General features: G+C 46.6%; 1 protein-coding gene across 4 annotated transcripts; it reads left to right on the top strand.

Moving 5' to 3' along the window:
- Positions 1-53,316: 53,316 nt before the first annotated feature.
- On the top strand, positions 53,317-134,337 carry LOC140425189 (transmembrane protein 196). 4 transcript variants are annotated; one of them, XM_072509189.1, is made up of 5 exons: positions 53,317-54,009; positions 57,030-57,086; positions 59,223-59,477; positions 61,905-61,995; positions 133,681-134,337. In XM_072509189.1, exons 1-5 carry the CDS (start codon positions 53,848-53,850, stop codon positions 133,698-133,700), a joined length of 585 nt encoding a protein of 194 aa, XP_072365290.1. In that variant the 5' UTR covers positions 53,317-53,847; the 3' UTR covers positions 133,701-134,337. The 4 variants fall into 4 exon arrangements, with proteins under 4 accessions (XP_072365290.1, XP_072365292.1, XP_072365289.1 ...); XM_072509191.1 differs by lacking the exon at positions 133,681-134,337 and adding an exon at positions 78,443-78,550 and having other exon boundaries at positions 59,283-59,477; XM_072509188.1 differs by lacking the exon at positions 133,681-134,337 and adding an exon at positions 78,443-78,550.
- Positions 134,338-144,179: the final 9,842 nt, after the last annotated feature.

Here is a 144,179-nt window from a genome sequence, read left to right as displayed (position 1 = left end):
AAAACACTCCAGCCAATGCTTAAAAATAGCAGCGGCGTTGTCTGCGTGGGGGCTGAGCTGAAGGCACGCCGGCTTGATGCGGAGATCCATCCTTCAAAAGTACTAGCTGATTAAATTGATGCATAATCAATACTCTCGAGACAAAGAGGAGTCATATCTAATCGGCTTCAATTAGCTAGAACTGTACCCAGCAGCGATGATACAGAAAGTGAAGGCTGCTGGGACGGCATCGGTTCTTATACCCTGCCTCTCATTAGCCAATAGTAGACCCCTAGGTCTAGCCAATGGTCATTCACCTCTCAGGTACTGCAATGCCTGGTATTACCACACCCATGTCACAAGTAGTGGAGAGTTTTTTCCTGTTTCCCAATTTTGCTGGGACTCTGTCATGTCACACTCAGTCAAATACAGCTTTGATGTGGAGATGCCGGTGTTGGACTGGGGTGGGCACAGTAAGAAGTCTTTCAACACCAGGTTAAAACCTGTTGGACTTTAACCTGGTGTTGTAAGTACAGCTTTAATCAAGGGAAATCCCTCTCAAGTGACTTCTGCTCAATTGTCTATGTATGGACCAAGGTTGCATCAGTCTAATACCCAGTGATCCAGGTGTAACATAAAATGGGCAGCATTGTACAGATTACTGGCGAATAAGTGCTGCTTAATCGTTCTCTTAATGACACCTTCCATCACTTTTCTGATGATTAACAGTCGGCTCATGGGCTGTAATTGGCCAAATTGGATTTTCCCTGCTTTGTGTGTACAGAACACGTACCTGGGCAGAGTAAATGTCAGTGTTGTAGCTGTACTGGGACAGTTTTGCTTGGCGCTTAGCATTTTCAGGAGCACCATTCACAGCATTTCAGCTGAGAGATTGTCGGGGATCATTGCTTTTGTGGTCTCCAATGCACTCAGCGTTTATTGATTCCACACTTCACAGAAATGTGGACAGAGAAAACTGTTTAATGGCATTCTTTACCTGAGATATTTGCAGCTTGCATTTGGGTCAATTATCTCAATCAGTCAAGACTAACAGTATCCCAATTAAGAGAAGAACTGATTCCAAAACAAGTAAGCTGATGGAATGTTAACTTCAGACAATCTGTCCAGCAAGAGAAAAATACAATTTAAAATCAAGACAAGTTTTATTTAACTGAGTTTATATTTAAAGGGCTTATCATTTTTCAAATACCATCTGATAAGGTTTTTTCTTTGTTCATAGGATAAGGACATCAAGGCCAACATTTATCATCCATCCTGAATTACCTTTGCGAAGGTGGCAGTGAGCCACCTTCTTGAAACTTTGCAATCCCTGCTGTGCAGTCCACGCACAGTTTTGATTGGAAAGGACGTTAATCCAGTGGCCGTGAAGGAACGACGATATATTTTCAAATCAGAGTATTGTGTGAGTTGGAGGGTGTAGCACCGTCAATATGACGCGAGGCAGGTTGAGGTAATGTCAATTGAAGGCTTTATTAAGCAGAACTTTATCCCCAGCAGCGTGGTTACAGAATGCAGCTGCTGAGGGAAATGGAGGGAAAAACTGGGTTCTTTTACCGGCATTTCTGGGTGGAGTCCAGTAGGTGACAGATCCTATCAGGACCTGGCATCCCTCCACCAATAGCCTGTCGACACGTGGTGTACCGTATTACCCCTAATACATACCACCACAGAGGGGATCTTGAGGAAGGTGGTGTTCCCTTGTATCTGCGGCCCTTGTTCTTCTAGATGGTAAATGTCACAGGTTTGGAAGATGCTACTGAAGGAAATTAATTCAGTATGTCACCATAAAGGACATGAAGTCAGAAAAAAATGACACAATTATGGTTTTAAATATGATGAAAGATGGGTGCAGATCACATCATTAAAAGTCTTCAAGATTAAATAAAATTTATTTTATGAAAGAATATTGGGGTCATTTTTTTACCAGCTTCTTTTCTTGTCGAAGAGCAACCAAGATAGGTGTAAATGCATTTAGTGCCAGATGCCATCTTGGTAAGGAAGTTGAAGGTGCTCAAAATGACACACCTCAGAATAATTAAGGAGTTAATTCCCTTTGAAATTGTTTGCTAATGCTCATTAACAAAGGCCACATGGCATTGTAGTGGTTACACCTGACCTAACATCCCTTCCTTACAGTGACCAGTTGTTTGGGAGCAAATGGATTGTTGCTAAGGATTTTGAACATTAATTAAGAACAAACTCACCTTTTACTGCTCACTCACTGCTGAAAGTTTGAAAAGGACCTTTAAAACAAATGAATAGAATGTCTAGGAAAGTTTAGGCATGTCTTAGTAGTACAACACCCATATAGTACTGCTTTTACCATTTCAGATAAATAACTTCTCCTCTGATTATGCAGCAGAGGAACAACATTTATGTGGTGGGAGAGCATCCATCTTAGATTTGCGTTCAGTGAGGTGCTAAGTACTTGGGAAGAGCTTGAGATCCCTCTCGCTACAACTTCCGTTCATTAATTACTGACTCCATACCTTTCCCTGGCCACTATCTGAGGCTGAATCAAAATGTTTGTAATCTTAGTGTCACTTTTGACCTCAAGATGAGCTTACAACCACAGAGCCTTGCCATTCCTAAGACTGCCTATTTCCACCTCTGCAACATCATCCAACTCCACCCTTCAACTCCACCCTTGCCTCAGTTTATCTGCTCCTGAAACCCACATCCATGTTTTGTTAGCTCTAGAAGTGACTATTCCAATGTGCTCCTAGCCAGCCTATTCTACTTCCATACATAGAGGTCATCCAAATCAATATTGCCTGGATCCATTTTTGCACTGAGTCTTGTTAATCCATCATTGGCCTTTACTGACTTCCAGTTAGGCAATGCCTCGATTTTAAAATTCTCATTCTTGGTTTCAGATTCCTTTCTGGTCTCGCTGCTGCCTCTCCCTGTAATGCCCTTCAGCTACAACAACTACTGGAGACAGCTCCACTAATCTAATTCTGACCTCTTGAACATCCCATTTTATTAGCTGTGCCATTGGTGGTTATGCCTTCAGCTGCTTGGGCCCTAAACTCTTGGAATTCCTCCTGATACATCTCTGCTTGATTACCTTTCTTCCTCCCTTTAAGGCATCCCTTTGACCAAGCTTTTTCCAATGTGTCCTAATACGTCTTTGTGTCACGCAATATTAAATTTTGCTTTATAACAATCCTGTGAATTGTCTTGGGGCATCTTATCATGTTAAAGGCATTATATAAAATCAAGTTGTTGTTGGTATCCTGAGAGAAGATGGAAGAGATGTTCACAGGCTATCTCAACAATTTCACCCAAAGCACCTTCAATAGTCCCAAGTGGACATACACCTTCCTCGAGCTGGCTTAGATCCCCCATTCAATTTTAGGAAAGCCCCAAGGTTGGACCAATTACCTTTCAGTGATGTTCCTTTGAAATCTGCATTCTGCATGCTCTTCTTCTGCTGTTTACACTTGGCCTCCATGTGCTCCACCCTGTAACGCTCGAGGTGATTGACGCCTTGGCGGATGCTTTTTCTCCAATTTGTTTGTTCTAAGGCAAGCGATTTCCATGTGTTGGTGGGAATGTTGCATTTATTTAGGGGGGCTTTCAGAGTGTCCTTGTAGAGTTTCTTCTGCCCTTGCCAGCTTGTTGTTGCGGAACTTGGAGTAGAGCACTTGGTTTGGGACTCTTGTGTCGGGCATGTGGACAATGTGGCCCACCCGTTGCAGCTGGTGAGCGTGACCAGTGCCTCGATACTGTGGATATTAACCTGGGAGAGGACTCTCACGTTGGTACACCTGTCCTGCCAGTGTATTTGCAGGATTCTGCGGAGGCAGCGTTGGTGTTATCTCTCCAAGGATTTGAGATGTCTGCTGTACATTATCCATGCTTCTGATCCATACAGGAGGGCGGGGATCATGGCTGCGCTGAAGACCATGAGCTCAGTGCTGGATTTGAGGTCTCGGTCTTCGAATACTCTGTTCATCAGACTTCCGAAGACTGCACTTGCATATTGGAGTCGATGTTGGATTTCGTTGTCAATGTCTGCTTGCACCGAGAGGAGGCTCCTGAGGTATGGGAAATGATCCACATTGTCCAAGGATTCACAGTGAATCTTTATGGTTGGGGAACAGTTTTATGTGTCAGGAGCAGGCTGGTAGAGAACGTTTGTTTACCGGATGTTTAGTCTGAGGTCCATTCTCTCATATGCCTCGATGAATGCATCGGCGATGGTTTGTAGCTCAACATATGAATGTGCGCACACACAGGTGTCGTCTGCGTACTGCAGCTCGATGTCAGAGGTTAGCGTGGTCTTGGTTCTGGGCTGGAGGCGTCGGAGGTTGAACAGTTTCCTGCTTGTCTGGTAGATTAGCTCCACTCCAGCGGAGAGCTTCAGGGTGACGGGATGGAGTGTTGCTGTGAGGAAGATGACGAAGAGCATTGGTGCAATAACACAGTCCTGTTTGACCTCAGTTGCATATATTGGTCTGTGGTGGTTCCGTTGGTGAGGATCACGGCTTGCTTGTCATCATAGAGTAGGCGGAGAATCGCGACTAATTTCTACAGGCAGTCGATATTGAGGAGGATGGTCTACAATCCCTCATGATTGACAGAGTCGAATGCCTTTATGAGTTCAAAGAAGGTCATGTACAGAGGATGATGCTGCTCCCTGCAATTTTTCTGGATTTTTCGAGTGCTGAATATCATGTCCATTGAGCTTCTTGATGGGCTCTTCAGCCACTGGGAGGTCTTCTGCTTGTCCCTCTGGTGGAACAGGGCGTTTTTGATGGCAAGGTCATGTTCTAAGTGCTTGGTGACGAGGGAATGGGTCGTGTGGCCAGGGTGATTCCTCACAGGACTGGGGCGATGCCCAGGCATAGACTAACATTGCCACGGCCTGCAAGACAGCCATCTTGCTGCGCACCCCACTGACCACCCACCGTGGCCCTTGGATCAACAGAGTGACATCGGCCTTATGGGTGCCCACCCCCCACTCCCACCCTCCACCCCACCACACACTGCACCCCAGCCCTCACCCTCCAGTCCATCGTCCTGCACCCCACCCTCGCCATACCACCCCCCCAAATCAACCGCCAGCCACCGGCAAGGCATCAGGCGGCCCAGCCTGGCCAGCGCCCACTGTAGCCCCTATGGGGGCAGCAGACAGAGGCCACGGAGTGTACCACTGGCAAGGACAGTGCCATAGGCCCCCCCAGTGCCTGCGGTGCAGAGATCAGGGGTCGGGCATACAGTGCTAACCTGGGGCACCGTGTAGGCCATTGGGCCTGGTTGAGCAAGAGGTACGCACCATGCTAACATTTCGGCATTTTACCCCCTGCAGACAATGAATATTAGAATTCAACAAGCAGAGGTCGCCTTACTGATAGTCACTGCAGCCCTCGTTGATGCCCTATGGCTGTAGGAGCTGGAGCTTCTCGAGGAGGAGGAGGAAGCTGCAGCAGCGGAGTGTGCAGCAGCGGAGTGTGCAGCAATGGACTGTGCAAAAGCAAAGCATGCAGCAGTGGAGTGTGCAGCAGTGGAGTGTGCAGCAGCGGAGCATGCAGCAGCGGAGCTTGCAGCAGCGGTGCGTGCAACAGCGTAGCGTGCAGCAGCGTAGCGTGCAGCAGCGGAGCGTGCAGCAGCGGAGCATGCAGCAGCGGTGCGTGCAGCAGCGGAGCGTGCAGCAGCATAGCGTGCAGCAGCGGAGCGTGCAGCAGCGGAGCGTGCAGCAGCGGAGCGTGCAGCAGCAGTGCGTGCAGCAGCGGAGCGTGCAGCAGCGGAGCGTGCAGCAGCGGAGCGTGCAGCAGCGTAGCGTGCAGCAGCGTAGCATGCAGCAGCGGAGCGTGCAGCAGCGGAGCGTGCAGCAGCGGTGCGTGCAGCAGTGGAGCGTGCAGCAGCATAGCGTGCAGCAGCGGAGCGTGCAGCAGCGGAGCGTGCAGCAGCGGAGCGTGCAGCAGCGGAGCGTGCAGCAGCGGAGCGTGCAGCAGCGGAGCGTGCAGCAGCGGAGCGTGCAGCAGCGGAGCGTGCAGCAGCGGAGCTGCAGTAGGGAAACAGGAGGCAGACACATGAGTTATAGCTGGGGGAAGGGCAATTATGATGCCATTAGACGTGACTTGGGGGGGATAAGGTGGAGAAGTAGGCTGCAAGTGTTGGGCACACTGGATAAGTGGGGCTTGTTCAAGGATCAGCTACTGCGTGTTCTTGATAAGTATGTACCGGTCAGACAGGGAGGAAGGCGTCGAGCGAGGGAACCGTGGTTTACCAAAGAAGTGGAATCTCTTGTTAAGAGGAAGAAGAAGGCCTATGTGAAGATGAAGTGTGAAGTTTCGGTTGGGGCGATGGATAGTTACAAGGTAGCGAGGAAGGATCTAAAGAGAGAGCTAAGACGAGCAAGGAGGGGACATGAGAAGTATTTGGCAGGAAGGATCAAGGAAAACCCAAAAGCTTTCTATAGGTATGTCAGGAATAAGCGAATGACTAGGGAAAGAGTAGGACCAGTCAAGGACAGGGATGGGAAATTGTGTGTGGAGTCTGAAGAGATAGGCGAGATACTAAATGAATATTTTTCGTCAGTATTCACTCAGGAAAAAGATAATGTTGTGGAGGAGAATGCTGAGCCCCAGGCTAATAGAATAGATGGCATTGAGGTACGTAGGGAAGAGGTGTTGGCAATTCTGGACAGGCTGAAAATAGATAAGTCCCCGGGACCTGATGGGATTTATCCTAGGATTCTATGGGAGGCCAGGGAAGAGATTGCTGGACCTTTGGCTTTGATTTTTATGTCATCATTGGCTACAGGAATAGTGCCAGAGGACTGGAGGACAGCAAATGTGGTCCCTTTGTTCAAAAAGGGGAGCAGAGACAACCCCGGCAACTATAGACCGGTGAGCCTCACGTCTGTAGTGGGTAAAGTCTTGGAGGGGATTATAAGGGACAAGATTTATAATCATCTAGATAGGAATAATATGATCAGGGATAGTCAGCATGGCTTTGTGAAGGGTAGGTCATGCCTCACAAACCTTATTGAGTTCTTTGAGAAGGTGACTGAACAGGTAGACGAGGGTAGAGCAGTTGATGTGGTGTATATGGATTTCAGCAAAGCGTTTGATAAGGTTCCCCACGGTAGGCTATTGCAAAAAATACGGAGGCTGGGGATTGAGGGTGATTTAGAGATGTGGATCAGAAATTGGCTAGCTGAAAGAAGACAGAGGGTGGTGGTTGATGGGAAATGTTCAGAATGGAGTACAGTCACAAGTGGAGTACCACAAGGATCTGTTCTGGGGCCGTTGCTGTTTGTCATTTTTATCAATGACCTAGAGGAAGGCGCAGAAGGGTGGGTGAGTAAATTTGCAGACGATACTAAAGTCGGTGGTGTTGTCGATAGTGTGGAAGGATGTAGCAGGTTACAGAGGGATATAGATAAGCTGCAGAGCTGGGCTGAGAGGTGGCAAATGGAGTTTAATGTAGAGAAGTGTGAGGTGATTCACTTTGGAAGGAATAACAGGAATGCGGAATATTTGGCTAATGGTAAAGTTCTTGAAAGTGTGGATGAGCAGAGGGATCTAGGTGTCCATGTACATAGATCCCTGAAAGTTGCCACCCAGGTTGATAGGGTTGTGAAGAAGGCCTATGGAGTGTTGGCCTTTATTGGTAGAGGGATTGAGTTCCGGAGTCGGGAGGTCATGTTGCAGCTGTACAGAACTCTGGTCCGGCCGCATTTGGAGTATTGCGTACAGTTCTGGTCACCGCATTATAGGAAGGACGTGGAGGCTTTGGAGCGGGTGCAGAGGAGATTTACCAGGATGTTGCCTGGTATGGAGGGAAAATCTTATGAGGAAAGGCTGATGGACTTGAGGTTGTTTTCGTTGGAGAGAAGAAGGTTAAGAGGAGACTTAATAGAGGCATACAAAATGATCAGGGGGTTGGATAGGGTGGACAGTGAGAGCCTTCTCCCGCGGATGGAAATGGCTGGCACGAGGGGACATAGCTTTAAACTGAGGGGTAATAGATATAGGACAGAGGTCAGAGGTAGGTTCTTTACGCAAAGAGTAGTGAGGCCGTGGAATGCCCTACCTGCTACAGTAGTGAACTCGCCAACATTGAGGGCATTTAAAAGTTTATTGGATAAACATATGGATGATAATGGCATAGTGTAGGTTAGATGGCTTTTGTTTCGGTGCAACATCGTGGGCCGAAGGGCCTGTACTGCGCTGTATTGTTCTATGTTCTATGTTCTATGTTCTATCTCGCGTGTGCCGACAGCACCTATCATTCGAGGACTGCCGGACCGGGAATGCCGTCGAACAAGGGGACAGTGCGACATATCTGCCAGATCATGGCCCACCTGACACCACGGAGGAATGGGGGAGGACACCGGCTTCCGGTGGCCGTCAAAGTGAAGGTCGCCTTGAACTTTTATACCATGGGCTCCTTCCAGGCGCTGAGTGGGGACGTGTCCCGATCTCACAGAGCTCGGTGGACAGGTGCATCGGAGGCCCTATATGCCCAGTTGGCACAATACATCCATTTCAATGTGGACCGAGCCCACCAGGATGTCTGGGCAGCAGGGTTCGTCGTGATCCACGAATGCCCTGGGTCCAGGGGGTGATCGACGGGATGCATGTTGCCCTACCGGCCCCTGCAGATGACAGGCCGTTCTACACGAACTGAAAGGGATTCCATTCAATGAACATGCAGCTGATATGTGACCATCAGATGTGCATTATGCACATCTGCGTCCGATACCCGGGCAGTGTGCACGATGCCTTCATCCCGGGCACTCGACAATCCCCGGCTTCTTCAAGACGCACCCACGAGTGGAGGGTTCCCTCCTGGATAAACAGGGATATCCGCAGCGGTCATGGCTGATCATAGAATTTACAGTGCAGAAGGAAGCCATTCGGCCCATCGAGTCCGCACCAGCTCTTGGAAAGAGCACCCTACCCAAGGTCAACACCTCCACCCTATCCCCATAACCCAGTAACCCCACCCAACACTAAGGGCAATTTTGGACACTAAGGGCAATATATCATGGCCAATCCACCTAACCTGCACATCTTTGGACTGTGGGAGGAAACCGGAGCACCTGGAGGAAACCCACGCACACACGGGGAGGATGTGCAGACTCCGCACAGACAGTGACCCAAGCCGGAATCGAACCTGGGACCCTGGAGCTGTGAAGCAATTGTGCTATCCAGAATGCTACCGTGCTGCTCACTGATGATGCCTATCTGGATGCCACAGACCGACGCCGAGACCCACCACAACGATGCCCTTGCAGCAACCAGGGGCATGGTCAAGTGTGCTTCGGCATTCTGAAGATGCTGTTCAGGTGCAGCAGCAAAGCATGCAGCAGCGTAGCGTGCAGCAGCGGAGCGTGCAGCAGCGGAGCATGCAGCAGCGTAGCGTGCAGCAGCGTAGCGTGCAGCAGCGGTGCGTGCAGCAGCGGAGCATGCAGCAGCAAAGCATGCAGCAGCGGAGCGTGCAGCAGCGGAGCGTGCAGCAGCGGAGCTGCAGTAGGGAAACAGGAGGCAGACACATGAGGTCTCGCGTGTGCCAACAGCGCCAATCATTCGAGGACTGCCGGACCTGTAATGCCGTCGAACAAGGGGTCAGTGTGACATATCTGCCAGATCTTGGCACACCTGGCACCACGGGGGAATGGGGGAGGACATCCGCTTCCGGTGGCTGTCAAAGTGATGGTCGCCTTGAACCTTTATACCACGGGCTCCTTCCAGGCGCCGAGTGGGGACGTGTCCCGATCTCACAGAGCTCGGTGGACAGGTGCATCGGAGACCCTATATGCCCACTTGGCACAATACATCCGTTTCAATGTGGACCGAGCCCACCAGGATGCCTGGGCAACAGGGTTCGTCGTGATCCACGGATGCCCTGGATCCAGAGGGTGATAGATGCACATCTGCGCTCGATACCCGGGCAGTGCGCACGATGCCTTCATCCCGGGCACTCGACAATCCATGGCTTCTTCAAGACGCACCCACGAGTGGAGGGTTCCCTCCTGGATAAACAGGGATATCCGCTGCGGTCATGGCTGATGATGCCTATCCGGACGCCACAGGCCGACGCCGAGACCCACCATAACGACGCCCTTTCAGCAACCAGGGGCATGATCAAGTGTGCTTTAGCATTCGGAAGATGCGGTTCAGGTGCCTGGACTGTTCTGGAGGGACCCTCCAGTATAGCACTGGGTGAGTAGCCCTCATCTTGGCAGCCTGCTGCATCCTTCACAGCAGAGGGACGACATGCTGGAGAAGGAGGATGAATGGCAGTTCTCATCCGATGAGGAGGGTGTGGGGAAGTGGGAGGATGGGTGGGACATGGGGCGCAGGCACGCGCGAGAGGCTGCACAATGTATGCGCCAGAGCCAACGCGCACGTTACGCTCAGATCATTTCCAGGTTCACCGATGGGGTGGGGGGTACTGGCCAAGAACAAACCAAGAACAAAGAAATGTACAGCACAGGAACAGGCCCTTCGGCCCTCCAAGCCCGTGCCGACCATGCTGCCCGACTAAACTACAATCTTCTACACTTCCTGGGTCCGTATCCTTCTATTCCCATCCTATTCATATATTTGTCAAGATGCCCCTTAAATGTCCCTATCGTCCCTGCTTCCACTACCTCCTCCGGTAGCGAGTTCCAGGCACCCACTACCCTCTGAGTAAAAAACTTGCCTCGTACATCTACTCTAAACCTTGCCCCTCTCACCTTAAACCTATGCCCCCTAGTAATTGACCCCTCTACCCTGGGGAAAAGCCTCTGACTATCCACTCTGTCTATGTCTACCTCCCACAGTCCAAAGATGTGCAGGTTAGGTGGATTGGCTATGCTAAATTGCCCTTAGTGTCCAAAATTGCCCTTAGTGCTGGGTGGGGTTACTGGGTTATGGGGATGGGGTGGAGGTGTGGACTTGGGTAGGGTGCTCTTTCCAAGAGCCGGTGCATTGAGTGGTTGACAGGACCTTTAAACGTGTCTGATCCATCTCCCGTACCTCTGCCTTCACCTGTTCCCATCCCTCCATGAACCATGATAAAGTTCCTGGGATTAACTGGATTGCTCAATGTTACACTGGTATAGACTCAATGGCTTGAATGGTCTTCTTTTGTTCTGTAAATTACTCTATGGGCCAGATTTTCATGGTCCTAACTGGGACCAAAATGGAGGCACGGTTTGGGTAAAATGACAGCCGTGACCCGGATCTGGATACCCTGCCTCCATTCCTGATGCTGGCTATTTTCACCAGCACGGGAAAGGGGTGGATCATGACCCTCATGCCAGCTGTTGGCACAGTTTTAAACATGGCTTGTTCCGATTCCCAACTTTTTTCAAGGAGGTGGCCATGATTGGGAAGGCCTCCTGATTTATATCTGATGAGTGAAGCCACGAACTGTGACCTTGAGAAACCAAGAATGCTTCTGGGTTTTGTAGTTCATCTGGAAATTCTGCAATTTGAGATGTATTTCTGTCACCCACAGTCACAGCTAAATGCAATAAAACATTCCAGTTGGGTTTGACAGCTTTTTGACATTATGTTAACAAGTGTTTTTAAATGGTATGCTTATTTTGAGAGACTCATGACCCCACCCAGTTTGTCTTGTGGTGCAGTAGTAGTGCCCCTGCCCCTGAGCCACAAACTTCAATTTCAAGTCCCATTCCAAGACTTGATAGTCACAGAAGGGGTGCTCATAACATGGCTAAACAAGTTGATGATCAAATACTGCAAATACTTTCAATGTGCCTCCAGCAGGCAGCAAGAGTCTTCTGGTGAACCACAACATGCAGTAGGCAATGGCATATGTTCCTATGTTCCAAATCATTGCAGTATCCTGCCAAGTTTTTTTTCCTTTATTAATTCACAGGACATCAGCATCATTGGGAGGTCCAGCATTTGTTGCTAATTCCCATTGAACCAAGTGGCTTGCTGGGCCATTTCAGAGGGAAGTTGAGAGTCAATCTCATTGTCAAGTTGAGAGTCAATCTCATTGCTTTGTGAATGGAATCACATGTAGGCCAGACTAGCTAAGGATGACAGATTTCCTTCCTTCCTCAAAGAATATTAGTGAACCAGGTGTTTTTTTTAACAACACACCAATGATAGTTTCATGCTCACGGTTGCTGAGAATGCAGCTGAGCTTATAGAATACTGAGAGGCCGAGATAGAGTGAATGTGGAGAGGATGTTTCCACTCGAAGGAGAAACTAGAACCCGAGGGCACAGCCTCAGACTGAAGGGATGATCCTTTAAAACAGAGGTGAGGACTTTTGACGTGCTATAAAACCCAAAGGTTTGTGGCCAAGATCACGTCAAAAGTCAGAACAGGAACTGAGACAATCTGCCTCAGCCACTGCTGAAGCCACAAAAGTAGAAGAGATAAGAAAAGGAAAAGCAAAACTTTGTGATGGCAGGCGGATAAGCATTTGAGTTGGTTAGAAAATATTATGTTGCGGCACTTCTATGTTTTTCTTTTGCTTAATATAAACATAGAAAATGTAAAACTTCGTACTACTTTTCCATGCTGCCAATTCAAGGTTACCGGGTGGCAACTCGCCTTTTCTGTTGCTTGTTGATGAATGGGAAGGCATGATTGATGGGGACCGATGGTGGGAACAAGGAGGGCAGACGGGGGTGGGGAGATGTGCAATAGATAGTTGGTAAGTTGCAGGACTACTCTATGCTAGTGTCACTGATAATAAGAGTTTGGGGAAAGGTGGGGAATATGTTGAGATTGCCCTTTGGAACGGTTGTAACATAGATCCCGGAGTGACAAATAACGGAACCTCACAGCTATGAGGGAATGTCTGGCATCTGGGCAGCTATAATTTGGTGGTTGGGATTGGCATCTTCCTCAGATTTGTCTGCAGACCATGTGTGCTCAATACCTTGCTGCTCTTCAAGCTCCGTCTTCACTGTTGCACACTGTTATGCATAGCACAGCACACCATTCTGGAGCCCCTGTCTGGTGAGCATGGAATGATGTCCAGGCTCCTGAAACATATCTTGATCTTGTTGATCACTTATTCAATGCCATATCTGATGGTGGGATGGCTTTCAGTGTACTACTCTTGTGTTTCATCAGTTGAGTAGGTAGATGGTTACACTAGTAGATTTGGATGAGGGAAACTTGGAGGAGGAGTGTTTGGAGCATAAAAATGAGCATGGACTGGTTGGGCCAAATGGCTTGTTTGCATGCCATATATCCTATGTAAACCTATGAGTTTCTCACAGGTATCATCAGTCATTTTGAATGAGATATCCTTTACCTCCCAGCAGCCACCTGTTAAATATTTTATTTACAAAGCTGTCAAGTTGTTTGGACTGCAAAAGGATGTAAGCATCAGGACAGTTCCCCAGGAATATTGCACGGAACTCATATACCTTTACTTGTGCTTTCACACTCACTACACATTGATAGACTGGCACCCCTTACAGGAATATTCTTTGTTGATCTGGGGGTACATAATTGTCATGTGTGTGCAGCTGATAACATTCTGCACCCGTCGGAAGTTGGCCAAAGATTCAAATCCGAGCACTCACTCATTCCAGCTGCTGCCACCACAAGCGAAGTTGACATAATTGCCAGATACCTCGCCAGCCTCATGCATTTGTCTGCAATGAGCTAGGATATCCTGGCCAGAGCCCTGGAGAGACCTGTTCACATAACATGTTGGAGATAGCAATCACACCTGGTCACACCTGGAGGCTGCAGATATCTGGCACCACCTGATATGCCAACCTTAGCCCCCACAAGCACTGATCTTTCAAGAGCTTTAGGAAGCTGAGTCCCTGCCTGTACAATGTTAGTGTCTTCCTCGAACTTTCTCCACTATTAAACTGCAGTTTGTTCCACAGTGGCTTGTTGCTGCTCTTGGTGATCTGCTTACTCCTTGTTCAAGGTCCAACCTGAGGCAGCAAAGGCAGCAGTCATCATGATCAGTCTCTACACCTCCAAAGTGCACAAACTAGCCTCTTACCACAAGACCACTCAACAAAGCCTTTCTGAGTGCTCAATAAGAAAGCAGCAGGAAGCATTAGTTATTGCTGTATTTGACTCACTTTTAATGAGCCCCATGAATTGTTGTTCTCTACTCGCCTTGATTTCAGTGGTGAGTTTCAGAAATTCTGGGAAACCTGTGTGTGTGCCATTAAATTTGAATATAGGTTAAAGTATTGTTGAAATTGATTGATTGATGTACTTTGCTAACCCAGCTCTCTGGAACAGGGTTACACCATGCCAAGACACGCATGCCTGAGCTGAATCAGAAAATCAGTGCATTGGGAGTGGCTTCTGCATATGACCACATTTTCCGCCACTTTAATAACTTCCCACTCTCCCATCCGCACCTAGGTCAAGAGCTGATCCGGATTAATCTCCCCCAGTTGTGTAATTACAAGTGTTTTGGTGTGATTTGCTGCCTATTGTCATTGATGTGCAGAAGGATGTGACCAATAAACCTGTAATTTTCTAATACCCTGCCTATTGCATGAGGACCCACTAGTGACACAAAGCTTCAAAATATTTTGACCCCATTATTTAGAAGCATTGAGTGGGGGTGGGGGGTGCAGGTTAACTACATAGAGAGTGGTCCGCCACTCTGATAGTACTGAAGATTGGACTTGAGTTTTGACAAATTGTAATGGTGTTCCAGATGTTTGGCAGCACAGTAAGATCACACGGGGTGGCGGCATGTATGGGGCCTTTGTGTCTTGGATCACAGCAGAGGAGCAATCTGGGGTTTATAGGGTTTTGGAGGCCTAATCTTTGGAATAAAATGGTGGAATGTAGGGTAGATTCTTAGGTCTGAATTTTCCCCACGGAGGCAGGGAACAGGACCCAAGGCTATTTTCCAGTTCCAAAACCAACTCCAGTGGGAAACTGACTAAAGCCAGCATGGAGACAGGTTCCCCATCCAATTATTGGGTAATGGGTGGGCTCTCAAGTTGGAGAAACCATCAGAGACCTTCCAGTTTCAGAGAAGCACCCAGCTGCAGAACAAGGTAAAAACTGGGGGGCACTCAACAAGAAAGAGCCCTATCAGCGACTTTTTAAAAACTTTATTCGAAAAACATGTAAAAAGCCAGGCCACCACTGTGCAAAGTAGGTGGGGGAGGGGGGAATATCTCTGAAGTTCGGCTTTTGGTTGTACCCACCACATAAGCAGCTAGATAAGCATCCAGATGCACTGATATCCCAGCCTGCCAGTGGATGGCAACCCCAGGTCGCTGATCTGCTCCCCACTGCAACGTGAAGTGTCATTACATACCTTTAACAAAGAACTTCACAAGACTTAAGTGCTTCTCCATCTCATGCAGTTTAGCAGCCATACCAAGACCCAAACCTACGTCAACTAAAATAGATGATGTCAGGAAGGGGATCAGGAAGCCAGTGTGCTTCATAATCTTTTGCCCCACCCATCTCCATTTCCATCATCAGAGGACCCTGGGAATTCAATCCCTGCTGTCTGTCAATAATGAGAGGAGGGTTTGTGTCTGCTCACACTGGAGGGCTGAGGGGATCTCAACTCTGGGAAGGTTCCACATTCCTTCAGTTCTGTGTATTACCCAGTGTTTACACTACCACTGTCTACTTGTCCTGGCCGTATCTGGGAAACCGTTGTTTCAGCAGTTGGTGGCATGCAGGTTGGCTGTTTCTAGAGTGTTCTCTCTGGACTGTTCTCTCATCTATTACCATGTGATTCTATACACTGTGCTGTGAGAGGTGTTATTCTCCAGTTCCACGGTAACCCTTGATCAGGTGAGCACCTTTACATTACACTTTGGATTTCAGTGCATTGTCTTGTTGACTCAGCTTGAATCTTGTGCTTCAACTTTTCCAGTTCAGTTCTGATATGAACATTTTCCTGTGGAACAGCTTCATTTACTTTTTTGTAAGGACAATTAGAGATGGGCAGTAAATGCTGGATGAGCCAGCGAGTCCCACATCCATCAATTAACAAAAACAGTGGCATTCTGGCATATAATACTTCTCCAAAGAAGATTGTCCTTTTCGATGGATTATAACTATTTATAATGCAATCTTTACTTGCTGTTCCTGCTCCCTCAGCTCAAGCCTAGAACTTTAAACATTCAGATGGTCTTGAGGCTTAACAGTTCTTCCACATTTTAGTCTGTCATATTTGGAGCAATAGTGGTAGTACTCTGTTTTTCAGGTACTTGGTTATTTCTATTTGACTCTATTTGTGTGCTCCTTTGAGTTGCGTTTTTCTTTATTAACAACAATTTTATTTGAACATTGTGGATTTGTCATCTTCCTTCCGAAGGGAATGTGCATGCCATTCATTTCGAGAGTGGACTTTAAGTTTATTTTTCTGCAGTGACAGCTAAATTCTTGCTGGATGTTGAAATTTCGCAAATGAAACCTTCAATTACACCTGTTTCACAATTTGAGCCAAACATTTGTTTGCTGTTTTATACTCAGATCGTTGTGCGAGCTGATGGATCTTTTCATTCAGCTCCGCTTTTTCTTCTTCGGGTTCCTTGCACTTTAGTGTTGGATTTACATTTTCTAATCCCATTTCTGTCTTTTCTGTCTGGCTGCAACAGAAATTTTCCTCGTCCTTCATGTTGACTTCATTGTTGGCCAGGTTTGTCTCCGGCACTTGTTTCAGTTCTGTAATTGTGCTAGTCATGGCTTCATTATCCACTCACAACTTGGAAAGTTCTACAGCTTTTCCTTTCAATGCCGCCTCGTTTTCATTTAGCTGCTCATTCAGCTCTTCAGTCGGTTTCTTGGAGCTTTCAGCTTCCTCCTGGAATATGGAACATTAGTCCCTTTTGCCAACTAGTTCTTCAGTTTTGTTCAGAGTGATGTTAAAATTATTCTGCGTCTATTTGTAATTTTCTGCAGAAATGCACTTGATCTGAGGCATTCTTGAGGCGTGTCGCGGCCTGTTGAAAGGTTTTCATTTTCTTTGTGAAGTACACCTGCTTCATCCAGAGTTTTCCTGTAATTCAGCAAGGGCTGGTTTAGCACAGGGCTAAAGAGCTGGCTTTTAAAGCAGACCAAGGCAGGCCAGCAGCACGGTTCAATTCCCGTACCAGCCTCCCCGAACAGGCGCCGGAATGTGGCGACTAGGGGCTTTTCACAGTAACTTCATTTGAAGCCTACTTGTGACAATAAGTGTTTTTCATTTCAAGTCTCCTTGAGCTTCTTTTGCTCTCCTTCCATTAGAACCATAGAGCCATAGAATTCCTACAGTACAGAAGGAGATCATTCAGCACACTGATTCAGCACTGACCCTCTGAAAGAGCACCCTAACTGGACACACTCCCCCGCCCTCTCCCCATAACCCCACAAAACCTGCACGTCTTTGGACACTAAGGGGCAATTTAGCATGGCCAATCTACCTGTCTACAAATAACCTGCACATCTTTGGATTGTGAAACCGGAGCACCTGGAAGAAATCCACGCAGACACGGGGAGAACATGCAGACTCCACACAGACAGTCGTCCAAGGCCAGAATTGAACCCAGGTCTCTGGAGCTGTGAGGCAGCAGTGCTAGCCACTGTGCCACCGTGCCGTCCATTCTGCTGTGTAAAGCAGTCCGAATTTCTTCATGTTATTGAATGGTCACGCATTTCTTTTGCATTCGATCTTGAAGGACAAATGACTGCTCTTCAAATTGTTTCTTTTCTTGTTGACCTCTTGCCAACTCACTCTGGGGTTCAGTGCATTATCTTGTTTACTCAGCTTGAAACTTGCACTTCAAATTTTCCAGTTCAGCTCTGATGTGAACATTTTCCTGTAGAACAGCTTCATTTACTTTTTGCATGATATGCTTCTTTTGTGTCACCTCAGATAGCTTTTCTTAATTCACAGCCATCTGCACATTGTGCACTGCCATCTCTTCTTTCCATTACATGTGCTGGCAAGAAAAGGGTTAGGCCAGACCTTGAATCTCAATCTAGCACTTGCTCCAGAGCAGGAGACCCAAAGTAAGCTGGGTCCCTCCTGGCCTCGAGGACCCAGAAGACACTTGCCAAGTCATCAAAGACAACGGGGCATAGTGGTCAGTAGGCTGCCTCCATCCCTGCTGTGATGTCGGGGGAAGCATGTAGAGGTAGTGGCAGACAACACAACATTAAGAAGTTCAGATTTTGTTCTAGTAGAACGGGTGCATTTTCTTTGTTTATTGTTGATTCACAGTATATGTACACTTGCACTTTAATGAGGTCTAATGTGCTTTTATTGCATCTGTTAGTTTTAATGCCTGCTCTCACACCTTATATTCAGGGGACAACCCAAGTTAGTTATGCCTCCCAAAATCATGTGTGAACACAGAAACATCGATCTTTGTCACGGCTCTCGCAAGCCATGTGCGAAAACCTTTCCATGCAGGCTGGCTCTTTATCCTTCAGAGCATATCGATCCAAACGTCAGAACTACATGCTGGGTTTCCTTTCCATTGTCCAGTTGAGCTGACCAGAAGCTCCACCCACCCAAGCTAACTTACATCCAACATTTCCATAACTGGACTTTGAGGCACTGGGTAGATTCACAGTAGCCATGGTGCACATATGCTTTGAAACTTGCTCCAGCACCTGTGTTGATCTTTGTGAGGTTGAGTTCAGGATGGAAAGTGTAGAGATCACAAAGACACCTGAAGTTCTTGTCATGAACTAATCTAAATTATTTACTTACTTGATTTAGAGTTCAACACTTATTCCTATGGTAAACAAATATTTTGTTAAACTATGCTCACTAACACTATCTCTATATTCTAACTACAGTTATATTCTATCTTCTCTAACTCTACAATGCACTGTACTCCAGTCTCCTCCAACGCTAATCTACCCTCTCCAGCTCACTCTCCCAAAAATTTAAGTCAGTGCAATTTATAGTACTGCCCTTAGCTCCGTCTAGTGGCTAGTTTTAACATAACATTAACTCTTCACATGCTGTACATTTGTATAATGTCATAGTGCCCTCTTCCCTCCATCCATTCAACACACCTGACCCAGCTCATCACCATTGACCAACAGCCGCCCGTCCCTAGTGTCACAGTCCACCTCCCACAGTCAACCTTGATTTCCATCGTCACAACCTGTCAGTGAAAACATCCACCTCCCCTCCCTCCAGGGACAGCCCAATTCAGACAATGTGGAAACAGCAGCACTCACACTTAACACCCCAAAGATCCAGTTGTCATTTCTTGCTCCTCAAACAGCCCTAATTGCCCCATCACCCGCTATCACAGGACCATCACCCTCCCAGTCTACAGCATGCCAGTGCATCTTTGAATAATCTTAGTTGCATCCACAAACCAATTTACTTGTTTTGGCCCCCAGGATTCATCACTCAATTCAACAGACCCCTCACTCTGAACTCCACGTTCCTCACATAATTCCCTTCCTCACTTTCACCACCCCTCTCACTGTCACCTTCTGCACTTACACGTCACTCTCGCCACCCCCTTCTCCACCTACACGCCCCCCCTCCTCGCCGTCCCCTTCTCCACCTACACCCCCCACTCACCATCCCCTTCCCCACCTACACCCCCCACTCACCATCCGCTTTGCCACCTACACCCCCCACTCACCATCCCGTTCTCCACCTACACCCCCCACTCACCGACCCCTTCTCCACCTACACCCCCCCACTCACCATCCCCTTCTCCACCTACACCCCCCACTCACCATCCCGTTCTCCACCTACACCCCCCACTCACCGACCCCTTCTCCACCTATACCCCCCCACTCACCATCCCCTTTTCCACCTACACCCCCCCACTCACCGTCCCCTTCTCCACCTACACCCGCCACTCACCGTCCCCTTCCCCAACTATACCCCTCCACTCACCATCCCCTTCTCCACCTACACCCCGCCACTCACCGTCCCCTTCCCCACCTATACCCCCCCACTCACCATCCCCTTCTCCACCTACACCCCCCCACTCACCATCCCCTTCCCCACCTATACCCCCCACTCACCATCCCCTTCTCCACCTACACCCCCCCACTCACCGTCCCCTTCTCCACCTACACCCCCCACTCACCATCCCCTTCTCCACCTACACCCCCTACTCACCGTCCCCTTCCCCACCTACACCCCCCCCACTCACCATCCCCTTCTCCACCTACACCCCCCACTCACCGTCCCCTTCCCCACCTACACACCCCCCACTCACCATACCCTTCTCCACCTACACCCCCCACTCACCGTCCCCTTCTCCACCAACACCCCCCACTCACCATCCCCTTCTCCACCTACACCCCCCATTCACCATCCCCTTCTCCACCTACACCCCCCACTCACCATCCCCTTCTCCACCTACACCCCCCACTCACCATCCCCTTCTCCCCTGATACCCCCCACTCACCATCCCCTTCTCCCCTGATACCCCCCACTCACCGTCCCCTTCTCCACCTACACCCCCCCACTCACCATCCCCTTCTCCACCTACACCCCCCACTCACCATCCCCTTCTCCACCTACACCCCCCACTCACCATCCCCTTCTCCCCTGATACCCCCCACTCACCATCCCCTTCTCCCCCGACACCCCCCACTCAAGATCCCCTTCTCCACCTACACCCCCCCACTCGCCGTCCCCTTCCCCACCTACACCCCCCACTCACCATCCCCTTCTCCACCTACACCCCCCACTCACCGTCCCCTTCTCCACCTACACCCCCCCACTCGCCGTCCCCTTCCCCACCTACACCCCCCCATTCACCGCCCCTTCCCCACCTACACCCCCCACTCACCATCCCCTTCTCCCCCGACACCCCCACTCACCATCCCCTTCTCCACCTACACCCCCCACTCACCATCCCCTTCGCCACCTACACCCCCCACTCACCATCCCCTTCCCCACCTACACCCCCCCACTCACCATCCCTTTCTCCACCTACACCCCCCACTCACCATCCCCTTCTCTACCTACATCCCCCACTCACCATCCCCTTCTCCCCCGACACCCCCCCACTCACCGTCCCCTTCTCCACCTACACCCCCCCACTCACCATCCCCTTCTCCACCTACACCCCCTACTCACCGTCCCCTTCTCCACCTACACCCCCCACTCACCATCCCCTTCGCCACCTACACCCCCCACTCACCATCCCCTTCCCCACCTACACCCCCCCACTCACCATCCCTTTCTCCACCTACACCCCCCCCACTCACCATTACCTTCTCCACCTACACCCCCCACTCACCATCCCCTTCTCCACCTACACCCCCCACTCACCGTCCCCTTCTCCACCTACATCCCCCACTCACCATCCCCTTCTCCACCTACACCCCCCCACTCACCGTCCCCTTCGCCACCTACACCCCCCACTCATCGTCCCCTTCTCCACCTACACCCCCCCACTCACCATCCCCTTCGCCACCTACACCCCCCCACTCACCATCCCCTTCGCCACCTACACCCCCCACTCATCGTCCCCTTCTCCACCTACACCCCCCACTCACCATCCCCTTCTCCACCTACACCCCCTACTCACCATCCCTTTCCCCACCTACACCCCCCCACTCACCATCCCCTTCTCCACCTACACCCCCCCCCACTCACCATTCCCTTCTCCACCTACACCCCCCCCACTCACCATTACCTTCTCCACCTACACCCCCCACTCACCATCCCCTTCTCCACCTACACCCCCCACTCACCGTCCCCTTCTCCACCTACATCCCCCACTCACCATCCCCTTCTCCACCTACACCCCCCCACTCACCGTCCCCTTCGCCACCTACACCCCCCACTCATCGTCCCCTTCTCCACGTACACCCCCCCACTCACCATCCCCTTCGCCACCTACACCCCCCACTCACCATCCCCTTCGCCACCTACACCCCCCACTCACCGACCCCTTCTCCACCTCCACCCCCCACTCACCATCCCCTTCTCCACCTACACCACCCACTCACCGTCCCCTTCTCCACCCCCCCACTCACCATCCCCTTCGCCACCTACACCCCCCACTCACCATCCCCTTCTCCACCTACACCCCCCACTCACCGACCCCTTCTCCACCTACACCCCCCACTCACCCTCCCCTTCTCCACCTACACCCCCTACTCACCGTCCCCTTCTCCACCTACACCCCCCACTCACCATCCCCTTCTCCACCTACACCCCCCCACTCACCATCCCCTTCTCCACCTACACCCCCCACTCACCATCCCCTTCTCCACCTATACCCCCGCACTCACCGTCCCCTTCTCCCCTGATACCCCCCACTCACCGTCCCCTTCTCCCCCGACACCCCCCACTCACCATCCCCTTCTCCACCTACACCCCCCACTCACCATCCCCTTCTCCACCTAGACCCCCCACTCACCATCCCCTTCTCCACCTACACCCCCCACTCACCGTCCCCTTCTCCACCTACACCCCCCCACTCACCGTCCCCTTCTCCACCTACACCCCCCCACTCACCATCCCCTTCTCCACCGACACCCCCCACTCACCGACCCCTTCTCCACCGACTCCCCCAACTCACCGACCCCTTCTCCACCGACACCATCCCCTTCTCCCCCGACACCCCCCACTCACCATCCCCTTCTCCCCCGACTCCCCCCAACTCACCGACCCCTTTTCCACCGACACCGTCTCCTTTTCCTTCTCCCCCGACACCTACACCACCCACTCACCGTCCCTTTCTCCACCCCCCCACTCACCATCCCCTTCGCCACCTACACCCCCCACTCACCATCCCCTTCTCCACCTACACCCCCCACTCACCGACCCCTTCTCCACCTACACCCCCCACTCACCCTCCCCTTCTCCACCTACACCCCCTACTCACCGTCCCCTTCTCCACCTACACCCCCCACTCACCATCCCCTTCTCCACCTACACCCCCCACTCACCATCCCCTTCTCCACCTATACCCCCCACTCACCATCCCCTTCTCCACCTACACCCCCCACTCACCGTCCCCTTCTCCACCTACACCCCCCCACTCACCGTCCCCTTCTCCACCTACACCCCCCCACTCACCATCCCCTTCTCCACCGACACCCCCCACTCACCGACCCCTTCTCCACCGACTCCCCCAACTCACCGACCCCTTCTCCACCGACACCATCCCCTTCTCCCCCGACACCCCCCACTCACCATCCCCTTCTCCCCCGACTCCCCCCAACTCACCGACCCCTTTTCCACCGACACCGTCCCCTTCTCCCCCGACACCTCCACTCACCGTCCCCTTCTCCACTTCCACTCCACTCTCACCGTCGCCTTCTCCACCGACACCCCCCCAGTCGCCGACCCCTTATCCCCCGACACCCGCACTCACCGTCCCCTTCTCCACCTACTCCCCCCATTCACTGTCCCCTTCTCCACCTACACCCCCCACTCACCGTCCCCTTCTCCATCTACACCCCCCACTCACCGTCCCCTTCTCCACCTACACCCCCCACTCACCATCCCCTTCTCCACCTACACCCCCCCCACTCACCATCCCCTTCTCCACCTACACCCCCCACTCACCGTCCCCTTCTCTACCTACACCCCCCACTCGCCGTCCCTTTCACCACCTACACCCCCCCACTCGCCGTCCCCTTCTCCACCTACACCCCCCCACTCACCATCCCCTTCGCCACCTACACCCCCCACTCACCATCCCCTTCTCCCCTTAAACCCCCCACTCACCATCCCCTTCTCCAACTACACCCCACTCTCACCATCCCCTTCTCCACCTACAGCCACACTCGCCATCCCCTTCTCCCCTTACACCCACACTCACTGCACCCTTCGCCACCTACACCCCCCACTCACCATCCCCTTCTCCCCTTAAACCCCCCACTCACCATCCCCTTCTCCAACTACACCCCACTCTCACCATCCCCTTCTCCACCTACAGCCACACTCGCCATCCCCTTCTCCCCTTACACCCACACTCTCTGCACCCTTCGCCACCTACACCCCCCACTCACCATCCCCTTCTCCCCTTAAACCCCCCACTCACCATCCCCTTCTCCAACTACACCCCACTCTCACCGTCCCCTTCTCCACCTACAGCCACACTCGCCATCCCTTTCTCCCCTTACACCCACACTCTCTGTACCCTTCTCCACCTACACCCCCCACTCACCAACCCCTTCCGCCCCGACACCCCCCACTCACCATCCCCTTCACCCCCAAACCCCCCCCCCCACTCACCATCCCCTTCTCCACCTACACCCCCCCAGTTATCGCCCCCTTCTCACTGATTGTTCCACTATTGCAATACTCCACCATCTGCTCCAGGGTCCACCATCTGCTCCAGGGTCCACCAGCTGATCCAGGCCTCCTTCAGTGCATGTTCTGACATATGTATGCCACATCGGTAAATCTCGACATTGATATGCAAATGGCTTCCTGACTTCCCTTTATTCCCCATCGGTGGGAAACCGATTTTTCAGTTCCCACCGTATTGTCCACCGCCACCTGCCATGGCCCCCCTCCCCATTGACTGGTTGAAACAATTCTGGCCAATGTGAGTGTTTAGAGCTGGTGCGGGATGAAAGCATCATGGCAGGGAACCAGGCAGATACCTGCATGATTCGCGGCTTGTGCTCACAAACAGATGGAGCATTTAGTGAGTGGAATGTTGTCAAGTCTGTACTCTACTCTCAATGGTTCCAGGAAATGGTATTAGGATGTCACAAACATCAATAACAAATGTGATATTTTTTATTTTGATATTCTCCCTGACTATCCTGAAGTTAGAACATTTAAATCAGTTCTGTTTGCTGTTCGTTTTTATCTAAATTAATTGATGGGAAGTGGGTGTCACTGGCAAGACCCACATTAGTTACCCATCCCCAATTGCCCTTGAACTGAATGCCTTATTCGGCCATTTCAGAGGAGAGTTAAGAATCAACCACATTGTCAAACCACACGAGAATGGCAGATTTATTTTCCTAACGGACATTAGTTATGATGCCACCAGATGATTCACTAATTCCAGATTTTATTTGAATTGAAATTCCACAATCTGTTCCCCAGCCCATTACTCTGTGTCTCTGGATTAATATGCCAGTGACTATACCATAATGTCACAGCCTCCCCCCAATTTATGTCATGGCCTCTCTCCTTGTTCCAATTGAAGGTCTTTTAGGTTATTTTAAATCTTTAACTTCACCTTTCATCGCACAAGAAGGTATTTTGTTCTATAATTACTAGTACATTCCACATGGCAATGTTCAGGAGTATTCTGGGTTCTGGAGTTGGGTTTATGATGCGGATTGCAGCTTGTTGCCAGCCTGGACATGACAACCAATTTCACTATAATATAAATTTACAAAAGCTTCCAGTAGTTTCTTGAATGATTTCATTGTTTTTACTTCCATTGAAATCTTATCCATCTATTGATCATTCTTTAGGTGAAGAACACCCTAAATTTACCTTTCACATAGGTTGAGCCTCGACTCCCTTACTCTATTGTGATGGATTGTCTCCCGTGGATCTATAAGGTTGTAGTGGAATTGTCTAGCTTTCCTTCAAGGCTAAAAAAACACACGTCACAACCTTTGCTTATAGCTCAGTTATTGGAGACTCAGGATTAGAATTGTGAATCTTCCCCAAACTAGCTCCAGAAATTGGAATGTCTCTCATGTGTCTTGGGCCAGATCCTGGCAGAAGGGAAATTCATATTGTCACACAGGCCCATTCAACTTTACTGCCATTTGAAAAGTAGAAAGTAACATTTTCTTCAATTCCTTTACTCTATATTTGAGTCTTCTCTGACCCAGAATGCCTGGCCATATCCCTCATTGCAGTTCCTTCTTGGTGCATAATTTATCATTTCAAAGATGTGAAGTTGTTTTTTTAATTCTTTGATGGGATGTGTGCATAGTTGGCAAGGCCAGCATTTGTTGTTCATCCCTATTTTCCCTTGAGTAATTGGTGGTGAGGTGCCTTCTTGAACTGCTGCGGTCCATCTGGTGCAAGTCCATTATAACGTTTGCTGGGAAGGGAATTCCAGTATTTGACAATGAAGGAACGGTGATAAAGGCCAGAATTCTCCAACTGTTCATTGGCGGCGGGATTCTCTGGTCCCATCGCCAGCGCACCCCTGCCCGAGGGTTTCCCGGCGGCATGGGGTGGTTCCAATGTAAAATCCCATTGACAGCGGCGGGAGCAGATAATCCTGCCACCAACTAAAGCAATGCCGCCTCCTACTGCTGAGAAACACTCTACTGGGAAGCTGGGCTGGAGAATCCTGCCCATAGTTCCAAGTCTTGTTGACATGTGGCTCCGTCCTTCATCACTAATCCTCACTGTGACTATGCTGAACAGAGCCACCAATGAGAAGGGGATCTCCATCAATTGATGAAGAGAAATTATTTAAGGTCTCCAGTCTATTAAAAAATGGTGACATATACTGTGGAAACAATTCCAGATGCCAATATGTGTCAAAGCGAGCAGTGCAGTACTTGATTAAATTTTGTGTTCCCATAGCAACATTCTTGCGTTGAAGTCCTCATGATAGTGCTGCACACAGCAGTCAGGGAAGCTATTCAAACCGCTTTCAGTTTGTATTTATAAAAAGCAGGAGCCGTACTCTGGAATTCAGTAGGGAGATTTATTATAAGTTGATTCTTTTCCCTTAAGCTTGCCACCCAAGATCCCAACCTTAGGGGCGGGATTCTCTGTTCTGAGACTAAGTGTTGACGGCAACTCCGTGGATTTTTACAACAGAAAAACTGGCACCGCACCTGGACCGATTCTGTTACTGTTGATGGGATAGCACCGGTGGTGCATAGAGCACTATTCATTCCAATGAAAAGTCCTACGGGATTCGCTGGGTCCATGATCGACACACGAGGCTCACAAGCCGCAGCCGCATATACACATTACACTCCCTGCACATACTTAGCCGAGCCAAAAAGATAGCACTGGTTGTGGAGCGCGCGCATACAGCTGATGGGTCATCTGGGGGGGACACCAACATGACCTGTGGCACCAGGTTCAAAATGGACTGTTAGTGGTGTGCGCAACTGCATGGCTGCCTTGCCGGCTGCGGTAATGGTGCTCCATGCCCATCCACCCCGACCCCATAGCCCACCTGCTGGCCACCCCGCACTACTCCCCCCAGCCCTGGCAGACGCCCCCTGGCCAGCGGCACAACTGTCAGCAAACTATGGCGATGTTGGACACCTTCCGTACCCCCTCTCTCTCCTTCAGCAGCCGCCACGTCGGTTTCACGACTTTTAAAAGCACAAATGAACCACACCATAGGGAACTTGACCCATCGGAGGCGGAGAATCGCGAAGGCCCTGGAGAGAACTGGGTCGGGCACACTAATGATATGCAAACGGTGCCTATTGTACGTGCGGAGTGAAACGCATTGATGCCATTTTCGAGGTGACGCGATTTGGCTTCAAATCGGCACTTGCCGTGATTTTGGCGTTGGAAGCTATTCTCCGCCCAATCGCATTTCCCGATTTCGGCTAACGGAGAATCCCGTCCATGGTTTTCCTCTGGGTCTCTGCAAAGATTCTGAACAAGATCCAGATCTGACCTTCAGACTTCAATCTCATCATCAGCTTTTCAATAGTCATTTAACTGTACTTTTCTGCAAAGAAAAAACAAACTCTAATATGAAAGCCTGCATTAACTGGGGTGAAAACAAAAATATAAGTGAATTTGAGTTCTAAGGCAGAGAAGTAAGTAATCGAGACACGGCCATTTGGTTGTCATGCTGGCAGCTGTAGCGTGTGGTGTGCTTTGGCCTAATGTAAGTGGCCCTGGTCCGAATTGTGTTTTCTCAGATCAGTGATGTTTATTTATTTATTTATTTTTATAAATTTAGAGTACTCAATTATTTTTTCCAATTAAGGGGCAATTTAGCATAGCCAATCCACCTACCCTGCACATCTTTGGGTTGTAGGGGTGAAACCCATGTAGACAAGGGGAGAATGTGCAAACTCCACACGGGCAGTGACCCAGAGCCGGGATCGAATCTGGGACCTCGGCGCCGTAGGCAGCAGTGCTAACCACTGTGCCACTATGCTGCCCCTGATCAGTGATGTTTAAATGAAGTGGCCAGAGAACAGTTGCTTTAAGCTTAAGGCAAGATGCCACACAGCAGTGGTGATAGACTCTGAGGCAGCAGAAGAGAGGCAGAATTGTTTTTTAAGGTTGCTGAGCTGTGGAGTTACTAAATTTACTCGTAATCACTTCGACTTCTTTCTGTGAATTTAAAAATTCTCCATCTGCTTACTGCCCAGAGCAATGCCAGATGCCAGGGACAAGACACAAGCCGCCTCTTGCAACCACTGTTGTCACCAATTGGAAATATATATTGAAATCCAGCAAAAAGGTGAAGATTGGATTGGATTGGATTTGTTTATTGTCACGTGTACCGAAGTACAGTGAAAAGAGACACAGTTCATGTAGAATGCTTCATGTGAAAATCCAGGAACACCGGGATTCAATGGCAGGCTCAGTGGTATATGAAATTGTTAAATAAAGGAGGGTAAAGATAATATAGAACACAAAAAATGAAATAAACAGGGACAGGGTATGTAGGCGCTTTGGCGGTTTTCAAGATTGCTTGCAAGTGTGTAAAAGGATGTATTCACATCAATGACTAGAATAAGTAGATGGGGCTGCAGCAGCTGAATAATGTTAACCCGGGAGTCATCCTGCATTCACAATATGATCCAAAACCTATTGTAAATTACATAAGCCTTACTGGTAGAAAAAATAATTGACAAACTTGTGAAAGCTTCACCAAAGCTGTCAGTGCTGATGGATGAATCAGTGAATCCACGTAAGGCCGCTGTTCCACTACAACACACAGAGGCTGAAATGGGAGAGGGGATTTTCTATTTTTACATTCCTGGAACTCAATGAGCTTCTGGCATAAACTGCTGAAGCCACTGAATCAGTACGCCAATCTGCCTGAAGTCAGCTATTTTCCATGAGCACTATCTGGAGAAAAATTGGGCGTCATTCATTAGTGATGGGTAACTTGATGTTAAAGAGAGAGAGAGACAGGAATAGCAAATTGCATTTGTAAATTAGTCATGACTTCTTTCCTCATGGCACTGTACAAACTATCATCCTGAGCTGGTGATTGCCGGTACTCTACAAAACGTTACTAATATTAATAATTTAACACCTTTATGGAAATCATTACTGTCGGTAAGCTAAAGCCAGTGTGAACTAAAATATATATTTATGTAATGGTAATTTAATGTACTGGCCATATCCTGTACATAGACCGTGGGTGATAAGCAGTTCCAGTACTGTATAAACTATTTGACTGTCCTATGAATCCCACAGGCTTGGATCACTGTCTGTGTGGAGTCTACATGTTCCCCCTGTCTGCATGGGGTTCCTCTGGGTGCTCCGGTTTCCTCCCACAAGTCCCGAAAGATGTGCTTGTTAGGCGAATTAGACATTCTGAATTCTCCCTCCGTGTACCCAGAATGTGGCTGCAATGATCTGTATATAGTCAGGATTGTGAAGGGTTAATAATTACATCTATGTGTACATCAAACACTAGAGGGTGTTACTAATTCACTGTATTTAAGGCAGCCTCCCAAGGAATTCGGGGAGATGCTGAAGAGAACATGGAGTGAGCAGAGTGAAAGTTTATTTGAGCTATATAGCACGAGGTCAAGTCATAATGTAGTTAGTAGTTAGATAGTATTTTGAATACTGTAATACAGATTCAATATCATTTCTTTATCATCTGTAACTCAGTAGAGTGTGTGAACTTTATTTAATTAGTGTAATAATAAATTAGTTTTGTTTCAATCTTTTGATTGGTATATTCTTTGTCAACACTGCATTGGGTCATTCTGGAAGAAAAGACAAAGAACACAACATATTACCAGTCGTGGTAATATAACAGTGACGACTAGGGACTTTTCTCAGTAACTTCATTGCAGTGTTAATGTAAGCCTACTTGTGACAATAAAGATTATTATAGTCAGCATTTTAAGACTGTAGCAAGAAGTTAGTCATGTGAATGGATGTAAGTCACAGAATTATGAGGGTCCAAGCTGCTTGTCCTTCAAGCTCCAAGTTCCTGACTTTGTTCAGTGCTATGATGTGCAACAGAGCTATCATATTTGTCACCATAGCTTCATGATCTTGACACATGTAAAGGACCTAAATAAAAGAGCTACGTGAGTCTTCAGTTTTTCAAAGCTATACCAGGAGAAAGGTTTGAGGAGACTTCAAAAGGGCTCTGGGAAGATCAACCCTTAACCTCAGGGGAAATCAGAAACCAAGTAGCATTTTCACATCCTGAAAAGGTGCATACAATATAAAGAAACGGCCAAAGCATGGTCAAAACTAAGGTCCTAATAATCCAAACTTCACTGAACACCTTCAAATACCTTTGCACCCCATGCATCAGTCCTGGTGAGAAGAAAGAGCGCCATCTCTGTTTCCATTTTGAGTTAGGTACACAGTAGGCCATTGGTGTCCTGAGGAAACGTCTGTCAAAACACCAAAGCAAACCCAGTAATTTCAAACCTCTGGTGACATCTGACCCTTATGCAGAGTGTAGCTGAATTCAAAAGATTACTTGGTCAAATGATTACTATTGTGCAGACCCCAGGACAACACTTAGTCTCAAGCACAGAGTGGAGTGAGGCCTGAATGCAATGAGGAATAAGTGCTAATTTGTGAATTTGTTGCAGGTACTTTTTTTAAAAGTATGATTTAGATTAACAATCAAACTCTGACTTCAAACTTTAAAAATTCAACCTGGTTAAAAAGCCCTATTTAATAGAAACTGCCTGGCAGTTTTAGCTATCTTCCAATCAACAGGAGGTGGCTGCGTGAATAGGTGTTAATTACTATAGGAGGAAACTGACTTGACAGATGCAATTTGGGTGTGAATCACCAGCTCTCCATAAAAGAAAAATGTTTTTCCAATTGCATTGAATGAGAGCACTGGGTGGAGACGATGAGGACTGCGACGATGAGGACTGAGTGCGAATTTGAGAATTTGGTGCAAGTAGAAATTCAGTACTGGGTGGGAAGGAGGTGCTGCTTTTTGTACATTTTTTTGCAACTTCTGATGGTAGCTGGTGAGTGTTCAAAGATTGGTTGGTGCCCAAAATAAATGTTGGTCCCTAAGAAGCAGAATCAGGAGAAAGTATCATGGGGAATGAACATACAAACAGGGGCAGTAGTTTAAACCTGTATTGGGGAGATGTAATATGGTAAAATGTAATATCTCATGGCATGTATAGCTTAACCAACTAAACTACTTACTATAACTACAGTGACATTTCTAAATGTGATACCTGATTACTTGAATAGAGCACAATAAAGATAGCAGCACAGGTGATATGTTGCAGCAACAGCATATGGACTCTGCTGGACATCAGTGTGATTCATGGCAGCCACATCGATGCCTGCAGTTTGAGAAAACTTGGCTCAGCATCGATGAGTTGGAATGGAAATGTTTAGAAACCAGCAAGTGGAGAATAACAAAATTGATAAAAGGAAACAGAATAAAATATGCAAGTACACTAGCCATAAATATAAAAAACAGACAAAGAGCATAAAAGTTAATAAAAAGGAGACTAGCTAAAATAAATGTTGGTCCCTAAGAATCAGGAGAAATTATCATGGGGAATGAACATACAAACAAACAGGTTAGGAGCAAAAGTAGGCCATTCGGTCTTTTGAGCCTGCTCCGTCATTCAATAAGATCTGACTATAGCCCTCCCCCTCGTCTAGCCCCAATAACCTTTCATCCCTTTGTTTATCAACGATCAATCTACCTCTGCCTTAAAAACATTCAAACACTCTGGGCGGGATTCTTCGGCCGTGTTTGCCCGGCAACCGGAGAATTCCGCCCGAGGTTAATGGTTCTCCATTGTACACGGCTCGCCCGTGGTGTTTTTTGCGGCGGGTGGGGCGGGAGAATCCAGCCCTCTGCTTCCGCTGCCTTTTGAGGAAGAGAGTTCCAAAGATTCACGACCCTCAGAGAAACAATTACCCATCACCTCTGTCTTAAATGGGCGACCCCTTATTTTTAAACAGTGATCCCTTGTTCTAGATTCTCCCACAAGAGGAAACATCCACTTCACATCCACTCTGTCAAGACCCCTCAGGATCTTAGATGTTTCAATCAAGTTGCCTCTTACTCTTCTAAATTCCAATGGATACAAGCCTAGTCTGTCCACGCTTTGGACAACATTGACAAAGTTGCTTCCTTGCCTGCTCCATTGGGTCCTAACAAAGCTGCAATTTCTCCTTTGTAGAAATCAAGGTTCATGTCTTTCATAGCTACTTTTCTTTTTCTGCTTAAACTCTTTGATGAGTGATTTGAAAGCAACCTGCCAATTCCTAGTATTAATTTAGTAATCCTTCTCTGAACTGCTTCTAATGCATCCTTCCTTAAACAAGACAACCAGTGCTGTATACAATATGTCAGATGTAGTCTCACCAGTGTCCTGAATGAAACATAACCTCCCTACTTCTATATTCAATTCCTCTCACAATAACTGATAATATTCTTGTAACTTTCCTAATTACTTACCGTCCCTGTGTATTAGCCATGTGATTCATGTACTGGTACATCTAGATCCTCTGAATTTCAAAGCTCTGTAATCTCTCACTATTTAGACAGTGAGTTTCTTTTTTTAAATTCTTCCTGCCAAAATAGACAATTTCACATTTTCCCAAATAATATTTCAATTACTGGATCTTTGCCCATTCAACATATCTATATCCCTTTCTAGCTTCATTATGTCCTCTTCCTACTTTCCTAACTATCTTTATAACATTATTCATTTTAGCAACCATACCTTCTGTCCCTTTATCCAAGTTATTTATCTAAATTGTAAAAAGTTGAGGCTCCAGCATTCATCCCTGTGGCACAATCCATTGCATTTGTTGCATCCCACCAACCAGTAAAAGATCAATTTATGCTACTCTGTGTTTCCTGTTAGCCAGCTAATCTTCCACCTATGCCAATATGTTACCCACTACCCCATGAGCTTTTATTTTCCACAATGGCCTTTGATGTGGCACCTTATCAAGTACCTTTTGGAAAATTAAATGCAGTACATTCACCAGTTCCCCTTCATCCATGTGAATCCTTCAAAGAATTCCTATAAATAAATTAAACATGATTTTCCTTTCACAAAACCATGCTGGCTCTGCCTAATTGAATTGAATGTTTTGAAGTGCTCTGCTATAATATCTTTAATAATAGCTTCCGAGACTTCCGGTGGCGGCCATGGAGGAGTAGGTCGCGCATTCGGCAGCTCCCGTCTGGAACGGACTCTCGGACCTTTTTTCAAGAATTTTCACGGACTTTTGGGGGCAGATTGGTGAAGCGAACACTGACAAAAGGATTCCCTCTCTGTTGTATGGATAGCTGGACCAGGAGTGGCCGGGTGAAGCGTTTAAGTCCCAACAGACAGAAGCGTGCGGAGCGGGCGCCGAGGCACGGCATGGCAGCCGGTATAGACCAGGGTGCATGGGCGCAGTGGTTACAGGAGCAACAGGTGTTCCTTCGGGGCTGCTTTGCTGATCTTAAAAAGGACATGCAGGCCCCGATGAAGGCATCAATAGACCAAATGATCGCAACTCAAGCGACACAAGGGAAAGCGATTAAGGAGATGGATAGAAAGCTATCCAACCAGGAGGACGAGTTGGTCATATTGGCCCTTAAGGTGGAGGCACAGGATGATCTCCACAAGAAGTGGCAGGAGAGGCTGGAGGACCTAGAAAACAAGTCCAGGAGACAGAACTTGAGAATTGTGGGCCTCCCCGCAGGTGTGGACGGGTCGGATGCGGGAGCATTTGTGTCCAAGGTGCTGGAGACGCTGATTAGGGACGGGGGTATTCCCTCGACCCCTGGAGCTGCACGGGGTGCACCAAGCCCTCGCAAGGAAGCCCAAGGTGAATGAACCGCCGAGGGCTATGGTGGTGCGATTTTATCGTTTCTCGGACAAGGAACTTGTCTTGCGGTGGGCAAAAAAAGAACGGAGCAGCAGGTGGGATAACAGCGTGATATGCATCTACCAGGACCTGGGTGCGGAGCGGGCCAAGAGGCATGCTGGATTCAACTGGGTGAAGGCGACGCTCTTCAGCAAGGGGGTGAAATTTGGGATGCTACACCCAGCAAGTGTTACGTACAAGGAACGGCATCACTATTTTGAGACGCCGGACGAGGCGTGGTCATTCGTCAAACAAGAAAAGCTGGACTCGAATTAAAGGACAGATAAACTTTGGTGGAATGCGGCGGTGGGGCTGGGTAACACGGTACCGTTTCTAATATAAGATTGTATACAATGTTGGGTGCGTGTAAGGGCTGTGGTGGTGGCTGGAGGGTGCAGTGTTTTCAGCAAAGTTGAGATACAGAGTGGGGAGGGGGCCCTGTACTTAGTGCGATTTTTCAATAAGTTGGAGCCTTGGTTCAACAAGTGTCTCCTCAAGGGGCAATGTTAGTGTCCTCTGTTTATTTTTCATTTCGCATTACTATTTACTCACTGGGGCTGGAGAGGTAGTTTAATTGGTTTATTCATGTGGGGAGAGCGGTCCGGACAATGAGGCGACAGTCTGATCGGCACCAGGGGCGGGAGCTGCCGGGGTCAGCATGGGTCAGCTGGCTCTCGGGAGCATAGTGGGGGGTGAGCAAATGCTCAGCAGGAGCTTGGCGGGGGGGTTTTGGGTCGTGGGGCTGTCGGGGTGGGAGGGGAGGGGGGAATTCTGCTTTGCTGACAGAGGAGGTATCAATTTTGGGGTACCAATTGAGGGTCGGGGGCAGTGGCGCCCTGTGGGGGCGCTCGAGGAAGCGAAGGGCGCCGGCTCGAGGTTGGCCAAAAAAGGGCAATGGCTAGTCGGCAGTGGGGGGGGGGGGGGGGTTTAGCCCCCCGTCCAGGCTGATCACGTGGAATGTGAGGGGTTTGAATGGGCCGGTCAAAAGAGCGAGCGTGTTCGCGCATCTAAAGGGGTTAAAGCCAGACGTAGCAATGCTTCAGGAGACACATTTAAAGCTCGCAGAACACAGAGATTGAGAAAGGGATGGGTAGGCCAGGTGTTCCATTCAGGGCTGGATTCGAAGACCAGGGGGGTAGCAATTCTCATCAGTAAGGGTGTGGCATTCGAGGCTGGGAGAATTGTGGCAGGCAAGGGGGGCTGGAATATAATGGTGAGTGGAAAGTGGAAGGGGGTCCGGGTGGTGTTTGTTAACATCTACGCTCCGAATTGGGATGATGTGGAATTTATGAGACGCATGCTAGGCAAAACCCCGGACTTAGAGTCACACAACCTGATCATGGGGGAGACTTTAACACAGTCATTGACCCCGAGCTGGACCGGTCGAAGTCCAGGACAGGGAAGCGACCGGCAGTGGCTAAGGAACTGAAGGGTTTTATGGAGCAGATGGGGGGGTGTATCCCTGGAGGTTCGCGCGGCCGAGAGCGAAGGAGTTCTCTTTTCTCTCCCACGTTCATGAGGTTTATTCCCGCATAGACTTCTTTGTCTTGAGCAGGGCGTTAATCCCAAAGGTGGCGGGGACAGAATACTCAGCAATCGCACTGGGTGGACCTGTGGCTTAGTGAGGAGAGAGGGCAGCGCCCACTCTGGAGACTGGATGTGGGGCTGCTGGGACAGAATACTCAGCAATCACAGTCTCGGACCATTCCCCGCACTGGGTGGACCTGTGGCTTAGTGAGGAGAGAGGGCAGCGCCCACTCTGGAGACTGGATGTGGGGCTGCTGGCGGACAAAGAGTTTGCGGGCGGATTAGCAGGAACATCCAGGATTACCTGTAAACAAACGATACGGGTGAGGTAGCAGCGGCAATGGTCTGGGAGGCTCTGAAGGCAGCTGTCAGAGGGGAGCTCATCTCAATTCGATTCCATAGGGAAAAGAGAGAAAGAGTGGAGAGGGAGAGACTGGTGGAGGAGATACTCCGAGTGGACAGGAGATACGTGGAGGCCCCCGAGGCGGGGCTACTGAGGGAGCGGTGGAGTCTGCAGGCGGAGCTTGAACTGCTGACGACAGGGAAAGCGATAGCACAGCTGAGGAAGGCCAGGGGGGCAGTCTATGAGTACGGGGAGAAAGCGAGTAGAATGCTGGCACACCGACTGCGAAAGAGGGAGGTGGCCAGGGAAATCGGGGGAGTAAAGAATAAGGTGGGTAACATGGTCTTGGATCCAGGGGGGCTGAACGGAGTCTTTAAGGAGTTCTATAGTAAACTATACGAGTCGGAGCCTCCGACAGGAGCGGAAGGGATGAGGCAATTTTTGGACCAGTTGAGGTTTCCAAAGGTGGAAGAGGACCTGGTGGAGGGGTTGGGGGCCCCGATTGAATTGGAGGAGATTGTCAAGGGTATAAAGGGCATGCAATCGGGTAAAGCCCCGGGGCCGGATGGTTACCAGGTAGAATTCTATCAGACATTTTCAGAAATATTGAGCCCACCCCTGATGAGGACCTTCAATGAGGCTAGAGAGAAAGGAACCCTCCCCCCAACAATGTCACAGGCCTTGATCTCACTCATTCTTAACCGAGGGAAGGACCCGGAACATTGCGGGTCATACAGGCCGATTTCGCATTTAAACGTGAATGCCAAATTGCTAGCTAAGATTCTGGCCACAAGAATTGAGGATTGCTTCCCAGGGGTGATAGAGGAAGACCAGACTGGGTTTGTTAAAGGCAGACAACTCAATACCAATGTCCGGAAACTTTTGAATATTATTATGACGCCCTCAGAGGGAGGGGAGGCGGAGGTGGTAACAGCGATGAACACAGAGAAAGCCTTAGACCGGGTGGAGTGGGAGTACCTGTGGGAAACGCTGGGGAGGTTCTGGTTCGGTGAGGGCTTTATTGGCTGGGTGAAATTGCTGTACCAGGTGCCTGTAGCAAGTGTATGTACAAATCGGCTGAGGTCGGGGTACTTCGTGCTTCACCGGGGAACGAGGCAGGGGTGTCCCCTCTCCCCGTTACTATTTGCCCTAGCTATAGAACCGCTAGCTATGGCACTGAGAGCCTTGAGGAACTGACGGGGACTGGTTTGAGGGGGCGGGGGGGGGGCTGGAACATCGGGTCTCGCTATACGCGGATGATTTACTCCTGTACATTTTAGACCCTGTGGAGGGGATGGGGGAGGTTCTGCGGATCCTGAGGGATTTTGGTAGTTTTTCAGGGTACAAACTGAGCATGGGAAAGAGCGAGTTGTTTGTGATCCAGGGCAAGGGGCAGGAGGAGAGACTGAAAGAGTTGCCGCTCAGGCCGCTCAGGATGGTAGAGAAAAGTTTTCGTTACCTGGGTATACAGGTGGCCAGGAAATGGGATGCCCTGCACAGGCTCAAACTGACCCAGTTGGTGGAGCAAATGGAAGGGGACTTTAAAAGGTGGGACATGCTCCCGCTGTCACTGGCAGGGAGGGTGCAGACCGTGAAAATGATTGTCCTCCCCAGATATTAGTTTGTCTTTCAGTGCCTCCCCATCTTCATCCCTAAGGCCTTTTTTAAGCGAGTGAGTAGGATCATTTCGGGCTTTGTGTGGGCGAATAAGACCCCGCGAGTAAGGAGATCGTTGGTGGAGCGCAGTCGGTGGGGGGGCTTGCCGCTGCCGAACTTTCGCAACGACTACTGGGGCGGCCAATATAGCTATGATTAGGAAGTGGGCGATGTGGGGGGGCGGGGGGGGGGGAGCTGGGGGCGGCGTCATGTAAAGGTACTAGTCTGGGAGCTTTGATAACGGCTCCTTTGCCGTTCTCGCCGACCCGTTACTCCACAAGTCCGGTGGTGGGAGCGACACTGCAGATCTGGGGACAGTGGAGGAGGTACAAGAAGGTGGAGAGAGCGTTGGTCTGGACCCCGATATGTAACAACCACAGGTTTGTCCCGGGTAGGATGGGTGGTGGGTTCCAGAGCTGGCAGAGGGCAGGCATCAGAGGGATGGGAGATCTGTTCATAGACGGAAGCTTTCCAAGTTTGAAGACGCTAGAGGACAAATTTAATCTTCAGCCAGGAAACGCCTTGAAATATCTGCAAGTACGAGCCTTCCTAAAAAAACAGGTAGTGGCCTTTCCGACGCTGCCGCTTTGAGGCTACAGGACAGGGTGGTCTCCGGCACCTGGGTGGGGGAGGGGAAGGTGTCAGATATCTACCAGGAACTACAGGAGGCGGAGGAAACCCCGGAGGAGCTCAAGGGCAAGTGGGAGGAGGAGTTAGGTGAGGAGATGGAAGCGGGTCTGTGGGCAGAGGTCCTGGGCAGGGTTAATTCCTCCTCATCATGTGCCAGGCTTAGTCTAATTCAATTTAAGGTGGTCCACTGGGCACACATGATGGCAGCGAGAATGAGCAAGTTTTTTGGGGTAGAAGACAGTTGTATGAGGTGCAAGGGCAGCCCTGCAAACCATGTCCACATGTTTTGGGCATGCCTGGAGCTTAGAGAGTTCTGGCAAGGGTTCGTGAGGGCAATGTCCAAGGTGCTTAACACACGGATGGTGCCGAGTCCAGAGATAGCGATCTTTGGAGTGTCAGAAGACCCGGGAGTTCAGGGTGCGAAAGAGGCCAACGTCTTGACCTTTGCCTCCCTAGTAGCCCGGAGACGGATTTTATTAATGTGGAGGGACTCGAAGCCCCCGAGTGTAGACACTTGGGTTAACGACATGGCTGGGTTTCTGAGCCTCGAGAAAATAAGGTTTGCCTCAAGAGGGTCTACGCTAGGGTTCTCTCGGAGGTGGCAGCCGTTCGTCGACTTTCTCAGGGAAAATTAAAATGTCAGCAGCAGCAGCAATCCGTGGGGGCGGGGGGGGGGGGGGGGGGGGGGAGTGAGTGCTTCATTGGGATGGTGTGGGAAGACTGAGTCGCGTGGGGTAATGTCTATTTAATTGTTGTTGTATATTCTCTTTTTGCACTGTGTTAATGTTCACTCTAGTTTGTTTTGTTATTATTGTTGCTACTGTTTTATTATGAAAAATTCTGCAAAATCTTAATAAAAATATATATTTTTTTAAATAATAGCTTCCGACATTTTATCTATGTCAGAGGTTAAGCAACTGGCCTGAAGTTCCCTGCTTTCTGTCTCCTCTTTCTGAATGAAGCAGTTACATTTTTTCCCAATCTAATGGTACCTTCCTCGAATCCAGGGGATTTTGGATAATTAAAGCTAAAGCATAAACTATTTGGGTCTTTCAGGTCTTTTAAAACTTTAGGGTGAAGCCAATCAGCACCCAGGGATTTGTCAGCCTGCAACTCCAACAATTTGCTATGGGTGCGCTCTAGCACAACTAATACCATCTTGTTGGCTGCGATGAGTGTGCGTGGGGAGTGTAATGTGTAAATGCGGCTGTAACTTGCCAGCCTCCTGAGTGTCAATCATGGACCCGGCAAATCCGATTCTCATTGGATTCGATTGTGTTCCACATGGCGCCAGTGCGAGCCCTTCAATGGTCACTGAATCAGTCCAGGTGTGGCGCCAGTTTTACTGTCATGGAAGTTGACGAATCCTGCCCCGACGACAACATTTAGGCCGCGATTCTTCGGCCTCGTTGCGCTCTCACTCGAGTGAAACAAGGCCAGTGAATAGCGGAAGAAACTCCCACCGGTGGGAGGGTCCGTAAAATGTTATCCTTGACAAAGACAATAAGGAATTGTGGCAGTAATAAAAAAGGTTTTCATGCTGTTATTCCTACTGGTTATGCATCACATGATGGGTAGTGACGTCAGCAGAGTTTCGGCGCCAACTTTGAGCAGATCGCCATCTTGAATGTATGAGCAATAATAAACCTCTCAACATGTTTTACAAGAATCAGAATATGGGCACCTCCATACCTTTTCTTTTTGCAGCCACAAAGAAATATAAGAGGAGAAAACTGGCGATGAGGATTGAGGTAGAAAAAATTTACTGGAAAGAAGATTTTTGTTGACCAACTGTGGCTCGGCATCAGGAGGAACGGTAGATTCTCAGACCGCACTCACACACACATTGGGCGAACCACTGCCGCCGATGCAAAGATTTAATGAAAGTTTTCGACAGTAACTGTGATTAAGAAGACCAACAGTAGGGGAAGAATTGCTTGAGTTGAAGTGTGTGGAGTCTGGGCTGCAGGGACCACACATATGGCAAAGCAACAGCGGCTGCGGTAAACGGGATTTCGAAGTCAGCCGAATCTGCACAGGCCATTATTCCGGAGAAAAGTCAAAATACTCAGGCATAAAATGGAAAGATTTTCCAGTTGCTTCTTCAAGGAATTGTTTGTGCCATGATTTCCAACACAATTGGAAGGGAGGAAGTATAGACTCAAGGAACCGGGATTCAAAATCCCAGGGGCAGCACGGTAGCATTGTGGTTAGCTCGGTTGCTTCACAGCTCCAGGGTCCCAGGTTTGATTCCAAGCTTGAGTCACTGTCTGTGCGGAGTCTGCACGTTCCCCCCGTCTCTGCATGGGTTTCCTCCGGGTGCTCCGGCTTCCTCCCACAGTCCAATGATGTGCAGGGTTAGGTGGATTGGCCATGATAAATTGCCCTTTGGTTAGGTGGGGTTACTGGGTTATGGGGATAGGGTGGAGGTGTGAGCTTATGTGGGGTGCTCTTTTCAAGAGCCGGTGCAGACCCGATGGGCCGAATGGCCTCCTTCTGCACTATAAATTCTTTGATATGATTCAAAAATGTCGGGAAAACGGGCACCATGGACATGTTTGATGAGGATTCTTAAACATGGAATTTATATGAAGAAAGATTCAAATTGTTTCTAATAGCTAATCAGACACCGGAGGACCTCGAGGTCTCAACATTTCTCAGACCAGTTGGCTGCAAAAATGCTACTACAGAACTTGTTCGCCCAGAAAAACCAGTCCTTCAGTGAATTAATTAAAATTTGAGAGGGACATTTATATCCAAACTGTTATTGATTGCAGAAACGTTCCAATTCCACCACTGTAGTCAGAAAGAAGATTAAACTATTTTACAGTTTGCAGCATGTTTAAAAAGGTTAACTAGATTTTGTGAATTTGGTGCAACACTTGATCATGGAAGTCCTACAGTGCAGAAGGAGACCATTCGGCCCGTCGGGTTTGCGCCGGCCCTTAGAAAGAGCACCCTAATTAAACCAACACCTCCACCCTATCCCTGTAACCCAGGAACCCCACCTAACCTTTTGGGCACTAAGGGGCAATTTAGCATGGCCACTCCACCTAACCTGCACAGCTTTGGACTATGGGAGGAAACCGGAGCACCCGGAGGAAACTGCCACAGAAATGGGGAGAACGTGCAAACTCCACACAGACAGTCACCTGAGGCTGGTATTGAACCTGGGTCCCTGGAGCTGTGAGGAAGGAGTTCTAACCACTATGCCACCGTGCCACCCATGATACTCTTCGTGACAGGGTGATTTATGCAGTGAAATAGCTCAGAGGAAGCTGCTTAGTGTCAGTGTTTTAATTCTGAAAACTGCGGTGGAAGTTGCCACATCTATGGAGCATGCTACGCGAGACGCTTTGCAGATAGGAACCGGAGCAAAGATCCATGAAATGGATACATCAAGGAACAAGGTTGTAAAGGTGCAACCATGTCACCGTTGTACACAGCGAGGAAATGCTGGAATAAATAAAATACATGCAAGAACTGTGGTAAGAGGGCCACAGTGCCAAAGCTTGTGGGGCTGAGAAAATGTCTTCTGCACCAAGAAAGTGCAAGAAGAACAAAACAAGTAAACAATCTGGTCATTTCTACAAATTAGCGGATGAAGCTTAAGATCATTCAAAAGATGGTGAAACGGAACCACCGTAAGAACTAAAGCTAGATGTTTTGTCAATACAGGGAGATCAACAATGTCTGTGGCATATCCAAACTTGAGGTTCATGAAATGAAAATGGAAGTGAATGCAGGTGCAGCATATCACTAATACCTGCGACAATTTATGATCAAAAGCTAAGGCTGTAAAGCCATCAAATGTGGTCCTAAGGACGTACACTGTTGAGATTGTACCTTAAAAGGATGAATTATGATGAAAGTAGAAGCAAGTGGGCAGACGGTGAAGTTTCCTCTTCACGTGGAAAATATCCTGCTCTATTTGGCAGAGCATGGTTGGCTAAGATTAGGCTTAACTGGAAAATAGTCAATCATTCAATGGGTTCAAAGAGCAACTTGCAACGTCTGAAGTGTCTTTAAGGCAGAGATGGGTAGATTATTGATTAAAAGGGGGTTCAGTGGTTATGGGGAGAAGACAGGAGAAAGGGGATAAGAAACATATCAACCATGATTGATTGGTGGAGCAGGCTCGATGGGCTGAATGGCCTAATTCTGCTCACATGTCTTATGGACTTAAAAAATACAAGGTGTTCAAAGATTTGCTTGGCTCTACGACTGGAGTTGATGTATACCTAAAAATCAAGCCAGACAGTGCACGCAGATGTCTCAAAACTAGAACCATACCCTATGCCATCAAGCCTAAAGTTGAAGGAGAATTAGAAAGATTAGGGAGGATAGGCGTCACCAAACCTGTTACTACAAGTGATTTGGGCGGCATCAATTGTCCCTGTATTACAGCAGGATGGCTCAATGAGAATTTGTGCAGATTTTAAAACTACTATTAATCCAATTTTGTACACGGATCATTATCCACTGCTGCTGATTGAAAACTTGTTTGCTGGACTTTCTGGAGGACAGAAATCCAGTAAAACTGATCTTTCACGGGCATATCTGCAGATGAATGGAGCGGCCACTACTTTCCAGACTGATGCCCAAAAATGTGTTTTGTTGCAAAATACTTCCTTTTGGAATAACATCTGTGCCTTTCTCTTTTTCAAAGATCCATGGATCAAATTCTGAGTGGATTTAATGGAGTGCAATGTTAGTTAGATGACATTGTCATCACCCGTTTGAGTGAACAGGAACAATTGGAGAATAAAGAAGCGAAAGAAGCTTTACTGAAGTCAGAGCTGTTAGTTCATTATAATCCCAAGATGAATTTTCAATTTGCTTGTCATACCACAGCCTATGGGGTTGGTCAAGCTACCTCGCAAATTATGCTTTCAGCAGAGGAACGACTGATAGCATTTGCTTCACGCACTCTTATTAGCGCAGTAATGAATTACGCTCAGCTAGAAAAAGAAGCTTTGAGCATATTTTTTGGTGTAAGAAAGTTCCACCATTACTTTCTGGGCGTTATTTTACCCTGTTGATGGATCATCGACACTTGAGTACAATCTTTGGGCTATATAAAAGTATTCCTTCTTTGGCAGCTAGCATATTACAAAGGTGGTCATTGATATTGTTGGTGCAAACTTACGATATCCAATATCGCAAGTCAGAGCAGCATGCAAATGCTGATGCTTTATCACGATTGCATGTTCTCACCATGCCTACGTGGGTTTCCTCCGGGTGCTCCGGTTTCCTCCCACATGTCCCGAAAGATGTGCTATTAGGTAATTTGGACATTCTGAATTCTCCCTCTGTGTACACGAACAGGCGGCGGAATGTGGCGACTAGAGGCTTTCACAGTAACCTCATTGCAGTGTTCATGTGAGCCTACTTGTGACAATAAAGATTATTATTATCATGGGATCTGTTGTATAAATGTTAATTGTTGCCATTTCCATAAGACCATAAGACCATAAGACATAGGAGCGGAAGTAAGGCCATTCGGTCCATCGAGTCCACTCCACCATTCAATCATGGCTGATTTCAACTCCATTTACCCGCTCTTTCACTAATGAAGCAAAGAGAGAGGGGGAGGTGTTATGTATCAGGAATACAATTCTGCTGGGTCTGCATTACATGATGTGTAATGACGTCAGCAGAGTGTTCGCGTGGTCTTTGAGTACATCACCATCTCGATTGTATGAGCAATATCCTTAATAAACCTCGCATCATATATTACAAGAATCCAGAGTGTGTGTGGGCACCTCCATACATTTTCTCTTTGCTGCAACAATGAAATATAACACAAGCATTATTTCTTGTCTGAACAATTTCTTAATAGATGAACAGAAAAAAGTTATTTCAAGAAAAAAACAAGCTAAATTTGTTCTAGTCTCACATAATGGCTGATGGTGGAATTGTTTTCAGGTTCATTCTGAAACCGTACAAAAAGATTATATGGCCCCAAGAAGATACAATTTGATATAAATCCATAAACCAACCGATAATTACCTCAACATACAAGAGTCACCATTGCAGTTCTTTCTTCAGTTCAGTGGATTCTAATATCTTGTATATAGGATATTATAATAAATTCCGCTGCTAAGTGTTTTAAAGTGTGCCAAATAAAATGACAAAGATTTATGGGTAGACTTCTTTCATTATCTTTGTTGATATGTTCAATTCTAAAATTAACATTAATATACATAGAAACACAGAAAATAGAAGCAGGAGTGGGTCATTCGGTCTTTCGAGTCTGCTCCATTGTTCATTATGATCATGGCTGATCATCAAGTTCAATACCCGGATCCTGCCTTCCCCCATATCCCTTTAGGCCCAACAGCGATATCTAATTCCTTCTTGAAATTACACAATGTTTTCGCCTCAACGACTTTCTGTGGTAGCGAACCCCACAGATTTACCACTCTCTTGGTGAAGAAATTTCTCCTCATCTCAGTCCTAAAAGGTTTACCCCTTATCCTGAAACTATGACCCCTAGATCTGGACTCCCCCACCATCGGGAACATTCTTTCTGAATCTACCCTGTCTAATCCTCTTAGAATTTTGTATGTTCCTTTCACTATTCTAAACTCCAATGAATATAATCCTAACCGATTTAATCTCTCCTCATATGACAGTCCTGCCACCCCAGGAATCAGCTTGGTAAACCTTCGCTGCACTCCCTCCATAGCAAGAACATCCTTCCTCAGATAAGGACACCAAAACTGTTCACAATACTCCAGATGTGGCCTCACCAATGCCATACACAATTGCAATAAAACATCTCTATTCCTATACTCAAAACCTCTTGCTATGAAGGACAACAATTCTTTTGCCTTCTTTACTGCTGGAAGTACCTGCGCGCTTATTTTCAGCAATTGATACACTAGGACTCCAAGGTCTCGTTGTCATATCCACCTCTCTCAATTTACAGCCTTTCAAATAATAATCTGCTTTCCTTTTTCTGCTACCGAAGCATTTATCAACATTATAATGCATCTGCCATGCATGTGCTCACTCACTCAGCCTGTCCAAATCCCACTGAAGCATCTGTACATCCTCCTCAGAGCTCACCCTCCCACCCAACTTTGAATCATCTGCAAATTTGGAGATCATATATTTAGTTCCCTCATCCAAATCATTCATGTATAATGTGAACAGTTGGGGTCCTAGCACAGATCCCTGCGGTACCCCACCAGTCACTGCCTGCCAATTGGAAAAAGACCCATTTATTCCAACCTTTTGCTTCCTGTCTGCTAACCAGCCTTTTATCCATCTCAAGACACTACCTGCAATCCCATACACTTTAACTTTGCATAGTAGTCTGCTATGTGAGGTCTTGTCGAAGACCTTCTGAAAGTCTAAATCGCATCCACCTCTTCTCCCTGGTCAACACTACTAGTTACATCTTCAAAGAATTCTAGTAGATTTGTCAAGCATGATTTTCCTTTCATAAATCCAGGCTGCTTACACCATTGTTTTTCAAATGCTGTGCTATGAAATCCTTGATATTGGACTCGAGCAACTTCCCTACTACCGACGTTAAGCTCACTGATCTATAGTTCCCTGTTTTCTCTCTACCTCCCTTTTTGAATAGCGGGGTTACATTTGCTGCCATTCAATCTGTAGGAACCATTCCAGAGACCAAAGAATTTGGGAAAATGACCACCAATAGATCTACTATTTCTCAGGCTACTTCCCGAAGTACTCTAGGTTGAAGATTATCAGGTCCTTGAGATTTGTCAGCCTTCAATCCCATTAATTTCCCCCAAACCATTTCTTTACTAATCCTAATTTCCTTCAGCTCCTCACTAAAACTTGTGGTTCTCAGAACTTGTGGTGCATTATTCATGTCTTCCTTTGTGAAGACAGAAGCAAAGTACGAATTTAGTTCCTCAGCCATTTCTTTGTTCCCTGTTATGGATTTTTCCATTTCAGAGTGTAAGGGGCCTACATTAGTTTTGACTAATCTTTTTCTCTTTACATACCTGTAGAAACGTTTACAGTCAGTTTTTTATGTTCCCCGCTAGTTTACTTTCAAATTGTATTTTCCATGGGCAACATGGTGGCCCAGTGGTTAGCACTGCTGCCTACGGCTCTGAGGACCCGGGTTCGATCCCGGCCCCGGGTCACTGTCTGTGTGGAGTTTGCACATTCTCCCCGTGTCTGCATGGTTTCAACCCCACAACCCAAAGATGTGCAGAGTATGTGGATTGGCCACACTAAATTACCGCTTAATTGGAAAAAAAAAATTGTACTCTAAATTTATATATTTTTAAAATTGTATTTTCCTCTTCTTAATCAATCCCTTGGTCTGCCTTTGCTGAATTTTAAACTACTCCCAATCCTCAGGTGTATTGCTTTTTCTTGCTAATGTGTATGCCTCTTCTTTGAATCTACTACTATCTCTAATTGTCCTTGTAAGCCACAGTTTGGCCACAGTTCCCTTTCTACTCTTGCGCCAAATAGGAATAAACAACTTTTGGAGTTCACCTATTTGTTCCTTGAATGCCTGCTATTTCCTGTCCACTGTCCTTCCTTTCAGTAATGTTTCCCAGTCTGCCATTGCCAGCTCAAGTCTCATACCATCATAGTTACCTTTATTGAGGTTCAGGATCTTGGTCTCAGAATCAACTACCTCAACATTCACCTGGATAAAGAATTCTGCCATATTATGGCCACTTAATGCAAGGGTTCTCTCACAACCAGATTGCCAACTAATCCTTTCTCCTTGCACAAAACCCAGTCTAAGATGGCCTGTTCCCTTGTTGGTACCTGAACATATTGGTCCAGAACACCATGCCGTACACACTCCAGAAATTCTTCCTCTATTGTACTGTGACTAATTAAAGTCACCCATAATCGCAGATGTTCCTTTATCGCATGCATCTCTGATTTCCTGTCTAATGCTATTCCGAACATTACCACTGCAGTTTAGTGGACTGTATACCACCACACAAATGTTTTTTGCCCCTTGATGTTTCTTAACTCCACTCAGACAGATTCCACACCATCTGTACCAATATCTTTCCTCAATATTGTATCAATATCTCCTTTAATCAAGAATGCAACTCCACCATGTTTTCCTTTCTGTCTGCCCTTCCTAAAAACTGAATAGCCCTTAATGTTTAATTCCCATCCTTGGTCATCTTGGAGCCATGTCTCTGGAATCCCAACAATATCATACCCCTTTACGTCTATCAGCGCAATTAATTCATCGATTTATTTTGAATGTTCCGCGCATTCAGGGACAAAATCTTAAGGCTAGTCCTTTCAATGTACCCTGTAGCTTCCCTACTATTTTTAACAGTGTTATTATCTGATGCAGGCCCTTGATTTCTCTGCTTATCGCTTTTCATTATTCTCCTGCCTTTGTCTCTTGTTCCTGATTCCCCCTGCTCTGAATCCTTACATAGGTTCCCATCCCGCTGCCATATTCATTTCAATCCTGCCAACCGCTCTAGCAAGTACCCCCTAGGACATCAGTTCCAGTCCTGCCTATGTGTAACCCGTCCAGTTTGTACAGGTCAAACCTCCCCCAGAACTAGTGCCCCAGGAATCTGAGACCCTCCCCCTCACACCATCTGTTCAGTCACGTATTCATCCAATGCATCCTCCTATTTCTACTCTGACTAGCACGTGGCACTGATAGTAATCCTGAGATCACTACCTTTGAGGTCTCAACTTTCTTCCTAACTCCCTATATTCTACTTTCAGGACCTCATCCCTTTTTTAACCTATGTCGTTGGTACCGATGTGTAACACGACCACTGGCTGTTCACCCTTCCCCTCCAGAATGTTCTGTTACCACTCCGAGACAGCCTTGACCCTAGCACCATGGAGGCAACATACCTTGGAGTCTCATTTGCGGCCACAGAAAACAGTATATCTGTTTTGCAAGGGAATGGCCACAGGAGATTCCTGCACTGACTGACTAGCTCTCTTGCTTTGCCTGGTGGACACCCATTCCCTTCCTGCCTCTGGAGCCTGAGCCTGCAGTGTGACCACCTCTCTATATGTGCTATCCACAACACTCTCCGGGTCACGGATGCTCCACAGTGTTCACAGCCGCTGCTCCAGCTCCAAAGCCCAGCCTTCCAGGGGCTGTAGCTGGAGACATTTCCTGCACACATGCTGGTCCTGGGCACTAGAAGTGTTGCTGGCCTCCCAAGTGCAGCGAGAGGAACAAGCCAAGGCTTTCAGTTCTCCTGCCATGACTTTCCCTTTTAAATTAAAGCTTTAAAAAGTGTTTAATATTAAATTCAATCAAATTTTCTATGGCCCTTCTTTGCTTTTCCTCATTACTACAAATTAGAACCCTTACAGATTATAAACCACAAAATTTATTTACAAACTATAATTGATGAAAGCTGTAAAGACTTACCAACCTTGCCCACTACTTGCCAATTACCAATCAGCTCTCTCCCTTGTAGCCTCACTTAGGGTAAGATCTCTCTGAAGATTTAAAAGTTACAAAGCTAGGAGAAAAAGCTCTGCAGCGAATCCCTACTCTGCTTCAAATTCCCAAGCTTAAAGCTCACTCTGCCTGTGGCCTCACTCTGGATGTGGCCTCTCTATCACTGCTCATATGCAAATCTCATTGTGAGTGCGCTTTGAAGCTCTTTACTTGAATAGAGCTGAGACTGTCTGAGCTGACTCACACACCAGTTAAGCTTCAAATGATGTAATCAACACCACTTACCTGCTAATCAGGCTTCAGGAGGTTTCACAGAAAACTGCCACACAGGTACTTGGGGCAGCTCCTTATTAACCCTTCTTAACTTTTTAACTGGATAACTAAATTTATAGAAAATGAAACTTACAGAAAATGAAAATGAATAGTTACCAATTGAATCCCCACTACTTTAATACAATAAGTACAATCAATGCAAAATGCATAAAATAATGTGACAAAATGAATCTTTTCTGCAGAGTATACCATCAGATCTCCCGAGGCGTACAGCATCTCTACTTGCAAAATTGAGCATTACTTTTCTGACTTGCACTTTAGTCTGTATAATTTTCAATTTGCTTTGCACTTGCAGCTCTAATTGTTGAAAATATTGGGTTAGATTTTGCTTCACCCCAAGAACACTCAGACAAAAGCAAAGCAAAACTATAATACCTGACTTGTACTTAAACTGCTCCATTGGAAATAGAGAGTCCATGAGGCTCTAAGCTGAATTTTTAAACTGGGCTTTGACATGTTACATGACAAAGATTTTCCACAGAAATCGTCCCTCAACTCCCACAAAGTAACAATAAACTGTCAAACAAAGAACAAACAAAGAACAAAGAAATGTACAGCACAGGAACAGGCCCTTCGGCCCTCCAAGCCCGTGCCGACCATACTGCCCGACTAAACTACAATCTTCTACACTTCCTGGGTCCGTATCCTTCTATTCCCATCCTATTCATATATTTGTCAAGATGCCCCTTAAATGTCCCTATCGTCCCTGCCTCCACTACCTCCTCCGGTAGTGAGTTCCAGGCACCCACTACCCTCTGCGTAAAAAACTTGCCTCGTACATCTACTCTAAACTTTGCCCCTCTCACCTTAAACCTATGCCCCCTAGTAATTGACCCCTCTACCCTGGGGAAAAGCCTCTGACTATCCACTCTGTCTATGCCCCTCATAATTTTGTATACCTCTATCAGGTCGCCCCTCAACCTCCTTCGTTCCAGTGAGAACAAACCGAGTTTATTCAATCGCTCCTCATAGCTTATGCCCTCCATACCAGGCAACATTCTGGTAAATCTCTTCTGCACCCTCTCTAAAGCCTCCACATCCTTCTGGTAGTGTGGCGACCAGAATTGAACACTATACTCCAAGTGTGGCCTAACTAAGGTTCTATACATGGAGGAAATTATCCTATGGCTACTTTTCAGGTGTAATTCTGTCTTTTTAAGTGATGGTGTGTTTCAGTGAAGAACAGGAATATTATTTCTTAAAAGTTAGAAAGTCACAATGTTTATTATTTCTTGCACTGAAATAAATAAGGCGCGAACATCATTCTTTCGGTTATTGTTTGTTCATGGCAGTAAATTTCCTTGAAGATTCAGCAAATAGAATTCCTTGGGCTGTATTTTCTGCACAAAAGTACAAAGAACGCTGTGGGCTAGAGTTATTGATACTATGAAAATTCACCTGTAGTGTCGATGGGCTCCTCTTCCATTGATCGCAATTTCTACTCCATGCTGGAATGGAAGAAGTGTAACTGGGAGAATGACAACTTCCATCCAAATCTCACCAATCTCATCTCACTTGCCTGCAATGTTAAGTTCATCCACATGATGCAGGCATCAAAGTGTGCTAGGAACAGATCCTGGCTAAAAATAACCATTTCCGTATCTTCAAGAAACCTCATACAAAATCATTGCCTCCAAAAAATAGAAATTAAGAGTTTCTTTCATTTCATTTATTTTGAGTCTTCTCTGACAAAAATGTACGGATATGTAACAGATTGAAAAGTTGCTCCTGTTAAATTGCCATTTATCATTTATAATTTCAAGATGTGAGTTGCTACCTATGCAAATAACTTACATTACTGGCAATAATTATACTGAAGGAAACCAGCTAGTCTAAATTCCAGATTTTCCTAGACAGTTTAATTTGAGGTTTGTCCCATTTTTAAAAAATACAATTTACTAACGTCATTTTCTAAATTCCTTTGGATTCTATTTCTGAGTCACATCCACAAATAAGTACAAAGTCTTTGAAGCATGATTAAATTCTATCCTATATCCCAACTTTCAATGTGGCTATATTCCATGGAACCACTAAATATAAGGGGGTAGACATCAACTTCTGTGATGAAGAAAGCTGTTCAATATATCATGGGGTTGGATTTTCTTCTTTGTGATGGGAATCAAGACTTGGGTCATTTCCAGACAATGCAATGCTATCCCAACTCTTGACTGGCTGTGCCGACTCATCGTCCTCTCCCATCTCACCATCAGGCTGGAGTTGGAGCCATTAGGTTATAAAACAAGATGGAGGCAAGTGGCTACCAAGGCAGCCAGATTAGAAGTCCACTTCTCTTCGTTGGGACATTAGCCCAGCTCTTTGATGTGTGTGATGCTCCCTAACACCATTCAAAACCCAACACCATTCATAACCCAACACCATTCACAAACTACTTTAAAAAAACATTATCCCATTTAGTGGTCAGAAAACTGGCAACATAAATAAACTCAGTCCCCTTGACAACTGTGTCAATCATCCCTGCTGAATTGAATCCATTAATGGGTTTCAAACTCAGTCAAGTACTCATAATAGGATTCAATTGCACAGCAGTATAAGCAAAACCTCTGGCGTAGACTACATTAAAACCTTTAAAGTAATTAAAAGACACTTGGTCAAGCTTAAAAGCAGGGTAATAGACATCTGTTATTCAATCAAAAGGTTAAAGCACGGGGGAAAATTGACAGTCAAAGCTGAATATCATATAGTCCAATACAGAAGAGCACTTTACTCATTGGATAATGTACTCTAATGCATCTGAGCATTTTTTCAATTTCTCAATGCCGCCAATTTAATAGTCACTTCCCTTTTAAGAATAACGTCTTTTCATTAATACTAGTTGCTTGTGCACTTCTTCACCTTCACTAATGCAGAAAATATAGTAATGTTTATGTAAATGAACATCACAATATTGAGTGATAGACTATAATGGGCAGCACGGTAGCATTGTGGATAGCACAATTGCTTCACAGCTCCAGGGTCCCAGGTTCGATTCCGTGTGTGCGTGGGTTTCCTCCGGGTGCTCCGGTTTCCTCCCACAGTCCAAAGATGTGCAGGTTAGGTGGATTGGCCATGATAAATTGCCCTTAGTGTCCAAAATTGCCCTTAGTGTTGGGTGGAGTTACTGGGTTATGGGGATAGGGTGTGGAGGTGTTGACCTTGGGTAGGGTGCTCTTCTCCAAGAGCCGGTGCAGACTCGATGGGCCGAATGGCCTCCTTCTGCACTGTAAAATTCTATGATAAAAAAATTCTATGATAAGGAAGATCATTGTTGCTTTCAGCAGACATGGAAAAAGATAATTGGGTCAAAAACATGATAGACAGCAAACTAAAATCAAATTCTATTTTGTAGTCATGGTAATATGATCTATCATTATGAAATTTGGACAATGTTATTGTTGATACATCTTAAAAACTAGTCAACTTCTAATAAGGAACATCTATGTTATTCTTAACATTAAATTGCAGCTCAAAGATCCCCAGCAATGACAAAGCTGAAATAGCCAGAATTGAGTCTCAGCTTGTGAAGACAAATTGACAAGGGATACATACTTGGCGCAAATGATTTCACTCTGTTCAGGGATCAAGGAATAAATTCCTGTGTGTCAGAAGACTGTCATTGGCAGGTTAATGATGTTCATTAAAGCAATTGTAACAACACGTTAAATGTATATAGTAATGCAAAAGTAAAATACTGTAGATGCAGGAAATCTGAAATAAAAACAAAATGATGGAAAAGAAGCACAGCAGGTCAGGCAACATATGTGGAGAGAGGAACAAATATAATGAAATGTTACAGGTCAATGCCCAGCCTGATGAGTACTTCCAAAATGTTCTGTTTTTTTTATTGCATTTAAAATGTAGATAAAACGTTCCAAGGTGCATCTCTGAAGCACAGCCTGGGAAAAAATAATGCCAAGTTAGAGGAAGAGGTATTCGAGAATACTTTGTCAAACAGGTGTGTTAAAATGGACCTTAAAGAAGGAAGGCCAAGAGGCACAGAGGTTTGGCATTGAGATTTTTAGACTGCGGTGATTGGATGGCTGATCACCAGTGATGAGGGGTTGATGCACAAGAGGCCAAAGTTGGAGAAACAGAGGTTGGGATGGAATGATTCTAGCGCTGGAGGATAGAAAGTCAAAGGCACAACTGAATTTAATAGGGATTTTAAGTTTGAGGATCTAAGGGAACCAGGAGGCAACGTAGGTCAGCAAGAATAGAGGTAGTGGGCTGCCTCTTGCCAAGGGGCTGAATGCTGAATCCCAGTGAACAAGGAGCTGTGACAGTTAAGATGTGGATAGGGGGATTTGGGATTTTACAAGGGTGAAGGAGAGACCAACCAGGAGTCAATTGAATTCGTGGAGTCTGGAGGTGACGAAGACCTGGATGACAGTTTGAATAGCGACTGAGCTGAGGTGGGCAGAGGGGTGTTATTATAGAGGCAGTTGATGGTACAGGGGTAGAAGTGAAGAATCTTTATGTTAACAACAGAACACGGGAGCAGAAGTTCAGCGCGGGGGAGAACAATAGGTTCCCAACATTCATGGTTCGACCCAGAAAGGTTTAGTGTAGGGAATGTGTTCTTTCTTTTGAATAAACGTGCATGTTCGCCGTTTTAGCAGAGTTCTGCTATTGCTCAGCTTCGCATCTCTCCAACCCGATCACAGCCCTGATCGCGTTAAAGCCTCAGCTTATGAGCTGGCTTCAGTCAGAGTAGTTTAGGAAAGGAGGCAGTGGCTGCGGTTGTTATCTTACAGGCTGTTCGGATCGAAAGGCTGCCTGTGTCTAAGTAGCTGTGAGGTCACAGTTGCAATGCGAAAGACTAGTGATTTGCCCGAACAGAGTGAATAACGGAGCAGTCTCCCACAGCAGCAAGACTGCTTGTACTTCACCATGACAGGATGATATTACTTATTCCAGCTGGACATACTTTCCTTCCAGCAGACGAGGGAGCGTAAGACCAGTGAATGCTTTTTAAAGATATATATAGTTTAAAAAAGGATTTTTTACTTTCAACTGTGTGTCAGGCTTGTTGGTTGGTGTTTCTCGAGAGAATGCTGGTGGGAGCATCATGTGTACCAGGAGTCAGATCATTGCCTGTCTCTTCGTGCTCTCAGCGTTGGAAATAGGCTTCGGTATCACCAGCGTGACTCTGGGCGCAGTCAGCATCGGGAGGAACCGGGCCCTCCAACACCAGCTCGGGGACTCTTCACCGGTATGGAGCGGGGTTTGTGTACGTTGCAAACTGTTTTCCCTTGGATTTCTTGCATTTGCTTTTAGCCTCGGTGTTTTATGTTGCACGGTCCTCGGGTTTGTATCAGGGGTCGTCAGACGGGAACGATGGGCTGTTAAGTTTGAACTCTGAAAAGAAATTAGAGCGAATATGAATTTGGAAAGAGGGTGGTCAAATCGAGTTGTCAACCACGTGTTTGCATTGCATTCCACTTCCTAAGTTCAACCAATCTTGGGGGGGGCGGGGCGTTTATTTTGTTATGTAAAAATAAATGGCATTGTATAATTTCAAAAGTGGCTGCTACAAATGTCATGCACTGTGTAAATGTCAATGTAAAACGGAGCGGTACTCTCCGGCAGTCTCCTGTCAGTGCAAGTCAGAAATGAGTTGAAACTGGTGCAGACGAACAGAAGGATTGTATTTGCAGTGTTTGACTAATGCTGCAAAGAAATGGCAAATGTGGGTCCTGCCTGGGACAACCACCTGAAAACAACCTGGAACGGTCTTGTGTAGTTAGCACAACCTCTCCCGCCAGGCCACAAGTACCGTTATGTTGGCTGGGGACATCTCGAATGATGTCTGGGTTGAAAACTGTTGTTTGTTGATGGTTGCTGTCTGGTAAACTTTTGCCCGCGCCTAGTTGGATTCACATGAATGACCATTTATTATTTTTTTTACGTCTTAAACATCTGGAAAAAGTCGGAAGCCGCCTCGGGACTAACATTTCAGTTGTTTTACTTTTAAACCTCTAACCAAATTGACACGAATCTTTCGGGCAAAATTGTTCGAAACCGGGTTGGAGAGGGAGTAGGGAATTCATCTCTCTGCTGAGCAGAGTCCCCGGGTTGAAATCCTCACTGACCTGCAAAGGAAACTTATTTCAACAGCAAGTGAGCTGTAACGCATGAGTGGGGTCACCACAAATGTTTTTCTCCACAGATACAGACGCGCTAAGTGTCTCCGGCATTTTTCTGTTTTAATTTCAGGTTTTCAGCCTCTGCAATATTTTTGCTTTTATTCTCCAATGGACAGGATTCCATGTTATCCAGCCTGTGCTGGATTAATCCATTGACCAGAATGTCAATTGCTTCATGGATCTGATTATTACATTTTGGGCCAATTTCGTTTCAATTACAATCTTTCTTTGGGGAGGGCTGAGATTTCTAGTGGGGCTGATGGATTTTCCATGTATTTTGTCGGGACAGTTGTGTCCTGTTTAATTATCACTGGGGGTGGAGAAGGACAGTTTCAAGACAGAAAGGCGGATGTGTCATAGATTTTTAGATTATCATAGATTTTTTTTTACAGTGCAGAAGGAGGCCATTTGGCCCATCGAGTCTGCTCCGGCTCTTGGAAAGAGCACCCTACCCAAGGTCAACACCTCCACCCTATCCCCATAACCCATAACCCCACCCAACACTAAGGGCAATTTTGGACACTAAGGGCAATTTATCATGGCCAATCCACCTAACCTGCACATCTTTGGACTGTGGGAGGAAACCGGAGCACCCGGAGGAAACCCACGCACACACGGGGAGGATGTGCAGACTCCGCACAGACAGTGACCCAAGCCGGAATCGAACCTGGGACCCTGGAGCTGTGAAGCAATTGTGCTATCCACAATGCTACTGTGCTGCCCCAATGGATTTAATGGATTTAAAATGTTTATTCTCAGCGCCTGACCGATAGGAACTGCAGTCACTTGCTTCTATCGAGGGGTGCAGTTACACTGTGCCACAAATGCTGGGGTTGGTACCCATCCACGATGAGTATTGTTAAGCCTGACATCTTTCATGTGTTAAAATTTAAGGTGTCACAGCTTTTCCAAGGGCCGCTCGCAGCCCCCATGCTCCAGACTGAGAATCAATTCCAGGACTAAAGGGCTTGATTTTCCTGTGGGATTCGGGATCTCAACATTGGGACCGATTGGAGATCCTGAACCTGCACTTTCCTGGATCGAGGTTAGTGGGGCAATCTTCCCGGAGCTGCTCTCCTATTTTGCTGTCTCTATGCTCACCAGTCTATTAAGGATGGTTTGCTGCCTACACCCCGTCCAGAGGGCTGACAGCTCTGGATCCTCACCATCCCAATCAGGAGAGTGGGCAGCTTGGGTGCTGCAAGGGCGCCTCAACATGGAGGGGCCATCGAGGTGTCAGTTTAATTGAGAAATCTGGAGGGGTCATCTCAGTACGGCCCCCGGATTAGGAGGGAAGCCTATCCGGCGGGAACATCTGGGCCATAGAGCTGTCCTGCTGCTGGGTCCTTTGCGTATTGGAGCCTACAGCTCAGATAGTCTCCCAGCGCCTGTTCCATGGACCGGGTGAACTCCTCTTGTGATGGGGCAGGCAGCAAATATCAGAAATGTCACAAACGAGGACAGATGATCCTGGGAAACTTTCCCAGCAGTGGAATAACGAGGTGGAACATTTCCAGCAGGCCCCTCCCCCAGCCCTTCAACCAGTAAGCCCACCACCATGGCTCCGGGAAATTTCAGCCCCACATATTACCATTTGACAGCCTTGGAAACTGCGTGCTAAAACAGGTAACTAAAGTGACAGAAGTGAATAGTTATGTTTTTATCAAGCGCAGACCTGGTATACAAACAACAGTTATGTCAAACAGCTCCACTACACTTGATAGGTTATCTTAACCGGATATATATGCCCTGTTGTGCTTTGTGAGGATGTATCATAGTAATTAGTCCTTATTGAATATGTAACCATATAATATAATGTGCTAATTGCCGAATATTGAAATTAGGATGGATTCTACTTTATGCAAAACACATTTTTCACTTGCTGGGCAGGAATAAGCAATTCTAGTGCAATAGTCCTTATAATAAAACAAAACTTACATTAAAGAACAGTGAATTTTGCTGTGCTAAGTTTAAGGTATTCGGTAGGGACTAATTGCTGCAATGTATTCTTACAGAGAATACAATGAGAAATTATATTCAGAATGGCAGCAATACAAAAACTTGGAAGATATTTAAAAACTAATACGTCTTTTCCTCTTTCTAGTTTTTAATCTGTGGAATATGTGGAATTGTGTGCGCCAAAAAGAAATCAGGTCGCATAGTGAGTGCTTTTATTTTTCGAACATCCAACACCAAACACCAGTCCTCCAAATACCACAAATGTCAACAGCCATCACATCATTATTTCCCCCTCACCACTGTTACATTTTCTCCACAGCATATGCAAAGTGGCTAATAAACATGCACTCCTTCTTATTCACTCCCTTTCCACACATTGAATAATTCCTGGAAAAAATGCTTTTGCATTGTGTAATTGTAGCAATTGACTAGTCCAACTTTTGATATGGAATTTAGATTTTCATAAAGAAACAAAGGCGCTGCTTTGGCATTGTAATTTATTTCACTGAAAAGTGAAAAGAAGGCAAAAAATATATTACAGTTTTTCTGCTGCATTCTGATTCCTGTTTATGCTTGCTTTCTATAAGGCTCCGACAATATGCTGTTTGCAGCAAATGTAAACCATCTAGCAAGTGAATTCTCAATATTTGGAGATTTTAAATAAACACCAAATATATAAGCCGAGGCCCTTGATACTGAATTAAAAATCACTTTAATCACCATTGAATAGCTATATAGGAGCCAACTAATATTATTTTACTCAAGTGATGGCAGCAATGCTATCACATTCATGATATATAATAGATAATAGTTGTGCTCTTTCAAAAATTATTATACTGCAAATACTGCATTTGATACTTTAACATAGAACATAGAAAATACAGCACAGAACAGGCCCTTCGGCCCACGATGTTGTGCCGAACCTTTGACCTAGATTAATCATAGATTATCATTGAATTTACAGTGCAGAAGGAGGCCATTTGGCCCTTTGAGTCTGCACCAGCTCTTGGAAAGAGCACCCTACCCAAACTCAACACCTCCACCCAACACCAAGGGCAATTTTGGACACTAAGGGCAATTTATCATGGCCAATCCACCTAACCTACACATCTTTGGACTGTGGGAGGAAACCGGAGCACCCGGAGGAAACCCACGCAGACACGGTGAGGATGTGCAGACTCCGCACAGACAGTGATCCAAGCCGGAATCGAACCTGGGACCCTGGAGCTGTGAAGCAATTGTGCTATCCACAATGCTACCGTGCTGCCCTTAAGAACAAATAAATCTACACTATATCATTTTACCGTAACCCATGTACCTATCCAATAGCTGCTTGAAGGTCCCTAATGTTTCCGACTCAACTACTTCCACAGGCAGTGCATTCCATGCCCCCACTATTCTCTGGGTAAAGAACCTACCTCTGATATCCCTCCTATATCTTCCACCTTTCACCTTAAATTTATGTCCCCTTGTAATGGTTTGTTCCACCCGGGGAAAAGGTCTCTGTCTACTCTATCTAAAACTGTCTACTCTATCTTTAATTTTCCAAACTCATTCCCTGTGAAAGTATTTCTTTGAATAATGTTACAGATGTTAAATTTTGGGTGGTTGGGACAGTTAATAATTAAACTTCAATAAAATTATAGGTTACTTACCCGACACAACTGATACGGTCTCTCAGTAAATGCATGTAAAGCAAATTGATTTTTAATAAAATAAAAATTACACTAAAACATACTGAATTTCACATAAAAATAACACGTATAATGATGCGAACTAACTAAACTGTATCCATGTGGTCTACATTCCCTCTGTCCAGGAAAAAGAATGAAAGATGTGTATAACCTGATATAATTTCATTTTGCCCGAATTGGGTAGATATTATGATCAAAAATCTATTCAAATGCAGTTGCGTTGTACTTCCATTTTGGGAAATGTACTGTGTAATCTTATTATTATGAGCAGTGGTTTATTTAGATTATTTTTACATAACGGTTCCTGGAATCAGAAAACCATCTCATAGACAGAGAAAATCACCTGCTGACAAGACTGATGCTTCAAATGGGACTGGCATCTATTCCATTGGGAAGTTTCTGATCAAGTTTATTGAAGGGGATTCTTCTGTAGCCACAAATGTCATAAAAGCAGAAGGGACTTGCGGGCGAGAGAATGAACAGTTGTAACCGTTTAAAATAAAATAATCCTGCTTAATTTAAAAAAAGCTTGCGTTAAATATTTATTTATAATATCAAATAGTGGACTTTCTACTTTGCCTTCTAATTTTATTTCTAGTTTGCTGATATGGAGACTGATTTTAATTATTCCTGTCTCCTGCCAGATGATATTATTTTCTGCCTGTTGTATCTGTGGACTGATCGGCGGAATATTAAATTTTCAGTTTCTGCGGGCAGTACCAAAAAAGAGAGCAGTCACTTTCCCCATACATATCGCTTCCATGTCAATGGCATGCCTGGGCATTGTGGGCTGCACTCTCTCTGCCTGGCTCACCTGTCGCCTTGCCAGCAACGAGCAACAGAGGATGTTCCTGGAAAGAGACCACTCAATGCATCATTCCCACGAAATGACAGACAAAGTATGTAAGATTTGCAATTGAGAATATTTGATATACATACATTTTACGAACATTTATTTTTGCTTCCTCCTCGCTGTAATAAGTTGGTGGGTTCATAAGTTGGAAAATTGTACTTGACTTTGGAATGCTCATCCCTAAACATTTCAATTCAACCATGTTTATAGGAATTTAATGTTATTTTATATTGTCCATTTTATATCATTATTGTAATTATATAAACTATATTTAAAAACAGCAAGTGTGTGTATAAGGTCCTTCCAGTTAAATCCATTAAATCCAGCATTTTCTGGTTGTAGCAAAGCAGTACCATTACAGTAAACCAGTCATAGAGTCATTGAATAGTAGAGCATGAAAGACACCATTCAGTTCATTGTGCTTATACCTGTGTCTTAATCCCACTTGCTGTCCTTTTGTTGCGAATCAAATCAAATAGCATTCATCTATATGAACCATTTTTATTCCTGTTGTTCCCAATTTTTAGGTTCTGTTCTCTTTCTTTGGTTTTTGGGTTAGCTTTCAGCATTTATACCTCTACTGATAGTCAACAGGCAGATGTATAAGCTTCTGCCACTTCCTTCACCACTATGATGTATTTCTGTCTCCTACTCAAAATTAACAGAATTCCCAAACTGTGGTACTTCCCAAATGATGGATGCTGTGATTTCTTTACCCCTTGGCCTCCGTTTCCTCTTAAAATGTATAGGCCACAACATTTGATTGTGTAGTATTTTCAGCACCACCGGTGCCATTTCACATTCAAAAAGGCATCTGCATGGATGTCATTTTGCACAGGCCATTGGTGCAGGCATGAGGAGCATGTGCAGATTGCAATGTTGATCAGCATTTATTGCTGATTTGCCATCAGTAATGCCATTTTCAAACTCAGTCTTCCAGCTAGCACCCTCTCTTAACCTTGCACAGCTGAACACGTGTCGGGCAGCAGGAAGGAACCACACCCCATCACCATCAGTGCCATTTAAAGAAATAATCAACCACTTTCAGATTAGTTGCTGGTTGATTTTTTTCTGGTGGTTGCTGAATAACAGGTGTTATTTAACTGATGTTTAAAGTTAGCAAAGACTGCCCAAAGTGGTATGGCATGTGATAATGACCTTGCTTCTCACTTCTGCTCCCACACAGCGCCCAATGATGGATGTTGTGATTTCTTTACCCCTTGGCCAGTAGTATGACAGGGAGAATTGAACTGGTCAACAGAGAGGAGAATAAGCTGCTCAAAAAAGAAAGAGAAATCAGGGTGAAGGGCTCTCAGCAAGAGGCCATAAGAGTTGTCAAGGAGCATTTCTCATAGCTCAGCCTTGAATTGGAATGGTGTGTGCTCCATCTCCGTTTCATGAAAAGGTGCTTGCTGAAATATACCACTTCTTGCATCAGACCTGCAATAGCAATGTGAGGATAGTAATTCCAATGGCTGTGAAGTGACCGTGGCCATGAACCCTTTTGTGTCGGCATCCTTCCAGACTGCAGCAGATTACATTTTCAACATCCCATATTCACTATTTGCTAATCTATAATAGACTCCTTTAGTTTATAATAATCACTCCTTTAATTTCCAGTTGGTGGGTGACCATGTTCAGCACATCATGCAGCTTAATGCCCGGTATTAATGCTCAGTTATGGGAGACACAGTGGTACAGTGGTTAGTTCTGCTGCCGCACAGCTCCAGGGACCTGGGTTTCATTCCGGCCTTTGATGACTGTGTGGAGTTTGCACTTTCTCCCCATGTCTGCATGGATTTCCTCCGGGTGCTCCGGTTGCCTCCCACTGTCCAAAAATGTGCAGGTTAGGTAGATTGGCCATACTAAAAAATTGCCCCTTAGTGTCCAGGGATGTGCAGGTTAGGTGGGTATATGGTGTGGCGGGGATAGGGTTGGTGCCAACTAAATGGACCGAATTGCCTCCTTCTACACTGTAGGAATTCTATGTTCTATATATTCTAGCAACAGTCAGGATGGTTTATTCTGCGCCCATCTATTGTACCATCAGCACCATTAGAAGCCAGGAGCTTGACAGGAGCTACCTGCTAATCACTTGGTTCATGACCCTAGTGTGGACCCCAAATCTCATGGGAGCAGGATTGGTGATAGGGGAGCCAGGCTATCATAAGAAATGTAATTGAACAGACCATTGCAATATTAAAATAGCATTCCTGGTGCCTGGATCACTTTGGAGAGGCACCCTGCAGCATTCTACAGGATGTGTCTCACAATTCATTGAAGTCTGCAGCAACCTACACAACTTTGCCATCGTAAGAACACAGAAGTTGGAGAATCAGGAGGACGCAATCAACACAACTTTTCTTTCCAGCCAGGCTGTTCATGATTGGCCCATCTCATCACAGTTCCAGTAAACACAATCCTAATTCCCCATTCATCAGTAGTCCCACACATTACCTTTCTTCTCTTGCAGGTTTTTAACCACAATGCTGAAATAAAATCCACAACAAAACAAGCACTCCAAACCAACTTTATCCAAGAAACCATCCAATATTCTATACAAGGTAGTAACTAATCATCCTTGCACATTCCCTTAGTGCTTGTCTTTCATGTGCTTTTGCCTGTCCTTGTGATCCTCTGCAGTGCTACACACAGTGGTTGCAGCATGGTTGGTGGAATCTGCTGACTTTCTCTGGAGGGAGACTGCAGATGGCCTTGCAGGATGACCTTGGGCAGCTCTGGCCCAAGAAGGCCCAACTTCAGACTGCAACATCTTGGCATGGACAGCAGCAATCTGGGCTGTCTGGCTCACTGAGGATGAATGCTGTAATCCTGAGAGAGAGCAGATTCATACCATACAGAACCATTGCACTCACCCAGGGCAACATCTCAATGATCCTAATAATCTGTTGGAGGACGGGTTACTGGACTGCAATGAGCTGCTGCAAGCCCCTATGAAAATTAGTTAATCCAGCTGTGATGGCAGGGTGTCTGAGACTGCATGGCAACAAACTGACCTTGCATGATTCAGACTGAGGTTCCACTGCAACACTCTGATGTTGGGTGTCTTCTGCCTGTGCCACGGTGGAAGCTAAGGCATTGACGATTGGACACTGCATCATGGTGAGGTCCACAGGTGTGTTGCTGGAGGTGGAAAAGATGGGTATAATCTCCGTGAAAAGCTGTGTACAAGGATGGGGCTGAACTCATCCAAGCTCCTTGACAGTGACTGCAGGCCACGTGGCTCAACCGTTAATGCACAAGGCAATTCATTCTGCATACCCATCAGCCTTTTTCTTGTGTCAGCCCATCAAAATGTTAATGTGAGTCTTCTGCAGCAGATCTTGTGTGTAACTTCATCCTCCAGCAAGCTGGCATCTGTGCTCTCCTTTACCCCTGCTTGGGCTGCTTCCCATTCATGCCAAGTGTCTCACCATGTACAGGTCCCACTTCTAAACTAGCCCATACAGTTTGTGGCAGTGTCATTATGTGAGCTGGTAGCTGTGAGCGTAAGAATGAGTAACACTATATTATCTTCATCAGTCTTTTCTCTCCCATATTTTGTTGCTGTGCTCCTGCCTGACCAGGTTGCAGTTCCTCAGTATATGAAAAGAGGAAGGCACAAATATGGGCTGCAGTGAAGGGAAGGGATGCATGCTAACACCATCTGCAGCTTATGTATAAAAAGAGATTCTGGTGTCATGTGAGAGTACCTTTAAGAAATGTGTGTTCATAAATGGGTGTGTATATAAATATCTGTCGTGAGAGTACCTTTAAGGAATGGGTGTTTACTACTGCAGTGATGTCAGAGAGTGGGTGGAGCTGGGCTGTCTGTCAGCTTTTTACTTTCGTTTTAGGCTGTTTGCTGCAGGGTGTGTTTTAGTTTCGTTTCAGAGCTGGATAGCTGCAGTCACAGCCAGACGGTGTATTAGAGTCTCTCTCTGTAATCTAAAGACTGTAAATCGATCCTGGTAATTTAAAACTAATAACAGTCGTGACTTTAACCTGATGTGCTTGTGGTAAAAGGTGTTTTAAGTCTCATGGATGTTAAAAGAAAAGCTTAAAGGATTACTTAGTGTTGTATTCTTTGGGGGTTGTATTCAAATTAATGGTTGCTGAGATGTTCACTGTATGTTTCAAAAAGTTTAACTTGAGTTCATAGAATAAACATTGTTTTGCTTTAAAAAATACTTTTCCATTTCTGCTGCACCACACCTGTAGAGTGGGCCGTGTGCTCCCCATACCAAAATCTATTAAAAGTTGTGGGTCAGGTGAACTCCATGATACACTTTGGAGTTCTCTAAACCCTGGCCCATAACACTGGGATGAGAAGGAAGTGGGATGTGAGAAAGAGGAATAGTTATGACCATATCGCCATCTTCAATACCCCATCTCTGGCACAGACTCAGTGATGACTGCTCCAGTGTTGATGAGCACTGTCTCCTGCACTGGCATGAGAACATGCAGCTATACCTTTGCCCCAGTGGTTATATGCTACTACCTGCAGTCGAGTGCCACAGTGTCATGTAAGAGAGCGAAGTGTGTCAGTGAGTGTGGGACCATGACCAGGATTCTTCAGCCCATCCTGCCAGCAGGGTCTTCCGGTCCTGTCGAAAGCGACTTCCTGTGATGGGTCCCCCATCACTGCGGCTGACGAGCAATGCAAATGGTTATTGACTTCAGCAGGACGGGAAGATCCCACCAGCAGCCAATTGAGAGCCAGCTCCATTGCCAGAAAACCTACCACATGGGGGTGGGGGGGAGAGGTTGGAAAGTCCCACCCAAGGGTGTTTAGATAATGTGCCTGTAATGATTAACTAGCTGGCAATACATGCAAGGTAGGATGTGGTTATGAGGCTTGCAGCAATGTGTGAGGATGACGTGAGTTATGAATGTGAGACATAATTTGTGGGTGATAGAGATTGTTGGTAGGTATATGAAGGGGTTGGGTACATAATAATCTTTATTGTCACAAGTAGGCTTACATTGCAATGACGTTGCTGTGAAAAGCCCCTCGTCGCCACATTCCGGTGCCTGTTCGGGTACACAGAGGGAGAATTCAGAATGTTCAAATTACATTAAAGCACATTTTTTGGGACTTGTGGGAGGAAACCGGAGCACCCGGAGGAAATCCACGCAGACACGGGGAAAACGTGCAGACTCCGCACAGACAGTGACCCGGCCGGGAATCGAACCTGGGACCCTGGTGCTGTGAAGCCACAGTGCTAACCACTGTGCTACCGTGCTGCCCACATTGAACAGTGTGTGAGGCTGGTTGTTCAATTGTAAGGATATGGCATTTGAACATACATTCACCAACATTTTATCATTCGTCTGAGGTCACTGGATTTCTTGCAACATTGCTTCCAGGTCCTCAGAAGTACACTGCTGACAATGACTGCACAGCTCTCCTATTGCCTTTGCAATATTTTCCTGGAAGGTCTCCGAGTCCCATATGGATAGAGCCACTTCTGACCATTGGCTGCGCCAAAGCCTCCTGTGCTGCGTTGGAAAACCTTGGAGCCTACACAAAGACATGATTATGCCATTCTTGTCTTTCTCAGGATAAATTCAGTTGGAATGACTCCTGAACAGTGTTCCAGTTAAAATGCACTTCCCATTCTGAAGCTGGTTTTAAGTTGTATAGGCTATCCTGTACTCATGCTGGACTCTCATGCTTTTGCATTCCCTGCTCAGATGTGCAGTCCCTCACTAATGGGCGTATCACTGGCTGCACTCTGCAATCTGCAGACAGCACAAAGATTGTGGGTTGATTCACCTGACGCAATGGGCATAGTTTATTTCTGCATTGTGATTTCCATGCCTGTTTCTGGCCCCGATAGAATTTTGTGACCATGGCCTATCAACAGCCAAGCTTCATCCACCCCCTTCCAGTAAACAATGTGGTATCCCTATGACCCCTTTGTGAGCTTTTTGTGCAGCCTTGTCAGAGTCCAGTTCCCCTCCCCTTGATTGAGCTTCCCTTAGCCTTCCATTGTTTGTCTACTTCAGCCTTTCCCTTCTGCCTGCTATTATGTGCCCTACCCTCCTGTCTCATTGACCCCCATCACCACCAACACCGCACCCCCCCCCCCCCCGGCTCTCTCTCTCTCTGCCCCCCCCCCCCAACTCTCCAACTTGTACCCACCTTTGGTTCAACGTTGGACCTTTGATGCAGTGGCTACATGAGTGTCGTAGCACAGTCTAATCCAGATAGACACCGGACTGTGGCCTGGAGATCCCAACCCTGGGTGCAGTGCCAAACCGGGATGGTGGCATAGGAAGGTCCATGGGTCCAGCAGCATAGTGCTGTCTGTGAAGACCAGTTTGGCATGGAGATGGAGGGCAGGAACCGATCTACCCCAGCGGAGTGGTGAATAGTGCATCAGGAACTTCATAGCACTATGGAAGAGAGGTTTTGTTTCACTCACCTCCAATTCTCTTGCGAACAGCCTTGTGCACGCTATTTTTCAGCAGTCGGGTTTGATGCTGAGGTGATTTCCCGCTGGCGTGTCACAAGATTGGAAGGCTTGATGGGACACTGGCCGGCAGATCTTTTAATGAGCATTCATTAGATGGAGTTCGCACCAATGGCCAGCGGTATGACCGACTCGCCATTTATCTACCATTGGGAGATTGTATGTTGGCGAGTTTCTGACTTTTTGGCTCTTGCCAAATTTGCCTTGCCTGCCCACCACAAAACCCACCACAGGTAATTTGGGGGAATTCCACCCATTGTTTCCCGCCCAGTTCTAGCCCAACCTCAGTCAGAACAATCGAACCCTGGATCTGGTCTGAGGGAGGTTCAAAAATTAATTCTCATCATCTGGTGATTTAAATTGACGAGGGACATCAGAAGAAACTTGTAGGGGTTAATATGTGAAGATTGAAATAATGTTATGATTGATCAGCTTTAATCTAAGTTCCACTTTTTCATTTGAACTATAAATCAATGTTCCATTTTAGTTGGGAGTGTAATAAAGAGCACATAAAACAGTTGATCAGAGTTGTTCAAATATAGATATGTTAGGATTGCTCCAAATATTAGAAGATTACAGTAACTGTATCAGGTCAGTGTCATAATATCCACTCATGTAAATAGTGAGATGCAGACAGGCAGTGATTGACACACAGGATAACCAATGAACACACACGACACATAACAACCAATCACCAGACAGGCCATCACCACGATAAAGCACACAGGGCATTAAGACTCTCCCTCTCTCTACAGGACACAGCTACTGAGATAGTAAGAGTGCACAAGCCAGTGAGCACTATCACCATGAGGTAGAGAGTTAGTCTGGTCAAGCCAGTAGGAGGTTATCAGTTAGATTGATAGAGTGTCAACTCACAGCAGACTATGTACAGCAATCAGGAAGTTCAATAAAACAGTGTTGGACCATCTCCTGTGTCAGAAGCCTGTTTCTAGTTTCACTGCATCCAGTTGCAGTCAACGTTGAGCCAATTTACTTAACACATCATGGTACCAGAGTGCTATTGATCCTAACGAACCTACCTCGAGTGCATCTGCAATGACCAACAAGCAGCCATCCAGCGACATGGAAAGGATTCAGCCTCCTTCGCAACTCCGGATCTCCGGCAACCTCGGCGCCAATTGGAAAGTCTTCAAACAAAGGTTTCTCCTGTACATCAAGGCCTCCGACCTCGAGGCAGCATCGGATGCCAGAAAGATTGCGCTGTTCCTGTCGACTGCGGGGGATCACGCCATTCACATTTATAACTCGCTTACGTTTGCCCATGGCGAAGACAAGACAAAGTTCAAAACAGTTCTGCTGAAATTCGACAGCCACTGCGACATTGAGGTGAATGAGAGCTTTGAACAGTACATCTTCCAACAGAGGCTTCAGGGTAAGGATAAACCTTTTCAATCCTTCTTGACCCATCTCCACATCCTAGCACAGTCATGTAATTATGACTCGACGACTGATTCCATGATCCGGGATCAGATCGTTTTCTGGGTCCAGTCCGACTCCCTGCGGGAGCAGCTCCTCAAAATCAAACAGTTGACCCTCTCCATCGCCATCGAAACGTGCGTCGCCCATGAGCATGCCAGAAATCGCTACTCCCGCATCAGGGCGGCAGAAACTTCAAAACTGGCCTCCCACGAGGCAGAAAGGGTGCAGGCCATAGCGAAAATTCAAGGCCTGAGCATCGAGGAAAGTGCCGCTTCGCGCGCGTTTCTTGGGTCCCCACGCATGCGCGCCACAAGGACAATGAGGCCGACGACCCTGAGGTGCATGCGCGAACGACGGCCGACCGCACTGCGAATGCGCGATGGCGCACAGAACGTGCTGACGTCAGCGTCATGACGTGTTCGAATTGTGGCTCCGCCCATTCAAAGCGGCAATGTCCAGCCAAAGGCAGGCGATATCTACAGTGTGGAAAGCCTGGCCACTACGCGGCCTTCTGCAGGTCTGCTCCACCGAACAACAGCCAGCAATCCCAGCTGCAGCGCGCAGACGTGTCCGCTGTGTACAACAAGGCATGCAGGATTCTGATCCAGACAGCCCAACGGACCCCAATGCTGACTGCCTCGAGTCTCCATATAGGGTGGGCATCATCACCACACGCGAGTTGGTCTCTACCGTGCCTGCCAACTGCCTTTTGATCCTCAGTGTGGATCTTGACGACGAGTGGTGTGCCGTCATCACAGACAACCAGTCTCGCATCCGATTTAAATTGGACCCTGGCGCGTCTGCGAACCTCATATCACAGTCGGACTTCGACAGCATCCGACACCAACCTAGCATTCTTCCACCAGCCTGCCAGCTCCTTGACTACAATGGTAATGCCATAGCTGCCAGTGGGCCGTGACAGCTAGGTGTCTCTCAAAAGGCAATCAAGGCGACGTTGAGATTCGAGATCGTCCAGCCTGGCAAGACATCTCTGCTCGGTGCGCGCGCATGCAAACTCCTAAATCTGGTACAGCGAGTTCATGCCATGTCCTCGACACCGGCGACGGCCTCGCCCAATGCAAATCTCCAGGGTGAGATAGACGACATTCTCACACAATACCACAGTTTGTTTGATGGGATGGGCACACTCCCATATCGCTACAAGACATTGCTCAAGCCGAATGCCACCCCAGTCATCCATGCACCACGCCAGATGCTGGCTCCTCTCAAGGATCGTCTGAAAACGCAGCTCCGAGAGCTCCAAGACCAGGGCATCATCTCAAAGGTCACGGAACCCACAGACTGGGTCAGCTCCATGGTCTGCGTCAAGAAACCCTCTGGCGAACTCCGCATTTGCATTGATCCCAAAGACCTGAATCGCAACATTATGCGAGAGCATTACCCGATCCCGAAGCGTGAAGAATTGACCTGTGAGATGGCTCACGCCAAATTCTTTACCAAGCTGGACACCTCCCGTGGCTTCTGGCAAATTCAGCTGGACGAGTCCAGTCGGGAGCTGTGCAGTTTTAACACTCCGTTTGTCAGTTATTGCTACCACCGCATGCCTTTTGGTATCATACCAGCTTCCGAAGTATTTCATCGCATAATGGAGCAAATGATGGAGGGCATCGAGGGGGTGCGAGTCTATGTGGACGACGTGATCATTTGGTCCATGACGCCCGAGGATCACATTGCTCGCCTCAAACTGGGTTTCCAGAGGATTCATGAAAATGGCCTCCAGCTCAACAGGGCCAAATGCTCGTTTGGGCGGTCCGCTATCAAGTTTTTAGGTGACCACATTTCACAGCAAGGTGTGCAACCTGACGCCGACAAGGTGCTGGCAATCAATGCCATGAAGACACCAGAGGACAAAAGGGCGGTCCTCCGCTTCCTCGGGATGGTAGATTTTCTCGGAAAATTCAATCCTAACATGGCATCCCACACCACGGCCCTCCAGCATCTCGTTAAAAAGTCGACAGTGTTCCAGTGGCTTCCCGCACATCAAGCGGAGTTGCTTGAGCAGAAGGCGAAGCTCACCACAGCCCCAGTACTGGCGTTCTTTGACCCAACCAAGGATACCAAGATATCCACAGACGCAAGCTAGGACTGCATTGGGGCGGTGCTCCTCCAGCGAGACGACTCCTCGTCCTGGGCTCCAGTGGCATATGCCTCCAGGGCCATGACTCCGACCGAACAACAGTATGCCCAGATCGAAAAAGAGTGTCTGGATCTCCTGACAGGAATAGTCAAGTTTCATGACTCCGTATACAGTCTGCCGAAGTTCACGGTGGAAACAGACCACAGGCCTTTAGTCCACATAATCCAGAAGGATTTAAATGACATGACACCTCGGCTGCAGCGGATTCTTCTTCATTCTGCCGATATGACTTCGAACTCGTTTATACACCGGGCAAGGAGCTGATCGTCGCGGATGCCCTATCCCGATCCATCACCATGCCATGTGAACCGGGCGACTTCATTCACCACATCGAGGCACAGGTGCAGTTGTGTAGCAGCAACCTCCCAGCCACTGATGAACGAGTTGTCCAGATACACGAAGAAACTGCCAAAGATCCTCTACTGCAGCGCGTGATGCAACACCTTGCCCATGGCTGGCAAAAGGGGCAGTGCCCCCAGTTCTTCAACGTTAAGGACGAGTTAACGGTTGTCGAGGGGATCCTTCTTAAACTAGATAGAATCGTCATTCCCCAAAGCATGCAAGCCATGGTGCTCAGACAGATCCATGAGGGTAACCTTGGGGTCGGAAAATGTTGACGCAGAGCTCGGCAGGCAGTCTACTGGCCTGGCATCAGCCAGGACATTGCCAACACGGTCCTCAACTGCACAACAAGCCAGAAGTTTCAACCAGCTCAGCCCAAGGAAACACTGCAACAGCAAGAGATCGTGACTTCGCCGTGGTCCAAGGTGGGGATAGACCTCTTTCATGCAAATGGGTGTGATTACGTGCTCTTGGTCGACTACTTCTCCAGCTACCCGGAAGTGGTGAAACTGTCAGACCTCACGTCCAAGTCAATGATTAAAGCCTGAAAAGAGACGTTTGCCAGGCACAGCATACCACTCACAGTAGTGAGTGACAGTGGCCATATTTCTACAGCCAAGAGTGGTCCGACTTTACACGATCCTACCACTTCAGTCAAATCACATCCAGTCCCCATTACCCGCAATCGAACGGGATGGCCGAAAAAGGGGTCCATATTGTCAAGCGGTTGCTGTGCAAGGCTGCAGACTCAGCCTCGGACTTCAACTTGGTGCTGTTGGCATACAGGGCAACCCCTCTGTCGACTGGTTTGTCTCCGGCGCAGCTGCTCATGAATCGCAACCTGAGGACAACTGTTCCAGCCATCCATGTTCCAGACCTTGACCGCCTCACAGTGCAGCAGAAAGTGCAGCGATCCAGGGACCAGCAGAAGATCACGTTTGATGCTCATGCCAATGATCTACCTGCGCTGGCTCCAGACGATGTTGTTCGTGTCCAGTTGCCTGAGGGAGGTTGGTCAGCCCCAGCTATTGTCGTCAGACATGCTGCCCCCAGGTCCTTCATTGTCCAAATGGCTGATGGCTCCATACTACAGCGCAACAGGAGGGCGCTACGAAAAGTTCCCTGCCCACCATTTGGCCGCACTTCTCCGCATGTCATCATGCCTCCTCCGGACATCTCGCACCACGAGGCCACCGATCTGGCAGCGATCAGGCCTCTCCAAGTGCCGGCGTCCCCCCCTCGTCTTCTGAGGCGATCGGCAAGAATTCGTCGCCCACCACAAAGCCTGAATCTATAGACTTAAATCTTGTAAATTTTGTTCAGTTTGCTCTGTATCTGCACGATAGACACCTTCCCAAGTACATATGTTCATTCACTCACCACTTGTATATAATCATGCATGTATATATATCGCCACGTTCCAAAATTTACTTCAAAAAGGGGATATGTCATAATATCCACTCATGTCTATAATGAGATGCAGACAGGCAGTGATTGACACACAGGATAACCAATGAACACACACGACACATAACAACCAATCACCAGACAGGACACCACCACTATAAAGCACACGGGGCATTAAGACTCTCCCTCTCCCTGCAGGACACAGCTACTGAGATAGTAAGAGTGCACAAGCCAGTGAGCACTATCACCATGAAGTAGAGAGTTAGTCTGGTCAAGCCAGTAGGAGGTTATCAGTTAGATTGATAGAGTGTCAACTCACAGCAGACTATGTACAGCAATCAGGAAGTTCAATAAAACAGTGTTGGACCATCTCCTGTGTCAGAAGCCTGTTTCTAGTTTCACTGCATCCAGTTGCAGTCAACGTTGAACCAACTTACTTAACACATCAGTCAGAATGAAGGGATCATCAACAAACTCACAGGAATGCACGGCTTTGACACATCTGTTCCTGAAAGTGATTGTTCACAGTAAGAACAAAAGATGCCATTCCCATAGAAAAAATACCTTAATGTTTTGCAGGTAGCAAATAGGTCTGATGTAAATATTGATATTGTGTTTTTCCAGCTCTGAAGAGCACTACAACTAAATTCCTAACAACTGCACCAGAGTGCAGTTTAGCTTCAACAAAGGATATCATAGTTTAACGATATGGTTCTGCGGGTTCTGTTGAACTCTGAAATAGAATGTTGTGAAGGTATTTCTGCTGGGGAAGTACAGCCACCAGATTATAAATGAAAGGCCCTGAATTTTGTTTCTGTAGGAAAAAAGACAAAAATAAGGGGCGGGATTCTCCGTCAGCCGATGTCGGGATCGCGAAACACTATCAGGCGGAGAATCGCATGTCAACTAAAAATCAAGGCTAGCACCAGGCGGCGAACAAAGTGCCATGCTCTGGTCCCTTGACAGCAGCATAAATGCATTCTACGCCACATGCCAGTGTGGCCATGCAAATTGTGCAGTAAACGCCATTGGCATATCACTAACGGGCTGGACCCGGCAATTTCAGGGCCCCCAGAAATTCGCTGCCTCCACCAGGCGGAATTACCCATAGCGAGGTTCACTTGTGGAATTTAAAATCGGAAACAGGCACCGTGGTTGCTGAGGGAGGGAGTGGGGGTACAAACAGTACCCAACTTGATAACAGTGCCGCTGGCCCCGGGGGCATCTATCAGGGCCAAGGTGAGTAGTGGGAGGCAGTCAGGAGGTGGGCCGTGGGTCTGGATGGATGGGCATGAACCACCATTGTCGCAGCCTGCGAGGCAGCCATCTGGCTGGTTGCCTCCCAGGCCATTTCCCTAGGTACCCGCTGTTCACTGCCGACCTATCAACGGGATAGGCATGCTCCAGCGCAACCAGTGTCATCACCTTGGCTGGAATGAGGATCGGCATGCATCAGAATTTCACGAGTTGTATGTGGCACCGGTGCCAGCCCATTAACGGGACCTGAATCGCTCTGGGATCAGCACCACTTTTGCCATCATAGAACATTCGCGATTCAGTCCCAGCGTCAGCACTTAGTCTCTCAAATAGAGACTCTCACCTAATACAGGATAACCAATGAACACACACGACACATAACAACCAATCACCATAATATAGTTACATTCAACAAATATGCACGCAATAGAAATCTCCAAGCATAAAAGATAAATGCAAACTGAGTTACAATGACGGAGCAATATTTAGCCCAGATTTTCACGTCAAAGCAACAATGAAGCTAATAGCTTTTGGTGCTATCTATGCACAAATCATGCAGCAACTTTCAACAGGAGGCAGATGTGTGGTTAAACTCAAATAATAAGAAGTTACTGTTTGGGTTGCTCAATTTCACTGCTTGCTTCATGATAACAATATCTCATTATCTGCCCTGCCAGTGGAATGCATCGAATGACATGAAGTTGCTGTATTTACGCAGTATATATGAACTACCACAGAAAGCTAAGCCCTGTCTATCCAAGTTGAAGAGCCTTTCAAAATATAATTAACATTAATTACTGTTAATCAATCTCTCTGGCACTGAAGATTAACAAGCACAAAGTGTGGATTCGTATTCCCAAGGTAAATTGCTCATGGAGTTTTAGAGAATATAAAATGTTAATTTTAATTTTACTTTAACTTTTCATCTGCTTTATTCTCTCTCTCATAATCCAAACTTTCTTTCCATCTCTTTAATTCTACTTCCATTCTAATTCTGCTTCCATTCAAAGTATTTAAAGTGGAGGTGAATAAATATTTGATAGATCGAGGAATAGAGGGCTATGGGGAAATAGCACAGAAAAGGAGTTGAGGCCGGCATAGATCAGCCATGATCAGGCTTGAAGGGCCTGGTGGCCTACTCCTGCTTCTAATTCTTGTGTTCTTGTGTTGTGTCCTCTTTCTATGCCTGATTTGGCATTAAATTCATCCACTGTAATTTATACTGTGAGGAAAATGCAAGTCATCATATTTATTTTTGCAATGTTATTGTCATATTGTTACATACTAGGAAGCAATTTGTGTGGGTGTTACTGATGTAATTGAATTGGAGACAGTAGACGCAAAGGTTAAAACATCAATAGAGGAGTGTAAAGGCAAGTGGATTGAAATGGCAATGAACAGTGAGCCAGGAGAGCTTGAATCGGAATTTACATGAGGCAAATAAAATAAGTGGTTTAAAGTTGGCTGTTGTATTTCAAAAAGAACATTTACAATTGGAAGATTGTAAATAAATCAGGCAAAATAGTGTAAATTCACTTTTAAAATACGGTTGTTATAAATTAAACAAAAGAGGGTTGATCAGTTCTGCGAAAAGGAACTTCTAAAGGATTATAAAAACAATAGGTTATACGATCAACGAGAAAAAATAGATTTAAAGAAACATTGAAAACTGTGTTAGGTGTGTGACTATGAGATCTTGATAAAGGCAGTGAATGCTGAAACTGACCTGTGAAGACCAGTTGCTGATATTCGGAGAGGAGACCATGTAATATTTTCCTGAGAGTAGCAGGACAGTTTGTGGTACTGTTACAAGAATTTTATAGATTTGAAAATCTATGAGGACTGTTGCCATCAAGACCATAAGATATAGAAACAAAGGAACATAGGAATTTGGAGCAGAAGTCGGCAATTCAGCCCTTGGAGCCTGTTCCGCCATTCAATCAGATCATGGCTGATCTCTTCCTGGTCTCAAATCTACCTCCCTACTTGTTCCCCATATCCCTTTCACTCATTTTTTTTTGTCAGAAATATATCTATTTCCTTCTTGAAACCATTTAATGACACAGCTTTCACCGTACAATGAGGCAGTGAGTTCCACAAATTCACCACCCTCTGCGAGAAGTAGCTCCTCCTCATCTCAGTTCTAAATCTACCGCCTCTCAACCTATATCTGTGACCTCTCGTTTTAGATTGCCCCACAAGGGGGAATATTTGGTCTCTGTTTACTTTATCAATCCCTTTTAGTATCTTATATACCTCGATCAGATCCTTCTCATCCTTCTAACCTCCAGCGAGTATAAACCCAAATGGTTTAATCTCTCATCATACATCACCCTTTCACCATGGAATCAATCTGGTGAATGTCCTCCGAACTGCCTCCAATGCCACCACATATTTCCTCAAAAAAGGAGACCAAAACTGGACACAATACTCCAGATGTGGTCCCACCAACACCCTATACAATTGCTACAACACTTCTCTACTTTTTGTGCTCCAGTTCTTTTGCAATAAATGCTAACATTCCATTTGCCTCTTCAATTACATGCTGTGCCAATTTTCTATGATTCATGAACAAAAACCCTCAGATTCCTGTGCCCAAACATATTTTGAATCTGCTTTCCATTTAGATAATAATTTGCCTTTCTATTTTTTCAACCAAAATGGATAACCTTACACTTAGTTATATTAAAGTCCATCTGCCAAATTTTGGCCCAATCTCCTAGCCTATCTGTATCCATCTGTAAAATCTTTATCTTCTCGTCACTGCCTGCTTTCTCACCTATTTTAGTATCATCTGCAAATTTTGCTATGTTACACTCTGTCCCTGCTTGCAGATCATTTATCTAGATTGTAAACAGTTGAGGTCTGAGAAATGACCCCTGCGGCATTCCTCTAGTTACAGGCCATCAGCCAGAGAAGGACCCATTTAGCCCAACCCTTTGATTTCTGTCTGTCAGTCCGCCAATCCTCAATCCAATCTAGTACCCTAACCCCAATACCTTCCGATCTCATATTCTGAATCAGTGTTTTATGTGGCACCTTGTCAAACGCCTTCTTGAAGTCATACCACACCCACAGGTTCTCCATTATCCACATTGCTGGTTACATCCTCAAAGAACTCAAGCAAGTTTGTCAAGCATGACTTACCTTTCATTAAACCATGCTGACACTGGTGGATTGAGCTTTATCTTTCCAAATGTTCAGTCATCTCCTCAATGATTGATTCCAGCAACTTGTCCACCGCAGAGGTCAAGCTAACCAGTCTATTGTTTCCTACCTTTTGCTCCCTCCCTTTTTGATAGGGGCGTCACATTAGCATGTTTCCAATCCATCGGGACCCTTACAGAATCCAAGGAATTCTGAAATATCATGACCAATGCATCCACTATCTCTTCTACTACCTCCCTTAACACCCTAGGGTGCAGGCCATCAGGACCCAGGGACTTAATCAGGACCCGGAGACTTATCTGCCATTAATCTCATTAGTTTATTCAATACTGTCTCTCTAGTGATGGTTATTGCACCAAGTTCCTCCACATTAACTGTAGTTTTTGGAAATTGTTTATTCTACCATGAAGAAAGAGGCAAAATATTGGTTCAGGGACTCTGCCATCTCTGTGTTCCCAATTGTTACCTGACCATTATCGTCCGCTAAAGGGCCAACATTTACTTTAGTTATTCTCTTCCTCATTATATACTTACAGAAGCTTTTGGTATCAATGTTTATGTTTTCTGTGAGTTTCCTTTGGTAGTTCATCTTAGTTCTTTTGATTTTATTTTTAGTAGCCTTTTGCTGAACCTTTAATTCTTCCAGTCCTTCAGCTTACTGATGTGTTGGGTGTTCTGGATCCGTGGAACACATACAGGTCATCAACACTTGAAATAGTGCAACACTATTTTATTGAATCATTAACTGTTTTAACATACTCTGACTGTGGGTTAATACGATACTAGCTTTAACTAAAGACCTTTGCCTTGTCCTAACCAGTCGATGCACTCAGCACATGGTGAATGTCTGTGTTACTGGCTGTGAGCTCTGTCCTCCTAGCTAGCTGCAACTCGAATGAGCGGGAACTCTAATGCCTCCTGTCTTTATAGTGCGTGTGCTCTAACTGGTGATTGGCTGCGGTGTTGTGGGTGTTGATTGGTCCCACTGTGTGTCCATCAGTGTGTGTCTGCACCATGATATACTGGTGTATATTATGACACTTACCACTAGCTTTTGCAATATAGTATGCCCTAGGTTTTGCCTTTATGTCTTCCTTGACTTCCGTGTTTAGCCATGGAGCATTTTTCTCCCTTTTATAGTTCCTCTTCCTCTCAGGAATATACTTTAATTGAAAGGTATTTAATACCTCCCTGAACATCCACCATTGTTCCTCAACTGTCCTATTCTCAATGATTTGCCAGTCTACTTGCCAACTCTTTTCTCAGGCCTGTATAATTACCTCTGCCCAACGGTAAAACTCTAGTATGGCACTCTGTCCTCTCTCGCTCAATCTGAATTTGGAAATTCTAGCATGCTGTGATCAGTCCTTCCAAGAGGATCCTTAATGACAAGACTATTTATCAACCCGTCTTCGTTACCTTATACTCTGGCTGAACAAATGCCTCCTCATCTCAGTTTTCAGATATCGTTCCTTCAGTCTGAGACTGTGCCCTTGGTTCTAGTCTTTTCTACTAGTGGGAACATCTTCTCCACATCCACTCTATCTAGGCCTCTCAGTATTCTAAAGTTTAAATAAGATCCCCCCTCATCCTCATCCTTCTAAACTCCGTCGAGTACAGCCCCAGAGTTCTCGGCCACTCCTCATATACACGGCCTGCAAAAGGGGGTTTAGCACTGAATTTACTTAAGCCAACATATTTGAGGAAATGTTTGTAATGCACTCTTAACAGTGTAAAGGTGTTCTTGTGTTTTAAGTGTGATTTTCTTTTTTTACTTATTTTAAGACATTTTTAATGTCAATGTATAAAATCAACAAAATTGGCCTAAGAGTTACTTACCTTGACTTCAGCTAACGACTCATAATACACAAATTGCAAATCGTTGTGCCAGCTGATTCAAGTTTCCCTTTGGAATGTGGATAGCCGGGCAATTACCGTGCCGTTTCTTTCTCACTCCTTGTACTTGTAATTGCTCAATCCTTCACTCTAATTAGGTAAGAGGATAGATCATTGCCTGTCCTACTGATGTGGATTTCGAATTTTCTGTTTTCCTCGCTGTGACCGTATCAGATCACAATTTAAGAATCCTTGAAAGTAAAGAATTTAAAATCATAAATTGCAAGGGTATGTTTAACTAATGGTAGACAGCCTGCTACAGCAATTTTTGGCCCATCAGAAAGTAATATTGACAAAGGAGGCGGGATTATGGGGACAGACAGGAAAATGGAGTTGAGGCCACATTAGATCTAATTGACTAGTGGAGCAAGCTCGAAGGGCTGAGTGGAACATTCCTGCTCCTATTTCTTATGTTCTACCATTATTATTACCACAGCTACAAATTACATGTTTGCACAAATTACATTATACATGCTATTGAAGGAGAGAGTAGAGGTGCAGGGGCCAAGTCACAATGTTTCAAACCTCATCACGCCTAAAGGCAAACTTAACACACATTAGGAGGGCGGTAACTACAAAAGATGGTGAATTTCAGATCATAGAAACCTGTCTTATATGAGCAAGTGACTGTCAAGCTGTCCCAAAGGGAGAACTTGAAAGGCATGGGCTCTGTGCTTCTTGGATGCAGCACAGAAATCATGATATGCCCCATAATATTGAATTATTTAGTAATTTGCAGAATGTTATGTGAAGATGTCCTTACACTTCCCTTATATCCATGCATAACATGTATGTGATAATAATGCACTACCCATAAGAACACGCTTACTTATTTATTTATAAAGCATTTTACTTTCTTCATAGAACAAGAACAATCCAGGCTCCAATCCAGTGAACTAGAAGAGGAAAACTCATGAGAGCACTTTGCATCCCTATCTATATTTGAACCAATCACCAACACAGATTTCATGGTAGGTCGACAGAGATCCTAAGGAGGAATACTTGACAAAGTATTTGCAACGAGCATTGGTGGTGAAGTGTAGCAGTGGTTGAGTTGGAAGATGGGTTGACTAATGCGTGGAGTGATCCAGCGTAGTGAGTGTCCCTCCTCGGCTATATGGGATCATTGCTCCTATTGCGCCTGCTTTCAAGACAGTGAAAGGAGATCTGCAAAATATGAACTTCCTAAAACCTGGATATGAAGTACCATCTGTCACATTCGTGATGTCAACACCTTCTACATTGAGGACCAGTTGGCTGCACTGCTGACTATTATATTCTACTGTGGAAGCCCTGGCTAAGAAGGTCAACAGTCCAGTAAGAATCTCTCTCACAAATATTCCACTGCTGCAATGGAGGTTTCAGGGTGCAAAATCTAAGAAACTGTCAGAGCCATTGTTAACTCTCTTGAACAATTATAAGTAACCAGAGGGGATGGATTTCAAGACCTCACAAATTCCCATTGCTTTTTATTTAAGCTGAATATTAGGCATGGTGAGGAGACACCATCTTGACATGGCATGTATGAAATTAGCGCAATAGCTTCAAATGAATGGCAGTTCTGAGCTGACAGATAGTTCTGCACAAGATCACAACTGCCTGCTCCAAAAGAAATAAGCTCACATCCAACTCCGATCCCAAACACAACTGAGTCAATGTTGATTACGCTGACAGAACATGGGCCGTCTATCTCCTATGGAGTAGGCCAGTGGGCTATGCAATCATTCATTTGTGCAACTCCTTCAATATGGAGAGGACACCAGCATAGGCATTTACTCAATAGCAAGAAAAAAAGATGAGACAAATGGACCAGCAAAACAAAATGAAACAGCTATGATAAAATGTATTCACCTTCATTATACCTTGGAGTCTGTTATTCTTTTCCTGTGCAGAGAAGAAAACCCGTTGTCCAAAACGTAACGGAACAGAACACATGCCATTCTCTGCAAAACGTAAACAATTAAAGCAGATAGTAATTCAGATCTTGGAAATCCATCGATTAGAAAATTGTAACAAAGTGTTGTGGCATTAGAAACCAACAGCCGAGTCATCGCATGAGAAAATGTTCTTGCACGCAAAATGAACAGATGGCATTTCCGAGCAGGACAAACTGTTGAAGCAGGAGGTGGAGGAGGGCTAGCTCAACAGGGGGACATATCCACGTGGCGTGTTCAGGGAGAAATTCTCCAATCTGAATCTCAGCAAGGAACAGTGTGCTACACATCTCCACTTCACTCAGGTCACTGAAATCTGTCACCTGTTGCAGCCAAACACAAACCTCAAAGCAGGCTACATTGCTGTGTAGATGACGATAGTGATGAACCTTGGACGGGATTCTCTGATCCTGAGACTAAGTGTTGACGCTGTCATAAACGCCGTCGCCTTTCACGACGGCGTCAACAGACCCCCAGGAGCAGCGATTCCGAGCCCTCAGTATGCCAGCACGGCAGTGGAGCGACCCACGCCGCTCCCGCGTCAAATGGGCGCTGCGGGTCTGCGCATGCGTGCTGCACCCTGCGCGGATGCGCACATGCGCGGTGGCTTTTCCTTCTCCGCCCCGGCCCAGACGCAACATGGCGTAGGGCTACAGAGGCCGGCGCAGAGCAAAAGAGGCCCCCAGCCCAAGAGGCCGGCCCGCCGATCGGTAGGCCCCGATCGCAGGCCAGGCCACAGTAGAGGCCTCCCATCCCGTCCTTTATGCCTGTGGCTCCTTTCAGGCTGGAGATATTTGCAGCACCTTGCAGTTTTCTGTCCTTGCTGCTTAAGGGAGATAACTGAAGCTCTGTATTCCATTACCGCTGAATACATTTCATTCATGCTTGTCAGGCAGCAGCAGAAGAGTGAGCCTTTGGCTTTGCAAGGATTGTAGGCTTCCCCATGGCGTAGGGAGCCATTGACTGTATGCATGTTGCTTTGTGGGTGCCACATGTGGACACTGATATGTGCCGCAATCTAGAGAGATTGCAGTCCCTCAACGTCCATTGGAGTGTGACCGCAGGCAGCAACCGAGCCGATTAAATGTCAGTTTCCTAGCAGAAGCCATGATGCCTTCATTACACAGAAGGCTAGTGTGCCATATGTATTTAAACCATCACAGCAAAGCAAAGGATGGCGATTGGGTGAGAACAGTTGCTGACCATATGGCTGATGACTCTAGTATGCAACCCACACATGCAAGGGTAGCATGTCTACAACAAACGTCATGCTGCCATCTCGTTATAATAGAGTGGATCCCTGATGTGCTGATAGAAATACTTCCAATGTTTGGACCACTGGAGTCAAACTTGGTATACCATGCACGGTTTTGGTCTCCATATCAAAGGATGGATATACGTGCCTCGGTGAATTGCTCCTCCAATTTCTTTGCTCTCATTTACTTTGAAGCATGTGTAACAGGTGTCTTCCCAGGGAATTGGCTGTCACTTCCTGGAAAGGATTTCTGGAAGGGACAGATATCAAGCTCGACACAAAGTACTCCATGTACCTTGATATAGCACAAGGTTTCCTGACAGGCTTGCCAGGGCACCAAACATTTCACTGTAGATACCAACAACCATCTTCTGTAACTTACTCAATTGCTCTGTTTTGCAGCAGACGATTTGGACCATACAAGTGCCAGGGAATGACTATATCCAACAAGAGAGAATCTAATGATCAATTGCATTACCATTGTTGAATCCCCCATCATCAACACCCTGGGGTTACCATTTACTAGAAACTTAATTAGACCAGCCAGATCAATACCCATCCAGATCAATATTGCGACTACAAGAATAGGTCAGAGGCTGGACGAGTAACGAGTGGCGAGTAACTCACCTCATGACTCCCCAAACCTTGACCACGAGTTAGAAGGCACAAGTTTGAGTGGGATAGAATACTCTCCATTTACCTTGAGGAGTGCAGCTCCAACAATACTTGAAGCTGAAAACCATTCATGTCAAACCTGCCCACTTTATCAGCACCCCATTCACCACCTTCAAAATTCACTCCCTCCATCACCAGCACACATTGGCAGCAGTGAGTGCCACACTCAAGATGCACTGCAGCAGCTTGCTAACTCCCCTTGGACAGCACTGTCCAAACACTTAGAAGGGCAAGGGCAGCAGATGCATAGGAACATCACCTTCCGAACATCACCTTTTATTATGTACCTTTCACATAATAAAATATCCCAAGGCGCTTCGCAAGTTCCCTTCCGAATCGCACAGCATTCTGACTCGTAACTATTCTTCACTATTGTGCCGTCAAAATCCTGCCCTAACAGCATTGCGGATATACCTACACCACATAGACTGCAGAGACTGCGGAGATTCAAGAAGGTGGCTCACCACCAACTTCTCAAGGGCATTTGGGGATATCGAGTAAGAAATGCTGGCCTAGCAAGTGATGCTTACATCCAATGAATGAATAAAATATTTAAAAACCCTCAAATGCAACATTGCCTTCCAAGATTCTGGAACCTGCTGTACCCCGTCCCCTTCCCTAATAATAATAGTAATAAGAAGAAGATTAATAATCGTTTATTGTCACAAGTAGGCTTCAATGAAGTTACTGTGAAAAGCCCCTAGTTGCCACATTCCGGTGCCTGTTCGGGGAGGCTGGCACGGGAAATGAACCCGCGCTGCTGGCATTTTTCTGCATTTCAAGCTATTTAGCCCACTGGCTTGTAATGCAGTACAATGCCAGCCCTGGTTGGGAGCACACATGTGTCTGTTTCTCATTGTGTGCAGATTGAGGGAAAAGTAATTATCTTTTCAACCTTACTGTTGGGCCTGCTCTCTAACAGCAACTTCAATTTAATTTGTACCTTTCACATAATAAAATATCCCAAGGCGCTTCACAGAAATATTATAAAGCAAAATAAAGTGAAAAAATGTTTTTTATAAAGCAAAGTTAGACATCCAGTAACAGAAGGTGATATTAGTTGATCAAAGGCTTGGACAAAGAGATAGGTTGCAAGGCACGTCTTTAAGGAGGAAAGCAAGGTAGAGAGGCAAGCTGGTGTATAAGGATGGAATTCCAGGATGTATCCCCAGGCAACTGAAGGCACAGCCACCAATTTGGGGGTAATTAAAATCAGGGACACTGCAGAGGCCAGAATTCGATGAGCATAGATATGTTCTGTGTTATGGCCATGGTAATAATGTACACAGAACATCTAGTCCTTTGACTCGTAAGATGATTTATTAACAAACACATGGAAAGATAGCTAACAAACTATAATACAAATGTTAGCTAATAAATGAATTCAGTGAATTCTCCTGGAACTACTTCTAGTGAAACTGTCCTCTAGTATATGACTTACTACCAATTGCTTGATATCTCCAGTCATTTTGTAGATCTCAGTTGCCACCAGTCGGTTGGAGGTCACATCGATAACTATATCCATTGGTAGACAACTATATACAAAATTGTGCACAGGTATATCACCACAATAGGGAGGGAAATGGCCATGGAAGAATTTAAAAACAAGAATGAGCAGTTTAAAATTGAGGCATGGCTTGACCAGGAATCAATGTAAGTTGGCCAGCCCAGGGTGATAGGTGAGCAAGTCTTGGTGCAATTAAAGAAACAGGCAAGAGAATTTTGGAGGGGTTTAAGTTTATGGAGGGTAGATTGTTGGAGGCCAGCCAGGAGTGCATAACAATAGTCAAGTCGTCAGGCAACAACGGCATGAATGACGGTTTCGGAAACACTTATGCTGAGGCAGAGTGAAATGAAGTGATGCTACTGACGTGTGGTCAGGTGGTCTTTGTGATGATGCAGATACGTGTCAGATGCTTATCTCCATTTCAAATGTGACATCAAGGTTGCGATCAGCTTGATTTGGTCTTAGACTTTGCCAGGGAGAATTGATTGTTAGGGAATGGATCTTAAAGTGGGACTAAAAAGAATGGCTTCCATCATCCCAATATTTAAAATTGTGGAAATCTCTTCTTATCCAGTACTGGCTCAGCAGTCCAATAATTAACAACAGTGGAGGATTTGGGCAGCACGGTAGCACAAGTGGATAGCACTGTGGCTTCACAGCGCCAGGGTCCCAGGTTTGATTCCCCACTGGGTCACTGTCTGTGCAGAGTTTGCACACTCTCCCATTATCTGCGTGGGTTTCCTCCGGGTGCTCCGGTTTCCTCCCACCGTCCAAAGACGTGCAGGTTAGGTGGATTGGCCACGATAAATTGCCCTTAGTGACCAAAAAAAAGGTTGGGAGGGGTTATTGGGTTACAGGGATGAGGTGGAGGTGAGGGCTTAAGTGGTTCAGTGCAGACTCGATGGGCCGAATGGCCTCCTTCTGCACTTTATGTTCTATGTTCTATTTGAGAGAGGTGCTGGTGAAACAAAACAGGGTGTTGTGGACATACATATGAAACAAATGCTATGCTTTTAGATGATGGATTAATGAAGGCCCCCCCCACAACCCTGCCCCTGGCTGGAGTATTGGCGAGAGCCCCACGACACCTCCTCTGAGGATGTCTTGCCGAATTGTGCCAATTAGGCATTTAATTGTGGAGCTGTGGGCCTTGCCTGGGATCAAGGACCCTGGACACAACAATCTCCACCCTCAAGAACTGCCAGCCAATCAGAGACTGGTAACTGTGCATTGCTCAGCGACACCACTGAGGAGTTGATAACTGCTGCCAATACCGAACCCAATAAGTCCCAGGATTGCTGAGGGACCCAGGTCTGGTGCCAAGCCTTGCACACTGCAGACCTACTCAATTAACCTCTGTTAATCTTGCATCAAACCCATGTGCTTGTCCAATCCTATTTCTTTTGCACTGTTAGTCCAAAGATACAACAGTTTACAAAAAGTAAACGGGCCTCAATAGCAGGATCAGAAGAAAGAAGAAAATATTTATTTTTCAAAAATCGTTAGAGTGGTGCTGCTTCAACAGATCAATTGATCAACTGATTAACAAAAGATCAGAAATTGCTCGCATTGGAACCGGTAAGGATTTGGGGCAAAAATTCAAAGGCAGGGCCCTTACCAATTAAGAACCAGCAATCCGAGGTATCAGGCTGCAGGGCTCATCACATACAGTACTGTGGAAATAAACAAGTAGGCACAGCGAGTACTCTAGATCAAACTTTATTGGCTTGTACACAAGGAGAACAACACAGTGGAATTCACTGGATTGTTCTGTCTGAATCCAGCGAAGCAGTAACACTTGGAACTTTTTCAACCAATAGATTTACAGTTGCAGTCTAATCCCTTATTTGCATATCAACACACCAATAATATCACGGTTGAACTTTAATTTTTAACCGATGAAATGACACTAACTCTAGCCAGCAGAAAACAGGCTAAATGGGCCACTAGAAAAACGAGTATTTTCAATCCTTTGTTTGCATATTTATCTCCCCCACCTGCCCATGGATGTTACTGTAATTTACAGAAAGCACATTCTTGTTTCGGCTACATCCATCATTCTGTCTCTGCAGATCCACGCCATTCACTAAGAAACAGTTTATTATGGATTCCACAGTATAGTAAGACACGGAGGTAGAGCGGGACAGAGAACAAAAGATTATCATAAAGTACATGCAAGTTAAAGCTGTTGCAAGTAAAAGCTGATGAAAGTTAAAGCTGGTACACATTGGTCATCCATCGTGAATGGACGAGGTCACTGAATTAAATGAAGGGGGAGAGCCATGATGATACTGTGAAAAATGGCAGGAAATGTTTGCACCTTGGACTCTAGATGAGGACTCAGAGAACTGGAAGTCATATTCAGGGAGTTTCCATTATATTCAAGCCAACAAAATTCTGGAAGAGATTAAGGTCCCTGTATTCTTAAGTACAATTAGCAGCAAAACTTATAATTTTCTGAGAAGATTAGTTCAGCCAGAGATTCACAGAGATAAGACATATCAAGACTTGGTTAAAATATTAGAAAATCATATTTAGCAACGCTCTTGATTATTGCAGAAGGTTTCAGTTGCATCGAAGGATTAGTTAGAAGGTTTAAATATTGCAATCCTGTAGCAACTTGCAAAGTTTTGTGAATTTGGCAATTCATTAGATGACACAATTTTCTGTGTGGTTTGAAAAATGAGACTATACAAAGAAGGTTATTAACGGAACATAATCTACCTTTGAACACCGCATTGGATATAGCAGTTTCAGTGGAGCTCGTGGCTAAGGAGGATTCCCAGCTCAGAGCATGCACATTTGTCACTGGCCAGAAGAAATCTACACAGAAACAGGCATGTCATCGCTGTGCAGAAATTGGCCATTCACAGGCTGATTGTTGGAGCAAGGACAGTCAATGTAAAAATTGTGCCAGAATGGCCACACAATACTTTTTGCTGGAGTAAAATAACTTCTCCAGGGAAGAACATTCAAAGGAAGTCACAAAACCTATTCAAAGGAAGAAACAAATCAAATTCAACTAAGAAAATTTGATGCGTGCGCTTCACCTAAAAAGTTTTGAAATGTTATTTGGGTGTGTTTGATGGGATGTTTCCCGCCAGCTTTTTGGTTGAGATCCAGATTGATATTCACCTACAGGTAGTCATTGGTGCGATTCAGTGGCCTCGTTTCGCTTGAGCGAGAGTGCGACGAGCCCGGTGAATAGCGGAAGAGGCCAGAAACGAGAACCGCAACGGGCGCCAAACTGTTCGCGATGCAACCGGCCCATTCCCGTGGACGAAATCAGGATCCCACCGTAGCGTGGCTAGAAACTAATAATCACCACTTAAGCCCTATTTCCATGCAATTAATGGGGGCCACCCCATATCCAATAGCCTCCCATGATCCAGCAGCCACCCGTACGAGATGAGCAGATATCTTCGCTGACAGACAATGAGTCCGGAGGGCATGACCTGTGCTTGGAGGGGGCTGGGGGCAACCGGGGGGTGTAGCCCCGGCTGGGGGTGGGCTGCCTTTTGGGAACATGGGGCCAGAATGGGGCTGCGGAAGGGGGCTCTGCTGCGGGGTGCAAACGTTGTGGGTCCTCCATGCCAACCCTTGGACCTTATGTTCCCGTACCGGGGGCAACCCTAGTCCCTGCCTGTTTGCTCCACCGACCACCCATAACTCTCACTGACTGTGGAGGCCTCTGGCTGTGTGTCTGAAGGCTATTACCTAACATCCCAATCACACTTTGATGCATTGACTCTGTGCTTGAACACTATGGGAGGCAGCACCATATATGCAGCAGCCAACCTCCGAATATCCAGGAGATGGACCTCAGCCCTGGGCACAAGTCCATGACTGGGGTTTGCTGACGTTCTATTTGGGTGTGTGGGATGCAGGGTGTGCGGTGCCCTTACCTTCCCCCTCCCCCCAACTTCCCCTTCCCACTCCCTCCACCTCCCTGACTCTCCTCCTTACTCCTCCACCTACCCCCCCCCCTCCGCCCCCACCCAGTGCCCTCTCAGTCACCCTCGATGTGCTTTGCCTTCCTAGCTCTACTGCTATGCCTAGGTGTATCCCCAGAATGAACATCTGAGGTGGAGGCAGCTAGCTGCTTACCATGTCGTGTGGCCTTCGATTCCCCCGGCGGGCATCCTCTGGGGCCAGAGGGCACAGGTGGACTTGAGGCGGCACATGAACAGCCATGTTGGCTGCGAGACAGGACTTTGTCAGAGGGGTGGAATTTGGGGGAGCTGGTGGCCCCCGTCGCCAATTCTTAGGATGGGTCCGGGTTGCCACCCTGCCCCTCCTCCCTGTCGGTGCCCATAGGGCCCTGGGGTTCACCTCGGGCTAGAGGGGCAGCTGGATCGAGCCTGGTTGCTCCTGCGTCATCTGGCTCTGCCAGCCCTGACAGCTCCCCAATGTCTGCACCATGGTGTCGCCGCCCTTGGCCACACTCTGCAGTACCTCGGCAATGCCCACCTGTGACTGGGACAAGCTTCACAGCGCCACAGCCATGCCCATCTGAGAGTCACATCCCCCAGCAAGTCGGACATTCTGCCGAGACACTCAGCCATTGCCGTCATCGACTGCGCAATACCTTGGACACCTTCACGAATTCTGCTGACATCGTGCACCAGACTCTCCACTGCGGTCGCCAGCCTAGCAGTGTTGGCCTCGGTGTCGCGCATTGCTGCCGACATCTCCTGCATCCGTAGCCTTTGGCACTCCTCCAATCGGCTATGGACTTGCTGGAGTGTCCCTGGCATCTCCCTCTGAATGTCCCGGCCGCTCCCTAACGATTCCATCAGCTCCCTGACAGCTTGGCCCAGAGCCTCAGCATCTGGTTGGGTCCCAGCTGGGTCCTGGGATCCAGCAGCCCTCTGACTGTTGTCTCACCTGGGTGTTACTGCCCCAACCAGATGTACATTAGCAATTGTGTGGTGCTCGCCAGGTTGTGCCCCAGAAGTCTGACCACTAACTTGCCCACCAAGATGTGTATACCTGTGCTGGTGGAGAGTGGGATTACAGCTGTGACGAATCGATGGTGGCATCGTCAGAGCTCTCCTCCGTGGTTATCTCCTGTGAACCTGGGAGGCATGGGGAGGGTGGGGGTGTGGGGGATCACACAACCCCAGCTGGGCCATTGTCATTGGCTGGAAGTCCTGCGGGAGAATGGTATGACATTAACAACTCATGTTTGACAGGCCCTCCGGGTGGATCCTCACCTCTGCAGCATGTGCCGACCTCCGCGTTGGTGACCGCTCTGTTCTCAGCCACCTCCATAACCTCCAGGCCCGTTCCTTGAGTCATGAAGATTCTTGTACCTGGTACTCCGCCGCAGTCTGGGCCCTCTCCCGGCCATTGTGAGACAGATTGTCCTGCGGAGGCAGAGATGGTATTGTTAGCTACACGCGTGGTTCACAGTGGGGTGGGGGTGTGTGAATGAAGAGTTGGGGAGGGTGAAGGGAGGGAGGTGAAGGGAGGGGCAGGTGAAAGGAGGGGGGCTAATGGAGGGTTCTGCGGCTGGCCGCGTGTGGGTGGGGACGTTTTAGGGTGTCAACACACTTGTGCTGCCCGGTGTGGGTCATTGACATTCTTGTGGCACTGGAGGAAAGTCTTCCTGGTGATGCTGCCCAAGCTGATGGCTGCTGCTGATGTGTTGGGTGTTCTGGATCACAAACAGGTCACCAACACTGGAAGTGGTGCAACTCTATTTTATTATAAGGTTAACTATATTAACATACTTGAACTGTGGGTAAATGCAATACCAGCTTTAACTGTTGACCCTTGCCTAGTCCTAACCAGGCGATGCACTCAGCACATGGTGAATGTCTGTGTTGCAGGCTGTGAGCTCTGTGCTCCGAGCTGTCTGCTACTAGAATGAGCGGGAACTCTCCTGTCCCCTGTCTTTATAGTGCGTGTGCTCTCACTGGTGATTGGCTGTGGTGTTTTGTATGCTGATTGGTCCCACTGCATGTCCATCAGTGTGTGTGTGTGTGTCTGCACCATAATATACTGGTGTATATTATGACAGCTGCCACTTCACCTCAGGTGGTACTGACTGCCCTGTGGCTCACCCTCCGGTACCCTTGGGGGAACAGGACATCCCTCGACCACATCTAGGACCCTTCCTTGGCCTATGTCTCCAAATGTTGGGGCCAGTCGTCTTGGCACCATGGCCACGAGCTGAGTGGGATTGGTTGTGCAAGAACTGTTTAAATGCTGCTCGACCTTGTTAGTGCGGGGCTGGAGAGTGGGGTCCCAGCAAATTAGCTGCTGAGTCTTTATTTGCGGCGTGAAGCCGTGGGGCTCGTTAAGTGGACCAATTATCATTGTATTGCGTTGCTGGCCTCACCGGACCGAGCACTGGGAAGCTCGTGGCAGTTCCCGCTCACTATCGCACTTACAAATCTTTCCAGAGAATTGCGTCCTCTTTTTGGGCCTTGGGGACTTTTTCCCCAGTCTAGCCCACACTTTCAAATATTTCCAGTTATGGGGAGCTGAACACGCCGACGAAACCAGTACCTCAGAGATCGGGGCACCACTTTGAAAGGGTACCATGATCTCTAAGTGAGCTTGAGGGTCATCCACACCTCCCACTCATGGGAAATGCCACCCCCCCCATAGACGTGGACATTACCCCCACCCCCAAATGAGGACATCCCACTATGGGGTGGCTGAGGGCCCTTCATTTCAGGCCCTCTTTTGAGTCTCCCTTTCAGGACCCCTCCTTTGCCCCCCAACCCCTTCATATGCCCCTTCAATCCCCCACCCTTCATATCCCCCCTCAACCCCCCTTTCATGGGCATGACCCCCCCCCCCCCCCTCAGCCCCTGACCCTTGGGAGTGTCAAACTAGTTCCCCTCGCACCCTGGAACTAGTTTGCCAGGATGCCATAGTGCCAGGGGAATACCAGGATAGTGCCTGCCCTGTCTCCAACCACCCGGGTAGCTCCATTGGCCTCTGAGATACCTGATTGGCCATCATGACTGGTCTCTGCTAATCAACGTCTGGTTGAGGTCTCGCCTGTGCGGTCGGTGACTCCCAGGGACCGAGTGAATGCGGCCTCAAGATGACCATGCATAAAATTAAATTAACATAATGGCTAATTTAAATATCATTATCTGGACCGTGCCTAGTAAGGGCATGATGCAGATTGCGCCAGGTGCTGTGACTCAGCTGACTCACACGAAGCTTTGCACCAGGCACGTTGTGGACCTCTACCACAATTCACCCGTCGAGCCCAGTGCAGTGGTAGAATCGCACCCATAATGTGGAAGAACAGAATAACAACCACAATGAAACTAAAACCATTCATTCCAATGAAGAATCAAAATTGCCCGTGCAATAATCAGTCCAAGGTAAAGCACACATTTTGGGTAGTGCCAAAATTGAATGGGCAACCTATTAAAATGAAGGTCGATATGGGGGCTGCCATCTCCCTAATTCCTGAGACTATCTATGAACGGAAACTTAATCACCTGCCTTTAAAACCAGCAGATGTGATCTTGAGGACCACTGAAGAGATAGTACCACTGAGAGGTTATGTCACAGTCAAGGGTGAGCTAAGTGGACAAACTGCAGAGTTACCACTCCATGTGGAGCGAGGAGGTTTTCCAGATCTCTTTGACCACTCTTGGCTGGAAAGGATTAAACTAAACAGGAGCGCTGCCAACAACTTAGTTGATTCAAAGTCAGACTTGCAGACCAGAATGGAAAAATACAGCAATGTTTTAGAAGACACATCGGGGTCTACCTGAAGATTAAGGAAAATAGTCAGCCAAAATACTTCCAAAGGTTTTCACAGAACTACTGAGACTTGTGAAAAAAGGAGTCTTAGAACCCATCATTACTCATGACTGAGCAACCCCCATTGTACCTGTCATGAAATAGGATGGTACAATTTGTATCTGCGGAGATTTTAAGACAACAATCAATCTGGTACTGTGCATGGATCAATACCCTCTCCCTTTGCAGGCCTAGCAGAGGACAGAAGTTCAGCAAGATTGACCTATTACAGATCTACCTGAAAATGAATGGTGGCAGTTGAGTCTCGACACCTACTCACCATCATCACTCACAAAGGCCTATTCCGCTACAAAAGATTGTCTTTTGGAATAACATCAGCACCAGCATAATTTCAAAGTTCAAAGGACCAAATCTTTAGTGGCTTACAGGGTGTTCAGTGTTACCTAGATGATATATTGATCACTGGCACAAATGAGCAACAGCATTTACAATACTTGGAAGCTACACTGAAACAACTTCAAATGCATGGTCATGTCAGGAAAGATAAATGTGATTTCTTCCAGACATCTATACAATATCTTCGACATGTAATTGACAATAAAAGTCTACATAGAGCAAGGTTTTTCAAACTCAGGGTCATGACCTACGGGTGGGTCGCGTGCGGGTGTCAGGAGGTTCGGAAGCGATCAGTCGCGGCATTCCCAATCGCGAGAGGAGTGCCCAACGGTCACGACTGGCATTTAAGAATGCCAGCTGCGACGAGCCTTTCAATACAAATGAGGGAGTCTTCCCGCCAGAAGCGGCGACAGAGAGCAGGTCATGCCCCAGGCATGTACACTGATGTACTGTAAAAATCACGGAGGAGAGATTCCTCCATTTTGTAGCTGCCAACAAGCAAGCAACAGGACTGTGTGAAGTACTGAAGATGGGTCATTTTGTGATAAGGAAGAGAGAGCCAGATACACAAAAAGTCCACAACTGAACCTGCTGGCAGGATCGTCGCAGGAGAGTCCATGGCAGGACAAAGCAACGTTGGTGTGAGCTGTATGCAAATCTCCAGGGCCATTGATGAACAACGTATTGAGAAGAAACTAAAGTTGGGAACAAAGCAGTATAAAGATGATTTCTTGAAGTGTGGTTTTATTAAATGTGCCAATGCAAATCAGGGGTAAAACCCATGTGTGTTAAATGCAGGGAAGTATTTTCAAATTAAAGTTTAAAACTCTCAATGGTTCAAAGGCACTTGAAGACAAGTTTGAGGATAAACCTCTTGCTTTTTTTCAAAGGATGCAGTGAGAACTTAAATCGTCAGCTGAATTTCTTAGCAGAAATGTAACATTGAATGACAAAGCGAGTGAGATCGTGAGGACCAAGCAGGCTCATCTGTCGCATTGAAGGTAAGCGATAATGGTGTGCTGCGAAGGTCGGCTGGTTGGTAAAAGTGGGTCCCAGGAAAAAACGTTTGAAAAACACTGGCATAAAACACCTAAAAAGAAGGAAGCTTTTATGGAGGCTCCAAATACCGTCATTCAAAACATTATGCTAATGGAGATGTAACATCACACTTACCTTTATCAGCTGATCAGATACCACCTAGTCATGATCATTTTTATTGTTCACAGATTGAGAATATTCTAGTAATTGCAGCTCAAGTCCGTGGACATACCAGAAATGATCCTGTGATGGGGAAGGTACTGGAAATGGTATTAAAGGGGAGACTAGGAGGAAAATATCTTGAATTAAAACCGTACAATTCCAGGAAACTAGAATTAACAGCATCGGGAGGATGTTTGTTGTAGGGAATGAGAGTAATTATTCCACCAAATTTACAACAAAATGTTTTGGAAGGACACCCAGGCGTAATGCAAATGGAGGAATAAGTGCAAAGTTACTTTTGGTGGCCAGGAACTGGGGCGAAATTCTTCCCCAACGGCGCGATGTCCACCGACTGGCGCCAAAAACGGCGCCAATCAGACGGGCATCGCGCCGGCCCAAAGGTGCGGAATGCTCCGCATCTTTGGGGGCCGAGCCCCAACATTGAGGGGCTAGGCCGGAGCAGGAGGGATTTCCGCCCCGCCAGCTGGCGGAAATGGCGTTTGTTGCCCCGCCAGCTGGCGGAAATGGCATTTGGTGCCCCGCCAGCTGGCGCGGAAATGTGGCGCATGCGCGGAAGCATCAGCGGCCGGCGACAGTTTCCCGCGCATGTGCAGTGGGGAGAGTCTCTTCCGCCTCCACCATGGTGGAGGCCGTGGCGGAGGCGGAAGGGAAAGAGTGCCCCCACGGCACAGGCCCGCCCGCGGATCGGTGGGCCCCGATCGCGGGCCAGGCCACCGTGGGGGCACCCCCCGGGGTCAGATCGCCCCGCGCCCCCCCCCCAGGACCCCGGAGCCTGCCCACGCCGCCTGGTCCCGCCGGTAAATACCAGCTTTGATTTACGCCGGCGGGACAGGCAATTTCTGGGCGGGACTTCGGCCCATCTGGGCCGGAGAATTGAGCGGGGGGTCCCGCCAACCGGCGCGGCCCGATTCCCCCCCCCCGCCCAATCTCCAGTACCGGAGATTTCGGCGGGGGCGGGGCCGGGATTCACGGCGGCCAACGGCCATTCTCCGACCCGGCGAGGGGTCGGAGAATGACGCCCCTGATGTCCAAATAGAAAAAAAAGCAAGGCTGTGCCAGTCATGTGTGGCGTAAGAAACATGTAGGGAACACATCGCCATTGTCCCCATTGCATCCATGGGAGTGGCATAAAATCAAAGAATATGGAGATAATGCAGGAAGGTGAAGCAGAGGTAGAAGATCAACCATAATCTTGTTGGATGACAGAAGCAGCTCAAAGGGCTGAATGAACTACAGATTGCTACAGCCTCCAGTAATTGAGCTACAATTCATCCCAGAATTATAGAATGGAATTCTTTCTGCTGGCAAGAATGTAAATGTCATACCTGAGATGGATGTGGGCAGTCCTTACCAACTTCAAGCTCATTATTGTCACGAGCACGTTCAGCTCAAAGTTCAATGTCATTTGGTTCTAAATTGCAAATCCCACTTACAGGATGCTTGGTGTGGCAATGGAAAAAATGACATTGGTGCTAGATGGTAACCTATTGTGGGTTTCCTCCGAATGCTCCAGTTTCCTCCCACAGTCCAAAGATGTGAAGGTTAGGCGAATTGGCCATGCTGAATTGTCCCTTAGTGTGCAAAGGTTAGGTTGGGTTGTGGGGTTCCAGGGATGGGGTGGGAGAGTGGGCCGAGGTAGGGTACTCTTTCAGAGGGTTGGTGCAGACTCGATGAGCCAAATGGCCTCCTTCTGCACTGTAGGTATTCTCTCATAATCAATTGTGGATCTGCACTGTAATGGTAATTACACTGTGTTGAGTTTCAACAACTCTTCTGCAGTTGAGGTTAAGGCATCGCAGGAAGTACAGGGAGTTTAATTCAACATCTCAATGACAAAAGTAGAAAAGTGTTCCATTTTGAACATTAACATTCATGAGCTGAAGTGTTCATGGGAAAACAAGAAATTCTGAAAGAAAAGTACTCGAGGTGATAGAAGGAGAAGTAAAATGGATGAAGGGACACTTGTTTGGGGGCGGGGGCTGCTGTTCCATATAATATTACTTAAAAGTCAACGGAAGGAACATCAAAGTAATTTTGATCTTTAGTGGCTTCTTAGTTTGAAGACTATCAAATCAGTCAGTGGTCTGGACTGGAGTGATGGAAATATTGACTTATTTTTACTCTTTCATGAGATGTGAGCATTGCTGGCAAGGCCAGCAGTTATTGCCCTTGAGAAGCTGGTGGCGAGTCACCCATTGAAACCAACCCAAATTTGCTTTTTAGACAGGTAAAGAGGACGATGGTCACTTTTGCAACTAATAATACAGATTTTCTTTAAAATGAGCAAAATTTGTTGTTCTGTATGGTTATCAGATTTTAACCTTTCAGCAGATTTTCCTGTGTTAAAGCATAAATAGTCATTCTGCATATAAGTATTCAGCTGAAGTTCAATTGGAGGAGGAACATTCATTCTCTGCCTTTTCTGTTCGGGATAATTGCACTGAAACGAAGTGTAATTTATGTTTCTATGTTTGCAAGCATCATTTGTCAGCAATGGGTCCAATATGGACCTGATTCAAATGTATATCGTAGTACTAAAAACCATAAAAAAGTTTTTTTAAAACTCCTATTACAATGAAATTTAGCCTAGAATTGAGGAGCTAGGAAGGTACAAACTAGAAAAGGCCATTCAGCTCCTCGATCTTGTTCGCTATTCAATTAGATCATGGCTGATCTGTACCTTGCCTCCAACTATTTGCCTTGGTTCGGTAACCCTGAGTACTCTTGCTTAACAAGAGTGTGTTCATCTCAGTTTTGAAATATTTAATTAATCTTGTCTCAACATCTTTTTAGTGAAAGAGTTCTAGACTTCCACTACACTTGGTGTGAAGAAGCACTTTCTAACATCACTTATGAACGGGCTTGCTCAAATTTATGAACCCTTGTTCTGGACTCCACTAGAAAAGGAATTAGCTTCTCCCTTTCTATGCTATCAACTCCCTGAATCATCTAAACACTTCAACTGGATCATGCCTGAGCCTTCCATACCCAAGGGAGTACATGTATGCATGGTCTTGGCAACCTGTCCTCATAGTTTAACCCTGTTAGTTATGGAACTTACTTTCAACCTGACATTTTGAGGACTCTCGTATTTTCTGCTTATAGACTTGAAGAAGAAGTTATAAAATGGTTTGTTAATTGTTATTAAAATAGAATGTATCATACTTATCTTCAGCTTCTATAGCATAGTAAGCAGTAAATTTCATGCAATATTCATGGAATGTCTTTTTATAATCAATCCATAATGCTTCTTTAAGCAAAATTAGGTTTATAATGGATTTTTTTGTTTTAATGTTTGTTGCTACAACCAGTGAGAAGTGGTTGTAGAAGAATCTGATACTGTCACCAGGTCCCTGGCCACCTCCATCTCTTTTGCCCATGTCCAGTATATTTCATGTCGGTCTCCACGACATCCTCCTCCATTTTGGTCAGTGTGGCTAAGGTTACAGGTTTAGCCCTGGTCTCCCTCTCCCTGGAGTTGTGCACTCTCTACTGCAATGAGAAAAAGCAGAAAGCTATGAATATGCAAAGTGAGTGTATATTGAGGATGGAATAATAACATTTGAGGAGAGTAACTGTAAGTGATGGGTGTGAGGAGGCAATAGGATGAACGTGCATGTGAGTATTGCCTGCTTGAATGGAGATTTAAGGAGGTACCTGGAGACAAGGGAGTATGTAAAATTTCAAGGTATGTTGATCAGAGAAGTGCTGTGCAGGAGGATGCTCAGGAGATGAGAGAGTGATAGTTGTTAGACGTTTAGCTGCTGTTGTATAAAGAGTCAAATGTACTGCTCATTTTACAAACAGCTTTATTTCACTTTAACAGACTCTGCACAAAACTATATCTTCGCATCACCTGACACAAAGGCCACCTGAAGCCTCTTTACATATCAGTGTCAATTATTGGATACTTAACATAAATGAGACAACTAATTGGAATGTCTCTTAAGCCATTACTTAACAGTCTTCCCTCCCTTGGAGAAAAAAAATAATTAGGTGAAAACAAAATTACAAGAAACTCAAAAACACACACGCAATTTCCCCCCTTCTTTTTTTTTCCATTATCTTTTGGAAAACAAACAGTCACAGAAACAGGCATCTTTCATTAACAATGTCCAAAAGTTTCTGTGAGCTAGCCCCTATTTTTGTAAAACAGTCAGACAATTGATAGCTACTGTCAACTCATTTAATTTTGCTATTTCCCCTCTGTCCAACATCTGCTTCAAACTTGCGTTGTCTATCCTTAACCTTTTTTCATTTACACTTTTTGTAGAGTGCACATTTTCCCACAGGGATTTATTGTCAATGTGACATTCAATAGGTATATTACCCAAATGCCCTAATCCCCAAATTTCTGTCAATATCTGAGATATATAAAAGGCCATATCCACCACCTCTACGAGACCTAACGTCTCAGCAGCCAACGTGCTTTTGACCACTCTCCTTATTTTCGTTGTTCCCCACATAAGAGGGAAACATTTACCATTGTTCCCCAAAAGGAAAATGATAAAACCTCCTGCGCTTGATACCCCATCACATAAAATTACATAGGACGCATCGCTATAAACTATGAGTTTCAAGTGCCTAAGGTCACCTAAAACCGGGGAACCTCAAAACACACTCCTGCATTTTGACCAATGCTTTATTTGCTCTTATTATGTCTTCCATGTTGGGATCATTCATTTTTGTACTCAACTCTAAGACATCAAAACTCACGTCCAGTCTAGTCTGTCTACCTAACCAATTCAGTTGTCCAATTAAACTTTGCAGTTGCTCTTTTTCCATCTTTGAATCCATTGCGTCTTTTTGTGAAACTCGGCCACGACTAATTGCTACTGGGCTGATGCTTTCCAAGTAAGATTGCTGACGTAAAGTTGCCCCTAACTTAGTCTGTCTGATTTCCAGTCTAATATATTTAAATGCACCGGAAGCCTGACTTCCAACCCTGAATTCTTTCCTCAAACCAGAGATTACACAAGCTTCAAAATCACAAGTCCCACCCCACAACAAGTCATCAACATGCATCATAAAGATGCCAGAAAGATTTCCTTCATAGTGCCAGTAAAACATTGCAGGATCTGCTTTCAACTGGCAACAACCTAACTTTAACAAAACTGACCTTACCAAAAAGTACCAGACTATAGACGCATCATTCAATCCATATACACATTTGTTCAACTGCCAGAGTACCCCTTCTGTGTTAGCTGCCCCTTTAGAAGGGCGGAGAAAAATCTCTCTCTGAAGTTGATGCCCCTGCAAAAAGGCAGCTTTTATATCTATAGATTTACATTCCCATGACTTTGTGGCTAATAGACCCAAGAAGATTTTTAAAATAACCTTTCCTGACATAGGTGAATCTGCCCTTAAATCCTGATCTTCTAAGTTTTCTTCAAATCCCCTTGCCACAAGCCTGGTCTTTTGCCTTATAAGTTCCATCCGGAAGAACCTTTTCTGTGCAAATCTATCTGTGGGATAAAGCTCTTTGTCCCCTATCCGGTACCCCCGTGTATACCCCAAATTCACTCCAACTACGCAGTTCTTGCTATTTGGCATCTTTGACAACTTTCTCATCTAATTTATTGGAAACCACCAAAATCTCATGTGCATGTGGGCTTCTACTCCTATTAGTATTTGTAATCTTATTTATGTTCCGAGATCTTGATAAACTACATCCCCTCTCCCGCCTGGTATCTCGTTCTGTACTGCTACTGCTTGATCTTTCCCTTCTGCTGTGGGATGTCCTTTCAATAGTTCTCGACCTTTTCCTGTGGACCTGTTCACTATCCAATGTACTATCTGAACTGGCACTGTGTTTCTATGCCCTCCATTTTTGAACTTTGTGTTCCCAATCCATTGTCTTGACTCCTTCCCCTGAATGCTGTACATTCAACCAATGTTTATACTTTCCAGTGGCCTTACCTGCTTTGCTAATAACAATTGCATCCTTTCATTGACTAAACCCTTCAGGCAAGTATGTCACTTTTGTACCAACTTTTGGCAGTTGTCCTTTTGGAAAAATGGCCTGTTCTAATTCATCAGAAGTGTTGTGTTCCGCTACAGAAACCGTGTCTATACCAGTTAACTGGTCCGCATAGTTCTGTAACATGTGCGTATCAGATGACTCTGGTTCCTCGTCATGTCTGTCTGCTCTGTCTAAATTTGAAAATTTGTAATCTGTACCCATTATCCTTGATTAATGTACCCTAATAGATTGATTGCCATGTTGCAAAATAATTGTTTTGCCATCTATGCCTATGATCTTCCCTGGGCCTTTCCATTCATTAAAATTGTCTCTCTGATAGTGTACTATGTCTCCTTGCTGAAAAACGGTATTTGATGGCCGTACATTATGTCTTAAAGCTCTGCGAATTCTTTCAGAGACTTCTGCTTCCAAAAAAGCTTTTCTACTGCTATGTAATGCATTTAAATTCTCAGCAAAGGCAGAGCTAATTGTAGTCCTTCCCCAAGCTGGAGGCTGGTCATCTAAAATGGACAGAATTTTAGGATTTCTACCAAACACTAATTGATAGGGACTATAGCCCACAACCATCTGCAATGAATTCTTTGCATGTACTGCCCATGCGAAAGCTGAATTTAGCTTGCAGTTTGGTCTATCTGCCAAATGTTCCAGAGCATGTCATCTATTACCACATGGTTTCTTTCACACACCATTACTAAATGGGCTTTCCGCAGCCGTATACAAAACTGTGATATTCACGTTTTCACACAGATCCCTAAACTCATCATTAGCAAATTCTCCCCCATTGTACGCAAGGAATTTTGCCGGTGGGCCCATCCCTGTCCCTATCCATTTTTCCATGATTTGATCCAGAATTACTCTTTTCTTTACTTTGTACAATCGTTGATTGACTAAATCTGGTTGCTAAATCTACAAAATGCTAAATAAATATATCATTGGCTTCATCTCAGATCTTAAGGTCCATGGCCACAATGTTGTTAAAATCTCTGGCCAAAGGTAGGGTTACTATCGGTCGTACTGGTGTCCTTCTGTACTTCCCACCAACTTCACAGCGATCACTAACCTGGTCTATCAGTTTAGTATAGTCTTCATCCCTTACCCCTGCATCCTTTAATAATGTTTTCAGTCTCCGAGGAGATGGATGCGCAAATTGCCTATGCAGTTTTAATACAACAAGGTTTTTATCAGCTAATGTCCCATTTTCAACTGCCATTAACACATCCTCAACAACTGTACTTGAAATGTTATTTGTCAGTAATGGAATACAATAGTGTCCCGACTGTGTAAATTGTAAGTCCACCGTCTTTCCAAAAACTGTTGCCTAATCCTGTTCAATATCCAGTTTCAGGTGTGCTTTCTTAATTAACGGTCTTCTCAGAAGCAAAGGTTTCTCACTTGATACAACATCGGTGCTAATGAAATGATTCACTCCGGCAATTTTGCAAGGGATCACCACTCTTTTCAGCAACTTCAGATTAATATCATCCCAAACCTGAAACTTGTGGAACTTTCAAATTCCTTAACTTTGTTAAGACTTTCAGCATTCAAGGAGTCCAGGTAACATTTTAACCAGTCAATTCCACACACAGTAGATGTGCAGCCACTGTCCAATACAGCACAATTGAAGGATTCTGCAACCAACACCCTCATTACCAGCGTAAAACTGCTTGTTAATAGGACAATGCCTTCTTTCTGGTTACTATCTTTTTCCTTTTCTGACTCTTCCGTGTCATGAGTCGCTTCAAACACACTATTATAACATGTCGGACAGTTGAAAGCATAATAGTATTGAGAGTCACATCGAAAACATCGATTTATCATACCCCAGGCATTTCTGGGGTTCATCTTCCTATTGTAGGTTCTAACTGGATTTCTGACTTCATAATTTCTGGGTCCCGATCCCCTTCTAGTCTTGGAACCTGTTTGTAGCCGTACAATTTTGCCATCCTGTTAGTAGTGTATCTTCCATATTCTGCTTTATTGCAGACTGACCTATTTGGGTCATCAGAGCCATTGGAATCGAATGTTTCCGCAGAAACTTTTTTAAACCTTCTGTCATCTGATCGAATAAGGTATCCTTATCCGCAAATTGAACTCCTGTCAAAACCAGGAGCCTATTCATGTTGCTCTCTCTGGTGCAGTCAAGAAATTTAAAGGCCAACACAGACTGTGGAAATTCCAGGTTGTGTTTCTGCAGCCTTTTATATAGTCTGCCAAATTCCATTATATAGTCTTCCATGGAGAAATCCTCTATTTTCCGGAACCTATCAAAATCCGACCATGCTTCATACGCACTTAACAAGTCATCCTTTTAATAGATCTTTTCCAATAGTGTCTCCAGACCTTCTTCTGAGTCTAACTCTTCCAATCCAGCTCAGAAAACACTTTGCTTCGGATTTTACTGTCATAAGGTAGAGAAAGAGCCAATGCCATACCTTGTTGTCTCTTTCCCAAGGCCTTAGTCCACATACCTACTGCACTTCTCCATTGGTCGTACAATCCCCTTTCAGAAAATAAGGGGAGGGGGTAGTCATATCCGGCCATCTTTATCCTAGGTTCAGCCATATATCTTTGTTTCTTTTTCTTCTCACTCACTCCTTGGTTTGGTCTGGAAAAGTTGTATCTTTCAACCCTTCACATTTGCACAGCAACCATCCTCTGCTACCATTTGTTAGACATTTAGCTTATTGCTCTCTTTGGTTGGCTCTGAATATGGCGGTCAATATGGTCGCCTTCCTTAATTCTAATTACGTTTGCTCTAGAGTCGCCAGGTATCTTTCGATACCGCCACAAGGTTCAAAACCGAATACTGATCAAAGACTCGGTACAGTTAGTTAGTTCAAAGTCAATGCTTATTTATTTACACACACAGTTAAATCTACTCATGCACAAAAACTCTACAGACTAAGTTATCACTACTGCTAAAGCCTAATCCTAACTTCGGGCGCCCACTCAGTCAGAGGAACAATGGCCGTTGTTCGGTTCTGAGGCTGCTGGGGTCAAACTGGTACAGGGGAACAGCTAAGGTTGGCTGTCTGGCAACGTGTGCTGACCTTGGACTTATTTGCTTCTGGTGCAGCTGGTGGACGGGTCTCTCCGCTGTGAGAGCCAAGTCCAAGAGAACGATTCTCTCTTGGGGGCTCCTTCTTAGACCCAAAGGGGCTTTGCGCTCTTTTGGGCGGGCCTTGAACTTGGCCCCAATCAATTGTGCCATTTCTTGATCATTCCTATTGATTTCATCCAATAAAGGGGTGGGTGCCCTGATGGCTTGGTGTTTCCTAGGTGACCGTTGCCCTGCTTTGTTTCGGTCTCCTCTGGCGCCGGGGTGTCTGCCTTAGTATCGGTTACTCAAATGTTCCTCTTTTGTTCCCGGAGATGGGCCATTAGTATGCTAATGGGACTTCAGTTTTCGTCTTGTTTGGGAGCTGCGGCTCCAATATACAGACAAGCTCTGAACCTGCTTGTTTTCTCAGTATTGTCCATTTTCCCTGCAATCTTTGCAAAGTGTCCATTTTGTAATCAGGAAGTGGCCATCCCAGATGGCTACAAGCTGCTGTTGTATAAAGAGTCAAAGGTACTGCTCCTTTTACAAACACCTTTATTCCACTTTAACAGACTCTGCACAAAACTATATCTTCGCATCACCTGACACAAAGGCCACCTGAAGCCTCTTTACATATCAGTGTCAATTATTGGATACTTAACATAAATGAGACAACTAATTGGAATGTCTCTTAACCCATTACTTAACAATAGTTGCCAGCTGAGAGTTGTCGAAAACTCACCTTGCTGGACCAAATGAGATTATAAAACCTGTTCTGGCACTGAATCCAGGTCGTTGGCATTATACTCCCGCTACTCACAGTTGGTGCTACACCCAGTCACACTTGGTTCATTAGGCTGGCTGACCTTTTCCACTCATCCTCAGGGAAGAGGATTTGTTTCTCAGTCTTCACCACTTCCATCATGATCTCCAGGGAAGCATCCGAGATCCAGGGGATGGGGATCATCGGCAGCCATCTCTTATCTTCCTCCCATTCTGCGGTTTTCTGGTTGCTTCACCAACAGGATTTCCTGCAACCATTTGAAGCTTTGCCGGAGTCCCTTTAAATACATTGGCAGATTGAATGCACATCCTGCGTGCCATCTCTGATTCGCTCAGAAACCCGGAAGCAGAATTCTAATGCTGTGGTTGAGTTCAACAGTCATGGAAAAGCATGCTCCAGCACCAAATGGATTCCTGACCTGCTTCCGATCCTGCCATTTTGCCAAGAACTAGTCTCCAACTGTTCTTCCCACTGTCTCGAACATAATGCATGGCATCGTCTCAACCCTCTGTATAAATGATATTCTCTTGCTCTCAGTCCTAAATCTCTTACATTTATTTACTCTTATGTCCACGACCTTTCATTCTGCAGCCCTCAATCACTGGAAATTGTTTTTATCTTGCCTGTCTCATCCCTTCATAAGTTTAAACAAATCTATTCAATCATCCATAATTTATTTCCCAATGGAAAGAGTTCCAATCTTTCAAGATTTTCTTTGCCTTAACCCATTACCTGGCAGCATCCCAATGAATTAAATCCTAGCACTGTATCCTCCCTTAGCTTAGCAAACTACTCTTATTCTATCCTTTTATCATTATAACACTTCTTATTCCATTTTATTCAGGATGTCTTTCCTCCTCTTGTCAACACTGATACAGTATTTGACATTTTTTGTTTATCTGTCTTCATACTCCTTCTTTGCTTTCCTTATCTCTTACTTCACCATTTTTAAAAATTTACTTGAATTTTCTCTTATTTTTATCATTTATATCATATCGGTAGCTGCCATATGTCATCTTCTTCAATATTATTTTTTTTTAAATAATTTAGAGTGCCCAATTCTTTTTTTTTCCAATTAAGGGACTATTTAGCGTGGCCAATCCATCCACCCTACCCTGAACATCTTTTTGGGTTGTGGAGGCGGAATCCACACAGGCACGCGGAGAATGTGCAAACTCCACACAAACAGTGACTCGGGGTCAGGATCGGACCTGGGTCCTCAGCGCAGTGAGGCAGCAGTGCTCAATATTCATTTCTACTACCATTTCCACCCCCTGTATACTGCAACATGATGCAGTCTTTTTTAATTCATCAATTTTGCAATAACATGTGGCGCCAACTGGTAGTGGCACCTGGACACCTTGGCAGTGCCAGGCTGGCACCCAGGCAGCAATTCCAGGGTACCCAGTGGGCACCAATAGTGTCAGGTGCCACCCTGCCCAGAGGGCAGGCATTTTGGGGCCCCTGAACTCCTGGGAGAGCTCCATGAGTGCCATTCTGCCTGGTCCCTATTTGTGGAGACCAATACGGAACGGCACACACCCGAGGTCTCCGAGCCGAAGCAGTTAGATTCCAACGCCTCAGGGAGAGCATATTAGAGTGAGACTAGCTGTCCCACTCTAAAATGCAGTTTTGCAAAATAGTGATCCCGCGGGATTCAGATCGCGACATCTCGTGGGATCACATCAGATCTTTTGAGGCATGGAAAGACAGGTATATCCTGGAAGTGGGATCTGCCAGCATCTACTGGCCACGCCGCTCTGTGTTCCAGGCACAACGTGGCGGATACATCACGCCCATGAACATGGCTCTCACAGTGTAGATCAACAGTCCTTTGTTACAATTTCTCTTTCCACCTGACCTCAACTAGATCATTAATCTTGGCTTACAATGGTGACCATGGAGTGAGTGGTCACATGTTTGGTGCCTCCCACTCGGGGTGGAATTTTCTGGTCCTTTCCCACCTGATTTGAGGAGTGCTTTGCTGGCGAACGGTGCATAAGCACTGAAGGATTGCAATACTCTTCTGGTGGGGCCGGTTAATGGCTTATTGGATGTGGCAGCAGCTTGACCGTGAGGAGAGTTGAAGTGTGACACAGAAAAAGATGGTGGAAGCCGCTGGGGCATCGATGCCCGCCCAGCGGTCTACAGAGCAACTCGTGAACCTTCTGAAGAACAAGTTCCAGCAGCAGAGGAAGGAGGCCTCAGTGGAGTTGGCTAAGGTGGTGGCACCGCTTAGGATGACTATCGAGAGAGTGGAGCAGAGGCTGGAGGCACAGGGCCTTGCACTCCACAAGGTGGAGGAGTTTATGGGGTGTGGTAATACCAGGTATTGCGGTACCTGAGAGGTGGATGACCATTGGCTAGACCCAGGAGTCTACCATTGGCTGATGTACATAGCTCCGCCCTGAGAGGCGGAGTATAAGAACCAATGTCGTCCCAGCAGCCTTCACTTTTTGCATCGAAGCTGCTGGGGAACAGTTCTAGCAGATTAAAGCCTATTAGTTATGCCTCACCTTGTCTCGAGAGTAATTGATTGCACATCATGTGGGAGCATGAGGATTGGCTGGTCTCACTGGAGGCGGAAATGTTGTTGGTGGCGGGCAGTCAAAAGAGGTTGAGGGAGACAGTGGAAGACCTCGAGAATCATTCCAAAAGCAGAATCTCCAGATTGTGGGGATGCTGAGTAGATCGAAGGGGTGCAGGCAGCTAGGTATGTGGCAAATATGCTGGAGAAGCGGATGGGGAAGGGGGTCTTTGACTGTCTCCTTGAGGTGGATCAGGCGCACATGGCACCAGGGAGGAGGTCAGAGGCGGGGGGGGGGGGGGGGCACCGAGGGCGATGGTGGTGAGGCTGCATCGCTTTATCGATAAGGAGAAAACCATGAGATGGGCGAGGCAGACGTGGAAGTGCACCTGGGAGGGGAGCAGACTGAGAATATACCAGGACCTGGGTGTGGAGTTGGCCAAGCGGCGGGCTGGTTACAATCGGGTCAGGGCTGCACTCTGCAAGGAGGGGGTGAGGTTTGGGGTGATGGATCCTGCTCGTCTGTGGGTTACGCATCAAAACTGGGAGTTTTATTTTGATACGCCGGAGGAGGTGAGGACGTTTATGAGAGACCATGGACTGGGAGGAGGGTGAAGACATTGAACTGTGAAGATGTTAAATGTGGGGAATGTGGGCATACTGGATGGGTGGATTGGTGAATTTAAGGAGAATGGGAGGGGAAAGAGGGAGTGTGCTTTCTTTTCTGTTTGGGTTTCGGGGTGTGAGCGGTGAAGGGGCGGATTTGGGGAAGGGGGTTAGTTAATGGGAGTGATGTGGGGGCGTCAACAGGAGGAATGAGTGGGAAAGAAGGGGATGGGCTCACTTATTGTTTGGTTGTGGGCGGGGGGATGGGGAAGGATGCTGGGAAATGTTGGAGGGATAGCGGCGGGCTTCTTGGGGAGGGGGCCTGGATGAGTGCGGACATGGACCTGGGGGAGCTTGGTAAAGAAGGTATATGGCTGACCGGTGAGTAGCCCCCTGACTCGGTGTCATCTTTGCCCTAAGTCCCATTTTAGAAAGGTGAATGGAATGATTTTGAGGGTTAGTGTGGGCGGGGAATGCCCCGCGGGTGAGGAGAGTTTTTTGGGAAGGGAATGTGGAGGGGGGGCGGGCGGGGGTGGGGGCGGGGGTGGGGGCGGGGGTGGGGGCGGGGGAGGTGGCTGGCTTTGCTGAGCCTGTTGAATTACCACTGGGCAGCAAACATCGCAATGGTTAGAAAATGGGCGGTGGAGGAGGGGTTGGTCTGGGGGCGAGTGGAGGTGGCATTGTGTAGGGGGACCAGTTTGAGAGCACTGTTGCTGGCACTCCTGCCTTTCTCGCTGGTCCAATACTCCATGAGCACAGTGGTGGTATCAGCATTGACGGTCTGGAACCAGTGTAGGCAACACTTCAGACTAGAGGGCATATCTCTGTGGGTGCCGATATGTGACAACCATGGGTTTGCGCTAGTGGGACTGGATGCGAGATTCCTGGGGTGACGGTAGGTGGGGATAGAGTACTTTGGGAATTAGTTTGTGGGAGGAAAGTTTGCAGGCCTCGAGGAACTTGAGGAGATGTATCGGTTGCCTAAGGGAAACAGGTTCAGGCAGTTGCAGGTGAAGGACTTTGTTAGAAAAGACGTGCCATCCTTTCCGGAGTGGCCACATCTGGTGCTGTAAGACAAGTTGTTGTCCGAGGATGACAACGTTGTTGGGATCAATTATCCCAAAAACAAGATCAATTATCTTTCTAAAAGATTACAGAGATAGGGAGGGGTGAGGCCACAGAGATATTTGAAAATACGGACAAGAATGTTAACATTGAAGCACTGCTTAACGCGGTGTGGGTCAGTGAGCACAGAGATGATGGATGAATGGGGTTTGGCATGAGTTAGGACGCAGGCAGCAGGGTTTTAGATGAGGTTAAGTTTATGAAGAGTTGAATCTCAGAGGTCATCCAAGAATGCATTAGAATACTCAGGTAACAAAGGCATGGATGAGGGTTTCAACCGCAGATGAGCTGAGGTGGGGGTGAGTCGGAGGATGGTGTAGATATATGGTCAGAAGCTCATCCTAGGGACAAATATGACATCAACGTTGCCTCGAGTCAGACTCAGCCTTATATTTTTATCAGGGAGACAGATGGGGTCAGTCACTAGACAGCAGAATCTGAGGCAGAGACTGCAGACAACCCTTGTGATAAAAATAATGATGAGATTAACAGTTTCTTAGGTAGTCCATGTGAAAATTGGATACCAACTTCTGTCAGCAGCATATACATGGTGAAATGCAGAGATCTGGAGGTGAGGAAGGTCAGAAGGGGTTAGCTGCCTCCCCTCTTTTCACCCCTCTTTGTTGCTTACAGGAAAGGTTGAAGTTTATTTTTCGCAAGAATATGCCTCTACCAAATTAGAATACACGTTTAAACTGTGAGCAATAAGAGGCCAATCAAACAAGGCTTTCTTGAGTCAAAGAAAGTGCAAACCACAGTATCCAAGGGAACAATACTAAAAATGTGATGTCACACATACATGTGTCAAAAAGAACGGAAGCTGGAATCCGATAAAAGAAGCTAAACAAATACACCGTTAATCATTCTTTGATTGTCCTTCAGGTGCAGATTTTAACATTGCAGCCAGTTAAAGTTAGCGGATTTCTTGGATGCAGTCAGATTTAGAAGATAGTGTAATTACTAGGAAATCTCGGTTTGCTGGTGGGTTTCTAATAAAGTTGACTTTGCGAACAGGGTAACCACTTTCTCCAGAAGAGAGAGTGTGAGCCCAGTGTTCAGCCTGTTTCCTCGGCTGAATACTATCTTGCAATCTATCTGTAGTGTCTGCAGCCTGGTCTGTTATTCTTCACCCATTGTGTATTTCCAACATGTTTGGTTGGCCTGTAAGTGGCATCACATTTTGATCTATCTTCCTTAGACAGTAACGGTTTTGATGGGTATCTGTATGAAAGGAAATGTCTTTCTCTTTATCCCCTCCTGTTAGTGATTTGTATGTTTTTTCACCTTCACCTTGGAAGGTGTCCTTGCATTTGTAATTAGTTTGTTCTGACTCATTTCAAATTGAAAAATTTCCAGTCAGTTGAAAGTTTGAAAATTGAGAGAAAGTTGTTGTCCAAAGTGTCCTGCCTCTCCAAACATTTCACAATAGATGGTATGCCAGTAACTAACTCACAAATCTATGAAGTTGCTGTAGACCATAAGACGTAGGAGCAGAAGTAGGCCTATCAGCCCATCGCGTCTGCTTCACCATTCATGAATTCATGGTTGGTCTGATGTAATCCTCAACTCCACCTTCCCACCTTATCCCATTGACACTTTATTTCCTTACTGATTTAAAATCTAACTCATGGGGCGGCATGTGGCACAGTGGTTAGCACTGGGACTTCGGCACTGAGGACCCGAGTTCGAATCCCGGCCCTGGGTCACTGTCCGTGTGGAATTTGCACATTCTCCCCATGACTGCGTGGGTTTCACCCCCACAACCCAAAGATGTGCAGGTTAGGTAGATTGGCCATACTAAATTGCCCCTTAATTGGAAAAAAATAATTGGGTACTCTAAATTTATAAAGAAAAAAAGATCCAACTCAGCCTTGGAACACACTTAATGACCCAACCTCTACACCTCTCTGTGGTAATGAATGCCACAGATTCACTACCCTCAGAGAAAATAAATTTGTCCTCATCTCTGTCTTAAATGGGTGACTCCTTACTCTGAGATTATGCTTTCTGGTCCTGGACTCATCTCCAAGAGGACAATCCTCTCAACATCTATCCTGTCATAGAATTTACAATCATAGATTTTACAACGCAGTTGGAGGCCATCGAGTCTGCTCCAGCCCTTAGGAAAGAGCACCCCACTTAAACCCACACCTCCACCCTATTCCCGTAACCCAGCAAGCACACCCAACCTTTTTGACACTAAGGACAATTTATCATCGCAGATCCACCTCACCTGCACATCTTTGGACTGTGAGAGGAAACTGGAGCACCCGTAGGAAACCCACGCACACACGGGGAAGATGTGCAGACTCCGCACAGACAGTGACCCAAGGCGGGAATCGAACCTGCGACCCTGGAGCTGTGAAGCAACTGTGCTAACCACTGTGCTACCGTGTTGCCCAGCCCCCTGAGAATCCTATGTGTCTCGATAAGGTCACCTCTTATTCTTCAAAACTCCAATGAACACAGGCCCAACCTACTCAACCTCTGCTCATAAGAAAATCCCTTTATGCCCGGGATCAACCGAGTGAATGTCCTCCAATGGCAGTATATCTTTCATCAGATAAGGGGACAAAAACTGTTCACAGTACTCCAGGTGCGGTCTAACCAATGCCTTATATAGTTTTAGCAAGACTTCTCTATTTTCATACTCCATTCCCTTTGAAATAAAGGCCAACATTCCATTTGCCTTCCCAGTTACCTGCTGAACATGCATTCTAGTTTTTTTTGTGATTTATGCATGAGGACCCCCCAAATCCCTCAGTTCTGCAGTCTTTCTCCAATTAAATGATCTTTAGCTCCTTTATTCTTCCTACCAAAGTATATTTTCTTATATTCAATCTGCCAAATTTCTGCTGACTACCCTAAACTGTCTATATCTCTCTGTAAACTCTTTGTGTCATCCTCACCACTTTCCTCCCCACCTGTTTTTGTGTTATCTGCAATCTTGGCAAAATGCATCCACTTCCCTCGTCCAAGTTATTAATATATATATTGTGAATAATTGTGGCTCCTGCACGGATCCATGCGGCACTCCACTGGTTCCAGTTACCATTCTGAAGATATCCTCTTGTGCCAACTCTGTCTTCTCTCAGTTAGTCAATCTCTATCCATGCTAAAACACTACCCACAACACCATGGGCTCATATCTTATTAAGTAGCTTTTTGTGCGGTACCTTATCGAACACTTTTTGGAACTCAGTATATTACATATATAGATTTCCTATATATTACATATATAGGAATTAAACTCACCATAAAAACTTAGGGCTTATTCCTTCCAATGTAAATATTCTTTTCATAGCAAGTCAGTCACTTAATCTGAAATTGACAATTAACTTTTAGAAACGAGTAGTCACTTTCAGATTTTAATTCTTATTGGAGGTGTTTGAATCTTAAAGAATATAAGCTTCTTTTACTTTTTCTTCCTGTTTCTTTTATCTCTTTTTTTGATTTGATCTTTCTTTCCATTTTTTTCATTTTGCTTTCTGTGTCAGATTTGACTTTGAATTTTATGTTTCAATAGGTAGTCCTTGGTTCAAATTCTGCACTGTTCATTAACAACTCTTCAATTTGATTGTTTAAGGAGATACACAGGGCGGGATTCTCCGACTGCGCATACCCGGCTACCGGAAATTCCCGCCCAATGGGGCAGCACGGTAGCCTTGTGGATAGCACAATTGCTTCACAGCTCCAGGGTCCCAGGTTCGATTCCAGCTTGGGTCACTGTCTGTGCGGAGTCTGCACATCTTCCCCGTGTGTGCGTGGGTTTCCTCCGGGTGCTCCGGTTTCCTCCCACAGTCCAAAGATGTGCAGGTTAGGTGGATTGGCCATGATAAATTGCCCTTAGTGTCCAAAATTGCCCTTAGTGTTGGGTGGGGTTACTGGGTTATGGGGATAGGGTGGCGGTGTTGACCTTGGGTAGGGTGCTCTTTCCAAGAGTCGGTGCAGACTCGATGAGCCGAATGGCCTCCTTCTGCACTGTAAATTCTATGATATGTCAAAGAACCTTTACATGGTGATCTTGCGGCAGGAGGGTCGGAAGAATCCAGCCCACAATTTCTTGTTCTGTTTACACAAGTCCCAGATGTTTTGTTGCGGGCATTGCACTTTGTGGCTAATTTATGTAAATTCCATTGCAAAGTACCCTAGAAAGTCAATGGGCAATGAGCAGAACAGCTGGTGCCATTCATTTGCCTCTGAGAACAAAGTCTGTCCCAATGTTTTATTCCACACCAGCCAGTTGATAGCCAGGTTTCTCTTATTACTATTAAAATGTCGATTTAAAAAAATTATTTCATGGATTATGAACATTGTTGGCAAGGCCAGCATTTGTTGCCCATCGAGAAGATGGCCATGAATCAACTCCTTGAACTGCTGCAGTCCATCTGGTGCTGTATTCTCACAGTGCTGTTAGAAAGAGGTTCCAGGATTTTGATTCCCTGATGGTGAAGGAAAGGTGATGTATTTCCAAGTCAGGATGGTATGTGGCTTGGAGAGAAACTTACAAATTTTTCCTTGCATTTGCTGCCTTTATTCTAGGTGGTAGAAGTCATGGGCTGGGAAGGTGCTACTGAAGCATTGCATCTTGTATATGGTACACACTGCTGCCACTGGGTATCGGTGGTTTCTTTCTTTGACATAGTTGCTTCGAATTCCAGCCCTTATTTTCCACACTCAGACCATTGTAGTATATGCACTTTACTATTTTCCTGTTCATATATTTAACATTACTCCTTTCCCTTGAGTTTCTGTCCCACATAAACAGCCAAAACCTTTAACTCAGCTTTTCTGCTGTTTAGAATGATCAGTTAGATTTTACTCATAAACTTCCTTTATCCCTTCTGCATGGTAACGATTTTGTTGAACATTTTTTTAAATTTATAGCCTCAACTATTTCTACCTTTCAGTCTGGCTCTTTTCAATGGCTTTTTTATCTCCTCTATTCCGACCTAGGGTTTTGTCGACTTTAAGATTCAAGTATGGACCTCGAAAAGCTGCAGTGGCCTAATCATTCATAAAATAGGTGTCAGCTGATTAAGGATTTGATCACCACCCATAAAATGTCACATTGTAGCAATGAATTTATTAGCAGAGGATTTTAATTAAACAAATAAAGACAGTTAATGTAAAAATCTATTTAATGTAAAAAGCATATTCAGTGTGTTTACATCAGTTTGAATTTATTGTTCTAAATTGCTCTTAAAACTGCAGTGGACCTAAGTGCCATCTTTTCTACCTCATTACTAACAGGAATTAAGTTACTCCTTTATTTAAATTAGATTTTCAAAGTAACATCCATTATGAAGAGAGTAAAGTGATGAGAGTATGGCTTTTATAGCGCAGGTTCTCACAGAATAGCATGACTTGTTTACTTGTACTGCACTGCTGATCTGTTTCGGGCAGCTGAATTTATCCGTCACTCATGCCAAAATCTATTGGAAAAAAAGTTGAGGTCAGCAGGTAGATTTACTTAGCTCCAAAATAATATTGGAAAATAATGGAAATGCTCAGCCGGCCTGTGGAGAGAGTTCGAATTAAACCTGAAACATTAACCCTTCTCCATAACTTCTTCTGCATATGCTGCTTACCTTGTGAATTGTTTTTAGCATTTCCTGTTTACATTTCTGGATTTACAGCCTCAGTAGTGTCCATTACTTAACTCCTATCTATGTTTCAGCGATACACTACAAAATCCATGTTAAATGGAAATGGTATTGATTTTGGGGATGTATTTTTGCTGTATTGTTAGCAGAGTCTTCCTCGTGTTCATTCTTAAGTGGCTTCCAAAAGCATTTACAAATTGCACAAAAAGTATCAACAAATAAACAGACAAATTAAATTATTATGTAAACAGAACATGGCATAAATTCCTGCCCAAATCATTTTTCTAAGTCATGAATCTGATGTTGGCATGCAAATGACAAAGCCACCGTCGTGACATTGAGTCAATGGTGATATGCCTGTGAATAGTGTTCTACACAGTCAGCAATGCGACCTCCAACCAGCTAGTTGCATCAGACCTTGGCCAGATTATGTGGGAGACTCATCAGTTGGTAGTAAGGCATACAACCGGACTTCACACATAGGGTAGTTCCAGAGTAGCTTAGTCTGTATAGTTATCTGTATGTTATCCTTCCACTTGTTCATCGATAAATCATCATTATAGTTAAGTCACCAGCAGTTCTGTGTGCATTATTGCAATGGCAAGACAACAGAACACAACATGGTACCAAGAGTGCAGAACATTTAATGGTAACAGCAGAAAGGACGAAGCAAAACCGGCCGAAGATTGCAAAAGAGAAGATTCTTCCATGGACCTGGTGAACTATGGCCTTTGGCACTCAACACAATAAACGATGGTGAAGTTCGAGATGGAAGGTTTAAAGGCACCCTACCAGCTTAGTAACATAGACAAAAATTGACTCGTTTTCAAACAGCAGTTTAAGCTCTATGTTTCAGCCCTTGACCTGCAGGCACAGCCTGATAAGAGGTGCATTGCGTTGATGCTCACGGTGGCAGGTCCACAAGCAATCAATATCTACAATATCTTCACTTTTCATAGAGAAGAGGAAAGCAAGAACTACGATGAGGTGATAAAGTACTTCGATCGGCATTCCTCTCCGAAAAAAAATAAACATTTGAAAGATACATTTTTCGTATGCATACCCAGAAACCAGACGACTCTTTTGACAGTTTTGTAACCGACTTGAGGTTGAAGGCCCAGTCCTGCAATTTCAGTAATCTAAAATCTTCTATGATACATGACCAAATGGTATTTGGCATATCAAATGACAAGCTCCATGAAAGATTGTTGCAGGAAGAAGATCTGAAATTGGAAAATGCGATTAAAATTTGCCATGCGAGTGAGTTGGCTGCACAGCAGATCGGTACACTCACTTTGAAACATTTTGGTGCCAACATGGAAGAAGACGCCAGTGTCATCAGCACTGTGATGCAGTTCAGTAAGAAACATGATCTCAGTGCGGGCGGCCATCTTAAGCGGATGACCGGAGCCGCCATCTTATGCCAGAAATGTGGCAATCGACATGGCCCATGGCAAAGTCCAGCATATGGAAAAGTATAGAACATAGAACATTACAGCGCAGTACAGGCCCTTCGGCCCTCAATGTTGCGCCGACCTGTGAAACCACTCTCAAGCCCATCTACATTATTCCCTTATCGTCCATATGTCTATCCAATGACCATTTGAATGCCCTTAGTGTTGGCGAGTCCACCGCACTGTCGACAACGCCACCGACTTTAGTGTCATCTGCAAATTTACTCACCCATCCTTCTACGCCCTCCTCCGGGTCATTTATAAAAATGACAAACAGCAGTGGTGGTTGATGGGAAATGTTCAGACTGGAGTCCAGTGACTAGTGGTGTACACCACTAGTCACTGGACTCCAGTCTGAACATTTCCCATCAACCACCACCCTTTGTCTTCTTCCAGCTAACCAATTTCTGATCCAAACTGCTAAATCACCCTGAATCCCATGCCTCCATATTTTCTGCAGTAGCCTACCGTGGGGAACCTTATCAAATGCTTTACTGAAATCCATATACACCACATCAACTGCTTTACCCTCATCCACCTGTTTGGTCACCTGGGCTGTTTAGCACAGGGCTAAATCGCTGGCTTTGAAAGCAGATCAAGGCAGGTCAGCAGCACGGTTCGATTCCCGTAACAGCCTCCCCGAACAGGCACCGGAATGTGGCGACTAGGGGCTTTTCACAGTAACTTCATTTGAAGCCTACTTGTGACAATAAGCGATTTTCATTTCATTTCATTTTCATTCTCAAAGAACTCAATAAGGTTTGTAAGGCATGACCTACCCTTCACAAAACCGTGTTGACTATCTCCAATCAAATTATTCCTTTCCAGATGATTATACATTCTATCTCTTATAAACCTTTCCAAGATTTTGCCCACAACAGAAGTAAGGCTCACTGGTCTATAGTTACCGGGGTTGTCTCTACTCCCCTTCTTGAACAAGGGAACAACATTTGCTATCCTCCAGTCTTCTGGCACTATTCCTGTAGACAAAGATGACTTAAAGATCAAAGCCAAAGGCTCAGCAATCTCCTCCCTAGCTTCCCAGAGAATCCTAGGATAAATCCCATCCGGCCCAGGGGACTTATCTATTTTCACACTTTCCAGAATTGCTAACACCTCCTCCTCATGAACCTCAAGCCCTTCTAGTCTAGTAGCCTGAATCTCAGTATTCTCCTTGACAACATTGTCTTTTTCCTGTGTGAATACTGATGAAAAATATTCATTTAGCACCTCTCCTATCTCCTCGGACTCCAAGCACAACTTCCCACTACTGTCATTGACTGACCTTACTCTTACCCTAGTCATTCGTTTATTCATGACATATCTATAGAAAGCATTAGGGTTATCCTTGATCTTACCTGCCAAAGATTTCTCATGTCCCCTCCTGGCTCTTCTTAGCTCTCTCTTTAGGTCCTTCCCAGCTAACTTGTAACTCTCGAGCACCCTAACTGAACCTTCATGTCTCATCTTTACATAAGCCTCCTTCTTCCTCTTGACAAGTGTTTTGACTGCTTTAGTAAACCACGGTTCCCTTGCTCGACCACTTTCTCCCTGCCTGACAGGTACATACTTATCAAGGACACGCAGTAGCTGTTCCTTGAACAAGCTCCACATTTCCATTGTGCCCATCCCTTGCAGTTTTCCTCTCCATCCGATGCATCCTAAGTCTTGCCTCATAATTGATTTTCCCCCAGATATAACTCTTGCCCTGCGGTATATACCTTTCCCTTTCCATCACTAAAGTAAACGTAATCGAATTGTGGTCACTATCACCAAAGTGCTCACCGATCTCCAAATCTAACACCTGTCCTGGTTCATTACCCAGTACCAAATCCAATATGGCCTCGCCTCTCATTGGCCTATCTACATACTGTGTCAGGAAACCCTCCTGCACACATTGGACAAAAAGTGACCCACCTAAAGTACTCGAACTATAGCATTTCCAGTCAATATTTAGAAAGTTAAAGTACCCCACAGCAACTATCCTGTTGCTTTCGCTCCTATCCAGAATCATCTTTGCAATCCTTTCCTCTACATCTCTGGAACTTTTCAGAGGCCTATAGAAAACCCCTAACAGGGTGACCTCTCCTTTCCTGTTTCAAACCTCAGCCCATACTACCTCAGTAGACGAGTCCTCATCAAACGTCCTTTCTGCCACCATAATACTGTCCTTGACTAACAATGCCACCCCTCCCCCTCTTTTACCACCTTCCCTGAGCTTACTGAAATATCTAAACCCCGGCACCTACAACAACCTTCCTGTCCCTGCTCTATCCATGTCTCTGAAACGGCCACAACATCGAAATCCCAGGTACCAGCCCATGCCGCAAGTTCACCCACCTTATTCCGGATGCTCCTGGCATTGAAGAAGACAAACTTTAAACCACCATCCTGTTTGCCGGTACACTCCTGCAACTTTGAAACCTTACTCATGACCTCACTACTCTCAACCTCCTGTATACTGGAGCTACAATTCAGGTTCCCAAGCCCCTGCTGAACTAGTTTAACCCTCCTGAAGAGCATTAGCAAATTTCCCTCCCAGGATATTGGTACCCCTCTGGTCCAGGTGTGGACCATCCCGTTTGTAGATGTCCCACCGATCCCAAAATGAGCCCCAATTATCCAGAAATTATCCAGAAATCTGAAACCCTCCCTCCTGCACCATCCCTATAGCCCCGTGTTCAACTCCTCTCTCTCCCTATTCCTCGTCTCGCTAGCACGTGGCACGGGTAACAACCCAGAGATAATAACTCTCCTAGATCTAAGTTTCCACCCTAGCTCCCTACCTTACATCCCTATCCCTACCTATGTCATTGGTACCTATGTGGACCACGTCTTGGGCCTGCACCCCCTCCTCCTTAAGGATCCCGAAAACACAATCCGAGATATCATGCACCCTGGCACCTGGGAGGCAACACACCAACCGCAAGTCTCTCTCATATCCCCCTAACTATGGAGTCTCCAATGACTAATGCTCTACTCCTCTCCCCCCTTCCTTTCTGAGCAACAGCGACAGACTCTATGCCAGAGTCCTGTACCCCATGGCTTACCCCTGGGAAGTCATCCCCCCAACAGTATCCAAAGTGGTATACTTGTTACTAAGGGGAACGACTACAAGGGATCTCTGTACTGACTGCTTCCTCCCAGCCCCTCCCACCGTCACCAATCTATCGTTATTCTTCGGAGTAACTACATCCCTGAAGCTTCTATCTATGACCACCTCTGCGTCCCGAACGATCCGAAGTCCATCCAGCTCCAGTTCCCTAATGCAAATTTCCCCCGCAACAGTCAATCAGCAGCTCCGCTCTACTGCCCTCTGCTGGATGCCTGTCTTCACTTGAACAGCTCGGGTCTCTTGCACAGGTACACCTTCAAGTTAGGGTGGCCACAACAGACGTATGCAGATTTCCCCTGCAGCAGCCAATCAGCAGCTCCACTCTACTGCCCCCTGCTGGATGCCTGGCTTCACTTGAACAGCTCGGGTCTCTTGCATAGGTACACCTTCAAGTTAGGGTGACCACAACGGACGCATGCTAATTTCCCCTGCAACAGCCAACAGCAACTCCTCTCTACTGCCCTCTGCTGGATGCATGTCTTCACTTGAACAACTCGGGTCTCTTGCACAGGTACACCTTCAAGTTAGAGAGACCACAACGGACGTATGCAAATTTCCAGTGCAACAGTCAATCAGGAGCTCCGCTCTACTGCCCTCTGTTGGATGCCTGTCTTCACTTGAACAGCTCGGGACTCTTGCACAGGTACACCTTCAAGTTAGGGTGACCACTACAGGCATATGCAAATTTCCCCCACAACAGCCAATCAGCAGCTCAGCTGTACTGCCCTCTGCTGGATGCCTGTCTTCTCTTGAACAGCTCGGGTCTCTTGCACAGGTACACCTTCAAGTTAGGGTGACCACAGCAGACGTATGCAAATTTCCCGTGCAACAGCCAATCAGCAGCTCCGCTCTACTGCCCTCTGCTGGATTCCTGTCTTCACTTAAACAGCTCGGGTCTCTTGCACAGGTACACCTCCAAGTTAGGGTGACCACAACAGACATATGCAAATTTCCCCCACAATCAGCAGCTCCGCTCTACTGCCCTCTGCTGGATGCCTGTCTTCATTTGAACAGCTCGGGTGTCTTGCACAGGTACACCTTCAAGTTAGGGTGACCACAACGGACGTATGCAAATTTCCCCCGCAACAGCCAATCACCAGCTCCGCTCTACTGCCCTCTGCTGGATGCCTGTCTTCACTTGAACAGCTTGGGTCTCTTGCCCAGGTACACCTTCAAGTTAGGGGGACCACAACGGACGTATGCAAATGTCCCACACAACAGCCAATCAGCAGCTCCGCTCTACTGCCCTCTGCTGGATGCCTGTCTTCACTTGAACAGCTCAAGTCTCTTGCACAGGTACACTTTCAAGTTAGGGAGAAAGCAGGATTAGACTATTGAGTTGGATGATCAGCCATGATCGTGGTGAATGGCGGAGCAGGCTCGAAGGGCCAAAAGGCCTCCTCCGGCTCCTATCTTCTATGTATCTATGTATGCCCCAAATTCACTCCAACTATGCAGTTCTTGCTTTTTGGCATCTTTGATAGCTTTATCATCTAATTTATTGGAGGCCACCAAAATCTCATGAGCATCTGGGCTCTATGCCTAGTAGCATTCGCAGTCTTACCCATGTTCTGAGACCTTGACAAACTAGGTCCCCTATCTCACCTGGTATCTAATTCTGTACTGCTACTGCTTGATGCTTCCCTTCTGCTGTGGGATGTCCTTTCAATAGCTCACAACCTTTTCCTGCGAACCTGTTCACTATCCAATGTACTATCTGAACTGGCACTGCGTTTCTGTGCCCTCCATTTTTGAACTTCATGTTCCCAATCCATTCTCTTGACACCCTCCCCTGAATGCTGTACATTCAACCAATGTTTATACTTTCCAGTGGTCGTCCCTGCTCTACAAATAACAGTTGCATTCTTCCATTGACTAGACCCTTCAGGCAAGTATGTCCTTTCTGTACCAACTTTTGGCAGTTGTCCTTTCGGAAAAATTGCCTGTTCTAATTCACCAGAAGTATGTGTTCCTCTACAGAAACCCTGTCTATATCAATTAACTGGTCCTCATAGGTCTGTAACACATGCATACCAGATGACCCTGGTTCCTCATCATGTCTGTCTGTTCTGTCTAAATTTGAAAATTTATAATCTGTACCCAATATCCTTGATGAATGTACCCGAACAGGTTAATTGCCAGATTGCAAAACAATTGTTTTGTCATCTATGCCTATGATCTTCCCTGGGCTTTTCCATTCATTAAACTTGTCTCTCATATAGTATACAATGTCTCCTTGCTGAAAAACGGCATTTGATGACCGCACATTATGACTTAAAGCTCTGCAAATTCTTTCAGAGACTTCTGCTTGCAAAATAGCTGTTCTACTGCTTTGTAATGCATTTAAAAGCTCAGCAAAGGCAGAGATAATTGCAGTCCATTCCCAAGCTGGAGGCTGGTCATCCAAAATGGACGGAATTTTAGGATTTCTACGAAACACTAATTGATAGGGACTATAGCCCCCAACCATCTGCAATGAGTTATTTGCATGTACCGTCCATGCTAAGGCTGAATTTAACTTGTAATTTGGTCTACCTGCCAAAATTTTCTGGAGCATGTCATCTATTACTGCGTGGTTTCTTTCACATACACCATTACTAAATGGGCTTTCCGCAGCCGTATTCATAACTGGGAAATTCACATTTTCACACATATCCCTAAACTCATCATTTGCAAATTCTCCCCCGTTGTCTGTGAGGAATCTTGCCGGTTGGCCCATTCCTGTTCCTATCCATTTTTCCATGATCTGAACCAGGATTTCTCTCTTTTCTTTACTTCGTACAATGGTTGATTGACTAAATCTGGTCGCTAAATCTACAAAAGGCAAAATAAATATATTGTTAGCTTTTTCCCAGATCTTAAGGTCCATTGCTACAATGTCGTTAAAATCCCTGGCCAAATGTAGGATTACCATCAGTCATGATGGCGTCCTTCTGTACTTCCTACAAACCTCACAGTGATCAATAAACTGTTCTCTCAGCTTAGTATAGTCTTCATCCCTTACCCCTGCATCCTTTACACAGTAACCATCATCTGCTACCACTGTTAGCATCTGGCTGCTTTTCAGTAAAGGGGCAACTGTTCTGCTCCTTTCCCAAGACACCTTTATTTTCCTTGAACACACTCTATACAAAACTCTATTAACACACCACACCAAACAAGTGCCACCAGCAACCTCTTTACATATCAGTGTCAATTATTGGATACTTAACATCAATGAGACATCTAATTGGAATGTCTCTTAACCCATCCCTTACCAGATGATACGTATATAATATTACATGATGGGGATAAGCCACTGGCTGTATCTGTATGCAGCTCCATTACAACAGTTGATACTGATACCATGTTACCAGACGTGGCTGTGTCAGAATGCAGTTCCACGAAGTTGGATGATACGTATATACTATCACAAGACGAGGGTGAGTCACTACTTGGTCTGTCTGGAACAGAGGACTTGTGTATTGTAATTTCGAGTAACAAGGAGCCATCACCTAGGGTTCAAGTACAAGATGCAGGGACAGCACCCAACGCTGGGGATGCAAATCCAACCCACATACCAGAGTGCGAGGCTCTGCAGCCGGCCGTTGAAGGTGCAGACTTGAATACCACCACACAGTCCCTCAGAAGTATGGCAACACGAGATGTTTCTGCAGATGCCGCACAAACTACTGCTTCGATGGCGCAGGCTAGCAGCAAGATGGGTGCTACCAGAGCCAAGCGATAAAAGAGGAGCAGTCACAAAATCAGTCACAAAATTGTTCTAAAAAAAACCGAAGAGCAGGAGAGTTGGGGATACTGTGAGTCCCACTTATGACACCAAGCAAGAAGACATCAGCAATGTGGCCGACAAGCCAAAGAGTACACAACAACGCAGCAACAAAACGTATTTGTTGAATGTTAGAACAAACAAGGGTTTGCTGTATCTGCTCAATATTAATAATTATGTTTTTTATCTAATGGATTTCTTGGAGTGACTTGTGAAAAACTATTCGCTCCTCTTCTGCCATCTTTTTATAAAATCACAATTCAAAAAATCAATAAAGCCACTGTATAAATAGAATCATGAGAAAATGCTTTTACAAAATATGTAAATGACCTATTAATATTTAATCCATATACATTTAAGATCTCAAGGTTAAATTTATATGCTCTTGAGGAAAGGCCATTTGTCCCTCTCAAATTCAACTCTCCCATTTAAGCGCAGAGCTGCATTTGGATTATTTTTCTCCAATGAGTTTAATCTCGACCATTCTACCCAGCAGTTTATTCAAATAAGTTCACACTCTTTAAATAAAAAAAATCTTCCCTGTGATCTGTTTTAAATGCCCTTTTTGTTTGCCTACATCTACATTCATTGGTCCTTTTTTCCTGCTTTATTTAAGAGCACTGTTTTATTTTACCTAATCTAAATCGCTTTGGGTGCAATTTAATGCGCAAACAACAGATTGCTAAGTGTGGTAGCAAGCGGGTTTCCCGGCGCTCGGCCCAGTGAGGCCGAAAACGCGTTTCAACATTAATTGGTCCGCTTAACGAGGCCCCACGGGCTTCTCGCCACAAATGAAGGCTGGCCATACGATTCGCCAGACTGTGCTCGCCAGGCCCCCACTAACAAGGTCGAGCAACATTTAAGCAGCACTTGCTCAGCCAACCTCTGCCAGCCTCAAGATTTGAGGATACAGATCTGGCCAGGCTCCTAGACATAGTGGAGGTCAGGAGGGATGTCCCGTTCCACTTAGGGTCCCGGAAGTTCAGTCACAGGACAGCCAGTGCTGCCTGGGATGAGGTGACAGCGGCTGTGAGCGCCGCGAGTGTGACCAGGAGGACTGGCCTCCACTGACGGAAAAAGGTAAACGGCCTACACCGGGCAGCATGAGTGAGTCGACACCAACGCCCCCTCCCCCCCACCTCCAAGACCTTTCAGCCCCCACGTGAGCATCCACTCCCGCAACCCTCCATGCGACTCCCAAACCTCCCTCCACCCCGCCCCTCTCCATTCAACACCACCCCCAACCACCCTCCACCCCCCCAACCCTTCTATCACACCCCCCTCTCACCACTATGAACCACGCGCGTGGCTAACAATTACCTCCCTTTGTCACCTCGAAAAAAGCTCTCCCACTACCATCGGGAGCGGGTCCAGACTGGCGGTGGGGTGCCGGATATAAGAACCCTCATCTTCTTCGAGGAGCAGGCCCTGGAGGTGACTGCGCTGGCCGGGGATAGGGTGATCACCCACATGGAGCCTCCCAGGAGAACACCTCCGAGGGGAGCTCCGAGGAAGATACGACCGAGGCATCACAGCTGTTCTCCCCACCCTCCACCAGCATAGATACACATATCTCTGTGGAAAACGTTAGTGGTCAGGTTTCTGGGGCACAACCTGGTGAGCACCACACAGCTGCTGATGTATATCAGGTGGAGGCAGGAACTCCAAGGCGAGACAGCAGTCGGAGGTCTGCTGGATCCCAAAATCCGGCTGGGTCCCAGCCTGATGTTGAGTCTGTGGAAGAGGCATTCCCAGAGCTGATGGAGGTTATAGGGAGCAGTCAGGACATTCAGAGGGAGATATCAGCAACACTCCAGCAGATCCATGGCTGATTGGAGGAGTCCCAGAGGCTATGGGCGCAGGAGATGGTATCGGCAATGAGTTGCACTGAGACCAACACTGCTAGGGTGGCGACCATAGCCAGGTACACGACATCAGCTCAACTAGTGAAGATGTCCAAAGCGTTACACAATCAGTGATGGCCAAGGCTGAGGGTTTCGACAGAATGTCCGACTCGCTGGGGAATGTCACCCATTACCAAACTGACCTTGATGACGTTCTTGGGAATGGCCGAGCACTGCGGTGCTTGCCCCAGTCACAGGTGGGCATTGCCGAGGCACTACAGGGCATCTCCCAGTCACTGAGCAGCATCGCCGAGGGCATCGACGTGATGGTGCAGACATTGGGGGTCCCCCAGGGCTGGCAGAGCCAGATGATGCAGGGGCAGCCGGGACTTGAACCAGCTACCTCTCTGTTCCAAGTTGAACCTCAAGGCCCTGTGGGCACCGAACAGGAGGAAGGGCGCTGAGTTCCAACCCAGACCCATCCTATGGAGTGGCGACGATGGTCACGCACCTGATGATGCCGCATCTCGTAGCCAGCACCCAGAACAGAGCGGCACGGCTAGGCATATGACACTGACAAGAGGGCTAGAATACAAGGCCAGGGATGTACTTCTGCGGCTGTAACAGGCTCTGGTCAGACCCCATTTGGAGTATTGTGAGCAGTTTGGGCCCTGTATCTAAGGAAAGATGTGCTGACATTGGAAAGGATCCAGAGGAGGTTCACAAGAATGATCCCTGCAATAAACAGCTTGTCATATGAGGAATGGCTGAGGACTCGGTGTCTGTACTCGTTGGAGTGTAGAAGGATGAGGGGGAACTTATTGAAACTTACAGGATATTGCGAGGCCTGGATAGAGTGGACGTGGAGAGGATGTTTCCACTTGTAGGAAAAACTAGAAGCAGAGGACACCATCTCAGACTAAAGGGACGATCCTTTAAAACAGAGATAAGGAGAAATATCTTCAACCAGAGGGTGGTGAATCTGTGGAACTCGTTGCCGCAGAAGGCTCTGGTGGCCAAATCACTGAGTGTCTTTAAGACAGAGATAGATAGGCTCTTGATAAATAAGGGGATCAGGGGTTATGGGGAGAAGGCAGGAGAATGAGGATGAGAAAAATAACAGCCATAATTGAATGGCGAAGCAGACTCGATGGGCCGAGTGGCCTATTTCTGCTTCAATGTCTTATGGTCTTATGGTCTAAGTGAGCCAGGGCCCTACGGCCCCAGAGCTCTCAGAGAACGCGCACCAGGGGCATTGAAGGCCAAGGGATGAGGTAAGAAGCTGGCTGCCTCCACCTCAGATGTGTATATTGGGTACACACTTTGAAGTAGCTGTAGAGCTAGGAAGACAAAATACATCGAGAATCGCTGAGGGCACCGGGTGGTGGGGTTGGGTGTTAGGTAGGGGGTGAGGGGGGTCTGGGGGTGAAGAGGGGGGAGTGGAACTATTTGGAGTGTGGGGAATGTTACACACAATAAAAACTCTTGTGTACAACCAGCATGATGCCTCTGTCACTCTCGTCCGCAATGCGGGCCGACCTCCGAACCCTTGGCACATCTCTTCATGCAACCCCTCCCTCCCCAGTACACCGCGTGCAGGTGATGGGTGTGAGCGAGCACTCAGCAAACAGACAGGGGTCAGACTATGGCATAGATTGAGGAGCACCGGCGCTCAGCTCTCTGTGGGTTATTATCAGCCCCTTGCCCATGACAGTGACGCGCCAACACAGTCCCAGCACCCTGGAGTGATATTACACCAACTCTGGGAGGTTGGGAAATGGCGATGGGGAGTGGATAAGGTGGCAGTGATGGACCAGGCCACATTCTAAGTGAAGCGGGTTCCTCCCAGCCTCGTCTTCCAGCCTCTGCTGGTCCGGTGCCTTCTCATTATCCTCGTCCTCCTCCTCTACGGAGGTGGTCACATGTTCCTCATCACCAACCACCAGCACGACGTCCCACTGCTGTACCAGGTTGTAGAGGGCACAGCAGACCACCAGAAACTGGGCGACCCGCCGGGGGTTGTACTGCAGGGCACCACCGGAGCGGTCGAGGCATCGGAACCGCATCTTGAGGAGTCCGATGCACCGCTCAATCACAGCCCGGGTGGCTGCATGTTCCTCGTCGTATCGGGTCTCCACTTCGGTGTCCGGCCTCCGTACTGGTGTCATCAGCCAGGTCCTCAGCGCGTACCCCTTATCCCCCATGAGCCAGCTGGCCATCCTGGGATGGTCCTCGAAGAGGCCGAGGATAACCAACTGCCCCAGGATGTAGCTGTGATGGACATTCTCCAGGAAGCATGCACACACGTGCATGATCTTTACGTGGTGGTCGCACATGAGTTCTATGTTCATGGAGTGGAACCCCTTTCTGATAATGTCCGGCACTCCCAGATGGCCTGATGAGTGCAGGGCTACATGCGTGGCATCTATTACTCTCTGGACCTGGGGCATCCTGGCGATGGTGCAGAAACCTGCTTCCTGGGTATCTGGCTGGGCTTGGTCCATGTCAAAGACGATGTAGTTTTCCGCCCGGGCAAACAGGTTAACCATGACCTGTCGGATGCACCTGTGGGCTGTGGCCTGTGAGATGCCACACGGGTCCCCACTCAAGCCTTAGAATGAGCCGGATGTGTTAGGCTACAGGGCTGCGGTGACCTTGACGGCCACCGGGAGCGGGTATCCTCCTACTCCTAGGGCAGCACGGTAGCATAGTGGTTAGCACAATTGCTTCACAGCTCCAGGGTCCCAGGTTCGATTCCAGCTTGGGTCACTGTCTGTGCGGAGTCTGCACATCCTCCCCGTGTGTGCATGGGTTTCCTCCGGGTGCTCCGGTTTCCTCCCACAGTCCAAAGATGTGCGGGTTAGGTGGATTGGTCATGATAAATTGCCCTTAGTGTCCAAAATTGCCCTTAGTGTTGGGTGGGGTTACTGGGTTATGGGGATAGGGTGGAGGTGTTGACCTTGGGTGGGGTGCTCTATCCAAGAGCCGGTGCAGACTCGATGGGCCGAATGGCCTCCTTCGGCACTGTAAATTCTATGATAATCTACTCCATGTGGTGCCAAGTCCGCGAGGCCATGGCACACATGCCACACCGTCTCCTTGTTGAGGCGGAGCCTCCTGCGGCACGCGCTGTCCGTCAGCAATGCCTGTATACCCTGACTGTCGTGGGATTCCCCCTCTGGGTCCTTCCCTGGCCTGATGGGTGGGAGGATCGTCAGGGTGTGTGGCACGGCCTGGCATTCCGCCACCTCGAGCATCTGCTGATGCTGCAGCTGCCGCTGTGTCCAGTGTCCGGCCGCCCGGCCTAGCAGCAGCACCACTATGGCAGGTTCTGGGTCCAAACTCCCTTCCATAGCATTCAATTTCTGTAAGGCTTAGAGAGAGAGTGTTAGACTGACACCCCGGGACCCATTCCCCCATTGAACCCCCCCCTCCCCCTACCCAGATCGCCCTGCTCACAAACACCCTGCCGCAGCGGGACCTTCGCATTGGACCCCAGACCTGATACCCCAGACACTTGGACCAGGCACTGGTCCCATCCCCGTGGTATTCACCCATCCACTGGCCGTGGACATGTCCCCGAAGCTATGTCTCTGGGTGTTCGTACGTTAACTGCTGCGTGTGTGGTGTTGCCTCCCACAGTGTTCAGGCACAGTCACCAGGCATCTTGGTCTGATTGGGATGCTAATCAATGACTCCCACAGTCTACATGGCCTGCCCACCCACGGGAATCCACGTAAGTAGTGTGAAGTGCTCATGTAACCACAATTTCCAATTCCCTATTAGCAATAGCCTCAGCTGCCTGGTTAGAGGCCTCGGCAGTGGGTGGGGATTATGGGTGGTCCGTGGGGCAGACAGGCAGGGACAAGGGTTGCCCTGGAACGGGTACACACAATCCAGAGGTTGGCATGGTGGTGCCGTGCACAGTTGCCCCCCTCGGTTGCCTCCCTCTAGGGCCTCCCCCTCCCCCTCCCATTGTAGCCCGCTCCTGCGGAGGGTACCACCCAATTGGACGAGAGTTCTCCCCCCCCCCCACCGAGGACTGGGATGGCAAGCCCAGCGCCCCCGAGCTCTTTGCCTGTGAGCAAAGATGGCAACTCACTGATATTACAGAGATGTAATATATATATTACTCATTTGTCTTGCTGAGTTGTATTTAACTTGATAATAAATAGTCGAAGTCTTCCCACTGATGACAAATTATTTATTGAGTAACAAAATAATATACTTGTAAGTTCTTTTACTTTATTACTTTGACCAATAATAGACTTAACTAAGACTAGATTAAAATAACAGTATAATACACTGCACTCTGAGCTGATCACGTCTATTCTCTAGCTGCAATACACACACACTAACACTAAGAAAGAGCGGGAAACTCCTTATTTAGTTCCTGTTAGTGTTGCCATCTAGTGATCATCTGACTGTACTGACTGCACATTAACTAATCATGGGCAGCACGGTAGCACACGTGGCTAGCACTGTGGCTTCACAGCACCAGGGTCCCAGGTTCGATTCCCTGCTGGGTCACTGCCTGTGCGGAGTCTGCACGTTCTCCCCGTGTCTGCGTGGGTTTCCTCCGGGTGCTCCGGTTTCCTCCCACAGTCCAAAGACTTGCTGCTTAGGTGGATTGGCCATGCTAAATTGCCCTTAGTGTCCAAAAAGGTTAGGAGGGGTTATTGGATTATGGGGATTGGGTGGAAGTGCGATCTTAAGTGGGTCGGTGCAGACTCGATGGGCCGAATGGCCTCCTTCTGCATTGTATGTTCTATGTATCTATGTATGTGTTAACATATACAGAGATCACTATACTCACCTCCTCAGCTCGCCGCAGAATCCCTTCCGCCAGGTTCACATTTTCAAAAGGAGTACTAATTGGCGCCAGTGTGACCACTTGCTGGGGAGGCCGCTGAATGACGGGAGGTCGATGGATATGGGGTCGCTCTTGTTAATTGTATGGAACTAGGGCTTATGTGGTGATAATTGATTTCTTGCCAGGCTACTGCGTGATCCCGATTTCGCATATGGAAGCAGCCCAGTTGCATCGCAAACTCTTTGGCGCCTGTGTGTTTCTCATTTTCGGCCTTGAGTGAGAGCAAAACAAGACCAGAGAATCGTGCCCGTAATCCCATTTTGGCCACAATCGCTGGATGTTTCTTGGTGCCTGCAGCGCCGAGAATGACCATTCTACCGAACGGAACTCTGTTATTTTTTTTGGCCGTGGTCGGGAACACCCACCCTGGTCACACTTACCTCGTTTCCTGCAGTGCGGGAAGATGACTACCGGATTGGCTGCAATTTCTACATGCCACCCTGATCTTTTGAACCCCCCATCTGCTCCTCCACTGCAGCCTCCGGACTCCCTTCTTCCCCAACGTACCTCTTAGGGGTTCCTCGAGCCCCCCCCCCCCCCCCCCCCTCACCCCACCTCTTAAAGACAGGGCACACCGGGTCCAATCCTTGGCACAGACAACCTGGCACCCAGGCACCTTGGCAGTGCCACTGGGGCACCCTGGTAGTGCTAGAGTGGCACTGCTGGTGTGCCCAGGTGACAGTGACAAGGTGCCAGGCTGGCAGTGCCAAGGCACTTAGGTGGCAGCAGGAGTGCCAGAGTACTACGCTGCCTAGAGCCCAACCACCTGGGGGCCTCCAATGGTGTGGGCCATCCCCCAAGGTGCCATTATGCCTGGTCTACATTTGCACGGAAATCTGTGCTAAACGGCACCATGGCAAGGTCTCCCAGCGAGGCCATTAGTTCTCATCCACCCCTTGTATATTTGGGGTAAGACTTGTGTCTGTGTATTTTTGTAGCATGTCTTCTGGTCATTCCATTGCAAGGCACTAACATTGTTTCAATTAACATGCATGACGTATTAGAAACGGATCAGCCTTTTTAATCCTTTTGTTAAATTGGGCAGAGCTTTAAGCAAACTGCCCACTTGCACCAAGCGTCAAGCAGCTGGGGCCTCGGCAGTAGCGCCCCACTTCCAAGTTAACAGACCAATCACATAGTGCAGGCGTGATGACGACACTCAGTGAAGGACTTCTATTAAAAGGGATCCTGGAAGGGCTTGGAATGGCTGCGACCATCTTTCACTGTGAAGGCTTGTATAAGTGAAGAAATAGACCACCCACCGGGATGTGCTGTTTCTCCAGATAAGAAGAAAGAGGCCACAAAGACTGGTGAAAGAGGTGTAGTGGGAAATTGGCTGTGAGCTGCAGGAGTCAGGTTCCAGGATCTGGAAGCAGTGTCAGAAAAGGTTTAAGCCATCATTCTCTGACTTCACTAGCATTTTTCTGCACAACACTCTTCTGTCCAACACATTCTGCAGTTTCACACATTTCTTTCACTCCAGGCATCTCCTCAAACCTCCATCTGAACAATAACTTATCCTTTCTTCACCTTGCACGCATTCCTCACAGTCACTATATACAAATGCTCTCATTCCATCCTCATATTCTACTTCTTACGCTCAACACTCTCTGCTTTTTCTCATTGCAGGTCAAGAGAACCCATAAATCCAGGGGGAGGCACAGACGAGGACTCGACCTGCAGCGCAAGCCACCTTGACTACGTTAGAGGAGAGCACTTTAGAGATTAACCGGGTGACATTGACATTAGACATCAGCAATGGAGAGATGGGGTGGCTCACAGAGCTGGTAACAGAATTTGTTAACATGCTGCCACTTGGCATTTAACATTCACTTACTTTGAATTACTTTCAGCACAGTCTGAGCTGTTCAAATCTACACAATGTAGACTTTGAACATTTTTCCATCTGTCAGTTCTAATCAATGTCTATCATTTCCTACAGCTGCTGAAAAGGTGCTAGAGCTGCTGGAGCAGGAAGAGGCCAAAGATCACTCAGAGGAGGGCGAAGAGTCTGAGGATCACTTTCACATGACACCTGGTCACCCTGTACCCTCTCAGATACCCAAGCCTCAATGGAGAGAGACTCCATTAGAGATGATGAGGTTGTCACATTACATGTGAGCAGGTGCTGGAGCCAGGGGCCGCAGTGGAGAGTGCCTTTCGGATAGTGCAGGGCACACCAAACAGTGGTCAACTGGATGAAAATACTCAACTCTTGGATGCCTACATGATTGGGGAACGTGTAGAGTAGCAGTGAGAAATATTTGTGCTTCTGTCAGCTTTTCCAGAGGCAGTGCACACCCTTAGAAAGAAATTAGAGGAGTCCGTCCCAAACAAAAATGCTATAATGTTTCAGGCGTTTGCACAACGTCCACATCCACGGAAAATGTAACCACCTGCATGGAAAATCAGATGTGACAAGCAAGCAACTAATTGTTGTCTCTGACCAACGGCCTGAGTGTGATTGTTGCTTTATACATAATGAAGCAAGTCCTCACCTTGGTGGCTCAGTATCCCACTGACATAGAGCAAAGTGCTCCCCAGCTCTGGGCTTACAGGAAAATGTAGCTGTCTACAATCATTCTGTACCAATTACTGGTACTTTATGACAGGCTGTCCCAGACCTGCCCAGCCACCCGAATTGCATCTTCAATGCCCCAGTGGGTTTCTCAGTGATCACTCTTGAGGTCATGTGGCTCTTGTTAGACTTCTCCTTAGTATCTGTGGAACGGTTCCTGACAAGAATCATCAGCCAGGTCCCCAAGAAGCCACCCACTCACACTTTGTGGAGGTATGAAAACCTTTGGGAGACGTGACTGTTGCAGAATGAATGAATCATTGCAGCTTCCAGGATATCTTGCACTACAATCACAAAGGCCTTCCAGTGATCACATGCCAGTGAAACATTGAGGGAGTGAAATCCTTTACAACTGATGATGATCCCAGCCTGTCTGAGGGCATCTTCGTTTCCATACTTTTTGCATCCAGTGACTCCCTGTGCCTCTGGGAAGCCAGTGACTGCAGGAAAGTCAACAGCATTCTGGATCTGACTAATTTCATTCGTGTCAGAATGAAAATATGCAACAGCCTTGGAAAACGTGGTACTGGTCACCTGGAAGACACGAGCAGTTGATTGATTATGAGGAAAGATTGCAACGGCTGGGCTTGTTTCCACTGGAGTTCAGTAGAGTGAGGGTTGACCAGATTGAAGTATATAAGACCCTGAACCATCTTTAATGTTAGAGGTTGGCCTTTTAGGACAGAGATGAAGAGAAAGTTTTCTCTCAGGACTTTGGAACTCTGCCTTCGAAGGTGCTGGAGGCAGGGTCCCTGAATTGTTTTAAGGCAGAGGTAGATAGATCCTCATTGGGCAAAGGAATTCAAGGTTATTGGGGGTAGGCAGGAATGTAGAATTTAAAATACAAACAGATCTTCCATCAAATTTTCATTTCGTACATTTTGTTTTAAGTTTAATTGTTATTTTTTTCTTTTAGAACACAAACATCCGTCCAAATTATTTTTATCTAGAATACGGAAACCATGTTAGATATTATGTTTAATATAGGTAATTTTTGCACCACGTATTTTAATTTCACATTCCTGTATTCCTACTTAAATTTTAAATGGTTAGACAAACGTTTTTAAAGAAATTTAGAGTACCAATTATTTTTTTTTTCCAATTAAGGGGCAATTTTAGTGTGGCCAATCCACCTAACCTGCGCATCTTTGGGTTGTGGGGGTGAAACCCATGCAGACACGGGGAGAATGTGCAAACTCCACAAGGACAGTGACCCAGGGCCGGGATTCGAACCCGGGTCCTCAGCACCGCAGTCCCAGCTGGTTAAACAAACATAACTAGGAAAGGATCAGTGATAGTAAAGATGGGTCCAGAAGAGACAGAGGCAGGTGAAATTATAATGGGAAATAAGGAATGCAGAGATATTAAACAAATGCTTTGTACTTATCCACATGGTAGAAGACACAGAAAGCATTCAGAAAAAATGAGGAACCAAGGGTTCAGCAGAATGAGAAACTTAAAGAAATCAACATTCTGTAATGAAATAGCATGGGGAAAATCAATGGGACCAAGTAGCAACAAGTCCCCTGGATCCGGCAGCCTTTAGGCTGGAGTTTTTAAAAACATAGCTACTGAGAGTTGATCCATTGGTTTTGACTTTTCAGAAAGTATGAGATTCTAGAACAGTTCCCAGGGATTAAAATGTAGCAAAGGCAACCCTGCTTTTTAATAAAGAGGAGAGAGATAGAATGGGGAACTGTAGGGAATATCAGTATTAGGCAAAATACTAGAATCTAATAAGAGTAATGTGGTAACAGGACACTTAAAAAATCATAATATGATTGAGCAGAGTTAACACGGATTTATAAAAGGGAAATAATGTTTGACAAATTTGTTGTTTTTGATGCTATAACAAATGAGATGGATAAGAGGGACCAATGGATATGAGGGGTGGGATTCTCTGTTCGCCAATTGGCCGTAAAGTCCCTGTTTATGACCAAATCGGGGATGGCGCTGCTTTCGCAATGCTCCACCCCCTCCAAAGAGGCGTACTCGGAGATTACGGCGCGCGCCGTATCGACAGCCTCTGGATGTTGCCTGAGGCCCGCCCCCCCCCCCCCCCTCCGATGCTCCGCGCCCGACTGGCTGAGTGCCTGACGGCGTCGGCCGCATGTGGTCTCATCCGTCGGGAACTTGATGTGGCGGCTGCGGACTCAGTCCAGCGCCGCCACAGTCGGGGGAGGGCCGATTCGCGGGCAGAGGGGACTGTGCCAGGGGCTGGGGGCACTGTTGCGGGATGGTACGGGGCACAAGAGCCGGCCAAAGGGGGGGGCACTATTTCACAGGCTGGGTCCACGAGTGATCGGCGCCATGTTGCATGCCGCAGCCCCTGCAGGCCGCCTCTGTGCGCATGCGTGGCCACGGACCCGGCAATTCTGTGGCCCGTATCGGCAGCTCGAGCCAGGTTTTTATGCTGCTCGGCTGCTAGCCCCCAGCCAAATGGAGGATAGGTAGCCGTTCAACCCTGTTTTTTCCTGTCGTAAAATGCTACCGTTCCCACGCCGACGTGGGGGACATAGCCTCAAAATCAGAGAATCCAGCCCAGTGTATTTTGATTTTCAAAAAGCATTTGATAAAACTGCCATATAAGCAGTTATTACACAAAATAAGGACTTGTGAGATTGGACTGATATTAGCATTAATTGAGGATTGATAAATGGACAGAAGAAAAAGAGGTAGGAATAAACAGGACTTTTTCAGGAGGAGGACTGTAACTAGGATGGCACTCCAAGGATTTGCACTTGGTCCCAGTTATTTACAATCTATATTAATGACTTAGATGTGCGGTCTGAGTGTAACATATCCTAGTTTGCTGACGTAGAAGGGTATGTGGGAAAGTGAGTGGATACAACAAGTAAACAGTTAAGAATTGTCAAAAATATAAATTTTTTAAAATTGTTGCAGTCAAACAAGGAGCTGCAAAAGAGAGGAGCCATTCGACCCATCCTCACCTTATCTTATCTAAATCTTCACCCACTCCCTTACCCACTTCATCCGCTCCCTTCTCCACTTCACCTACTCCCGTACCCACCTCACCCACTCCCTTACCCACCTCACCCACTCCCTTACCAACCTCACCCACTCCCTTCCCCACTTCACCCACTCCCATTCCCACTTCACCCACTCCCTTCTCCACTTCACCCACTCCCATTCCCACTTCACCCACTTCCATTCCCACTTCACACACTCCCGTTCCCACTTCACCCCACTTCACCCACTCCCATTCCCACTTCACCCACTCCCTTCCCCACTTAATGCAGGTAGCCGCATGATACATTGCTGACAGTGATATTGCAGGCATTCACACTGCATTTGGGCGAAGTACATCCTCTGCGGTTGCCGTGTCAATAAACACAGCATTAATTGAATGCAGGTGGTGTTTCACTTGAGCACATATAAAAGAGACACTGAAACTGTACTGCCGTGGAGTTAGGAGCTATAAGCTTGTAGGATTTAACTCGAAATACATGTAAGATTGAGTAAAGATTGGCTCCATGACTACCCTACACTGAATGACTATCTCAGTTAAAACACTACTGAGCTTTGGTCTCCTTCCTTAAAGAAGGACATTCTTGCCTAGGCCACGGCATTTTATCCTATGAGGAGAGATTGAGTAGACTAAGCCCATGTTTCCTCGAGTTTAGAAGATCATCTAATTGAAACATATAAAATTCTTAAGGTGTTTGATAAGGTAATTGTTGAGAAAATGTTGAGTAACATTGATTACTCTTTTACCCAAGAATCTCAAAGAGTCCACTTTCTTTCATCAGCACCTTGTGCATCAAACTAGTTACCTCACCAACAAAAAAGCAGTGCCCAAATCTGTTTGCTGCCATTATTTCCTGTTGCTCTCATTTTCTACTTGTTGTATTTCATCTTTGCACTGTAACCCAATCTCTGCCCACTTTCCTGACCTCATTCTCCATTATATTCCTTCCCTAACATGCTCCTTCATTACTCTTCTACAGCCAACTCAAATGCAGTCACATATCATAATTAATATTTTACATTCACCAATTCTTGTAGCAGTAAAAAGACACGCTCTAATGGTTTTCTTTGGTATTTTTCAGATACAGGATATTCCAGATAACATAAGCAATGGAATACCACAAATTGTACAGAATGGAAGACCAACATGATGAAAAGAATATTTCAGAGAAATAACTTCTCAGCAATTAACTGCATGACGAATGTGATATTTTTACATTTCCCGTAATTATCAATACCAAAGTGTGGAGTTCAGCAGGTTTTCACGGGACCATTTAATAAACTGTCCTCTGTTGGAACGATCAGAGTGTCAGAGTGGCACTGCATTCTCAACCAAGCTAAGAATGCTGAGCACTGAGTTTTCAGCAAGATGTTAAGCAGATTCAAGAGCCAAACATATCTCTGTTCAGAAATATTTTGTGAGAAATCAAAGACTAAGAAACATCACTCAACAGATTTTCAAGAAGCATGCAAGAAGTTATTATCCTTAGCTTTCAAAGAAAGCACTTAACGTGAAAGATTATTGATATTCAAAAGTATTTTTTGTGGAATGCTATCAACGCTAAAAATGATCTCCAAGTTATGGTATCTATGCTGAATGCACTAAAATATGTACGCAATGAGTAAGCGTTGGACAACTGAACAACTATTTATTCTCTAATTCTATATTTAAAAGTTCCGAATCAATATTTTTCTATAAATGTTATTCTGTCTTCAAAACAAACAACATGGTAAATAAACATTGTGTCATCAGTCTACACTTCTGCTTTTTAAACACATTTTGCTTTCTCTCTCTTATAATGCAATATTAGACCTGTCTTGTTTGAGAAAAAATAAACTAACGGTATTGAAGATTGTGGCGCACAAAGACTCCGTGAGACAAACAGAGTGAAGTCGATGAGGCTTTATTAAGCGTGTCTGTTCCCCAGCAGCCCGATAGTAAACTGGCATGCGGGGGAAGGCACCGGCTTCTTATACTTCGCCTTCAGGGCGGAGTATGAGGTCAACGGCCAACCAGGACCCGGGATCTGTCAGCCAATGACATTAGGGCTTCCAGTCCCACATGACCCCCAATACATACTACCACAAAGATTTCATCATATACAAAGGGGGCTGGATTCTCCATTTTGGAGATAAGTGTTGATGCCAGTGCAGAATTTGTGGAGTTCCATGACAGCAAAACTGGTGCTGCACCCGGACTGATTCAGTTACTGTTAAGGGGGCTAGCACCGATGCCACGTGGAACACAATCAATTCCAATGAGAAACGGTGCGGGATTCACCGGTTTCACGATTGACACTCTGGAGACTGGCAAGCTGCAGCCGCATATACACACTACACTCCCCACACACAACGTCCCAGCCAACAAGATGACGGCAAGATACACGGCCCCACACTTCACCGATGCCAAGCTGGAGACCCTCCAGGGCGCAGTGGGTGCAGGAGCAGCTGATGGCCCTGTACCCTGGCCCGGGAAGCAGGCTGCCAGCCATTTGCCGTGCTCGGGCTCAGGTGGCAAAGGCGGTGAGCGCCATGGGCAACACCCCCCAGGCCGGCCAGCAGTGCCGAAGAAAAACTGCACGACCTCCTCAGGGCGGCCAAGGTGAGTAGGCAGCACTGTGCCCCTGGTGTAAACCACCGGCCCACACAACTGTAACCCTACAACCCCAACTCAGAGGGCGGCAGAATGCCCACCCTGCACGACATGCCGGTAGCTGTACCGGCCGCCATAGCTGATGCCCTGGCCACTGAGGCCATCAGCTACCCACTCCCTGGGCTCCATGTGTCAGATTGTCTAACACAGTTACTTTCTGTTTGCACCCCCCCAGGGGAAGCCTGGCCACAACCGCTGGAAGCGGGAGAAAGTTGGAGGGGGACCGCCGGACTTGCGACCCCTCACCGTGGCAGTGCAGAGGGCCCTGGACGTGGAGGGCAGCCCGGAGGAAAGGGAGATCGCCGGGGTGGAGTTTGGCCGTGGGCAAGGAAGTAAAACCCTGCTGAGTTGCAGTTCCCTGTGCCACACATGTCAACCCACCCCCCAAAACCATCCCCCTCCCCCACCACCCTCACCCTCACATCACCCTCACCCCACACCACCCTCATCCCCGCTATCCTCACCCCCACCACCTGCACTCCCATCCGGCCCGCGGTCTATTCATGCATCTTGTCTTGTGTCTTGCAGGACCTGCTGGAGATGCGGCGGGCACATTTTGTGTCCCCCAGCCAGTGCCACAGCCGGAGCCCCCCCAGCCCCATCCCGTGAGCCGAGCAGCGTCGAGGACAGCAGCTCAGACGCCAGCCCTCCACCCGAGACGCAGGACACCCTGGAGCTCGAGTCTGAGGATGACACTGACATTCTGTCACAGCTGTCTCCAACACCCTCCACCATGCCGATGGGCAGACAGTCGGAAAGCATGCCGACCCCAGGGACTAGCCGCCGTCCAGACGGGTTTTGGCTGCTGGAACAGCAGTCCAATCGATTATGAAGATGGAATCGCAGAGCCAGCCATGAGGGGTTGTCGGCGAGCATCCAGTACCTGCAGTTGAGTCCAATCCAGTGCAGGAGGTGGTGTCGACCATGCGTGCCACCCAGGCCAACACTGCACAGGTGGTGTCCGCGGTGGAGGCATTGGGGCGACTGATTTAGCTATGGACTTGGGACATTCTGTGCAGGCACTGGCCCTGGCTCCGGACAGGGTTGCCACCTCACAGGCAACCATATGCCAGAGCCACCTGGAAATTGCAGTGCCGCTTGTTATGGGCTGGGTTTTAGAAAACTCCAAAGTATATTATGGAGTTCACCTTTAACTGTTTATTGATTTGGGCTACGATGAGTACAAGAGCCTGCCTTCAGGTGTTACTCAACGGACTTCTTAGGTGTTTTTAATCAAAAAAACAAGCTTTATTCTTAGAACCTAGTTAACATTTGTATAGACACACAGCAAGAACTTTTATCAACTACAAACATAAAGACCCCAAACAAATACAGTAATCTACGTATAACCCTTAATGAATTCCCCCTTAACTGTTCCAATTCAATAACAAAATCCAAGTAAAACCAGAACCCCCTTTTCAAAGGTGCGGCCCAGCACACGGCATTCTCACTGGTATACGGCTGGTTATTGATGCTCTGTTCCCCTTTTCAAACAGCAGTTTTGAATTCCTTCCAGAAAGCAATTATCTCTCTTAAGCTACCAAGCAGTCTGTAACAGCTTTTAAAATGAAGATCGAGAAAAACACTTTTCAACCTGTGCAGTTCAAACCAGGCCAAACTCAAAGTGAAAGTAAAACTCAGAGCCACATCCCAGCTCCACCCACACAATGACCCACTGAAGCCATGTGATGAGACAAAAACATTTCTTAAAGGGACACTCCCATGACACATTCCTAGCCATCGCCTGCCCAGTCACAGCAAGCGATGGCTAGGAACGTCAGCGACATTGCCCAGGCATTGGCTGATGTGGCGCTGCATAGAGGGGGGTGGCCCAGTCCCAGAGGGAGATGGCACAATCACTGGCTGATGTGACATTAACCCCGAAGGTGGTGGCACAGTCAATGGGTGATGTGGCACAGTCCCAGACAGTCCACTCCCTGTAATCCATGGTCGTGAGCGTACGGACCCAGGTCGAGACCAGAGCGTACATCCAGGACTGGCAGTGCCAGGTGTTGGGGGAGCCTCAGGGGATAGCTTTGCTCGCACCCCCATTCATAGAGTAGCACAGGGGCCATGGGGCACCTCGAGGGAGGAGAAGGTGATGGAGCCTGTGCCGGTGACTCCCGCCCTGCAGCTGTACGAGCTGCAGCTGCTCAAGGAGGAGGAGGAAGCCGCAACAGCAGAGCGTGCCGCAGAGGAACAGGAGGCAGCCGCCCAGGATGGAGATCCAGCCGCCCAACAGGCCGAGGATGAGGTGGTGAATGATGTCTCGTGTGTACTGGCAACACCTGTCATTCAAGGGCATGCCGGACCCGGCATACCGTCGAAGTCGCCAACTGAGCAGGGGGACAGTATGACATATCTGCCAGATGATGGCGCACCTGGAAGTACGGTGGTTTGGGCGAGTCCAGGCCACCCACAACATCCGTCCATTCCTCCCCCCCGCAACTCCCTGGCCAGCCCACCCCTCACACCCATCTGACAGAGCACCGAGCCATTGTCACTCTGCAGAACCAGGGGCCAAGGTGGGTGGTCATTGGGGTGCGCAGCAAGATGGCTGCCTTGTAGGTCGCAGCAATAGCGGTCTGTGTCTGGGAACTGCCCCATTCTGGTGGAGGGGGGGGTCACCCCAGCCACTCGGCCTGTTACCCCGTCACCGCCCCCTCCATGGGCCCAATCAGGTACCCCAGTCAGCCTGGCCTGTGTCCAGCCTGGCAGCCCGCAGTCGCGCCTCTCGATGTTCTACTTCCTCTCTCTCTCTCTCGTCAGCCATTATGCCGGTTTCATGATTTTTAAAAGCACAAGTGAACCGTGCCGTTGGGAACTCGGCCCATCGGAGGCGGAGAATCGCGGAGGGCTCGGAGAGTACCGGGTAGTGCCCGCGAATGATATGCAAACGATGTTTGCTGTACATGGGTTCCGGACTGCATTGACGCTGCTGTCGAGGTGACGGAGAATTCCGATTTGGCGTCAAATCGGCGTCCGCCGAGATTATGGCATCGTACCTATTCTCTCCGCCAATCGCGTTTCACGATTCCAGCATCAGCCAATGGAGAATCCCCGTTCAGGGTTTGTTACGCCACATGATCTTCAGTTGTGCACTATGCTGCTGTTTGGACACTTCTTTCTGCTGAGTACACGTTCTGTACACTTGATGCAAATGATACTGAAAAATGATTTCCAATTGTAAATCTGCAAGGATTATTGGGAAAATAATAAGGTGAACCAGCAGGGCTATTTTGAGTGTCTATTCTTCTACTACAGTTGACAAAAAAGAAGTATGTTTTCTCTTTCTGGGAGGACGACATCAAATGTTTATAAATATCTATAAATGCTCTAAGTTACTGCAAAAATGTGTTTGCTAAATAGTATGATAAATGTTAGTACCACATTTAAAGTAACAATCTTCAACCTTTGATCAACATTAATAAATATTAGTAAATGTATCAAAATATGCTACTTGCAGTTCCAGTTGGTAAATGCACTCCTGTACAACCGTGCCCCACACACCAAGGCTCGTCATTTGCTTGGAGCTGCTCCCATTCAGCTGTACAGTAGAGCAGGACAAGGTGTGAGAAAATTACTGGCCCAAGAATTTTCCAAGTTCCATAAGTAGACTGGGCTGTATCAGATCATTTCAGGCAAGTTAGAGGTGGAGGCGCGACAAATGGCCTTGGTGTACCCGGACTAGGATGGAATGAAAGTCATTCACAATCGCTGCTTTTAGTCCCGTGACTACAGCTGGACAATGTGTGGACATAGGGTAAGTTACAGGATCGAGCTGGGCACTCATGTCCTCCGACTGGAAGAATGGTCTGCAATAGTCTGGCAATACTCATTGTCAACATTCAAACATAGAAGGGCAGTCACTTGGTCAAAGTACTCAAGGGCTAGAAGTGACTGTGAATCTAGTAAGTACTTTGCTGTGAAAATAATGGTGAGGCTAAAAGTGCACACTGTTATTGTGCAAAAATCAGGCTTCTGATGACCACAATTGTGAAGTTAAACGTGGGAATCTGCAAGTTGCTGTCCGAAATTCACTGTAAGTCTTCGGAAAATGGCACATTGCTGTTTGGTGCGCCATTCAAATATATCCAGCAGTGTGTGTTTGTTGTAATAGTCTCGTGGATAGAGAATAAACTCTCCAAAAATAGTGTTAATTTCAGCCTAAATACCCTTTTAATAGCATGGTAAGTCTTAATTGCTGTCAAACAACCGCTCTAGAACAATTGTGGAAACATATTTCTCCAGTTTTAATCATTGTTTGAGATTTTAATATGTAAATGAAATCAAAGACCCTTAAAACATTTGCAGCCAAATTAGTATCTGTATTTTTTACATAAAGGATTTCAAGTTATTTTTTTCACCAAAGTATTTAACAGAGCCAATTCCTCTCATTCAAGAAAAGCTACATAAAGCTGTCCATGTGTAAAAATTCCCCTCTCGTGCCAACCCCGCCTTCCCATTCCAAGCCATTCAATGCCATTCTATTTTTCCTATGCCATCCCCAACAATTCTTCCTATCCTTCCCATGCCATGTCCATCGCATTCTTGCCTTACCAATCCTCATGGAAATGATCTCTCCACTCAAGGGAACTTTGTTGTTGCCCCTCCCCCTCCCACCCCCACAACTTCCATTGTTTTTGTTCTCCACCGCATCCCACACTGTCACAGCCACCACCAACAACCATTGGCGACTGCGTACGCATATGCACCCGACGCCTCCTTGTGCTCTACATGCCTGTGTGCAGCAAGCACTGCCAATAAAATAACCTCAACAGATGCACACCTTAAATATTCAATCAAAATAGTCCAGGTGGACAAAAACTGAAATTTGTAGTAGAAATAAGATCATTAGAAAGAAGGTGAATGGGGCAGCACGGTGGTGCAGTGGTTAGCATTACTGCCTCATGGCACCGAGGTCCCAGGTTCGATCCTCGCTCTGGATCACTGTCTATGTGGAGTTTGCACATTCTCCCCGTGTTTGTGTGGGTTTCGCCCCCACAATCCAACGATATGCAGGCTAGCTGGATTGGCCACGTTAAATTGCCCCTCAATTGGAAAAATGAATTGGGTACTCTAAATTTATTTATTTTTAAAATGCTTTTTAAAAGAAAGAAGGTGAAGCACATTGGCGTTTACCAGAAATATTTTAAAATTAAAATTGTGATGTCTTCAAAAAACAGTTTACTCTCCGTTTATAAATTGTAACAACATTTCATTTTACAATCTCAACAAAGATACAGCTGAACTTTTCAGATATGTCAGATGTTAGATTATATTTACAACAGATAATAATAATTATAATCACTTATTGTCACAAGTAGGCTTCACTGAAGTTACTGTGAAAAGCCCCTAGTCGCCACATCCTGTTCGGGGAGGCCAGTACAGGAATTGAACCCACGCTGCTGGCATTGTTCTGCATTACAAGCTAGCTGTTTAGCCCATTGTGCTAAACCAGCCCCACTGAATGACTGGCAAAGCAAGTGATGCACTGTCGCCTTCAAACCTCAAGTGATGCATTATCCCCTCAAAACCTCTCTGCAGCTTTGACACACTGGACCACACTATCCTCTTTCAAATTCCCCCTCCAATGTCCATAAGACCATAAGACCTAGGAGCGGAAGTAAGGCCATTCGGCCCATCGAGTCCACTCCACCATTCAATCATGGCTGATTTCAACTCCATTTACCCGCTCTCTCTCCATAGCCCTTAATTCCTCGAGAAATCAAGAATTTATCAACTTCTGTCTTAAAGACACTCAACGTCCCGGCCTCCACCGCCCTCTGTGGCAATGAATTCAACAGAACCACCACTCTCTAGCTGAAGAAATTTCTCCTCATCTCTGTTCTAAAATGATTCACTTTTATTCTAAGGCTGTGCCCCCGGGTCCTAGTCTCCCCTGCTAATGGAAAGAACTTCCCTACGTCCACCCGATCTAAGTCATTCATTATCTTGTAAGTTTCTATTAGATCTCCCCTCAAACTCCTAAACTCCAATGAATATAATCCCAGGATCCTCAGACGTTCATCGTTTGTTAGGCCTACCATTCCTGGGATCAACATGTGAATCTCCGCTGGACCCGCTCCAGTGCCAGTATGTCCTTCCTGAGGTGTGGGGCCCAAAATTGCTCACAGTATTCTAAATGGGGCCTAACTAATGCTTTATAAAGCTTCAGAAGTACATCCCTGCTTTTATATTCCAAGCCTTTGAGATAAATGACAACATTGCATTTGCTTTCTTAATTACGGACTCAACCTGCAAGTTTACCTTTAGCGAATCCTGGACTAGGACTCCCAAGTCCCTTTGCACTTCAGCATTATGAATTTTGTCACCGTTTAGAAAATAGTTCATGCCTCTATTCTTTTTTCCAAAGTGCAAGACCTCGCACTTGCCCACGTTGAATTTCATCAGCCATTTCTTGGACCACTCTCCTAAACTGTCTAAATCTTTATGCAGCCTCCCCACCTCCTCAATACTACCTGCCCCTCCACCTATCTTTGTATCATCGGCAAACTTAGCCAGAATGCCCCCAGTCCCGTCAACTAGATCATGAATATATAAAGAGAACAGCTGTGGCCCCAACACTGAACTCTGCGGGACACCACTTGTCACCGGTTGCCATTCCGAAAAATAACCTTTTATCCCAACTCTCTGCCTTCTGCCTGACAGCCAATCGTCAATCCATGTTAGTACCTTGCCTCGAATACCATGGGCCCTTATTTTACTCAGCAGTCTCCCGTGAGGCACCTTATCACAGGCCTTTTGGAAGTCAAAATAGATAACATCCATTGGCTCTGCTTGGTCTAACCTATTTATTATCTCTTCAAAGAACTCTAACAGGTTTGTCAGGCACAACCTCCCCTTACTAAATCCATGCTGACTTGTCCGAATCCGACCCTGCACTTCCAGGAATTTAGAAATCTCATCCTTAACGATGGATTCTAGAATCTTGCCAACAACTGAGGTTAGGCTAATTGGCCGATAATTTTCCATCTTTTTCCTTGTTCCCTTCTTGAACAGGGGGGTTACAACAGCGATTTTCCAATCCTCTGGGACTTTCCCTGACTCCGGTGACTTTTGAAAGATCATAACTAACTCCTCCACTATTTCTTCAGCTATCTCCTTTAGAACTCTAGGATGTAGCCCATCTGGGCCCGGAGATTTATCAATTTTTAGACCGCTTAGTTTCTCTAGCACTTTCTCCTTTGTGATGGCTACCATATTCAACTCTGCCCCCTGACTCTCCTGAATTGTTGGGATATTACTCATGTCTTCTACTGTGAAGACTGACGCAAAGTACTTATTTAGTTCCTCAGCTATTTCCTTGTCTCCCATCACTAGATTAACAGCGTCATTTTGGAGCGGCCCAAAGTCTACTTTTGCCTCCCGTTTGTTTTTAATGTATTTAAAGAAACTTTTACTATCATTCTCAATGTTACTGGCTAGCCTACCTTCATATTTGATCCTCTCTTTCCTTATTTCTCTCTTTGTTATCCTCTGTTTGTTTTTGTAGCCTTCCCAATCTTCTGACTTCCCACTACTCTTTGCCACATTATAGGCTTTCTCTTTTGCTTTGATGCATTCCCTAACTTCCTTTGTCAGCCATGGCTGCCTAATCCCCCCTCTGATAACCTTTCTTTTCTTTGGGATGAACCTCTGTACTGTGGGCTCCATCACAAGCTGTTCCAAAAAGCCCTCCTGTAAACATTCAATGAATTCCCTTTCCTTGGGTCCACTGGTAGCATTATTTACCCAGTCCACCTGCATATTGAAGTCCCCCATGACCACTGTGACCTTGCCTTTCTGACATGCACTTTCTATTTCGTGGTGCATTTTGTGCCCCTGGTCCTGACCACTGATAGGAGGCCTGTACATAACTCCCATTTTGTTTTTTTAGCCTTTGTGGTTCCTCAACTCTACCCACACAGACTCCACATCATCTGACCCTATGTCGTTTTGTGCTATTGATTTAATTTCATTCCTAATTAACAAGGCAACCCCGCCCCCTCTGCCCACCTCTCTGTCTTTTTGATAGGTTGTGAATCCTTGGATGTTTAAATGCCAGTCCTGAACCCGCTGCAACCACGTCTCTGTGATGCCTACCACATCATACCTGCCAGTCACAATCTGGGCCACAAGCTCATATAGCTTGTTCCGTACACTGCGCGCAATTAAATATAGCACCTTTAATTCTCTATTGACCGTTCCTTTTTGTTTTCTTAGTGTGGTGGACCTTGGTTTACTGAGCCTTTCCATACACTGTGTCATATTTTGTGAGATGGGGACTATCGTAACCTCTCCTGAGTTCTGTCTTTTCGTGCTTTTTTGTATTCCTAAGCAGCTACGCTTCCCACTGATTACTTCACTCTTGGTTCCCTGACTTTCCCTTCCCCCCCCAATCTCTAGTTTAAAGTCCGATTGTACAGCTCAATGAGACTGCCACTGCTTGGTCCCATATTTATGTATGAGAAAGGAACTGCAAAGGTATAGGGAAATGGCAGGGGAGTGGGTGTTAGCTGAGTTGCCCTTGCAGAGGGTCAGCATTGGGATGATGGGTCAAATGGTCTCCTACTGTGTTAGATCCATGATTCCATAATCCATAGAATCTCCAGCATTGGCACTTATTACTCACACCATCACTTCTGGAGGACCACAAAAATCTATGGTTGGACCTTTCCCCTTCCTCAACTGCATTCTGTTCTTTAGCAACGTCCATTGCTGCTATCTCAACATTCATTGGCTCCAAGTCCCCAGTGCATCAAACTTAACAATATCATTATTATGTTTGACTTTGCCTCTCCCCATCTTTTAATGCGCACAATTCTGCCCAGCCTAATGCTTTCCATTCCTCTGAATCTGCAGTTAAAAATTGGATTAAGCCAGATAATGAGTGCAGGAATTGCAATTATCCTGTAATCATTCTTG

Source organism: Scyliorhinus torazame, chromosome 6 (genome assembly GCF_047496885.1).
Source record: "Scyliorhinus torazame isolate Kashiwa2021f chromosome 6, sScyTor2.1, whole genome shotgun sequence".
In the NCBI taxonomy this organism is placed as follows: Eukaryota; Metazoa; Chordata; class Chondrichthyes; order Carcharhiniformes; family Scyliorhinidae; genus Scyliorhinus; species Scyliorhinus torazame.
This window is presented reverse-complemented; position numbering and strand designations above follow the sequence as displayed.

Coding starts and splice junctions, on each gene's coding strand:
- LOC140425189 (XM_072509188.1), top strand. CDS start 53,848: ATGTGTACCAGGAGTCAGATCATTGCCTGTCTCTTCGTGCTCTCAGCG. Junction 54,010..57,029: donor CGGTATGGAGCGGGGTTTGT/GTACGTTGCAAA, acceptor TCCTCTTTCTAG/TTTTTAATCTGTGGAATATG. Junction 57,087..59,222: donor AAAAGAAATCAGGTCGCATA/GTGAGTGCTTTT, acceptor GTCTCCTGCCAG/ATGATATTATTTTCTGCCTG.